This window comes from Haemaphysalis longicornis, unplaced genomic scaffold (genome assembly GCF_048455015.1).
Source record: "Haemaphysalis longicornis isolate Haplotype H1 unplaced genomic scaffold, Haemaphysalis longicornis Haplotype H1 scaffold_10, whole genome shotgun sequence".
In the NCBI taxonomy this organism is placed as follows: domain Eukaryota; kingdom Metazoa; phylum Arthropoda; class Arachnida; order Ixodida; family Ixodidae; genus Haemaphysalis; species Haemaphysalis longicornis.
The window spans coordinates 76,693,622-76,836,519 of NW_027526204.1; the positions used below are offsets into that span (position 1 = coordinate 76,693,622).

Below are 142,898 nucleotides of genomic sequence, written 5' to 3' on the forward strand. Positions count from 1 at the left end.
TCCCCACCACTCACACTCGCTCGCGCTCACGCTCACCACTCGCATTCTCCGCTTACACTCCCTCGCACTCGCACTCACCACTTGCAATGGCCATTCAAACTCACTCGCAATCACCCCTCGCTTCCTCCACTCACACGCACGTACAAATATTTTCGGTCATGAAATACTCACTGATTTGAGCTAAAATTACCTTTCTCTGGAATGGGCTCTCCCTTTTTCCTAAGTATGTATTCGGTTATTATAAGCACATGTCTTCATATGTCACTTTCAAAGCGGTAATCGTTGCTGGATTCTTTTACGAAATGAACAAATACTCGATTTGCCTGAAGCCATTCATCATATCTTTTTATTATTGTCTATGCTATTTCGCCCAGGTTCTACAAAAGAAAAAAACACTGAAAATTTTCACAGTGGTGGCACACATAAAACACATAGTCCAGTTCGGAAGAAAAGCTTAGAAAAGCTGTTGCCATCTGTCAAAATACGGGCTAGCGCGTGCAAATATTTCTATCTCGAAGCGCGCTATCCGCGCCACTAAAATTGCGCAGTCAATTCGCTCTCGACAACCCTCCAAACGGTTTATTTCAAGAGTAATCCAAGGTGAAAAGGGCACATAGCGAGAGTGTCCAGCAAAAAAACGCCACGAAAAGATTGAAAACGGCAAGCAAGGTGGAAGAAGGCAAGGCGAGAGAGAGAGGCGGCACCGCGTGGTCGCGCCAAATCGGCGCCGCCTGACTTTAGCGCGGGCGTCCTCATGGAGACGAGTTGCCTGGCGCACGCCTCCCTTCCGTCCCCTCCCTAAACGGCGCAAGCCTGCCGCAGAGCAAAACCGCAGCTTGATCCTAAACTACACCGTCATGCGCCCGCACCGGGCACCGAGACAAGTTCACGTCGAAAGTTTATACGAAATAGCGGGGAGAATAAGTCATCGGACACACACATGCTCACGTACGCACACGTACGCACGCGCTCGCACGCACGCACGCATGCACACGCACGCACGCACACAAGCACGAACACGCACGCAACACATACGAACATACACGCGTGCACGCAACACACACCAACGCACTTGAACACGCGCGCGCACGCACGCACTCATTCACTCACTCACCCACTCACAAATTACGCTATCCGACTGCCGAGAGCGCTTACTATTCGTCACACCACTCAGGGGTCACAGTACCGGCCCCTACGCCATCGGCACGCGCACGACGACGAAGACCACGTGAAGCGACTATCAGCGCTTCCGTAACAAGTAATGACAAATACTGGTACGTTTAATACGCCAAGGCCTCGAAAACGAGCTACTGCTTCCACAACACGCAACTCGCCCATCCGAACCGTTTCGCCATCCTGATACGCGAATCTGTGAAAATCTGCGATACCTTTTCAAACGATTACGGGCACTCACAATTTGTGCTTCAGAACAGCCGGAGATTTGACAGCTGCAGCAAGCCGGCCAATTATGTACACCAAGTACTACGGCACTAGACCACGGTGTTTTCTAATGCCTACATCGCAGCGCTCAACGGGGGTGAAATGCAATCGCTTTGTTGCGACGACGTTACCGACACTAATTCCAACACAAAATGCTGCGAGCCAGAAACATCATTCGGGGAGAGTGCGCGCAACAGCACCTCAATGAGTCATGACATGAGTATCAGCGCATTATGGCGTGAGACGTCCGTCTAAATCGTATTCCTCAATCAACAGGTCAATGGAGAATTGGTTCCATGGTGCCTTAATTATAAACGGGAGTAGCCACATATACCCGAAGCTAAGTACAGTCGTTCCATTAACTAGTGGCTGTGCGTACGAGTGGATATCGCCAGCAGCAATTACCACAGCAAGCGGCTCCTGCGACGAATGCCAAGAGCGACTCGAGTGATGCTCACCGCGGTAAGCCCCGCACATCGCGCAAGCGCGCGTTCACTCGCCACCACTCGCCACTCATAAGTGGTTAGCGGAGCTCGCCGCGAGTGGAAGTCGCACTCGCGAGTGTTGAGTGGGACTCACCGCGAGTGGAACTCGCACTCGCGAGTTGTGAGCGGGGCTCGCTGCGAGTGGAACTCTCACTCGCGAGTGGTGGGTGGAGTTCACCGCGAGTGGCTTTCGCACTCGCGAGTGCTGAGCGGGGCTCGCCGTGAGTCGAACTCGCACTCACGGGTGGCGAGTTCCACTCGCCGCGCGTGGCGCTCGCACTCGCGAGTGCTGAGCGTGACTCACCGCTAGTGGAACTCGCACTCGCGAGTGGTGAACGGGGCTCACCGTGAGTGGCGCTCGCACTCACTCGCACTCGCACTCACGAGGCCAAAACGACTGAGTGAGGCTCATTCACCACTCACTCGTGAGTGGTGAGTGGGGGGTGTGTGAGTGCACTCATGAGTGAGTTTGCCGACCTATGCCGATAAGATAGCCGTTTGTGCCAAGCTTGACACTTGTGTTAAATAGCGCTTTCAAGTTTGGTGTGCTCAAGGCAAACAAGTGACACTTGTTGTTCATCTATGTTTTTCTAATTTGTTGCTTCGAATAATACTATTGTGCTTTCATGATAGGCAAGACCTCAAATGAGCTGCGAGTTCTAAGCAATCTGTAGGCAGCACAGAAAACAACGTTTTGTCTACCTTGGAATTACGTGAAACTGCCAGCAAGCAAGTTTAATGAAAGCTTGGTATCTGCTCAATTGTAGTAAAGAGGTTGCAAGGGATAGATAGGGTAGCCCTCCCTCCTCACCAGCTGATCATCTGGCAGTGTCTCATAACTTCGTTCACAATTACCGCATGAATTTTATTTCCCTAACCTTTACCCCACTGCAGTGTTGCGGAATTACCAGTCCGGAATCGGAATGAATCCGGAATCATTCCACATTTTCGGGACCCCGGAATGGAATGGGAATGGAATGGCAACAATAATTCAAGGAATGGAATGGGAATTGAATTCAGTGTTTTTGCCCGGGATGGAATGGGAATGGAATTACATGTATTTTCCCAAAATAAAGCACATGTCAAAAACACGCGCGGTTTTTGTCAAAATATGCATAAAGACGCAAAAGAACCCACCAGCCCAAGTTCAAACATCAGCAAGCCGGAGCCTTGAATTTAACAACACAGTACTGTTAAAGTCGATTGGCTGGTTTCAAGCACGGTATATGTATAAGCAGCGACCCTACTACAATTCTGCCCTTATATACAGCGCTGCTACGACATTCGTCGCGATTCTCCGCGTAATAACCGCGGCTCTAAGCCGTTGGTATGCGTGGTGGGGAACTACCGCGGAGGCATCCCCCTTCCCCCTTCTCTCCCACTAACTGGGCCTTGTGATTTTTTTACCTTGGCGGCGCATCCGCCCCTGCTGAAAGCTGTCTCCGCCCCCCCCCCCCTTAACTTTTGTTTTTTGCTTCTGGAACATTCGGCGACTCGCATCCAACCTTCCCGTCAGGTGGACGCTGGCGCGGTGCTTGTGTTCACTGCAAACGTCCACATATGAGCTTACGCCCCATCTCACCTAGCGCTCCCCAGTTCTCCCCCAGGAACGTTTGCAATACTGTCCTTCCTGTCTAGACACTTGGACGCCTTTGCCCGAAGAAGCGTCGACGAAGGCCTAAAATATTGGTTCGGGGATCCACCCGAAACAGGAGAGCCCATGAAATAGGAACTGCGGCCACGGCTGCGCCTCCCAGCTCCGACGCGGCAATTAGCGGCCGAATAAAGGCTGCGTTCGCTCGTTTCTAGGGAGCGTCTGCAAAATCAGCGGACAGCTCGTGGCACAAATGAACCTCTCACCAGATAGAAGAAGCTCTTAATCGACCAGATTTAGGGGAAATCCTCAAGGTGGAGTAAGTTTCTATGAAGGAAAGTTTGACATCCACCTGAATGCAGCCATACGGGTATACAAAGGAAAGCTATACAGCTTTCTCAGAAACTTCGCAGTTGAAGAAAAATTCGTCCTGGTCCAGGATTCGTACCTGGGACCACCGATTAAAACCAGAGCAGTCGCTCTACCAACTGAGCTAACCAGGAGGCTAGCAGTTTGTAGCCGGAGAGCGAATTGATCAACAACTCGAAGTGAAGAACAGGTGTTAATCGAACAGATTTAGGGGAAATCCCCAAGGTGGAGTAAGTTTCTATGAAGGAAAGTTTGACATACACCTGAATGCAGCCATACGGGTATACAAAGGAAAGCTACAAAGAAGAAGCTCTCCGTCACCTGAACAGTCGCTACTGCAACCGACGACAATATAATAAATAATTCTCGAGACAGCAAGTAGAGCTTTGATGACGACTTCTGCTTCCTTATGCTGCATGTAAGACTTGGGTAACCGCACACCTGGCGCCTGAAAAGAGGGGAGGAGGAGCGGGGGGGGGGGGGGGGGGCTCTTGTTGGCACTGCCGCCGCGCTGGCGCCTGTGGGCGGCAAAAGAAGCCCAGTGATTGATTTAGGAGCACACTCATACTGTAAAAGCTGGGCGATGCTTCCCCCTTCACTTTCTGTGATACCCCTCCTCTCTTCCTTCTAACTTTTTATGGGAAATAAACACCGATTTCATAGAGCACTACCGCACACTTGCTCCTGCGCCCAGCGGCTCACGTACGCACAATACGTCCGCCAACATGGCACATTGGAAACAGTTTTTTTTTATATTACACGTTAAGAAAAAAAAAACAAGCTGCACGCTGCAAGCTTTGTTCCGAAACGGATCCGACCTATTGTAAATCGAACGCTAGCAGCTTTCCCTTGCTTTCCCGATTCTCAAGGGCAGTTTTCAGAGTAAATGCGACGTCAGCTGACGTGGAACGCGTGTTTTCCACGGCATCCCTGATAATGACAGCAAAGGGAAACCGGCTCTCAAACACGTCTTTCGAGCAGCTCATGTTTGTCAAGCGCCACGTATAGGCAAAAGGCAACTGTTTTATTTTGCTTTTTTTGTTTTCAGAACTGATCGTTGAAGCAGCCGTCATTTACACTTCGTGTTTTCAGAACTGTATGGCGAAGCACCCATTTAGCTGGTACAATTTTGTTACGTAATTTGATGAATGAAACCAAAAAGGGTTCGATCCCTTACGTAATTTGCCTACAAGAAGTTGGCGCAATAGCCAAATTAGCCAGCTATATATGCCTAAGTCCCGAAATCCACCTGCAACAACCATTCTTACTCGCTGTAATGTGATAGCGCAGGAACATGAGATAGACAGCGAGGTGGATCACACATTTATCGAAATTGTCACAAACGTAAATCGGCGGACCAGTCTATTTGTTCTAAATATTTACAGCAGCCCGAGGGAAAAGGACTCTGGCCCTCTTCTTTCCCTAATCCATGGAGCTCTGCGTACAGCGGGTAAGCAACCCATAGTCATCCTGGGCGATTTTAATGCGCAGCATTGCACTTGGGGCTACCCCAGGGGCACACCTAAAGGGCGCCGGCTGTGGGAAGCTGCACAAAAAGAACACCTAACATTACATACCGACCCCTGTTTCCCACACGTCAGGGAAACAGCGTTTGTGTAGATACACCTGACCTAACATTCACCAAAAACATAACAGGAGAGGTTAAATGGGCTAACACTGAGCAGGACTTCGGCAGTGATCATAGGCTCATCCAACTCGAGGTACCCGCGTACCTAAAATCTCCCCAAAAAAGAAACAACACGTTCATCGACTGGGTCTCTTTCGTAAAACAACACAAGACACTACACCTACACTCGACACTCTCTCAAAATGGGAGGAGGAGTTACGCAGCAGGGTCGCAAAAGCAACCAAAGTCATACAATAAGACCCCAGCCTACCACCGCTAGACTCGCGTCTGTCCAACCTCATCCAGGCTAGAGACAGCCTCAAAAACAGACTGATCCTCCACAAACACAGCCGTGGCCTACGCAGAAAAATAGCTTACATTAATCGGGAGATTGAGAATCACGCATCCAGATTGGTATCTGAAAACTGGTATTCATTATGTGATTCCCTAAATTACACTTTCAGTACCAAAAAGACTTGAATATCTTACGCCACCTTCTTGATCCGACGTCGACCAAGTCGTCCCACAACCAAACGGTGTCCCTTTTGATACACAACTATCCGGGGACGCGACATGCACTCATCACATATTTACACAACAAGTACATACTACAAGGCCCTCCAACATAATACCCGCCATACAGCGGAGAGACCAACGCCGCCTTAGATGCACCTTTTACAGAAGCCGAGGTCAAGGCTGCCATTTATAAGCTAAACATTAGGTCGGCCCCTGGCCCTGACCAGATTACTAATAAGATTCTTCGGCAGTTGGATGACTCATCCATCACTGGAATTACGGCACTTTTTAATTAATGTTGGACCCAGGGTAAAATTACGGAAAAAATGGCGAACGGCCAAGTCAATACTCATTCCAAAGCCTGGGAAAACGCCACACATCGATCATCTCAGACCCATATCCCTAACATCGTGCCTAGGGAAACTACTAGAGCATGTTGTTTTGACCCGACTCACGGAACACGCCGAAGCTGTTCCCTCACACTATGCTAGGATTTCGCCCTCGTCTATGCACTCAGGATCTTATGTTGCAACTACAACATCACATTTTAGATTCGGCATACGCGCCAAAGCACACAACTAAGGTCATCCTCGGCTTAGATATCTCCAAAGCCTTCGACACTGTGCGACACTCGGCCATACTACAGATGGTGAACAAGAATGGCTTTGGAGAGCGCACGTACAACTACATTAAATCGTTCCTCTCATCTCGTATACTCACCCTTCATTTTGGAAACATCCAATCGGACCCCATTAAGCTGGGTAGCCTATAGGAACGCCCCAAGGATCAGTACTGTCCCCTTGTTTAACCTCGCCATGAGGGACCTTCCGGCCCTTCTCTCGGACATACCCTACCTACATCATTCCATCTATGCAGACGACATCACCCTGTGGATTGCTCGAGGCTCCGACGGCCAAATCCAGGAAGCCCTGCAATGGGCAACCCAAACCGTTGAGGAGTACGCAGCCGTGCGCGGCTTATCGTGTTCCCCCCAAAAATCGAAGCTTTTCATCTACAAACCAAGTCATAAAAGCCCACCTATATTAACTGTAACCACATCATCAGGAGCCAACATTCCCATAGTTCACTCCATTAAGGTTTTGGGACTCCGCCTAAATGCTAATGGCCGGCATACAGATGCACTCACAGAGATCGAGAAGGGGGTATATCAAACCACCCGACTCATCTCCAGGGTTTCGACGAGGCACAAGTGCATCAAGGAGTCCAACCTCATAAAGATGGTGCAGGCCTTCGTCATCTCGCGCGTTACATACGCATTGCCGTTTCTCATCCTGCGGAAGACGGAGCAGGATAAAGTTGATAGCCTCATCCGTACGGCACACAAGCGAGCGCTCGGCCTCTCCCAACACACATCAACTGCAAACCTACTGCGCCTCGGGATATACGTAATACCCTCTCCGAACTTATAGAAACACAGCAAACCGCACAGCTAGAGAGGCTCTCTCGCAGCTCTTCCGGTCGGTGCATCCTGAGGTCTTTGGGCCTGGTACCCCAAACACCACACTACACGCGACTTGTTGCCATTCCGTCTCCTCTGAGGAATGTCATCACAGTGTCCCCAACGCCTACGCGAATGCACCCCATCCACAATGAGGAACGCCTTGAGGCAAGAGCGAAGGCCCTTGCCAAACAACACCCACCGGGGTCTCCTGTGGTATACACCGAAGCCGCCCCATATCAAGACAGGAACGCATCGGTACTAGCGGTGGTCGACTCCAAGGGGAGCCCCATCGCTACAGCATCTGTAAGCTGCACTTCCTGCACAGAGGCAGAGGAAATGGCAATCGGTCTAGCCATAGCCCACAGCCGGTCTCCGCATTTTAACATCATAACCGTACTAAATTTTTTAAACGGCAGGGTATCATCTAGAACCTTGGCAACCCTCTCGCAAGGGCCCACACCTCATAGCCGGACCTTCCGCATCATCTGGTCACCGGCACATTCTGGCCTGATGGGAAATGAGAGAGCCAATGAGACTGCTCGAGATATGGTCCGCCGAGAGCCTCATAGGACCCCTGAAGATATCCCGCAACCTTTCGGTTATAAGACCGCCTCCATCCTTTCGGCGATATCCTTGACCATTTCCGCCAGGATCGGGCAATTTTTCCACCACCGCATCCATCGCTCAGTCGAAGGCATGCAGTGCTGCTCAGGCAGCTCCAAACATTATCATTCCCCACTCCACATCTCATGTCCATCATATATCTCGGCACTTGCCCCTTCTGTTCTGTGGAACGAGCATCACTTTACCACATCATTTGGTCATGTCCATTAATACCCGCATCACGTAGAAGAAATCATTCCGTCCTTCATAACATATCATCTTTAACAGAGTGGGAGGCTGCCATCTCTAGCCCAGCTCCCCACGTGCAAGAAGCCCTCGCCTAGTTGGCTGAAGACACCGAGCTCCCAAAACACCGGGAGCCCCGCTGTCTAGATGACTGAGGGAACAGCTCAGTGGTGCAATCACCACAACTTTTGGGCAAAATAAAGTTACTACTACTACTACTACACTAAAGGTTTGCTCAAGGCGATTTGAATTTACCACTTTCCACTGATACAGGCCGGGTTCCTCGATGCCAGCGCTGCAGTGCGACGGAGACGCGCGTGAATGGAGGCGGCCGACTACAAGGTTTATAGAACCTCGTTGCAGTGCTCCACGTGCGTTCTAAGCAGAACGTGGAACCTAGCTAGTGGAACCTTGCGTGATTTTGCATATACCGCCAGGAGGCGGCGGTTTTTTGCAGTAGATGTAGAATATCATTTTCAATCGAAAAACCAAGCATCCATAATTTTTTTTATAAAGGAACACTGTAAATATGCCTTGTGTACTAATTTCCTGTCTTATATTTCCGTAATGTCTTGTACTTGTTCAACAAAGTTGAGAAGTACAACCGGGCTTAGGCGTTTTGGTTGTGAGTATATAAGACTATTGCGCAATATCAACTTCACTTTGGGCGGCTGGCTGAATCGAGTCACGGACAGACAGACAGAGAGACAGACAGACCAAAATTTCTGGGTTTAAGTAGCCTAAGAAAGACTATCTTAAAAACTCGATTGCAAGCGGTGCTTTTCGCGAGAGCCGTTCGCCGCTGATGCTTACGTCCCGTGGCCTGTCCCGTACCTGGAGCTCATGGCCTTGTTAGATATCACACTTATCCAGATCAGATGGCCTTGTTAGATATCACACTCATACAACGACAGTTTATAATTTGTGAATTGCCTACCCTGTACTTCAAACAATGCGTCCACTGAGTGATCAGCTGTTTGTTGGTCGAAAAAGCAAAGTAAAGTGAACATGGAGCGTGTGTATGTGATTACCAAAACGTACAATACTTGATTCGCAGTGCACTTCGCATCCAGTTTGGTCTGGTGGGGCTTACCTGGATTAGGTTTACACGAACGTCATTAGTATTTCCAAAGGTGCACTGCGTTGTTTTTGTTCCCGTACGAGCTATTGTTTTTCCCGACTTGCACACCATTTATTATTCCGTCGTTTCACTATCTTTCATTGGTATTTTTTTTACATTTTTTACATTTTACATTACATTTTTAATGACGCCGAGCCTTGCACTATGCTTAACACTTTTGCATGGCTTATATTCCCATAAAGGCACAAGTGGTTGTCAGGTATCGGGCAATCACACCCACAAAACAAATATATACGATGTATATATTCGAAAATAAGCCGGACTCGTAGTTTGTGCTGCAAGAAAAAACCAACCTTTCACTTGCCAGTATCGGGTCTAAACGAGGCGCCAATAGAATTCAATTGTGCCTGACATGTTTGGAGGTGACAATGATGATATGCTGCTGCCGTTGCAGACGCCCATAACAGTGGTCAAGAATCGAGCAGAACCGCGTCTCCGGGTAATTTTTGCTGGCGTTCGAGCACCCTATCAAGCCGCAGCTCTTTATTAAAGTGCCCTAAATGTACTATTCGCTTACAGACGTGACGATAAAAAGTTGTTTGGGGCACTGTAAGTAAAAAGGAGCAAAAGAGAACCAAAACCTTGCATGAGCCCCTATCAGCCATGAAACGCTCATCCTGTAGACACCGCGAAAAAGCGGTGGTAGGTGGTGCAGCCACTGCAAAGCTCGAAGCATATATATGAGAGGGTGGAGCCAGCTTACCGAGTCCCACAGAATTCCTTTCGTCACGCCATATATTGCCATTCTTGTTTTGGTCATTGTTCTTCCTTCTTTATGTTTCGTGTTCTTCAAAAGGCCAAACGAGTCACTTTGAGTTGTGTGCATTGTCATCTTACTACCAAAACAAATGTGCCTGATCATATCTGCTGTCCTATAATGTGTAGCCTTGCACATAACTTGTAAATTTATGTAAAAATAAAGAAATCGTTACAAAAGAGAAAGCCGAGTGGTTTGGAGCACTATGCAAGTGGTGTCACACAGTGCAGGTTCAAATCCCAGGCAGGTTTTTTTTTTTTCTTTAATTGGCCAACTGCAGGATGCACACGCCTTTTAAGGCCTCCTTGGCTACTAGAGAGAGGAGACTGGTGAGCTCCGAAAGTGCAAGACAAACACATCCCAGTTGAGCATGTCCAGTGGCGCGGAGGGCGTTCAGCACTGCATATGCCTTGGCTCGTCTCTTGTCAGGGCATGGAACGACATTTGCTCGCTAGAATCGGTGCTAGGAGGTTTATCCGGCACACTTCTGAAGCACAACATGGGAATATAGGGGAATGGTCATTCCTTAAGTATCGCAAATGTCAGAAGCCATGGACGTGGTGTGTGGAACTGATGCCGGTAGTATTAGTTTGAACAGCTCTCAAAAAAAGACAACTAAATTCTAACACACATGCTTGTTGCTAATAGTAATAAGGTTTGTCAAAAAAAAAAAAAATGACTGAATTAGACTGACACACACGTAAGAGCGTATGCATGAACTTTAAATGTTTGGACATCGTCCAATCACAACGCAATAAGAGCTCACGTCGTTTCGTGTCACTACTGTAGTCGCTGCCCCCAACATGTAGGATGCTATTTTTTCTTCTTTCAGCCTTTATAAATTAGATACTGCTTGATCGACGAGATAAACAATGAAAAGTGGGTTTATCACATGCAAGCAAAACAGAAGTTTAAATTCCTTAGGCATTTGGAAAATAGGCTAGGAAGCTTCTCAGGTACAGTACCTCTTCCCTCCTCTGAGATCCATGGTTATGCCGTCAGAACCTCCAATCCAAAGCCTTGACTTCATTCTCGCAATAGCTGTCCTGCTGTCATCCGAGGCCATAGCCCTCAAATTTTGTCACAAAAGTGTGCTTGCAGTCATTCCTGCGTTTGTTTCCGAGACCACGCACTTACCCTTTTACCTCCGCACCACATTCCATTTCCAGATAGGTATGCCCACACCTTAACTACTGGTTTGCTTTGAACAGCCCTATCTTTTTGTGCAAATCATCCACAAACGCTCACAAGCGCTACTTCTATTCTACAAACTGCAACCTTCTAAGCTGCCTCCCATTCTCAGTGCAACCACTCCGTACAGAACAGCTTTCCAATTCCCCAAAAAGAAGCAACAAGATTGAGAACACTTTCACTCTTTATTGTGCCACTTCACATCATCGACGTGTCGCTGCCCTCCGACTGCTGCTGCTGCTGCCTCAAAACGCAGCTCCAGGCGTAACTGTACAGCTGCTTGTTCACCTCCTTCAGCACGGCGACCTGCTTCTCAAGGTCTTCATCTCCCTCGAAAGTGCTGCCTGCCTCGTCGTCGTCCCCATTTCTCACCCCGCCAGCAGCCGCCAACAACTCCGCCCAATCCAACGGCGGCAACGCTTTGCTGCTCCGCTTCTCTTCCTGCCACTCGCTCACGAGCGCCGAATCCAGCCGGACTGAAACTCCATTCGGGTCTTTCGCCGCCTGGGTCGACCGCTTGAAGACACCCAAGGGAAGGGTTGGCGGAGCGGGTCGCATTGATGTCACGGCGATGGGGGTCGGCACGATGAAGGCATTGGTGACGGCCCCCTTGTGGTGGAAGATGTGGATGCACTGCTTGGAGGCCACGTCCCACACTCGGGCCGTGTGGTCGTCGCTGCCGGACACCAGCAGCTGGCCGTCCAGCGAGACGGACAGGCAGGTGACCTTCGCATCGTGGCCAAGGAAGGTCGCCTCGGGCCGCTTGGTGCTGTTGCTCGCGTTCCACTTGTACAGAGCCACCTGGAACGATTTGGCAACAGGTGTGTGAGTGTCTCGTCAGAAAAAAAAAAACGTACAAAAGTTAAAATAAAAATTAAACCACTTTTGGAATTAAGATGCAAAGTCTGAGGACACAGCGGAGCTGGTGGTTGGCTTCGCTAGCTCTAACTTGGCTTTTCTTAGGTCTGCCTCTTTCTTAAGAGAAAGATTGTTAAAAAGGTGAAGCTTTGTGCATGAAAACTGAGTTAAATCGAAGTCCGCAATCCACCCTCCTGAAGTAGAAAATCAACTTAGCCAAAGTTCAAAGCCAATGCCTGCGCTGTGAACCCAAAGGAAATTACGAGCGCCCACAAAGCAGTGATAGCACAATCAGATAGATGCTGATTTTATAACGCAAGGGACCTCGGTTCGATACCGACTACGAGAAGCACTTTTTCTTGAGGTGCGCACTTCCCACACTTGCTCTTCAGCTCCTTGCCTCCTCACCACTTTCCCTCGCACCCTAGCTCCTCTGCTAAAATATTCCCCAAAAATCTGCTTACGTGCATTGAAAGCAACAGCCTGGTGATACCTCCTATTAACTCCTTTTCCGCAAATCTTATTTGCACATGTTTCTTCACCTTTGTTCCTTTGCCTTTTGGCATGAATTATGTCAACCAGCTTCTTTTCTTTGCCTCATAGGACATCATGTTCGCGTGTCACAAGGCAGGCGCTTTTTTACAACTTTTACACTCCCAATCGATAGTTTTGCGAATTTTTTGAAGTGGGCACATCAACCCTTCAATGCTCTTAATTCCTGGCCAATTCCCCAAGTGGGTTCCACCGGTGGTAACGTGCAGACACGACAGTGGTAGCACACTGAGCTGTTTTTGTGGATACCTGGGCACAAATTCCATCAGATCACGTTTGCCTTTTTTTACCCCTTACAGTATGGCTATTTTCTTGACCAAATGACGACTGCCACTACAACAAAAAAAGAGGGTTTTTTTGGAAAATGGGGCACCTAAAGGGACAGACAACCAATTTTTGTGGAGTACCGTCGAACCTGATTATATTGAACCCATTTACATCCAATTATCCTGTATATTGAACTATTTCTGAGCATGGTATGCTTGCAGTGAGAATATATAGCAAAAATTATGCCTATATCGATAAAAAATACCAGCGACTCCCTAAATATCAAACGCCTATAGCTGCAGAAATGCCCAAGTTGGCTTTCCCTCGCAGCAGAGGAGAAATTCTGCCGGTACACACCTACGAGTGGTTTAGCCCGGCTGCACACGAGCAGCAGGTGGCTCTTTCCCCCTTTCCCCTCGCTCTTTCTATCGTGACTGTAGAAGCAGCCGTCGGCACCCCCCCTTGCACAAAATAATCCTGGCCTGCCGATCCCCACCTGCCATGCCTTTTTTCCCTTTGTTATGTGTCATTCACGCTTTTTGGGCTTTCCTCCGAAGTGTATCTCTGGTGGCTAGCACTACTGGCCATAAATAATGGTTTATTTGACGGCTCTAGCTACTGCGAAGGGGCTGAACGCAACTTTCGCCGTGATGCTAGCAATCATAAATTGAGTTGAATGTGATGAGAAGTCGGAAATCCCCGCGGCACACTGGGTTTGGCTGTATATGCTTTTCATCCCAAATTACAGGCGTCACTTATGCTGTATTCGGGTGGTCGCTTTAGAGCGCTCTGGAGAACTCTGGAAAGTGACTCCGTGTTCGGGTGGTCGAAATCGAGCGCCCGACGTATGCTCGGTTGGTCGTCTCAGAGCGTCGTCCTCCACTCCGAGCGCCTCCAACAGCTCTCGCTCCGAAGTAGGAGTGCCGCCGAAATCTGGAGGCGATCGGATCACGTGACCCCGGCCACCGCGGCTTGCCCGCTCGCCTGCCCAGTCGGCGTTCGCTGAGGCCTAGCCAGCGGTTTGTTGTAGGAGTATTTCAACGTTTTTGCTTCGCGTGCTATTACTGAAGACATCTCCGCATCATGCCGAAACGGAGACGCCTATTAAGTGTAGGGGAACTGTCTCTGCTGCTTCTGCAGCTCGAAATCGACGCCGAGGACAGCAGCTCAGACGACGACTTGCACGTTTACGCGACAAAGTTCGCCGAACTGTTCGCCGCACCGCTTCCTGTGTTCAAAGTGCAGGAATACGTTCGCAACTTTGGCTTGGAGCTAACGCGTCCGATCTGGAGGCTGCAATTTGGTGAAACACCTTGGCCAGCCTGGCTGTTTGCAGTTGCCGTGTTGGCCGCACCGGGGCGCCATGGTCTCATGCTGCTCCAAGATCGGGTACGCGTTCAATTGGGGAGCGGTGACTCTTGCTCGGATTGGGGGAAGCGGCGCATCGGCGTACTCCGAGTCAGAGTATCGGAGCAACCACCCGAATACAGCATACAAACACCTTGAACTGATACGGTTTTCCCAAGAGGAAAAGTGGAATTTTTAGATGTACCAGCGTTACATATGCAGCCACAACGAATGCTGGCAACCAAGACAGCCGTGCAGCAACATTTTTTAAACACGCCTTTACCTGTATGCGAGATGAAAAGAAATACTTAAAAAGTTGTCCCCCGCTAAAGCAATAACAAAATGCAGTTTTTGAATGGAGCACTGAAACCGACAAAGTTGTGTGTGCATGTACGATAGTGCCATGTGGAGACACCACACAGCAACACCTTTCAAATTTCAGAAACTTTGGTGCCAAACTAAAATTATTTTTGCCAGTGTATTTAAAATTTCTGTGTGGTTACCCCACTACATAAAATGCTGGCTTTCATAAGATCGAGTGCACGCACTCCACGAAAATCGGTTGTCTGTCCCTTTAAGGCTTACTCTGATGAAAGCAAGTCCCTTGCCGATGCATAAGTAAATATCCTCATTATTGTTCTTCCTTCACGACAAACATGGAACATGACTGTGTTGCTGCATTACATTGAAGCCACTGAAAGCAACTTTAAGGGAGAAAAAAAAACACAGCTTTCGAAAACAACGCCAACAATAGTGTAACACTGAGTAAACACTGCAAATAAATATGTTGTTACATCGACTGTACTTCTTCCAGAATCTTTTTGTCACTGCAGTAGTTTATCAGAAGATTAAGCCCAAAAAATCCAAGGAAACGACTCATGACACGTGCAACACGCCTGCCGTAACGCCCCTTGTGCGCCAGGAACGGCTGGCTGCGGTGATGAACAGCAGGGGCAACTTCCCTTGTCGTTCTTAAAGTTGTACCCAAGTTTGGTGTCACTACTCTACACAAAGCTTATCGCCGTGCCCACAACAACCAAAATAAACCGCCACCACCATTGCTCTCACCTCAAAGATCTTGCCTGTGCTGGCGCCGGCAAAGACATGGTCTTCGGCCGGGTCCGCAACGACTGCTGTCAACGGGCCCTCGAGCACCACGGTGGCCAGGAGCTCGCCGGAGTCCATGGCAAACACGCGACACGTCCGGTCGGCTGAAACACTGTAGCAGCGCGCGCTGCCGCCTCCGCCAAGCCCAATATGGAGGTCGGTGACGTCGTAGCTGTGCTGCGTCCACGCGTGGATGGGCTCGGCCGATCCCCCCTGGGCACCGGCCGCCGCCGCTTCGGCCAGGTCCCAGACAAGCACCTGGCCATCGCGGGAGGCTGAGACAAAGCGGCCGCCGTCGTCGGAGAAGCGCAGGCAAGTGATCGGCTGGAAGTGGTGGCCCAGCACGGCCAGGAGGCTGCCAGACGGAACCTGCGGAAGAAGGATCAGGGTGGCTTTTGTTGCTTAAGCACCTACAGTTATGCTATAAATGAAGGCTTAGCGCAGTGGCGATAAGAATGGTGACCAGATGGTACGGATGTAACTATCAACTGGTTCATTTTGGAAATCACATATGTATATATTTTGCCCATCAGAAATATACGGGACGGGGGATTCCATAAGGACACATATCAAAGTTGCAGTCCTTATTGCGGGTGCTATTTCGGCTGTTTCGATAGCGTTTTAAGTGCCTAATGAGGTAACTTGTTATGAATTCTTATTCTTATGAACTTTGATATATTTAGTATGAGTGAAAAGATGGACACACAGAAGAACAATAACAAGGAAATTCACTAACGTAACGGCAAGACACTCGCCTTCAGAGTAAGGGTACAGGTTTATATCAGCAGGAATGGAATTTAAATGTGCACGCTTACTCTGATGAAGGCAAGTCCCTTGCCGATATAGAAGTAAATATCCTTATTATTATCCTTTCTGTAAGCCCAACTTTTCACTCATACTCTTTCTGCGTGCTTTTTTCTTAGATTATGTATATTTATTATATATGCATATATGGAAGGCATAAACAACAACCAAAAACAGGCACCTGGCAAGAATACTACCCAGAAAAACTATCTCAAAGGGCGCAGTCCTTTGTGTAGAGTGATAACGACGGATCACTTACGCAGTTTTTTTGTATGGATCCTCATATCTGTTTTCTATTCGGTCCATTTCATTTCAATGCCCCCCCCTCAATCTCTTCCACGAGAAATTGGGTGTTCGTCAGGCACCCAAATACATCTTTGACAGAAGAGTTTAGGTTTTTTCTGATCCCAGAACATGAAAAAGAACATTTGAAGAAATAAGAATACGACCAGAACAAAGAAGAACAAAGGAAAACATACGCAACAAGTCACACACAATTGTTTAAAGGGACACTAAAGGCTGAATGAAAGTTTGTTTTAATTGAAAGACCATACATTTCGTAGCACTCTCAGCTTTTGTTCGACAAGCAACGATGTGTTATTTCCTGAGAAATCCGCAAAGAAAGCTGGCATTCCTCTCCGCTGTTTCCCTTTCATTTTTTGTGACCATACATCGCGTCACAAAGTAGGAGCGAGGCACTGGTGCGGTCTGGCAACAGTAGCTTTTACGTCACCAAACCACGGCCGACCACCGAGAACGTTTCTCCGACCTAGGAGGCTGGCTTTCACTTTTATTACTTGTCACCGACCGAACGAGAAATGCTTTTCAGCGTTCCTGTGGCCGTCCTGCCCGTCTACACCGGACACCCAGACATCACGCTGGCCGCAAACGCAGCAGCAGCAAGTGCTGTTTCAAATATCGTGCAAGAGTGGCTGCCCGGCTAGGCGCCATTCAAGCAGGAGCCTTTATCTCTAGCGATCACGTCCATCTCATATTCTCTTTTCTCACGCAACGCGCCAACTTGGCATGAAATACACACTCGCTTCCCACAGCTGTCTCGAGTAGTCTTTGCGGCCGAATGGGCGAACTTCAGAGCGGCTCCGCCTGGCCCAAACATAACAAGGGTAGTGCTATGCGCACCCGATGTACGGATTATTTATCAACGGCGGCTCGCAGCGAGCTGAAGAGCACAAGTTCGGATCGGTCGGATAACCTCGTGCAGTAAGTACACTAACGTTTCACGGGCGATAAGGCTCGAACCATGCGCGGGCACGCCTTACCGATAGCAACATCCACGCGGAGAACGGATTAGAAGCCCAGGCGGGTCGGGTTGCCTAAACACCTGTAGTACATCTTGTCCCTTTGCCACTTCCTGCCGGAGATATTGCTTGCAGAATAATAATAATAATAATAATAATAATAATAATAATAATAACAAGCTCAGGCATTATTATTATGAGCTCAGGCAATAAGCTCAGAAGCTCAGGCATTCACCGTGGTAGGTTATTGACTTCACTAAATGCGCACCAATATTTTTTTTAAAAGGAAACTGAGAGCATGATGGCTGACGAGCATGAGGAAAGCTGCCTGTCTCGTAGTGTATAAAAGCTGTAGTCTGTGTTTTTTAGATACAATGAGCTCATGGAAAGCTTTTATTTGCATTTATTTCCCGAGCTCGACCACTTCAAAACTGTTTATTATAGGAAAAACATTTATAGATGCTCCTCCAATGAGCTCTCGGAGGGCACATATATTGTGACGTCACAAACCGTAGCACCCGAAAGTGTGCGGGGCACCAACACCCGTTTTCACGCTTCTGGCACTTTCTGGCACCCGTTTTCATGCTTCTGGCACTTTCTGCGTTCTTAAACAACTGCGAGTTGCAAGAATGGTGAATTTGGATCGCCAGCACCTTAATCTATCATTACAGGCCCAACTTGTTTCCACCCTTTAGTGTCCCTTTAACTATATTGATTCTCAGCAACCGTAAAGCAAGTCCACACCCAAGCGCCCACACACTGTTGTGAAACTGGGACCTCGTTCAACGCCCCCTCTGATCATCTTTGAACTGAAAGGGGAAATTGACCACACTCATTCCCCACATTTACGTGGTGAAATGTGTGACAAGCGATAAAAAGGAAAGTGAAAATTTAAATTTCGTTCTTTCAGTGTTATTAGCAGCACTGACGTGTATCACTTATGATTTTCGAAGATTACACCCAAGCACAGCATATGCAAGAACATAACTCCAGTTCAGGACTTCAGCGGTTAAACAAAATTTTAAAAAATAGGAGCTCGTCTAACATTATTCCAATTTCTATGCACCTCGGAGTAACCTCGGCTGCCCAATATTAAAGTGCAGGGATTGGTTTCTTCCCCCTGCTGAAATATACCTGTCTCTCAGGCAAGCAAATAGAGAATTTTATCTTGCTTTCAGGTATATGGGTGGCTCATGTATAACAATCCGGGGCTGCCGCGGAAAATTTCGTCCAGATCATTTGATTGCGACCACGGAGCAAGATAAACAGGAGCGCCGACTTCGCTCTCTCCGGCGGGCTCTTAATGTCCATAACTCGCGGAGCACAATGTAGATGGCGCAGCGAAAGGGACCTTAGCCGGCGGCGGCTAAGCGGCCGGCGTTCCCCGTGCGCCGGCGGGCGAGTTGGCGGAACGCATTCCGTCGGCTCTGTCGTCTGCTTCGGCGACGGTAGTTTTGGGCACGGACTGCTTTGGGCCTGCTTTGGCGCCGCTTCGCGTTCATTGCGCGCCTCCTTCGCATAGTTGATTAACTTTTTCGACAGCACATTCCGGGTAACACGGACCCGAAGGAATTGAGTGGCCGTACGGCAAAGATACGTTAAGGATTGGTTTCCATGGCGGGAAAACAAAATATAGAGACCACATACAAACATATGGCTGCTATACAAACACTACCTTTTGCGCGGTGCTTGCCGAAAATGTGGCTCCGTTTTGTAAATTTGGGAATACCAATTTGGCTCTGTTTTAACAGGTTTTACAAAAGGCGAAAGGAGTAACTGGTTCTGATCACTGGCGATTATAAAAGTTCCCTCAGCTTTCTCGCAGTTCTGCAACTTGCGTCCAAAACAGAGTGCGCCTAGAACACGGGCCGGCACTTACACGCTCATCAGAAAAGAACAGAAATGCGACAACATCACCCGCGACTGCCCGCGACGTAGCAATCTGCTCAAGATCAAGTCCCTGACAGTGCGGTCTTTTCACAAGCCTTCATTTCGCGATAACTCGCCGAAAGAAAAGGTTTAACGAGCCGGTTGTTTTGCTGGTCAGTCGCTTAACGAAAAAAAAAAACGCCGGGAACCCTGGTAGGCCAAAAAATTGCAGCCACACAAATCGCAGCATTTTATTTGGAGACCGCGGTGTTATCGACGACATAACACGACCGTAGAGCGACAGGGAACATCGGGCGGTAAGTTGCGGCATGAGTTAAAATGAAGTATGCGTTTGATATTCTTGGGTTCCTTATCAAGCTGACAGTGTTTTTGTACAGTTGATACAACAGGGCAGCCGTCCAATTCAGTCATTGGCACAGAAATGTGCATCATTGCCATTTGCCGATGGAGTCTCCGGGCGACCCTCGTAAGCGTTGTTCGTGCGCAGAAGCAGCATAAATAATTAAGCACGCGGCCGGAGAGCGGGATAACAACAGAGGGTAACCTTTGCGCGGCATCAATTTGTCGTAAGCCGAATCACGCTAGACTATGTTGTGGCGTTCCATATTACTCTTGCTCATTCTTTGGTGCTTCTGAAGTCGTCGTCGTTCAGTTGCGTCTTACATGTGCTGGGTTAGTACAATATTTTTAGTGGATATTCATAATGTCAGACTAAACGTTCCGGGAATAAGCGATCGCCATGTATGCGGCGGCGTGCGCTTATCTGCGCCGTCTATTGCGGCCGCGCACGGGTGTTTAAATTCCGCGCGTGCACGCATGCCTCCTGCATAGTAGGACAGGCATAAGACAGACGTCGCTGCGCAAGAAAAGATGCCTCTGGGGAGAGCGAAGAAGGGAAGAGCCATGTACAGAGGCACAGCGACGAGAGGGCGAACGAAGGAGGAAGAGAGCAAAGGGAAAGCTGGGCGGCCGGCGGCGCGTGGACATTATCGGCCCGAGCAAAAGATTTTTTCTGGGCCACAGTCGGCGCTCCTCTTTATATCTTGCTCCGTGATTGCGACGTACCCGCAAAAGTGACAAGGACGAAATTTGGAACTGTTAGCTAGGTCGCATTTTATAACCATCTGTTATTACGCGTCCTGGAGTTATCCGCGCACAATCCGCAACTGTATGATCGAGAAAAAAAAAAATCGTTTTTACTTTCATGCCACCGGTGCAATGGATTGACAAATTCGAATTAGGCGGGCACCAGGGGTGCCACCAGTGGCGCCACCTGCCCCGAAACTGCGAAAACTGAAACACATGCGCGTAAAGAAATGCGCCTGTCGCGTAGGTTCGTGGCGTAACAGAGTACACAAAACACAGCAAAGAAGATTGCAAATTTCAGAATAACACGTTCCCAAGACTTTTGCGCCATGCCAAGCAAGCTACCACAAACCACGCGCCTAACGACAGCGGCCGGTACAAAAACACTGTCGTGACCCGAGACGCGCGCGTCACAACTCACCTGCCACAAGTAAATCTTTTCCTGTATACCAGCCACGCAGTGGATTCCGTCCGGCGATGTCGCCAATGCGGAAACCTTTCCGGGACACACAATTTGCTTCTGAATTTGGTCGCGTCGCTGGAGCGACCACACTCGGAGGATCGGCTTTTCGTGCTGGGCGCTGATGACATAGTCCGCCCCCAACAGACACAGCGTCCTCGGGCTGCTCGTCCCTCCTTTGTATTGCGCGAGCACCGAACCTGACACGGGGTCCCACACGCAAGCGTTCCACAGTTGTCCCGCGCCGTCAGTCGTGAAAATGCATTCAAACGACGCCATGTTATTTTGCCGCCTGTGTTTTTACCAGCCCTGCTCGTCAACTCAAATAAACAAAACGACCGCTAGGTGGTGGTACTGACACGTCGCTTTAAAACTACAGCGGATTTTTGAAATGTAAATTATCGTCTGCTAGCTGTTTGGAAATGGGATACTGAAGTTAACACCATATTACATATTTTTAATGTATACAGAAGAAGCTTAGCGAGTTAAGCGTTGTATTGTGGACTAAGTCGTGACAGCTGGCACGTCGTACGCCACAGATGTTCGCGGTGCGTGCCGCGCGTGCATTTCCACTCCACAGCGTGCATATCGTCAGGCGCGCTTGCGGCATCTTCGCCGGACGATTAGGGGGTCGCCACCGTCACGTCAACAAAAACATGTGCATTACCGGCATTACTCGGCAGCTCCAGCTGACTTTGGCGATTCTCAAGCCCGATGTCTGCAAAATACCGATGAAACTGGAGGTGAGTCATCGATCTGGCAAGGCCGGGCCTTTAATTGGACGGCCGTACTTGAGAAGGAAGTGTCCTTGATCGTTGTAAATTGACGCTCGTTGACCACCGCCCGAGTTCGCGCAACCGATGCGCGTATTCCGGAGAACGGCTTGTGGTTTCTCGGTTTCTCGTTGTGTTCTTTTGGGAGAAAGTGGTCTCTGTTTAACGTTGACTTTGCGTGTTTTGTGGGTGCAGGCAGTCCGGCAGATTATTTTGGACAATGATTTTGTCTTCGTCAAGAGCAAGGTGGGATCGTACACGAGAGACCAGATGGAGAAGTTTTACGCCGAGCACGAGGGTATGTTTGTGTGGATTTTGTTTAATCGTCCAGTATCGTTTGATTGTCGTAAGTTTCGTTGTTGCGATCTAAACCTGCGCATGCTACCATGATCGTCGCTCATATAATGACAACCAGTTCTGACTAGTTCTTTAACTGCAGCTTCCCTGCAAAGCCGGTGTGGAAAAATGACAAATAAGTGAAAAGAACATCAATCACTACCTAGGAGCGCCAATTTTGAACGCATTTTCACAATTCGTGTTTAACAGAAGTAATTTTGGCAGCTTTGATTTATTTATTTCTGTCAGCGTGTATATGTGTAAAAAAATGGTAATTCAGCGATGACCCGGATGGTTTAAGCACCGTAGCTTGGCTGTTTACGCATTTTGTTCGACGACAATCGTGTTTTGCTGTATCTTCACAGCCAGTGATTTACAGCAATTTCTCTGCAGCTTTGATCCATTTCCACATTTCAGCCAGCCTGTGTTTCTTTTTAAAAAATCGCAGTTCAGCGACGGTTTGTAAGCAGCTGGCACGGCAATTGTCTTGTTTAACGACACCCGTATTTTTGTGTCCCATTTCTCCCCTACCTCCTCGCGCGTTGCGTTTTCACCGAGTCATCCGCGGTTTCCGCGAAAAGCCAATTGCAGGGGCCGCGGTGCGCATTCCGGGAGCTCAAGCTACGCACGGACGGAGATAAAACGGCCTCTTATCGCCTCTCCTCGCGCGCGAGAAGATTTCTTGCCCAGAATAAACCCCAGACGCAACGTTGAGCACGTGCCCCCCACCACCGCGCATGTTTACACACGCTGTACACGCAACACGCCCCTAAGCCACCCAAGGGAAGGTGCCAAAAGGCACACTTTTGTCACCTCCGCAAGCGCCCGACATCTCTCCCTGTTACTACCGCCTCTTTCTCTAGCCCTCTTTACTGCGTCTCTTTCCTGAGCCAAATGTCAACACACCCAGTTCGTCTGCGCGGCTGCTAATGGAAGTAAGGATAAGAGATGCTCGCTTTGCACGCGATACCACGCCTTCGTGGCTCTTTAGACGTCGTGTCGCACGTCACGTTGGCACGCTGGATGATAGCATATTGGAGATGTTGGGGGCAAGTCCGCGCAGTTTAAATGTTATCAATGGCCAGGAGTTGGAATTCGGAATGCAGCTCAGTGTGTGGTCAGCAGTTATGGAGAGGATGCTCGTCAACCGTATGCACTTAAAATGTGACATTGCGCAAAGCCGCACGAGAAAGAATACCTTCTGTACCGCTCATTCTGCTGCTGTGTGTTCCTCACAATGGAAAATATTTGTTTTTCCCTCTATAAACAATGGGTTTGTCGTTCGCATCCCGGGTACGGACATACTTAGAAGCCTGCTTGCACATAACCTTGCGGGTGATATACCAGAAAAATGGCCCTCGCTAGACAAACCGATACTTACCTTGCCGACACTTACTTTGGGCATACCTGGCACATGTCTACATTTGATTTAAGCCAAGAATAAGCTAGATCTGTGTGCTGTGATTGCCAACATAGTAGCTTGCTTGCTCACTCCCTCGTTTGCTACCTCATGTTCAATTTCAGATTTAATTAAGGCACTCAGCGACATTCTTGCCGGGATTAGAACCGTGGAAGTTCCTCACCACACAGGCATGACATTTGGTGCGGTGCTCAAATTAAACTGCGCTTCCTGTACCAAGTGACACATGTTCTTGCTCACTAATCTTATGACTGTATGTCATAAGCTTTTATTTTATTAGCTAGTTCTGCTCTCTTCATAGGCTAATGTTGCTAAAGGGGGCCACAAAGACAAAAGTACAAGTTTGGTTCATTATAAGTATGCTTTGTCTTGATAACAATGATTGCAAACAGATAATTAAAATACTGTATTTTTACTTGATTCTAAGCAACCCCTTTTTTCCATGATTGCGATGCCCGAAGTGAAGGGGGTGCTTAGATTTGAAAAATATAAAATGACCACCCCCTCCACGCACACATACACACCCACTACTTTTCCCGCCGGTATCTAGACTAGACATGCGCAAGGAAAGTTCTACACAGCCCACATTAAAAAAAATAGCCAGGAACAGTGAAACCAGTGCATACACCTGATTCTCAGTCACTCTCACTACAACTCGATTGTGTCACAAGGCTTGAGAAGCTGCTCTTGGTATCCCACAGCAGGGTGTCTCCTCTTCCGCCGAATTGGTGTGCAATCTAACACTTCTTGAAGAACTTGGCCGCAACGTCAACTCGGACCTGCTTCCGCATGTTTGAAATCCACCTTGAGGGTTGACGGGAGCGCTTTCTGCCGCTTTCCTGTCGTGTTATGTTTTCTGTTGTGTCGTGTTGGGACGCATCAACACGAGATGAGCCGACCAACTTCAGCGGGCGAGTGCACATGCCTCCACTCTAGCTAACCATGCACGATAACACGGAGACTGCACCACTTCAACAGCTCCGGCTAATGAACAGAGCGAGTTAGCGGCCATCTGGATGTTGTGCTGCCACTCCTGGCCTCCAGAGCGAAAGCTCTCTGCTCACCTCATGGATTCCCGGACTAGGGAACCACTCCCATTTCAGAAAGCTCAAATAAACATTTCTCTCTCTCTCTCTCTCTCTCTTGGCAGCACGGGATACGCACACTTCCTTGCAGAAAAGGGAGAGCTTAGATTCGCATGCAAACTTTTTTTTCCAAATTTTTTTCTGAAAGTAGGAGAGGGTGCTTAAAATCGCGAAAATACGGTATTAAGGAAAACATATGAAGTAGTGGCCACTCCTCAGCCACTGTTGCGTGATTTTTCCGAGATGTCGCAGAATCTTGGATTGGCGGCTTCCGACCTAAGGAACTTCCAAGGAACGTGACTGGCTGTTTGTAGTGGACCCTCTAGTAGTTCTGTTTGATTGTATCACTCGAATGCAAACATGAAGTTGACACACTGATACTAACTGTTTTTTAGTGCTAGACCACGCTGCTTCACTGTAGCACAAAATTTTGAAGTTTCTCCATGCTTCTTGCGTATTTTCGGTTAAAAGGTGTCCTTTGTGGCTCAATTCGAGCTGAATGGTTTACTGAAGGCTAGTTCTTTTAAACTAAACAAAGTTAAATTTGAAATGAAAGCTTCATCCATTCAAAAAGGTTACATTGACCCAAAAATAATGGTTCCAATTTTAAAGTAAGTTTTGAACTACTAAGACGGGGGTTACCCACCGCGGTGGCTCAGTGGCTAAGGCGTTGAGCTGCTGAGCACGAGGACACGGGTTCGGTTCCCGGCCGCGGCAGCCGCTTTCCTGATGGAGGCGAAAAGCAAAAACGCCCGTGCGTATGAGATTTCGGCGCACGTTAGATCCCGAGCGGGTCAAAATTAATCCGGAGCCCTGCACTATGGCGCACCTCATCGCCTGCATTGCGTCGGCGTGTTAAACCCTATAATCAATCAATCAATCAGTCAATCAACGGAATTGGTTGTGCAATTGGCAGCTGTTGACTAAAGCCACCGCCAAGAAGCACGACTGAACATTTGGAGTGGTGCCTCTAGTTCCGTTTGATCCTATCACTTGCATGCCAACACAAATACTAGCTCTGCTTTTGGTATTCCCCCTGTCGCCTTGGTGCTGAAGTCACATAGCGTGAAGTTTGGAAGTTTCTCAGTATTTATTACCTTCTTTCAATAAAAAGAAACATCTTTGAGGGCTTGAATTTAGTTGAGTGCATCACCAAACGCTAGTTGTTGTTGTGTTTTCGCTTATTTAACAGCCTCAAGGCTTAGTAGACACCAAGCGAGTCTGATCTGTATCCAGGAAACTAGGTTGGCCTCTCAGATATAGTCCAGTAAGCAAGGACCATGGAGCCACTGATGGTAATGCGTGTCTTACCGCAAATTTAGGCCTGCTACCATCAGACACTAGTTCTTTTACTCAACAAAACTACATTCAGTCATCACGACCTCTGTGGCTCTTTTTTTCCGTAGATTTCAGTGCATTTTTCTGTACGTTGCTTGCGCCATCTGTGCACTGTATTGTTAATTTGATGAAAAAGAATAAAAATGTCTAATCTGCTACTCATTTGACATTTCAGGTAAATTCTTCTTTGAAAGGTTGGCAAGCTACATGTCAAGGTAGGCATTCGAAAATCCACAGTGCAGTGCGATAATACACTTATTTCAATGACAAGTCACAAAGCAGCTGCCTCGTGTCATTGTCCTACCCGATGTAAACCTTCGAAACTGATAAGAACGACCTTGAGGTTCTCCAGTGCCTCAAAATTAGTGTTCGTGGAAATCAGAATGCTAAACCAAGTTCACCGACACCGACTTCCCCAATTTCTTTAACCACCGGTTGTTCAGTGTAAGTGTGCGTATTTATGTATTTATTTATTATTTATTTTTTCATTTATTTATTTACACAGAGTGTCAGCCTCATTTGAGGGTCATTACAGGGAGGGAATACATCAGATATAAACTTACATCAATTCACTTTCAAGTAACGAAAACAAAAAAACCAAATTAAAAATACACGGAGATCACCGAACACTATCGATATTATCAGATAAGAAGTGCCATGCAATACTTGCGAATAGTTTCAAGGAACATAAGTTGACTGCCAAGGAAAGTTTCAAACGCTTTAACGTCGGCACATTCAGCAATTTGTGCAGGCTGACTATTCCAGTTTTCTATGGCATATAAGCAAGCAGAAATCACTGTTTAAATCAGGAAAACTTCAGTATGTCTTGCTGCAGAAGAGGGGGACAGTAAAGACTTGTATGTGCCTGAGCCTCTTAAAAAGTATAATTGCGGAGTTGTGATGCTTATTGAAATAATATCTGAAGCATCAGGTCAGAATTACTGCTACTAATAATAACAATAATGGTAACAATGATAATGAAATCTCTTGCTTGCAAAGGAGGGTGGTATTTCGGTTGTGTCACCACACGCACCGTTGAGGCAATTGTATATTTTTCACTGCGCGAAAGCTGCACGAGAAATCTTTACTCGAAGTTATTTACTTTTCTTCCCCTTCCCTGTTAGTGGACCACTGTCGGTGCATATCCTCGCCAAGGAGAACGGGATCCGCGAGTGGAGAACCCTCCTGGGTCCAACAAAAGTGTTCAAGTGAGTAGGCCAATCCATGCAGCTCTGAAGTAGGCACTGTAGACTTGAAGTAGACATTGTAACCTTCCGGAAGGCATCCTGGCCTTCTTCAAGCAAGCCTTGGAAGTCTGTGAGGTGCCTCAGTCAGCAGCTCCGTTCTTGGAAAACAAAAAGTTTAGCTGCAGCTTTGTTTCGTGATCCAATGCGAAGCAATTACCGTATTTTCGCACGTATAAGCTGCACCAAAAATGCGAAACTTTCAGTGGCAAAGTAGGGGTGCGGATAATACGTGGGGTTTTTCTTTCGCGTTGTGCCGTGAAGCTCCTACGCAGGAACGCTGACCAAGCCTTCCAGATGGTAGCGATTGCGCAAAACATTCAAGGACAAGAAAGAAAAAAAAAAGGATGAGCACACTCTAACAACTGAATTTTATTAGTGAATTGTGACTTTCGCCTTGCAGTCAGTCTGTTCTACTTGCTAAATATACGCTTTGTGTGTCTACATAGTATGTGATGTGCTGCTTGAGCAGTAGCTTTGGTGCAGCCTTTCCTCTATCAAATGTGCGGGCAATACGCAAGGATTTTTTTTTTTTCTTTTCCGGTGGGCTGAAACTGGGTGTGCGGATTATATGCAGGGGCGGGTTATACGCTCGAAAGTACGGTATTCGAAGCTGCTGTTTGACTGTTTAGTGCTGCCAATGCTTGCAACTTGTGTAGCCAATCGGCAGGAAACATTTTTGTATCACAATATGGAAACAAAGAGAGACAGGCTTTGCTCTTTATTCCCGAGAGGAGGGACTTTGACTTGATTGATGATAGGGTTAATGCACCATAGCTACACCTGCACTGTGAGGCGACCGTAGCGGAAGGGTCTGGATTAATTTTGACGACCTTAGGATCTCTAGTGAAAGCCCTCTCGTCAGCATGAATGTTTCGTACCCAGTAATTGTATTGTGAAGATACACCACTCGTTTGGATACTTAGTAATAATTATTTAGATACTTAGTAATTAGCCAGCTATTGCTCCTCACAATTTGAGAGCCATTTCACTGTTGTGTAGCCCTCTGACCTCCCATTTTAATGAGCAGGGCAGGCATGAGAAGAAGAAAAAAGAAAAGAAAAAGAAGCAACAGTTGTGTCAATGCGCATTGACGTCTTTCTACTGCTCTCACAAAAACGGCTTGTGCATACTTTTGCAGGGCCGTCTATGAAGCTCCACATTCCATCCGTGCGCGGTTTGGACTTACAGACACTCGGAATGCTGGGCATGGATCAGGCAAGTCACTTGTGCCGCTAGCAGTAGCCTCAAATCGCTTGTTGTTTTTGCTGCCGTCTTGAATGCTGCATGGTATTGCATGTGTAAAACTTCCTAATGAAGTCTTGGTAACCCTAAACCACTGTGGCCATAGACTTGTGACCATTTTTTGGCGGTGGAGGGCTATTCACTAAATGAGCCAATTGATGTTTTCCTGGCTACTGGTCTAAAAATTTCGCATTCTGGTTCATTGCTGCAGCTGAAAAACCCTTCCCACAGCACATTTCCAGCCTGCTGTCACTGCATCAATTCTTATATGCTTTTATTTAACCGTCGTCAAACAACAGCTCAAAATGCACGTGTAAACTCATGTTCTCCTCTTCACATTTATCTTGCCCCCATCAGTACAATCCAACCCCTGCACGTGTCGAGTATGCTTTCCCACACAACACCGACGCTGCGCAGAGAAGCCAAGCATTCGTGGCGAATGCATAAGCAGATTATTTTTGGGACACTAGGGAACTGCTTTTCAGCAACTTTTTGGGACACTAGGGAACTGCTTTTCAGCAAACTGTCACAAGTTGACATCCATTACCCTCTTCGTTGTGCGCTCCCTTCTCCCATTACTTTTTCTAGTCCAACCAACTCATGCTTGAGGACCACTGGGTTAGCAGCAGAGTAGATAATTGCAAATAAGCTCCACGTGCACTCAATGCGTGTTGCGGAGCCAAAGTAGCACAGTTTGTGTCCTGGATTGCCAATACACACACTCAATTGCACTGCTTGCAACGAGCCAAAGATCGTTTGTTTGCACCCCTCCTGTATCTACTGTCCACACTCGGTACCCCGCAAGGGTTAATCTTATCACCTCCACTTTTGCTTTGCAGATTCGGAGGAGTCGGCGAGGCGCGAGATTGCCTTCTTCTTCCCGGAGTTTGACCAGGACTTCTGGTACCTGAATGAGGAGCAGCGCTGGCGACGGGCTAAGCTCATGTTCGACCTAGATCGATGCGAGCACGTGGTGATAGATGAACAAGAGGAGCAGCGAAGCACCTAGGTCGCTGCCCTTTGTCTGTCAGTGCTGTTGCGAAACACTCCATTTTCCACATGACACTTGCAGTTTACGACTGCATACTAAATCAAATCACAGTGTGGTGTGCTTGATGAGGATTGCAGGAGTTGTATGGAGTCGCCGTTGCGCAGAGAGAAAGCATGTGTGCACGTGACGAATGTGTATTTCGGCTGCAGTTGAAATCATGGAACTCTGCTTGAGGTCAAGTGAAGAAAAAATGTTTTTACCCATGGATGACTTCAAGGGGCCATGCAGACAAAATACAAGTTTCTTTTATTCGAAAGATTTCGTGTTTTGTGGTGCCCCCAGCGCTTGTCGGGAGGCAAACAATGCTTTATTCACTGAGAAATTAATCAATTTACGTTAAAATTTTGATTCTCCCGTCAAATCGCGTGTTTTTGTGGCATCTGCAATGACATCACAAAAGCCGCTCTACAGCCGATTGCGAGACTAGTTTACCGTTAGTCAACCTAGATGGCGCCACCATACCGCAGCAGGCTGTTTTCTGCGTTTGTTTTTGATTGTACTTGAACCTGGCTTGTTTTTGTTAAAGCAGAAAATAATTGTTTCGTTGAAACATGGTGCTCGCTCGACAAATATGGTCCCGTAAGACACCGTTGCTTGCGTCAATCGGCCAGTGTCGCCTGAGACAACCCCAAAACGCCGCAGTGCTGTGCAGCTAAAACAAACAGTGCTCGCAGTACCAACAGCACTACGCACCGGTACTTCTATGTTTAAGTGCACTTTCGTAACTTCCACTGCTTACCCCACCATTCTTACTGCTATGAAAAGAATGTGCCCTAAATGTAAGCACAAATAGCTATTTCGGCAAGCTTATAAGTCTGCCTAATTTGCGTTTGCTTTTGCCGGCCTCAGCCAATCGCAGAGCTGGCACATGACATCATAGGTTCCGTTGCGGGAACTGAGCTAGTGGGTGGCATGGCCATTCCCTTTTTTTTTTCCCTAATTATGTAGCTTATTTGAGCGAAGTTTACGTTACTAACGGGGTCAGTATGATTCTAACGAAACAATCTTCTGAATAAATCAAACTTGTGTTTTATCGGCATGGGCCCTTTAAAGTAGCATATATATATGAGCAAAGCAGGTGCCAACTACACTCAGGTACAACTTAATTAAGAATGACAAAGTTGCCCCTGCACCTAATCACCGCAACTGGCTGTTCATCCGCATAGCGCAAAGAATGCGTTACGTCAAGTATTTTTAGTGTGACATGCGTAATTTACACAATTTGTCTGGGTCCGTCACTTTGGTAGAGTGATACACTACATGAGCTATTGCCGTTCTTAACTTGTGCTCGAGTACAGTGGCCATCCATATGCGTGACGCGCACAGTTCAAGAATAAGATAGGACGTGAAACTAGGCTTCCTAGCGCAGCCAGATAATGTCACAAGCGCTCGTCATAGGTTAAGCTAGCAGCATCTGCTGCGGGTGAAGACACTGCACGGCCACTGCGATCTGCATTTCACTGCGCAGCCACGAAATGAATTGCGGCCGCTATCATTTTGTCCATCAGGTGCCGCTGCTCTCTCCTTTGCCGTTCCAGCTATGAAGCTTTGCAGTCCGCCTTGGTTTTCATTGTGACATCCTCTGGACGCTCGCCCGCAATTGCTGCAATGGGCCATTTCTTCTCATATATTTTTGCTCCGTGGTGACGGGCGAGGCGTGAAATCGATGTTGGCAAAGACTAACGAGCATGCTAATGGCGTTTTTTGAACACAGCGGGTGTGTTTCAATGCGCAGACAGCACGACATACAGCTTAGGAAGCAGCTTAATCCAATAAATATCTAGATCAGTAGACGTCAAAGTGATGGGTATTGTTATGGCATAGCTACCACGCCACCAGCAACGAAAAACGCCAAAGCGTGTAAGCGAACAAATGCAAGCCATAAATTTATAAAGGACAAATATGTGCAAATAATGATCAGGCGGCAATTAAAAAAGTAACTAAAAGCAGTTTCACATACAAAAGTCACGGGAATGTTTTTGGCTAAAAGCAAAGCGAATTCGTTTTCCGAAATTCATTGAACACCTGGCATTTTAAAGGAGCCATGAAGAGAAAATACAACTTCGTGTAATTTGAAAGAAATAGGATTTAGTATCTCACTCAGCCCCAACAGATGTTTTTTTAACGAAAAAAAAAAAGCAAGAAGTATTTAAAAACTTTCAAATTTTGCGCCGCAGTGACGTGTTATGAGCAAGAATGATGTCATACGGGCCAACAATAAAACATAATTTTCAGTGCACGAACTGCACGTTAGCATTCAAGTGATGCAGTCAAATGGAACTAGAGGCCCCATTACAGACGTCCAGTCATGTGTTGTCGCGACAGGTCAGTTAGGCGGCCGCCCATCGCACAAACAAGGTTCCGTGACGTCATAGAAACGTTGCGGGAAATTGGCTAGGGGGTCGCGACTGCTTCACACGTTTTCTTTCATATCTCCGTTATTTGTTCGAAGATTGCGATGATATTGGTATCACTGTTATCGGGACTAAGCAGTCTTTCTAATAGACCCAACTTGTATTTTGTCTTCATGGCTCCTTCAACACCTGTGTCATTTTAGGTTTAGACAGCAAAATAGCCTGCGTTGTTGCAGATTACGGGTTGTATTTCCCCAAGCTGTCTACTTTGCCTTCCTGGCACAAATTGGAATGGGGCTCGAGATGGCTAATGGCTACATAGCTGTCAACTGGGATCGTTGGAACCCCATCCCTTATAAAGCTTATTACCTCCTTGGCTAAGTGCGGGTGCAAATAATTTAAAAGTAAAAAAAATCCAGCTTTTTTTCTGTTCCTTTTCAATGACAGCCCACTGTTACAGGCTAAGGAAAACAAAGGTATGGATAGCATTGACACTGTGCCCGTGGTAATACATCGCCCACAACTCTAACAGCTTTTGGAGCTGGGTATGGACAGCAAGTATTTGTGTCCTCTCACTTTCTTGCATTTCACATAAAAAGTTGTTCCCTACATATCGATGGATGTTGAGGCGGTTTGTTGTACACTAGATTTAAGCTAGTGTTCAAAAATGCTGCGAAGTGAAGCTTTACACATAAACTGCCCTTCACATCAAGACAGAACTAAATCACGATTACATACATAACAGTGAATTACTTAATAATATTTCAGAAGATAGTGCCCAGATGTTTGACTGGCCGTAAGGAAAATCTTTAGATCCACAAGTCTTTCACTGAGAAGGAAAATGGCCCATATGTATGACAAATAAGCCACTGTAGCTTCGACGTCGGGCCACTGTTACACATGACCAAATATCTGGCAACCATGGCTGCAATTATAACTCAAAATGGCACTGTACAGAATTTGTGGATTTTTTTTTTTCGAGGGTACATTGTCCAGTTAAATTTGTGTTGTTTGTTATTTTACCATGTAAAAATATCTACAGTAAAAGATTATTTCTAGAGCCGTGGGTCAAAAAAATAAAAATGTCAGGTGCCTTTTGTGGCTACTGCGTGATTTACCGCAATAATATCGCCCGGTTGTAAATGCCATCTGGTGCTATCCGAGAGTAAAGCATTTTAATGTTCACAACTTGCTGAAGCAGAGTTGATATGGGGTAAATGGCGTTCAGAGTCAGTTAAATGCCACGCTGCAAACCTGAAAGCGTGTCATTACATTGATTGATTGATTGATTGTAGGGTTTTAACGCGCCGATGCAACGCAGGCGATGAGGCGCGCCGTAGTGGAGGGCTCCGGATTAATTTGGACCACCTGGGGATCTTCAACGTGCGCCGAAATCTCGTACGCACAGGCGTTTTTGCTGTTCGCCTCCCTCAGAAAAGTGGCCGCCGCGGCCGGGAATCGAACCCGCAACCACGTGTCATTTCAGCGGAAGCCACTAACAATATATGGCAAAGGAGGAATGGCATATTCGAAAGCACTTTTTACGGTGAAATGCATGGACAAATTTGCCGAAAAAAACTCTAAGCATATAATCTAAATTCTAACCTGATGAACTCGTACACACTAAGCAACTGCTAACATAGCATGACCAGTAAATCTGGTCTCCTCAAGCTTTTTTCTTTGCGACAAAGCTGGACCTCGATAAACTATGGATAAAAGGAAAAACCACTCAAGAACAGTACAAAACACAAAAATAAAATGCTGTGCATAATTTTTTCTACCTTGTTCCTAAACCCAATATTTCACCCCTAGTGCATATTTTAGACGCAGACTTCTATTCCAAGTACTTCACTTTATTATTTCCCTTTTCGCACATACACAAAAATACAGCTCAAGTCGTGACTTTTGAGCGAGAGTTTTGCAACCGCGTGGTTGACTTCTGCTGACCATGTCTCGTTGTTTGTAGTGATTGTAAATATGGAATGAGCACTTTCTAAGAATGTTAAAAAAATGTTGAGAGCTGAGTATGTTGTAAGAATGAGCCGAAAGACAGTTTTTACGAGAGTCACTCTTTGTATTTTTATGTAATGAACAATAAAGGAAATATTTATTGACATTGCCAATGACAACATTGTCTCGTGTTGTCATTTGCGACGGCCTCCCACCGGTCCTTTGCGGTCAAGAGAGGAACAGCAACAAAGTAAATTGCAATCACTAACAATGTACACACAGAACAACACTGATACAACTGTGTTTTTCAAGTCTTCGATTGTGGCTGAAGCCATGAAAAAACGTCACATCTTTCATTTTATACAAGTCGTACAATGTGTCTTTGGCAAGTACTAAGAACAGATTTGATAAAAAGATTCCCGCATGATCTTGCGATGGCATTAATGATAAAATGGCTAAGCGTGAACATCAGGAAAGCTTCCTAAGCTTCACAAGACATCGCTATCTCGTGGTGAAAGAGAAAGTTGATGGTTAACTTTAACAAGCAATCAGCAGTATTAAAACGGGATAGCGCGTACTGAAACAAAGCCAGCCGACACTTAAACCTGACTCCAAACATGGAACTCTCCAAACTATGACTCTGAATCGCTTTCTCCTGCTGATTCCCACAAAGTCTGCACAGCAATGTTGACGCAACCGCCCAAGTCACTCAAAATGAAGCGATAAAACTAGGCCTCATTAACCAGCAGGCTTCAACTGTTATCTTCCAGCTAATCTCGCCAGCAAGAGCTTGTCTTAAAACCCTGCAGACTATGCAAATGAGACCGGCATGCATGGTCGCTAGCTCACTGCGCAACCAAGCCCCCGTAGTAAGCGGTGATGGTCTTGATCTTGTTGTTGAGCAGGTTCTGTTCAATCTCCACCTTGCCGCCGGGACCGGCAAGCTCGGCAAGCTGTGAGGAAAATAACAGTAAGAGTTCGCATCGGCGAGACTGCGCACATCTGTGTGCCGTTGGAAGCATGGCATACAGGTCCTGCAATTCCCCACTAGTTCGTAACTTTAGGCTCGAGATGACTTGCCACAACATCTGGACAAGCTTTTGTGCAAAACAAAGTTCTTTTTTTTTTTAAAACACCAACAATAACAATGACACAATTAGGGAAATACAGTCTTAAATCGAGAACGTCAAGAGAGTCTTAAACCGAAAGAACTTCAATGTTTTCAGTAGTGATGATGAAAATCAGGGGACGCGTAGTTTTTCGTTCTGGCCGCAGAATTCGATTTTGTTTTTGTGCGAAATGGGTATTTTTAGAATGTATGCAAATTTCTAGGTTGATGCAGTGTTGGTTTGTGTAAGAAAAAAAAAATATTTCTGCTCAGATGGTGCTAAAGATGGCGTCACTGAACTATGTGCACTAAAGCTAACGTCTTCGCTGGAGCAGAAGTTCAGAATTTAAACAAACAGAAACAAGAAACATCGTTTTTTTATTTTCAGCCTGAACTTCACGTACGCACACACCTTCCACTTTGACACAGACAGGTTTGTGGTGTTAGCCCTACTGAAATCAATGACTCGTACAGGGTTGAGTGACCCCACGTTTAGTTGCATGTGACCAGTAAATTTTGTACAAAAGCTGTTACAAAATTACATCCACACAGATTTGAATCCTACTTAAAAAAAATTAGTTTTATGGTCAGAACAAAAGTTACACGCTCCTCGATTATCATGATAGTAACTGTAACAGTAAAGCTTTTGGCCTTATACCCCTGCTACACTAGCGTCCGAATGTCATTTGAACCAAATGTCATTTGACTCAAATGCCAAGTTGTGCTCCTCCACCGGGTTTTGAAATGCCATTCGGCTCAAATGACATTCGAGCCAATTGAGCACCGAGAGAGACATTTGGGGCTCTCGAATGCCAATCCAGGCACTCTCGCGCACAGCGTTCCAAGTCAGCAAGAACAAATACGTTACTGCCGTGCTTAAAACAAACAAAATACAGTTGAACCCCTTTATAAGAGACACGTACCGGGGAGCAGTTTCTGTCTCTTATACGAGATGTCTCTTATAAGCAGGGAACCATGTTTTCGCTTACAAATCAGACCATAGTTCCATATGGGCACCGTATGACTAAAATACGCTCAAAAGAACGCTACAGCATGTTTCAAAAGATTCATTCTAATTAATGTTTGGCCCCAGAATTTATGAAACTTTGTTTGCTTCATGACTGTATTTACACTGTTTTTTACAACCAATTCTACAGGCTTTTTTTCCTTTCCTTGTTTGTGGAAGATGAATCGTAGATGTTGAGTTCACAAGCCTGATGAATAGCCAGAGCGGACAGCTTCTTCCGCTGTGTGCTCAGGCTATTCATTATGCTTGCAGGACTCAACATCTGCAGTGTTTCTTGATTGGGAGCTACGCGAGTGGGAGAGCCCGCATGTGCGGTCGCGCTCCAATGGATAAGCTTCAACCACTTCTGTCAGTTGCATTTCCATTGGCAGGGCTTCTCATCGTCATTTCATAGCTGACTGAACCACTTTGTGTTTGCTGAAGTTATAATAAATAGCGACTGCACCTGTCTGTCGTCCACCTGTGTTTCCACAATGGAAGCAACTGCAATTAGTGACTGGTGGCACTGCATCTGAAGTTAAAATGCCTGTTACAAGCAAGATTATTGATTAAACTTCAAGGATGACTTGTCTCTTATAACCAATCTCCTACATCCAATGTCTGTTATAAAAGAGGTCGATTTAATGGGAAAGATAGGGCAGCCAACCATGTGGGTGAATAGTGTCTCTTATACCCATTTGTCTCTTACATCAGTGTCTCTTATAACGAGGTTCAACTGTATTCTGAACTGTGGGACTTCATTTACTTTTTCTTCACTTAAATCGTGATGTCAAGATGTAATAATTCCACTCTTTGAGCACCAGTGCGAGCAAGCGACAAACCAGTGTGGCCAGACAGCACAAAAAACCTCGATTGTGATTCAGAATTAAGCAAAAACCGTGTCAAAGCTTACGTTATTTATGATTTGATACTATTTTAATGCCAAAGACGGCTGCTAATTTGATTGTAGCGCTATTGTGTAAAAATAGAACTCAACAGCAGCAGCGCCACACAGCACGGCGAGCGATTATTAAAGCTTTCAAATGCCTTTGTAATTGTAGCGGAGCCTTGGTGGATTCTGAATGGCATTCGAAGCCCCTCATTTGAGTCAAATGACATTTGGTTTGAATGACATTCGGACACCAGTTTAACAGGGGTATTAGACCTTCTCCTTTTAAACCATGTAAGGGGGCCCAAAACAAGCTCAGTGACACCTGTCTTAGCTTCTACCTGAACCATCTTGATGACCACAAGGCGACAAGTGAAAATATTGCAAGTGTTGTCATTCTGCGTGCGTCCGCAAAAGAGATGCGTGAACGGTGAACTTGCCTGGTTGGCATCCGTGTTCCTTGGGACCAGGAGTGCAATGTTGGGGGTGATCTTCCTGCACAGTGCAAACGTCTCGAACGTGCAAGCATGGCAGTCAAGGAGAGAAAACGTGATTCAACCACCAAATCGGCAACTGCAACCATTTTATTGAAATTACGGAAAGGCTGCAATAAAAATGTCTAAAGAACTGACAGTGCCTCGTTAGTTTCTTCTCGCAGAGATGATTAAGAAGAAAGGAATTGCAGTGCATTTTTCGCTGCAAAAATTACCAAATGCATTACACGCTGATATTAATTATTGACTGCGGGAGCAACTACTGTTTGGTGGCCAATCCCGCAGCAGACATGACCAAGGAATGGCCAAGTAACAGCAGAGCACTTTCCCTTTTCTTACCCTGTATGACTAAATCTGTTTTGCCCTGATACCAAATGACACTCCAAATCTGCACAGTGATTGGCCACTCCTTGGCCAATCCCCTAATAATGGCAGGCTTTTTTTTTTTTGACACACAGCTCCACATTTACGAGAGGCCTTTATTTCTGCTGCTTCTGGTTCTAGTTCAGGTAGATCATATGAACTGTAATGAATTACTCTCTTCCCCCCTGGTAGTTCTAATGGCGCAAAGCATCCAAAAAAACCCCCAAAATTTCGTTTTCAGAAAAAGGAGTTGTGATTGACTAGGTTGCAAAAAAAAATTCAAAAATGGTTTTCTAAGGTGTTTAAAGCTGTTCAAACGAAAGGAAACACACACTCGATCCATGAAACGATTCAGGATTTCAATCACAACACAAACTGCCTAGCAAAACGGCAAGTTGCTTCAGATTTCTGAACAGAGTAGAAAAGGACAATTTGTTCTCTTCCAGTTGAAACAGAATTTCACAGAAAGTCACACGCTTCTCCAAAAGGATATACGTCCGGCTTAACACTCCTGAGGTCAAAGGAGCCCTTCTCCTGGTACGAGGGTCCGCCCCAAGGCGGGCTCAGGAACACCACATCGCCTTGCAGGCCCGGGGCGACCTCCAAGAAGTCGGCGAGCACAAACTCGATCTTGTTCTCCACGCCGTAGACGGCGGCGTTGTTGCGCGCCAGCTCTATCTTCTGGGGATCGATGTCCACCGCTATGACTGCACACGAGAGAGAGAGAGGACAACGAATGGTAGGGCTCAGAAACGGTAAGTTTGGGATTCTGTAAAGGATTAGTGGAATCAATTTGGTTAGTGCAAAGTTCTACATTTAAGAACTACATTTAAGAACTACATTTAAGAACTCAGTAATGGGTTTCATTCGTTGCACAACTTGACTGCATGCAAAACCAAAAAACCACAGCCCTTTAAAGGGCCACTGAAGGCGACCAGGAAGTTGGTTTCAAACGAAAGTCTGACGTTCCCATAGCCATTTTAGTGCTGATTCGGTACCAGAAGATGCCCTTAATTGCTGAGAAATCACTAATTAAACGCCGATCAAACGTGACACAAACAGAGGCTGCTGCAGCCGCTGTTGTATCAAGATTAACTGGAAACAAGCAAGACAGCGGTGATGAACTTTGGTGGCACCAGTGGCACGGAACCATTTCAATGCCCATTTCAAAACCAAAGTTTAATGAGCTGTAAAATTAGTTCCAAGCAGTGTGTCAAGAAACCGATCCTCTTGCTGCACTCACCAGGGTTCATAGTATTGGAAAATGCAAAGATTACAGGGCTATGACCAACACTGTTTTGTCTATTGTTCTTCCAAAAATGACTAATTATCTCTAATTATCCTTGGAACTAGTTGACTTACTCAAAAAATAATATCACATTTGAAATCAGTGGGGAAAAAAGCAAGCCTGACAAGTTTCACAGAGTTTGCTTAAAAATTAAAGAAGTTTTTTTTTAAAGAGCAGTGTCCCCCTTAATGACAAGCTGCCATTTGGGCATTTACAGATGTGTCTTGGCACAGAGGCAACTCAGCGAACAAATTCAAAGTTTACTGTGAGAAGGGAAAGGGCACGACAGGTCAGAAATGCCTGGATGCGGGCATTTTGCAAGTCGAACTCACCCTTGCGGCTACGCAGAGCAAACTGGATGCTGTTGCCGCCAGCACCACAAAAGGCGTCGATGACGACGTCAGCCTTGCAGCGCTTGGCAATGTGTTTGGCGATGCCTTCGGGGGTCACGGAAAACCAAGATTCTGCAAGTGGAAGTAAGAGAAGAGAGGCATATGCACGTGTCTCAGCTGTTCCCTTTCAAGAAGCCAGACTGCACATCAAAGCCTCCTTTCTAAGTTCACGTGGTTGGAACATTTCGATGAACTACCCTTGACGCAGCTGCTTCACACGATTCAAGTCAACAGACTGACAAATTTGAGGGGACGTAGGTAGCCCAACAATTTCTACAAATTATTATTCTATGTTGTCCTCTATTTTTTCAAAAACAAAATTACCCCTCTCCCCCCCCCCCCCCCTCCCCACACTTCTTTTTTATTCACCGGACAGGACATCTTGTCGAGCTAGTTGGTGCAAGCTCACAGGAAGAGAAACAGTAAAGGACAGTGCAGCCCAGTGACACACAAGAAGTGGGGTTTCATGAAGAGGAAATGTCAGCTGAATACTCGGAATGTCCAAATAGTGATTTATAATTCAAAGCAAATAATTATGTTGTTCCACCAGTTGCAAATCCTAGCGAACGCTTAGCAACTTTCAACAAGAAAACCGCAACCAAAATTTACAATTCCTCAAGCATGTTTCAGTGACTATTCCCTAGAAAAATGAAAGGCTAATTTCAAGGGTCTGCAAAAATTTTTCTATGGCACAAAGCCACGGAGCAAGAATATAGGAGGCGAAACGGCCCATTGCGACAAGCGCGGGCGAGCGACCAGATAATGTCACAATGAAAACCAAGGCGGACTGCAAAGCTTCGTAGCTGCGACGGAAAAGGAGAGGGTAGCGGCACCTGATGGACTAACTGATAGCGGCCGCACTTATTCCGCGGCTGAGCAGTGAAATGCTGATTTCGGTGGCCGCGCAGTTTCTTCCCCCGCGGCAGATGCCGCTAGCTTAACGTATGACGAGCGCTTGTAACCTTATCTGGCCGCGCTGGGAAGCCTAGTTTCGCCTCCTATCTTATTCTTGCTTCATGCACAAAGCCAATGCAGAACCTATCCTGCTGCTTTTAACTTTGTTGATGAAATATTTCTTGTGGGAGAAGGAAACTTTCGCCTCATGTGGTGACCTCAGCCGCAAGTGTTTCAGTATTAGTGGAACGAGGAAGGAATATGCTGACAAGCTGTGATTAGTGAGACGTTTGGTCTTTAAAAAATTAAAAACCGCAGTTTCAATAACACCTAAATAATATTTGTTAAAGAGCACAAATGCACCGGCATGCATTTCATGCCTGATATGAATATATAACAGGAGTCCGGACCAAAACTGGCACGAGTGCCTGACAACAAACTTGCACTGTCAAGCCAGCCTTTCAAGTGTTGGGGTGCCAGCATCTTCTCGTAAAGAAAATTTTATCCCAGTGTCTAGAAGAGGGAAGCTAGGCAAGTTTGTTATTTTTCTACGTTTTATATGATAAAATGAATACTGGAGGTTTACAAAAAAAAACAATAAGATAATCTTCGCAAGTCACTTGACACCTAATTAGAGAGCCAAAAACTTGTGGACTATGGCTTCGTATCTAGCTTGTGTTCACCAGGACAGCTTGAGCAACCCTACATTATAATGTAGTAAGAGAAGCACCAGGGTGGAGTAGGCTTAATGCCAAGACAACAGGGCCAGGTAATACTGCCTATCGCACCAGCTGGTAATGGCAAAACAGCCACTTTCCTGTTACCCTCTCCTGCCCTTCCCCACTCGCTAGCCTTTCCACCTGCTGCCAGCCAAAGCACTGTCCGCCGCAGCGCTGCTTCATGAAAACTATACGAAACGACCGGCAATGTTACATACAGGTGGCATTGGCCAAGGAGATACGAAGGGCTTTATAGGCCCCTCGCGTTTGCCAATTAGCCACACGTTACCGATGCGTTGCAAGAAAGCCTGTCTCTGCTAGTGTAGAATGATGACGTGTCATCACCTCGCTACAAAGGGTAAACCAATAGCAATCATCATCATCATAATCAATGTCTGTGCATGTTGGCATCGGCCAACCGCGGGTGCCAAAAAAAGTGCACCACACTCGGTGTTCAACTTGTTCAATCCAGTGCTAAGAACACGTCGGCGTGTGTTTCAGTAGGACATGTCCTGTTTAATTTTGTATCTTACTTCAGTGAACCAACTCTGTCTTTGTGCTTTTGAACCGCGAAATACCTAGAAAATATTCAAGTTCTTGAATAGTACATTTCAATTTGAAGCCTTATGAAATATTCACTTTGTTCAGTTCACAATTTGAATGTTGTGAATATTCACACACCCATACAAATGCATTAATCACATTAATTCTCCTGCTAGTTGGCGCACGTGTGTAAAAAGAATAGCAAATTCTCTACCTTGTCATCTCGCTTAAAAAAAAATATTAGACAAAATACACCCTGCTTTGCCTGGACCTTCAGTAACCCACTCTACTCCATTTCAGCCCAAAAAGGTGTGATGTTTTTTAGCCTCCTACACAACGTCAGCGGTGACACTAGAAGGGACATATTAAAACCACAGTTGTGAGTGTGTTACTCCATGTGAACATTAAAGGGGTCCTGAAATACCTTCCGCCGATGCATGGATGTACATGTAACCAAATAAAGCAATGTACCGTATTTACTCGCATAATCCTCGCACTTTTTTTTCGGAAAAGTCAATGCGAAGTTAGGGGTGCGAGAATTATGCGGGGAAAAAAATCCGGTGCACAGTGTTGCCAATTTGCCTTCTGCCAATCTCGCTAAATGTAGCGGTAGTTTTTTGTATATGTAAGCTCAGTGTTGCCAACAGCAGCTGTTTCTTTTTATTTTATTATTTCCAACGTAAACAGTCTCCCGTCGATCAGCGATCATGAAATTGCCGCCTTTGCTTTCTGGCGCGCACCCTATCTCGTCGTCGTCATATCTCGTCGCCTCCAGTAACGCACGTTGAAGTCGGTGACGCCGAAGTGCCTGCCTGCGGCGCGGTGGCCGTGTGCGATCGCGCGCTTTCAATTTGAAAGCGGCAGTGTAGCTAGCGTTCTTATCCATGGCGAAGCGGCCCCAAGCACAAAACAACGAGATCAAAAAGTTCTCAAAATGGCAGCGAGCTATCCACCACTGACGCGAGTGACTCACTGACTGCTGCTGCTCAACGACAAGACCACGACGGCGACACGACGACACGCCAGCGGGCTACGCGAACGTCTAGTTGCGCGCACGCGAAACCGGCTCAAGGACAGTGGGAGTAGCGTGTTAGGGCGCCTGTTAGCACTGTTAGGGTGTAGCCATGCAGGTTGTTAGGGCGCCTGGATGGCCTTGGATACACAGCGCTCTCCGGCGAACGGAGAGGCGGCGGGGGAGGGCGCGCGTTAGAGAGCGCGCGTTAGAGAGCGCGTGCACCATGCGGGTTTCGCGAGCAGGCAACTTTCGCCGCTGCAAAGTTGGGGGTGCGAGGATTATGCGAGGAACCAAAAAATCCAAGTTTTGGTGGCTCACATTAGGAGTGCGAGGATTACGCAAGTGCGAGGATTACACGAGTAAATACGGTATTAGCAATCTCCTCCCGCAAGAATTTTGTTAAAGCGATGAGTATTAGCTGAGAAATCGTAAATCAAAAACCGCGCATTATCGTCGCACCGCGTTTCCTCCTCCTTTCAACATTCTTCGCTGTTGACGGCGCGCGAGACTTCCCTCCCATGATGCTGCGCTCCTCAGCGGTGACATACTTCCGCTAATGCGCTGCTCAGACTGCCGTCTGCTACGGGCAAGCTTTGTTGACACCATGAATCCCGCACTCCGCTCAAGGCTGGAAAAGCGAACGAAAAATCTGGCCACAACATGTGTGCGGCGGCCTGGCCTTGCCCTTTCGCGGTGTACGTTGCGCAGTTGCTATCGGTGGCACGTGACTTTTTATCGGCGGTGAACTCGCAGTCGCACGGGGAGGATCGTGCGCTCGTTCTCTTTGATGCACCGCACACTGTTTATCCAAAAAGCGCCGTATCATATGTGGCCCCGTTGGTGCCGGGTCTTATTTTGCGGTGGTGGTAATTCCTGCCGGCGACATGTGAAAAAGACATTTTAAACTGATACAGAACCCGTGCACAAAACGCTTCAATCATGTGATCAGTTCAGCTTGGGGCGACGCGTGGTGGAGAGTGGCAACGTTGGCAAAACATGCTCCGCCGCGGCTCTGAACTTTCTAGCGCAGGAGCAAGCGCCATTTCTTTGACAATCTCAAACATCGGTTGCCTTGGCAACAAGGCACAAACCACTCTAGAAGTCCGTTACGGTTCCGTGATGCCGGTTCAGCTCGAGGCCCCACCTCGCGACATGTGGGCACTCCAGGCGTACACTCACTCCCATTGGGAAGTGCGAGATGCGTTTGGCATTACAGGAGGCGATGGTGTGTGTGTTGTGGACGCCTTTGTTGCGCGATGAAATGCGACGTTGTGCTTCTGCGGGTGGATAGTGCTTCCCATGGTCTGGATTATCTTTCTCGAGTGACGTACGACTCAACCTCGCATGGGGTATATGCAGTGTGCGTGGCTAAAAGCCATCTCGGCTTGTGCGCCAGAGTTAAGTGACTTGCTGTTCGTCCCCGCAAACCGCGCGCGAGGTGAGTGCCGAATTTACCACGGGCAGCTAGGAGGAAGCAACCCATCGTCTCTCAATCGCGGTTCAGACTTGCAACGCATGTTGTGACATTGTGTTTGTTCCAAACGCATCTCTGGATTGTTTGAATTTGAATAAAATGTATGCGTCAAACCCGGGCATTCGGCTCAGGGCGTTCTCTGCGATTGCACAAAAGAAGTGCCATGGGGCTTCAACGCTTTCTTCATGGAACGTTCTCAGGTAACAGAATATCCATGTCGTGTTATGGCCGTGTTGCATTCAATACAAACGGTTAAGCATTTGTTTACACTTGTTTCGTTTGTCATAAGATGTCCAACCACTCCGGCACTCCGCTGGCAGATAAGCCGGCGAGCCGAAGCCGCCGAGCAGACGACTATCTCTTTGCCGGAAGTGCGTGAAAAAGTCGCCCAATAGCAGGATGTCTAGGTCATGACGAACATCTGGGAATCGATCACGTAGACATGTGAAGATGGCGCCGTCCAAAAACACGAAGGGAAGGGTGAGAAAAAAGTGACAAACTTTGCAAAAAGTGTAAGCTTTCCGCTGCGCATAAAAGAGTAATACTTGGCACAGATGACGTTGACAACCCAATCTAACGATTGCGCTACTTCATTTAGTGTGCTCAACACGCCTTTCAGGGCCCCTTTAAATCGGACCAATCAGACGGAATTACAGGCACCACTAACACTGCACAGTCATGTTTCACACCACCAGAGCAAACACGTCTGTGTGACATTGTAAAGACTCGATGAGAAAGCTGCTGGTAAGTTGGCCCTACCTCATCTGTTTTCCTTATTACAGTGTAGACCATTTATAACGTAACCGCTTATAGTGCGGGACCGGATATAACGCGGGTTTTTGTGACCACCGGTTTGCCTCCCATAGAACTCAATGCATAAGCATACCGCTTAAGATGCGGTTGGCCGAAGCACAATACCGTTTATAGTGCGATTTTTCGGCGGGTCTGCTGATCACCGGCGCAGCTGGGGCATCGTTTTAGGGTAGCAAAAGAAAAAAAATAAATGATGGAATCGGCCATCTGACGCAGCGCACCTCTTGCTCTCCTAACTTCGACACAGAAGAAAAAAATAGGCACCCTTTAGTTCGCGCGTACGTGATAACCACAACTGTCCTTGCTTGATGCACCTCGGAAGATAGCGATCGACTCCCCGTCCGCGCGCGGCAAGTTGTTTCTAACAATCGTGAACAGCACGGCCCATTTTCTATCAATCGTGAACAGCATGGCCCGTTTTCGCACACGAGTCGTGCACATCGGCGTTGCGCGTGCGTTTTTTTTTTTTTTTTTTTCATGCTCGTGTCGACGATTTCGCGCTCGCGGTGGCTTCTTCGCATGGCAGTGGGAGGAGCCTGACGACTTGCACCAATGGAAAGACGCGCACCTAATGGAGGGAGATTCGAAGCGCTCCGAGCCGGCTACCCGCGCCGGAGATGTTTAGGCTTACCACCGCGGTATTTTTTGATGGGCGCTTTCACAAGCAGCGTGGGTAGCAGTTTATATTCCACTTTGCGCCCACATTATCAGCTCTTTTCTTGCTTGAGCATCTTCGCTTGCGCCTTGTGCGGCATTTCAGCGAGCGGTTAGAAGTGGTCGCTGGAGCTGCCTGCACCGCTTCGCGGCCAGTGCCGACGCCATGTTGCCGCGTCTTAGTACCGCGCTGCACACACTACGGCAGTTGTATCCGCGCCGGCGCCGCCACGCCTGCGGCATGCACTGCATGTTTGCCCAAGAAATCGCTCCATGCGGTTCACGCTTTAGAACGCTGTGCAGATAAGCCGAACTTTCTCTTTTCGAACTTTCTCTTTCGCTGTGCAGATAAGCCGAACTTTTTCTCTTTCCGAACAAGCGAGCTGCGCGAAGCCGAAGATTTCCACCACCAGTACGTTGCGCTGATAAGCAGCCGCCTTCAGCATCGTGAACACAAGGTGAAAAAAAAAAAAAATCCCACTGGCGTTCTTATCATCCCCTGCGGCATCTTCATAGACGCTAAAAACACAGCATAATACGAAATAAAGACCGTGCCTTCGTTTCTAGGTGCTGTGCGTTTGGGTGATGAAAAATTTAGAATGACTTGAGAGGTAGGTGGCGATGTGGTTGAATTCGCGCATGTTTTGGTTATAGTGCGGTACCGCTTATAGTGCGGATTTTTGCGGCTCCTGCGACATACGTTATAAGCGGTCTACACTGTATCTAGATTACATGATGGAATCTTCAATTAAATTTTTAATCGTTATTAGTGAGACAAAGAATAAAACTTGCACTTTGTCTTCAAGTCAGCTTTTGGTTTCTTGTCACAGATTCGATGCATTTTTTTCTTATTCCTGTCTTGACACACTCACCGATTCGTCTCTTCAAAAAATGATCTTTATTTAAGGGCCTATCAATACACGATTGGGCCAGTGATTTTCTGCCTAGGCCCGTAGTAGTGCTTCCACTCTGCCGCAGTTAGATTATTTCAAATGCTTGAAAGAGCTGTGATCTTTAAATTCCTGTTTGTTCGTCAAAATTTCCAACATGACGTTGCACTTGACACCTGAGCTACTTTTTGACATCACCGAGAAATGGGGAAACTGCGAGCGGAAATTTCTTCAAATTAACTCTAAGCTTTGTCACAGGCTTCCAGCTAACGAGTTTGACAAGCAGAATACCACAAGTATGAGACGAATTTTTCAGCACATCGAAAAACTTCCAGCCACAAATGCAACTCGATTCCCGGCAATCTTGCAAATTTCCACCCTCCCCCTCCCCTTTTCCTCCGTCTTTCAGTCATCATCAGGCCTCCTCGATTGGTCATATCATTGGACTGCCCCAGAGCTGCACGAGAGCCGTTCCCCCCCATTTTTCTGCCCATGGTGTCATTTTCTTGAACTGCTCCAGAGCTGCCAGAGAGCAGCTCCGTAGTTTCTTATTTTCCCATGCATTCCAACCGCAAGGGCAGTCTTTGGACGGCCACCAAACTATCCACAACTGCTCCGGACTGTTACACAGAAAAGAGAAATCACCACCAGTGTCACAAGCACAAGTCACGATGAATGGATCTAATGCAGAATGATTTCTGCCAAGGACTGTCAGCCGTGGGCACCTGGTGCTACAAGTCATTCAGGGGACTCAAAAGGGAGGTGCTGCACTTAACTCTTTCACGACGGCGCCATAGGCGATTGGAAGCCGGCGTCCGATGATTTTAAATCTCCCGCAAAATCTGAAACCCGCGCTCCACAGACAACTATCGCCATCTGGTGTGTTCATTGGCAACGTCTCTTTCAATTTCGGTTTCGTTTGTTTATGTGTCTCGTGTGGTGGCGGCGTAGCAAGAGTAATTTGAACCGAAGGGGAGGGGAGGAGGAGGAAAAATGGCGTTCGGTTCGCGCCGCGCTCCGCACAGTCGGACTGCTGTAGCAAGCACTTCGGCTGCTCCTGCTGTCGATTTTTCTGATTCCAGCAGCAGTGAGGGATCAAGCAATGATGTGGGATCTTCAGATTTCAGTTAGGAAGACGAAGCTCCGGTTCAGGTGCCTCGAACTTCAACAAGCGCTGGCAGGTAATTTCGTTGTGACTCCGCGCTGTATTTATAAACAAAACGTGCTTCTTATCTCACGACTGCGGTTTTGATTTTGTGTTTAGGGTCTCGAGAACGTACGGGCGGGATATTTTGCCAAATGCACCGCGCCGTATCGCGCTATCACCTTCAAGATAACCTTGCGCTCGTGTCAGATTAGCGCTGCAGGGTTCAGATGCGATGCTTGTCGAGAGCGCTCGATTTTTTTTTCTTGTTTTTTACCACCGAACTGATAAGGATTTTGTGCGAGGTCACAAAAGAGTATACCGTAATTACCTGATTCTAACGCGCACCCAATTTTCCTGACAAAAAACCGAAAAAACTTGCACCTCCGATTGTAACGCGCATGGAACTGTGTGAGCAAGAAAAACAAATGCGATAGAAACGGGTGATTTATTTCCCGAAGTAATCTCACTCATCTCACTTCTCGTCGCTCTCCGCTGACCACAAGATCTCGTCCTCGGTGCCGTCAAGCACGTTCGCGATGCCACACTTCTGAACGAACGTTCAACCATGGTCGATGGGATCGTGGCCCACGCCTCACACGCCCATCCCGCGAGCTTCTCCAGAGGCGCACGCTTCAGCCGACCGCTCGTTTTGAACACGTGAGAGCCGCTGCTGCCATTGCTGTTATCAAGCGCGCAAGTGGAACGATCTGACTATTTGTATGAACTCCGATAGAAAAGCCTAGGCGCCTATGCTTCCTGCGTGCGAAAAATTGTTGCTAAAAGCTTCAGCGCCATCTTGACAGGGCGATGGTGATGGGTGGGACGAAATGTTTGCTGTTTCGGTTTCGGTTTCGTATCCGATTCGAACACGCATGTGATTTTTCGACCTATTTTTCCGGAAAAAAAGTGCGCGTTAGAATCAGGTAAGTACGGTACTTGGATGCACATTTTACATAGACTCACTCACCCTTGAGTGCCCTCGCGGCGTGGCACAGCCGTCAGTTGCGCTAGGTTGACGGGCCCTCAAAAATCCAAAACTTGGTGTAGACTGTTGATTTATATATTAAATCATAGCCAAGGAACGTAGGAACAATTTGTATATCTTAAAATACCTGAAATAATTTTTAGTCTCGGTAAAAGTGCCGATTTGTGTTTTTAGTATACTTTTCTTGGGGGCTTTTTTCTGATTACTTGACAAATAAACTGTAAGTAATTGTACTTTTAACAAAACTGATGCTTTGTGTTTGGAAGAGCAATCTATAAGCTACAATTTCATGCATAGCAAGATTACGTGTGTCCAGTAGCTCAAGAGAAAAAAAACGTTTTGTGGAAGCACTTAAAATCGGCCGTTTTTCCGCCGTAACGAAAGAGTTAAAGGGGCCGACAGGTTTTGTTCAGTAGAAAGACTACTTTGCCCCGATAATGACGACATCCATTTTATTGCCAACTTACAGCAAACAATGGCGATATCAGAGAAAACATGGTAAGCAGTAGTGACTCCTAGCCACCTTCTGGCCCCACTTTTGTACGACGTCACAGAATCGTCTTTGTGCGATTGGTGGCCGACAAACTAACCCATCGCTAAGAAACATGACTGGACGGTTGTAGTAAGGCCTCTAGTTTCGTTTGATCGCATCGCTTGAATGCCAACATGCAGTTGAAACACTGAAAATTGTTTTTTGTACTGCTCTACATGAAGTTACTGCTGCCCACAACACACCACTGTAGTGCAAAATTTGAAAACTGTTCAACGTTTCTCCCCCTTTCTTGGCTAAAAAGCATCTTCCGGGGCCAGAATGGAGCTGAGTGAGTTACCAAAGGCCAATTCTTTCAACTTAAACTACCTTGCATTTTGTCTTCATAACCCCTTTGACCCTTTCACTGTCGGGTGTTTGCGGCCGTGACGCACCCCCAGTGTCAGCTTGGTTTCCAGAATATCAGGGAAGGAGCATAGTGATTTATTTGGCTATGATAGCATCTGGAACGCAGTGTGTCGAAAGGACAGAGCGTGCGAGAGAAATCGCCTTTCTTCCAGATATTTTCAGTTTGTTGTGCACGCTTCCGGGACGTCGACCCCACTGTTTTCAACATCAGCATCTGACGCTGTGGAACTCGCACCCCTTCCTCGGATTAGAAACTCTCAGAATGCGAATCCGAGCTCGGCTTGTATTCGGATCGGAATTGGAAGAGCCATCGCTCTTGTCCGCAGTAACCACGCGCATGGAGGGAGCACTTTCAGCAGCCCACGCAATGCACAGAAAGGACGCGTTGCGAAATCACGACGGCAGATAGAGATAACAAGGGGATACAACATTGATACAACAACCTACCTCGTTTGCTGCTGACAGCGGCAAGTGAGGGCGCAGCGAGCGAGCGAAAGCAGCGATTGATTGATTGATTGATTGATTTATTGATTGATTAATTGATTGATTGATGTTCCAGCCTATTGAAGAAGCAACAACGCGCGGGGCTAACCTGGCATGCTGCAACAGACGCAGCAACAGAATAAAAAAGAACCTGGAAAACCATTGTAGATGGCACAACAACCCTTCCACCCGTAATTGTACGCATGCCACATGGTCACTGATCCTGACAAACTACAGCGAGCGGAGCGACGAAGACCCCCAGCAACGAAGGGTGGGTGTGGTCATTTCGTACTCTTCAATATACTGTTGCAGATGGCCAGTGAGTGAAAATACGAGCTACTAGAAAGGTTCAACAGATGGCACGAACAAACCAGGGGCGGTATTCTCGAGTTTTGTCCCTTTTGCGTCCCTTTCAAAAGTGTCCCTTTTGGCGAGCCCTCATTGGCTAAAAGGAAACAACCGGAAGTGACGTACGCAAGCGTGGCAAACCTACTGCCAACGCCCACTGCTTAACCGGAAGTACGTCACGATAAAAGGGACGCAAAAGGGACAGCTACGAGAATACCGCCCCAGGTGCACCAATGAAGAATGTACCGGTACGTTAGTAACGCTGCGGAGGAGAAATGCGAAAATGTACCGGTACATCAGTGACAGCGAAAGGGTTAAGCGCTACATCTCCCTCACAGTTATGACGTAACGTAGCAGATGAGTTGTGGCCTTACCTTCATCCAGCTGGATGCCCTTGTCGAACTTCGAAAAAAGCCGGTAACGCTGGGCCCAGTACTTGGCCAGATGTGGCTTGTCTTGGATGTAGCTTGGCATGACTGCGCCGGGGGAATCCGCAGACCCTGTAAATGCCAAAGCGCGGAGCTTAGCTGCATTTCGTGTTAAAAGGCCCTTTACACATTGCCAACTGAACTGAGTAAGTAATTAGGCAGAAAAAACAACAAAAATTAGGAACAGAACGTGCACTGGTACTATTACCGATTTGTTTAACACACTCAACTTGGGTGGAAAAAAAAAAATGGCAGCCCATTTTTTTCTTGTGATCGCTGGTGATGGTTTCATAAAGGCTGGTTTTGTTCCCTCGGGATTAAAACACAATGTTACTAAAGCCACTACCAAGATTGAATCTCGCTTATTTCTATTTTTACCTGCAGCACACAACAAAGAATACTTTTCTCCACAACAAAAACACGGTGCTGCTGGCAAGCTTCACATTTCACCAAATACATTTAAAGGGGCCAAGAGGACAACATACAAGTTTGTTTTATTCAAAAGATTTCATGTTTTATAGTCCCCCATCGCTTGTCCGGAAGCAAACGATGCTTTATTCGCTGAAAAATTAATGAATTTAAGTTAAAATTTTGATTCTCCCACCAAATCTTGTGTTTTCGTGACGTCTACAGTGACATCACAAGAGCAGGTCTTCAAGGTAAACCTAGTGCACTGCGGAGCCTTGTTTACACTTAGTAAACCTAGACAGAAGCACCACACCGCAGCGGGCCGTTTTCTGCCTTTGCTTTGTTTTGACCATATTTTTACCTGGCTCGTTTTTGTTCAGGGAGAAAGTAATTGTGAAACACAGATACGGTCACGTAGGAAACCGTCACTTATGCCAATCGGCCAGTGTCGTGTGAGACAACCCCAGAGCGCTGCAGTGCTGTGCAGCAAAACCAAGCATAGTGCGCGCAGTACCAACTGCAGTACGCATCAGTACTTCTATGCTTATGTGTGCGTTCGTAACTTCCACTTTTCATCCTGCCATTCTTACTGCCATAAAAAGAACGTGCCCCCAATTTAAGTGCAAACAGCTCGTTCTGCAAGCTTAAACCCCTGCCTAATTTGCGTTTGCTTTTGCCAGCCTTAGCCAACCGCAGAGCTGGCACGTATGACATCATAGGTTCTGTTGTGGGAAATAAGCTAGTGGGTCGCACTGCCATTCCCTTTTCTCCTAATTATGTAGCTCATTAGAGCGAAGTTTACGTTAAAAGTGGGGTCAGTATGATTCTAATGAGGCCGTCTTTCGAATGAGCCAAGCCTGCGTTTTGTCTGCATGGCCCCTTTAAGGATGTTGGCCGCTCGAGCATTGGAGACAGCAGAGGAAGCAATGTGACTAAAATGTGAAGTAGTTCTGTAAGCAAAGAATGTGCTATAATGGGCACTGGTCGGCGCTGCTTCCTCGTAGCTGTTAGGTACTAAGTTTAAATGACACCAAAAATATCTGAAGCTTCAAAAACAGCCACAACCTAGGAACTCCAACAGCTGTAAGAAGAAACGAAAATGGTGGCAACCGCTCATTATACTCGGTTACAACTCAAGAACGGCACCACCTCATGTAGTGTATCACTCCGCCAAAGCGCCGGACCCGTGACGTCAATGCGCGCGCGTTTTGAAAGGGGTTTGCTGTGAATGCGTGATATCGTCTGCCTTGTCTCACGCAGTTTGTTTGTCGTCACTGGAGTCGTTTAAAAGCATATTAAGTCCAAAAAATCACGGGAACGGCTCACGCCATGTTCAAAATATTCCCAGTAACGGCCTACTTGCGCCGCGCGGAGAAACATCTGGCTATGGTGATAAGGCACAGCGGCAACTTCCGGTGCCGTTCGTAAGTTGTCTCTGAGTATAGCAGCTAGCACTGTACATTAATAAGTAGCGACAGCAGAAGTCGCCCCCCCATCTCATCACAGCAGCCAGCTGTTCCTCCTTGACGTGCAAGAGTGCCTTAATGCGGGTATCTTGAATGTTGTTTCCGCGACTTTTTCGGGCTTAATCTGTTTATGAACTCCTCCAGCGATGACACCCAAACTAGCCAAGAAAAAGCAGACAACGTCATCGATTAAGCGTGGTCCCCTTTTGATATGCGCACGTTGAGATCTGGGTCTGTTGCTTCGGCAGAGTGATAAACTACATGAGCTCTTGTCCTCCTTAATTAAGGGGGGACGCTGCTCTTAAAACAGCTTTCTTTAATTGTGATGTAACCTCTGTGAAACTTGGCAGTCTCGCTGCTTTGTTCCCACTGATTTAAAATATGCCATTATATTTTGAGTAGGTCAATTAGTTCCAAGATAACTAGAGATAATTAGTCATTTTGGGGGAAACATTACTCATAAGAGCGTTAGCCATGAAACTGTAATCTTTATATTTTCCAATACTCTGAACCCTGATGAGTGCAATAGGAGAATCGGTTTTTTTCGATGCATCGCTTGGAATTGATTTTGCAGCTCATCAAACTTCGGTGTTTGAAATGGGCATTAAAAATGGTTCCTTCCCACTGGTGCCACCAAGGTTTAATGAGCTGTAAAATTAGTTCCAAGCGGTACATGAAAAACACCGATTCTCCTACTGCACTCACCATGGTTCCGAGTATTGGAATATATAAAGATTACAGTTGTATGGCTAACGCTGTTTTGTCTATCGTTCCTCAAAAAATAACTACTTATCTCTAATTATCTTGGTAACTAATTGACTGACTCAAAAGTAATGCCATATTTGAAGTAAGTGGGAAAAAATCACTAAGACTGACAAGTTTCACAGAGTTTACTTCGAAAATTAAAAGGAGCTGTTTTAAGAGCAACGTCCCCCCTTAACTTGTAGCCAGGCCTTGAATACAATGACACACAGATGCTTAGATGGACAGCACAATGACACACAGCACTCACCTCTCGCTGCGTCTTGCGGTGGCTGCATTGCACCCATGCTGCTGTGCTGCAGGCGCCCCTGCTTCCGCAACTTCTTCCGCTTCTTCTTGTTGCCGACGTGAGAAGTGGCCGACCCCGGCCCCAGCTTGATGCCCCTGCGAGCATCAGGCCATGGTCACCATTACTCCCGGCGTTCATCTCGCCACACTAGCTTCCCTCCTCTCAGCATCCTCTCCACTGCTGCTGTCTCTACGTGGTTCCACTGCACTTGGCAAAGCCACAAGGCAGAAGTCAACTGAGCGTAGAAACCAGCTAATACCCCCGTCACACAGCAAATCTAATGTCATTCAAACTGAATGACATTAGCTGTTAATGACATTTGGCTCGGCTGTGCGGGTCTACACGGCAGAACAAATGCCATTTGATTGTGATAGCGGTCGTGACGATTAGCGAGCCCGCAAAACCGCAAAATTACATTTCAAGCGCATCTAGAGTGTTTTGACACCTAATATTTTTTTTTTTAAGAACGTAACAAATGATTATTTTTTAATATAAAAACAAGAAAACCACCGATTTAGGTGACATCAGTAGACATCACAAGCTGAGACAAGTCTGCAAAAAAATCCGGATTAGGGTAGCGCGCGCACCGGGGACGAGATTTTCTTTTTTGTTAGTAACTTGTTTGTCTTTCTCTATTTGAACAACAACACAAAGAAGAAAATATAAGTTTACCGACAGTTTTTAGAAACAGTATTCTTTGGTTTATTAGTGAATTTTCCTGTCGAGGCACGCGCTACTGCTGTCGAGGCTACTCATTTGGCCACTAACTGAGGTCCGGGACCTCAGTTAGCCGCTAAATGTCATTCGCCTCCTCAAATGTCATTCGGTATTCTCGTGTAGCACCGAACTAATGACATTTAGGGCGAATGACATTTGCTCTAAATGTCATTAGATCTGCCGTGTGACAGGGGTATAAGGCATCTTGTGAGACAAACCATCAAGTTTCACAGACAGACAGTAAAACCTTCTAACCTTGTTACAAGAGGCACTTGGTTATAAGAGGCATTTGAATTAAAGCGGTTCGGTTAGTTTTCCTATGTCTTCCATGTCAGCAACATTGCATGCAAGAGACCCTGGTTACAAGAGACACCTTTCTGGGGTCCCTTAAGTGTCTCTTCTAACAAGCTCTTACTACACATAAAGAGGGAGATCTGTTGCTGCAATTGTGTGTCATTGTGAGAGCCGCCATAGCAGCTAGAAGTGTTCCTTTCCTACTTGGCTTGGCTTGTCACGCGGCTTCGTTTCACTCCTGAAGCCAACATCAACAAAAAATGTTCATAATTTTCGTCCGCCTTGCTCAAAGCTTCTAAAAATATCCCTGACAACAAAGTGTTTTGGCGCTCCACTTTTTTTGTTGCCTTGCTCAAAGCTTCTAAAAATATCCCTGACAACAAAGTGTTTTGGTGCTCCACTTTTTTTGTTGAACAAACAAGTTCTCTTAAAATAATACTGCTGTTTTTTCGCAGCCACAGGCAACTTTTCAGCCAGTTCATGAGAAATACCATCGAGTGGAAGGACGAGTGGAACGTTCCTACCGAGTACTCGATGGTACACTTGCTGGAGCACGGTTCACCTGGAAACCAACACCACATTTCTCCCTGGTACATCTTACAGTACGGTCCTCCCGACAACACGCAGGTTTTCTTCAGTAATTGCTTGGGAAGCCACGATTGTGTTGCGTTTCTTAGAGTACTCCTTGTCACTCCACAACAAAACCAGCACAAAAAGAAAGGAACATAACAATAAAACTGCACTTGTGACATTATCCTCACATATGCTCTACACAGTGATTTCAAACACCCACTAAGCATATGTGTGTTTTAGGGCAATCACAAGCATTCCTTCAGGGTGGTTCGGGTACTAGGGAACAGGAGAAATGGGGTAGTGTTAACAGTGCCACCCCCTGTCCTCCCCCTCTTCTCTAGTTTTGTGCAGTTTTCTGATTTTGATACCCACAAAGCGTAGTCACCCTAAAGAATGTTTTTTCTCACCTGAAAAATACAATGCTAGCATTGTAACAACGCGGCTGCACACCACTGCTTCTTCATCAATATATTTCACACGTCATCATACAAATTTGTGTCGAGAGATTAAAACTTGAAGGAAGCGTTTGAAGGGACGTTGCTTCATGCTGATTTCTTACAACATAAAACAGCTCAGTACATTTACAAAAGCTATGAGCGAAAAGAGGAAGTAGAACATCTCTCAATGCAGGGAGGGCTTCACAAAGGCAAAAGGACACCACGAGAACCAGCGTCTTTACCATCGGCTCAACGCTGCAACTACGGTGCACTCACAACACAGCACGAAGTGGCTAATACGATTACAATGCCCAGTTTTCGCTAGACTGTGCCAGCTGGCACAAAGTTAAAATTTCAAGTTAGTAAGGAATACAAAGAAAAGAGGTGACAAGGAACTCACTTGAGGCTTTCCTTCAGGGAAAGCCCGTAAGATATGAGAGCCTTGAACGCATCGTCCTCGTCCGAGTTGAGGTCTTCCTCATGGCTATGAAAACAAGAAATACGCTGGTTACTTTGATAGAGAATTTATGGCCTCAACGGCAATGCTGGTCACAGAAAATGTGCACTGCCTTACAAAAACTAACACAGACAACTATGATGGCAACCGTAACAAGATTAGTCATACGAACAACCCTTGCTAATTTTAAGCTTGGTTGATTCAATTCCGTCAAACTTACAGCTTGCATTGAATTTACAGTTCCGTCAAATTACGGAACTGTAAATTACAAATATATAAATTCTGTCAATGTAAATTTGACGGAATTTACAATTCCGTCAAATTTACAGAATGAAGTGTGTTATGACTTCGGTTAAGTAAATTTCCCGCCTAGCTCAACGAAGTTCTGTCGGCTTCCGGTAAGGGTAGAATTAACAAGAGTCAGTTTTACTGACTTTCTAAGATATGCCAAGAAACAAACATTACACTGCTGTACTACATGTCAAAGTGACAACATGGTGGCTTTGTTACAGTAATTGACACATGTGCACTGGAACCCAAAATCAAGCCACTGAAGGAAAGAAAAAAACTTCCCCAAGTTCCTTCAAAGCAGACTTCCAAACGGAGGTTTGTGCATTAAACTTACTGTGTTTGCTACATGTAAAAATGAAATTGAACCACAAAATCAACACCATAAAAACAGGTTGTTCCACAATAACGTTGCTTTCACATCATGCGAAGACGCCACCGCAAATTATCTCACCTCTTTTTAATCTTCATGGGCCTTTCGTCCGGAGGTTCATCTCCATCGTCGCTGCTCCCGTTTCTGGCATCTTTACCGCCGCCGCCAGAGTTTGCCGAAGCACACCCGCCATTCGAAGGGCCTGCAACATCTCCTCCACCAGTGCCTCCTGTTTGGCCCGAGTCCGACGCACCATTGCAACCACCGTTCTGAGAGTCCGTTGGACACTGCCTTGCACCACTAGATGCAGATCCGTCACTCGGCAGTGTAACAGTACCGTTCACACAATCCCCGCTCGCTGCACTTTCCGGCATCTGCACGTCAGACCCACCTTCAATATCGGCAGGCCTGTCGCAAACCTTGCCCTTCAAGTTCCCTTCTTCACCCCCACAGACAAGCCGTTGGTACTTGTCGAATTCCACCCCACAGATATGTATACAGTGCGCGCTCCACAGCTGTTGCCACACATTTGGTCCTCCATTTTTCATTGATGAATTCGCAGAGGTGTGGAGCACTGGAGTTAACTGGTTGTTGTCGTCGGCACCGTGGCTGTACTGTCGGAGGCACTCCGTCGGATCTGGCAGCGTCGTGTCTAGGTTCGTGGCTTCCCGGAACGACGGTTCCATGAACTCCGGGTAGGTTTTGATCCACGACTCCCAGAGAAGGTGGCTTCCGTTGAGCCGCCAGTAGTCGTCCCACGTTGGCGGTTCGGAGTCATTTGTGCTTGCAGAATGCTTGGAAGCTCCTGAATTTTCGCGTTGAAAGATTAAACGCAAGAAAAGCACTCAATGAGAAAGCGAAATAATACATTGTAATCACTTTTCGTCTATAAACCACAAGCTTGGCACAGCCTGCATAGTTAGGAATCACTATACCATGAAATTGCAGAGATTGGACAAAAAAGTTGTTAGGTTTACTCACTCTGAATATTTTACAAACTTTTTTTCTTTACGCACCGAAGCTATACCACGGCTATGAGGAGCACCGCAGTGAATAGCTCCCAATTAATTTTGAGCATGTGGACCACTTGAAAGGAACCATGAAGACCAAATGCAAGTTTGGTTCATTCGAAGGATCGCCTTGTTAGGGTAACACAGACACCACTTTTAACGCACACTTCACTCAAATAAGCTATGTGATTAGCAAAAAAAAAAGAGAATGGCCATGTGACCCACTAGCTCATTTCCTGCATGAACCCATGACGTATTATGGGCAACTCATTGCAATTGGCTGAGGCTCACAAAATCCAATGCAAATTAAACAGGGATGACGAGCTTACAGAATGAGCTATTTTCATTTAAATGTAATGCGTATTCATTTTATAGCAGTCAGAATGCTCGGCAAAACGAAGGAAGTTGCGAACGAATACGTAATCGTACAAGCAACAGTGTGTATGACGTGCACTCTGCCGTTTGAAGCTGCACAGCCGTCGTGCGTGTTGGGCCTGTCTGACACGACACCGGCCAACTGGCATACGCAACGTCACCACTTACGTGACCCTGTTTGTCAAGCATGCCCCATCTGTCACGAACGATTACTATCAACCATAACAAAAGTCACCCAGGCACAAACTCGGTCAAAAACAATGCAAGTGCAGACAGCAGTCTCTGAGCAGCATTGTGGCGCCACCTATGAAGGCATACAGTAGACAAATGACGCCTTTCACCATTCGCAGCAGCCTTAGTCAACATACTAACTACTATTTCAGGTGCCTCACCTAAGTTGACGTCACGAAACACGACTCAACGGGAGCACTAAAATTTTGGCTTAAAATGCTTCATGTCTCGGGGAATAAAGCGTCGTTTGCTGCCAGACAAGCACTGAAGGCACTGCAAACCACGAAATCTTTCGAATAGAGCAAACTTGTATTTTGGCTGCATGGCCCCCTTCAACATGCACTGAATTCTCGACACAGGGGCGTTTCGGCTTCTTGCCTCCATCTGAAAAGCACCCGCCAAGGCCAGGTATAGAACCTGTGTCCTTGGGCTCAGCAGCACAACCCCTTTGCCACCGAGCCACTGCGGCCGGTAACATTCACAAGTGGACTCTTCCACACAATGAATGAAGATATTCCGTGTGAAAATTACTAGCTTGTTTGAACATTGTAATTGTTATTGGGTCTTCTATCCTTGTATGCCCTCCTGCTTAAACCTATTAAACTAAAAACAGTACAAACCTGAAGATTCGGCAAGTGCTTGCCGAAGGGTTGCAAACAGCTAGAGGCCATTAAACTGACCTCGACTGAATGATCGACAACCTTTCACCTGAAGCCAGCCGCAGTAACAACCACGCATCAGCCACCCATTTATGCTTTCCGAAATTGCATCAGCCAAAAAGATGGTATGCCAAATTGCTGCACAATTGCATTGCATATGTGACGCAATCTCTCTCTCATCCACCTTGTCCATTCAACCTAGCAATCTTTTTACCCTTCTGTTTTTTTGTAAGGCAAAAGCCTTAAGTGCCCCATTATGCAAAAAAAAAAACTTGTTATTCTTGTAGTAGTCGGGCCAAAAAAAAAAAAGGCTGCCACTTCAAAAATATCTGATATAAAAAAAAAACAGGTGATCTGCTGGGATTTGAACCCGTAGCTGTTGCACACACCCAAGCAGACAGGTCCTCAGTTGGATCCACACCCAAAATTTTGTGATAAAAGCAGCACCGAGGTACAAATCTACCTTTCTTCTTCCTCTGTTTCTTCCTCTTGGGCTTCTTTAGGTCGCAAGCTGACGCAAACTGCACGGGCAGTCCCATTTGTCGCATCAGCTTCGCGTCAGACTTGTCGCCGACCAAAACAATGTCTGCCCCACAACCTGCATCCTCCTTCTCTTCAGTCAAATCACCGCACGCGTGATTGTCAGCATCACTGTTCTTGACAACTTTACCTCCATCTTCCTCACAGCACACATCACCACAGTCAACAGTAGAATCACAAGTAACGGCAGCCGTGCGTCCACAGTCAATGTCACCAAGCACACAAAACGCAGCATCATCAACTCCTTTCAAGTCGGCCCCGTCTGTCTGCTCCGATGTAGCCAAAGCCAAATCCATTTTCTCACTTTCTGCCAGTGTGGGTTCTGTTAGCTCCGATTCCTTATGTAGCTCAACGCCGTCGCCACGGTTTGGGGCAAACAGTTTGCAATAGTAGTTGCACAATTCATCGTCGTGCTGATCCCACAGTACTTCCAAAAGCTCATTATAGGACTTCAGAGGTTCTGCCACTCCGTCCCTACTAACACAATCAACCCGCAATTCTTCCAATGGCTTCAATTCACCTGTGCTTTCCTGCATGCTGTTTCTGGACGATTCGCTCTTGGCATCTGAATACAATGTCACCGCAACGTCCGAGTTGCTGGCCCCTCCCTCATTTGTCTCAATTTCTGGGCCTCTGTGAGACAGCGCCTTGCTGTCACTTTTACGGAGTCCAGATTTACCTTTCTTCCTCTTGGGCTTCTTTAGGTCGCAAGCTGACGCAAACTGCACGGGCAGACCCATCCGTCGCATCAGCTTCGCGTCAGACTTGTCGCCGACCAAAACAATGTCCGCCCCGCAACCTGCATCCTCCCTCTCTTCACTCAAATCACCGCACGCGTGGTTGTCAGCATCACTGTTCTTGACAGCTTTGCCTCCATCTTCCTCGCGGTACACATCTCCACCACAGTCAACAGTAGAATCACAAGTAACGGCAGCCTTGCGTCCGCAGTCAATGTCACCAAGAACAGAAAACGCAGCATCATCGACTGCTTTCAAGTCTGATGTAGCCAAAGCCAAATCCAATTTCTCACTTTCTGCCAGTGTGGGTTCTGTTAGCTCCGATTCCTTATGTAGCTCAACGCCGTCGCCACGGTTTGGGGCAAACAGTTTGCAATAGTAGTTGCACAATTCATCGTCGTGCTGATCCCACAGTACTTCCAAAAGCTCATTATAGGACTTCAGAGGTTCTGCCACTCCGTCCCTACTAACACAATCAACCCGCAATTCTTCCAATGGCTTCAATTCACCTGTGCTTTCCTGCATGCTGTTTCTGGACGATTCGCTCTTGGCATCTGAATACAATGTCACCGCAACGTCCGAGTTGCTGGCCCCTCCCTCATTTGTCTCAATTTCTGGGCCTCTGTGAGACAGCGCCTTGCTGTCACTTTTACGGAGTCCAGATTTACCTTTCTTCCTCTTGGGCTTCTTTAGGTCGCAAGCTGACGCAAACTGCACGGGCAGACCCATCCGTCGCATCAGCTTCGCGTCAGACTTGTCGCCGACCAAAACAATGTCCGCCCCGCAACCTGCATCCTCCCTCTCTTCACTCAAATCACCGCACGCGTGGTTGTCAGCATCACTGTTCTTGACAGCTTTGCCTCCATCTTCCTCGCGGTACACATCTCCACCACAGTCAACAGTAGAATCACAAGTAACGGCAGCCTTGCGTCCGCAGTCAATGTCACCAAGAACAGAAAACGCAGCATCATCGACTGCTTTCAAGTCTGATGTAGCCAAAGCCAAATCCAATTTCTCGCTCCCTGCCAGTGTGGGTCCAGTTAGCTCCGTTTCCGAATGTGGCTCAACACCGTCGCCACTGTTTAGGCCAAACAAGCTGTAATGGTGGTTGTACACTTCAACGTAGTGCTGATCTCACACTTCTTTCCAGAGCTCATCATCGGACTTCAGAGTTTCTGCTGCTCCGTCCTTACTAGCATGGTCAACACGTAACTCTTCCAATGGCTTGAATTCACCTACCCCAAACTCGGCTTTGCTTTCCTGCGCACTGTTTTTGGACCATTCGTCGCTGGCATTCGGACACGACGTCGCAGCAATGTCCGAATTGCTCGTCTCTCCTTCATTTGTCTCAGTTTCTGGACCTCTGTGAGACAGCACCTCGCTGTCACTTTTACGGAGTTCAGATTCGGTAATCGTGTCCGTCGAGCTGTTGGCAGCGTCGCAAGTGTTATCGCCGGCAGGAAGGGAATGGTCGGTTGTCGTCTCCGCGCAGTTCCTCGCGTACTCTGGAGAAATGTACTTGCCATAACGCTGCACCCAGGATTGCCAAACGAGGATGTCGCCGTTCTTGTGCCAAAAATTCTCCCAGTCGCTTGCCACAGTTTCCCGCAATTCTTGATCTTCGGGGGGACTCAAGTCTGGCCGGTCTTCTTCATCTTCTTCCAAATCATCTGCGCAGATACGAAGTGCCTCCCGTCAGTACCGATTGTTGGGAAGCGCAAGAATTACTTGGCAACACAGAACAAAAACACAACTGCAGGAAACAAGCGTACTTTGCATTGTGTGCCACGTGGCATGTCCGAGATTTATACTTCGAAAGCGTGTAGCAGCAGTTACTTTGAGACTTGCTTTGTATTATGTCCATTTGTCACTGCGTGCCATACCACTCAGCGGTGCAGCGCACAAAGCAAGAGCAAGTGATTAACTACTGACTTGCCTGCTGTTTTGCCACCTGCTTTCATCATCATCATCATCATCATCCTGTCTACGCCCTCTATAGGGCAAAGGCCTCTCCCACAGATCTTCAATTATCCCGGTCCTGTGCTAACTGCGACCAATTTATCCCCGCGAACTTGTATGCTTTGCGCAATCGCTGCCACGGAAGGTTTGGTCAGTGTTACTGCGTAGGAGCTTCATGGCCCAATGCGCATTGCCGTGAAGCTGCACTTAAAGGGGCCCTGAAAGGCATTTTGAGCACACTAAATGAACTAGCGCAACCGTTAGATTGGGTCGTCAACGTCCTCTGTGCCAAGTATTACTCTTTTACGCGCAGCGGAAAGCTCACACTTTTGTTGCAAAGTTTGTCGTTTTTTTCTCACCCTTTCCTTCGTGTTTTTGGACGCCGCCATCTTCACATGTCTACATCATCGATTCCCAGATGTTCGTCATGAGCTAGACATCCTGCTACTGGGCGGCTTTTTCACGCACTTCTGGCAAAGAGATGAGTCGTCTGCTCAGCGTCGGCTCGCCGGCTGATCTGCCAGCGGAGTGCCGGAGTGCTTGGGCATTTTACGACAAACAAAACAAATGTAAAACAAACGCTTAACCGTTTGTATTGAATGCAACACGGCCATAACACGACATGGATATTCTCTTACCTGAGTACGTTCCATAAAGAAAGCGCTGAAGCCCCGTGGCACTTCTTTCGTGCAATCGCAGCGAACGCCCTGAGCCGAATGCCCGGGTTTGATGCATACATTTCATTCAACTTCAAAACAATCCAGAGATGCGTTTCTAACGAACACAACGTCACAACATGCATTGCAAGTCTGAACCGCGATTGACAGACGATGGGTTGCCTCCTCCAGCCCGTCGTAAATTCGGCACTCACCTCGCGCGCGGTTTGCGGGCACGAACAGCAAGTCACTTAACTCTGGCGCACAAGCCGATGGCTTTTACCCACGCACACTGCACATACCCCATGCGAGGTTGAGTCGTACGTCGCTCGAGAAAGATAATCCAGACCATAGGAAGCACTATCCACCCGCAGAAGCACAACGTCGCATTTCATCGCGAAACAAAGGCGTCCACAACACACACACCATCGCCTCTTGTAATGCCAAACGCATCTCGCACTTCCCAATGGGCGTGAGTGGTACGCCTGCAGTGCCCACATGTCGCGAAGTGGGGCCCCAAGCTGAACCGGGATCACGCAACCGTAACTGACTTCTGGAGTGGTTTGTGCCTTGTTGCCAAGGCAACCGATGTTTGAGATTGTTAAAGAAATGGCGCTCGCTCCAGCGCTAGAAAGCTCAGAGCCGCGACGGAGCATGTTTTGCCAACGTTGCCGCTCTCCACCACGCGTCGCCTTAAGCTAAACTGGTCCAGAGCCTTTAGAAGGCTCTGAACTGGTCGCATGATTGAAGCATTTTGTGCACGGGTTCTGTATCGGTTTAACATACTATGACTTTTTCACATGCCGCTGGCAGGAATTACCACCGCCGCAAAATAAGACTCGGCACCAGCGGGGCCACATCTGATACGGCGCTTTTTGGATAAACAGTGCGCGGTGCATCAAGGGAACGAGCGCACGACCCTCCCCGTGCGGCTGCGAGTTCGCCGCCGATAAAAAGTCATGTGCCGCCAGCAACGTACATCGCGAAAGGGCAAGGCCAGGCCGCCGCATACATGCGGCCAGATTTTTCGTTCGCTTTTCCAGCCTTGAGCGCAGTGCGGGATTCATGGTGTCAACAAAGCTTGCCCGTAGCAGACGACAGTTTGAGCAGCGCAATAGCGGAAGTACGTCACCGCTGCGGAGCGCAGCATCATGGGAGGCAAGGCTCGCGCGCCGTCAACAGCGGAGAGTAAGTCGAAAGGAGGAGGAAACGCGGAGCGACGATAATGCGCGGTTTTTGATTTACGATTTCTCAGCTAATACTCATCGCTTTAACAAAATTCTTGCGGGAGGAGATTGCAAATACATTGCTTTATTTGGGTACATGTACATCCATGCATCGGCGGAAGGTATTTCAGGACCCCTTTAAGGAAAAACCCCGCATATTATCTGCAGCCATACCTTTCCACTGAAATTTTCGCATTTTTTGGTGAGGTGATACGTGTGAAAATACGCTGTTCAGAAATGCTAAGCGCGACGATTCGACACGCCCTTGGAGGCTGCTGTGAGTGGCCACTAGTATTGGTGCACCCACTTGCGTTCCATACTTTACGTCCTGTCCAAACACCACTGAAGGCCGCCTTTGTTTTTTTCAATTTCAGTTCTGAAAACGCCAATTTTCATGAGCCGTTTGTGCCATGCACATTCAGGTTTGAAACGCAGTACTGCGCATTTCGCACTCTTTATACGTGTATTATTACATTACATTGTTTTCTTCTACAGTGTCGAGAATGTGAGCACAGTGTGCCTTTAAGTGACCCATTATTCCGCAAAAAACTGTCCTTGTTCTTGTTGTAGCCCAGTAAAAAGAAGAAAAAAAGGCAGCCATTACAAAAATTTAATATAAAAAACGTGTGTGACCTGCTGGGATTTTAACCCGGATCTGTGGCATACACACGTGCAGAGAAGTCCTCGTCTGGATCCGCACACTACGATAGAAGCAGCACTGATGTACACAAACCTACCTTTCTTCTTCCCCTGTTCCTTCTTCTTGGGCTTCTTTAGGTCCCAAGCTGACGCAAACTGCACAGGCAGACCCATTCGTCGCACCAGCTTCGCGTCAGACTTGTCGCCAACCAACACAACATCCGCCCCACAACCTGCATCCTCCTTCTCTTCACTCAAATCACCGCACGCGTGATTGTCAGCTTCACTGCTCTTGACAACTCTACCTCCATCTTCCTCGCAGTACACATCTCCACCGCAGTCAACAGTAGAATCACAAGTAACGGCAGCCTTGCGTCCACAGTCAATGTCACCAAGAACAGAAAACGAAGCATCATCGACTGCTTTCAAGTCCGATGTAGCCAAAGCCAAATCCATTTTCTCCCTCCCTGCCAGTGTGGATTCAGTTAGCTCCGTTTCCGAATGTGGCTCAACACCGTCGCCACTGTTCAGACCAAACAAGCTGTAATGGTGGTTGTACACTTCAATGTAGTGCTGATCCCACACTTCTTTCCAAAGCTCATCATCGGACTTCAGAGTTTCAGCCGCTCCGTCCTGACTAGCATGGTCAACACGTAACTCTTCCAATGGCTTCAATTCACCCGTGCTCTCCTGCGTACTGTTTTGAGACGATTCATTCTTGCCATCCGCACACGACGCCGCAGCAACGTTCGAGTTGCTGGTCTCTCCCTTGTTTGTCTCCATTTCCGGGCCTCTGTGAGACAGCACCTTGCTTTTGCCTTTTCGTAGTTTGGATTCGGTAACGGTGTCTGTCGAGCTGTTGGCAGCCTCGCAAGTGTTATCGCTGGCAGGAAGGGAATGGTCGGGTAAGGTCTCCACACAGTTCTTCGCGTACTCTGGAGACATGTACTCGCCATAACGCTGCACCCAGGATTGCCAAACGAGGCTGTCGCCGTTTTCGTGCCAAAAATTCTCCCAGTCGCTCACCGCAGTTTCCCGCAATTCTTGATCTTCGGGGGGGCTCAAGTTTGGCAGTTCTTCTTCATCTTCTTCCAAATCATCTGCGCAGATACGAAGTGCCCGCCGTCAGTTCCCAATTGTTGGGAAGCGCAAGAATTATTTGGCAACACAGAAAAAAAAAAAAAAAAAACAATTGCTTGCTTCAGGAAACAAGCATACTTTGTATTGTGTGCCACATCACTCAAGCATGCTTTGTGTTCCACACGTGTGTGGCAAGTCCGAGATTTATACTTTGAATGCGTGTAGCTGTAGTTACTTCGAGGCTCGCTTTGTATTATGTCCATTTGTCACTTTGTGTCCTCCCATTCAGCTGTGCCGCGCACAAAGCAAGAGCAAGTGATGAAATATTGACTTGCCCACTGTTCTGCCACCTGCTTTCATCATCATCATCATCACTCTGTCTACGCCCACGACAGGGCAAACGCCTCTCCCATAGATCTCCAATTATCCCGGTCCTCTGCTAACTGCATCCAATTTATCCCCGCAAACTTTTGTCCTTGTATGTCCTGGTGTGTTTTGCGCAATCGCTGCCATAGAAGGTTTGGTCAGTGTTTATGCGTAGGAGCGTCAAGACCCAATGCGCATTGCCATGAAGCTGCACTTAAGGAAAAACGCCGCGTATTATCTGCACTCGTACTTTGCCTCTGAAATTTTCGCATTTTTGGTGCGCGTGAAACGTGTGAAAATACGCTGTTCAGAAATGCTAAGCGCGACGATTCCACCCGCACTTGGAGGCTGCTGTGAGTAGCCAACTAGTACTGATGCACCCAGTTCCGTCCCATCCTTTGTCACTTCCGAACAACACTAAAGGCCGCCTTTGTTTTTTTCTTTTTTCAATTTCAGTTCCGAAAACGCCAATCTTCGTGAGCCGTTTGCGTCACGCACATTCACGTTTGAAACGCAGTACAGTTGAACCCCGCAATAACGAAACCGCCGGGGAAAGCCAGCAGAAAATTCACTTTTGTGGGGATTTTGTTGCCGCGAGAATTAGACTAAACGACCGGAAAATCGGCCACAAACCAAAAATTTATTTCCTAAAGTCGGTTATATTACTTCGTGAGTCTTACCTTGCAGCCAACGTCACAGTTCAGCTCTCACGGTACAAGTGGTTCATTGCTAGTCGTCGTGCGCGCCTAAGAACGACGAGATCGTGTCAAACGCGTCCAAAACGTTCCGTGTGCTCACTTTCTCTGCACGTTTTTCGCTCTGGCACTTGGTACCGAGTATGTCCGATCATGCAAGCGAAGCCCAGCTTCTTCTGTTTACGAACTTTTCCAGACAGAGTGGCACCTCGTTGCACCAATACTGTTTAGTAAACTAAGTGAGCACCGCTCTGTTGACGTCCAGAAAGGCCACAGCCGTCAGTTTTGTTTTGTGCCTTGCTTTTCGGACTGGTTGAGCGAGCTGCACGCATTGCCAAACTCGTCGGCGCTATCCTCCCTTTATGCTCCTTTCCTCCACTTGGGCCACTGACTTGGGCGATGATGGCTGCCTTATCTTGTAGTGATAAAAAAATTACGCCCACCTCCCCTCGCGGGAACCCTGGTGTGATGCGACGCTGAGGGGGGTTCAAGCGCAAGCGGAGAGCAACCGTCGACCGAAAGGCCGCCGGAGAGCGGCACACCGGTTATATGCGCAGCGCGTCCGAAGGAGGAGACAGCGGAGAGAGAGACAGAGTGCCGCGGCTATGACGCAACACAATCCACTTTAATCCAATCCAAATCCAACCCAATCCAATGCCCCTCACGAGAGAGTGTACGCTATCGGAGAGGAGAGGGGGAGAGTGGCTGCGGACAACAACGGACACACGCAGGAAGGACAGGGCCGCCGACAAGAGATGCTCTGAGCGTCGCATCTAAAACCTCCACTTTTGGGCTGGCGAAGGCATCTTACCAAGAGCAAACACGCCGATCGCCGCACCCGAACAACAAACGCATGCGCGGTTAAGCGGAAGCGGGCAAGCGTAGCCCAAGCCAAAGGCGCGACTTGAGTCCCCATGTGTCGCCCCCTGGTGGTGCACCTGCAAGGCTGCCTCCTTGGCCGCCGGCTCCGCGTTCTGTTGTGAACAAATATGGCGGCGGCCATGCTAGCATGCTGTGGCAGAAGTTTACAAACTTTGAATCGAAAAAAAAAAAAAAATGCATTTGAGCACTTTTTGGGCACAGTTAACCTCGAATGGGTAGGTAAACAGCCGACCAAACTTGCAGAGAATTTCGTTAACACGGTATCAGTTTCCAAAAACGTTTCGTTGCCGCGAGATATAAAATACATGGGCGTCTATGGACGTTCGCCGGGGATGCGAAAATATTTTGTTGCCGCGGGAATTTCATACCCGCGGGATTTTGTTATCGCGGGGTTTGACTGTATTGTGCACTTCGCACTGTTTTTACGTGTACTATTAGATTACATTATTTTTACATTGTGAAAAATGTGAGCGCAGTTGGCCTTTAAGTGCCCCATTCTGCAAAAAGATGTCCCTGTTCTTCTTGTAGTCCAGTAAGAAAAAAGGCCGCCACTTCAAGAATTTATTACATAAAAAACACGTGTGATCTGCTGGGATTTGAATTCATACCTGTGACACACACCCATGCAGACAGGTCCTCATCTGGATCTACACCCAACATTCTACGATAAAAGCAGCACCAAGGTACAAACTTACCTTTCTTCTTCTTCTGTTCCTTCTTCTTGGGCTTCTTTAGGTCACAAGCTGACGCAAACTGCACGGGCAGTCCCATTTGTCGCATCAGCTTCGCGTCAGACTTGTCGTCGACCAAAACAACGTCCACCCCACAACCTGCATCCTCCCTCTCTTCAGTCGAATCACCACACATGCGATTGCCAGCATCACTGTTCTCGCCAACTTTGCCTCCATCTTCCTCGCAGCACACATCTCCACCACAGTCAACAGCAGAATCACAAGTAACGGCAGCTTTGCGTCCACAGTCAATGTCACCAAGCACACAAAACGCAGCATGATCAACTCCTTTCAAGTCAGCCCCGTCTGCCTGCTCCGATGTAGCCAAAGCCACATCCATTTTCTCACTCCCTGCCAGTGTGGGTTCTGTTAGCTCCGATTCCGTATGTAGCTCAACGCCGTCGCCACTGTTTGGGCCAAACAGTTTGTAATAGTGGTTGTACACTTCAACGTAGTGCTGATCCCACACTTCTTTCCAGAGCTCATCATCGGACTTCAGAGTTTCTGCCGCTCCGTCCCCACTAGCAAGATCAACCCGCAATTCTTCCAATGGCTTCAATTCACCTGCGCTTTCCTGCGTGCTGTCTTTGGACGATTCGCTCTCGGCATCCGCACACAATGTCGTCGCGACGTCCGAGTTGCCGGTCTCTCCCTCGTTTGTCTCAGTTTCTGGGCCTCTCTGAGACACCCCCTCGCTGTCACTTTTACGGAGTTCAGATTCAGTAATCGTGTCTGTCGAGCTGTTGGCGTCGTCACAAGTGTTATCGCCGGCAGAAATGGAATGGTCAGTTGACGTCTCCGCGCAGTTTCTCGTGTACTCCGGAGACATGTACTCGCCGTAACGCTGCACCCAGGATTGCCAAACGAGGTTGTCGCCGTTTTTGAGCCAAAAATTCTCCCAGTCACTCGCCGCAGTCTCCCGCGATCCTTGATCTTCCACGGGGCTCAAGTTTGGCAGATATTCTTCTTGTTCTTCCAAGTCATCTGCGAAGATATGAAGTGCCTGTCATCAGTTCCGATTGTCAGTAAGAGCAAGAATTATTCGGTAACACAAAACGAAAGAACAACCACTTGCTTGGCGCAATATGTTAATATATTGAGGCAATAAGCACGCTGTGTATTGTGTGCCACTGGCCACCATGCAACCTCGCTCAAAAATGTTCGTGTTGCATGTTCAAGATTTATACTTTTGATGTCTGTACCGGTAGTTACTCTTTAAACTCGCTTTGTATGGCGTCCATCTGTCACCACCCAGCAATGACGAAAACACCAGGGAGAAACCAAAAATTCGCTGATGCAAAAATTTCGTTCCGTGAGCATGAAACACAGAAGACAGCTAAATGGCCCGCAAAAGGAAAATTTATTTCCAAACGTCGGTTAGATCACTTCGCCAAGCTTTACATTGCAGCAACTTCATAGCTCCGCTCTCACACGGCCAGGAGTGGTTCAAGCTCGTTGTCCGCACGTGCGCCTAAGAACAACCGAATTGTGTTAAACGCATTCAAAACATCCCACGGCTTTACCTTCTCCACACGATTTATTTCTTGCTCCTCGGCACCGAGCATGCCCAAGCATGAAATCAAAGCCCGGCATCTTCTGTCGATGAAGTGTGTCAGGCAGTGGTGCCTCGCAGTTCCACTGCTGTTCACAAAACAAAGTGAACACTGCCCTATCCGCGTCCGGAAAGGCCGCAGCCGTCACTGCTTTGTTTCGCGCATGTGCGCCATTCTCGAGCGCACCAAGAGTGGCAGCCTTGCTTTTCAAAATGGTAGAGAGCGAGGCGCACGCGATAACCACTCTAAACTTGTTGGCACTCTCATCACTTTCCCTCTTTGGTCAGCAGTGACTTGGGCAATGAAGGCAGCCTTATCTTGTAGCGATAAAAACTTATGGGTGCATGGAGGCGTCCTATCAAAAGCAAATGTGCCGATCACCACACACAGTGCATACGACCACTGCAAACAACAAACGCACATGCGCTGTTCGGTGCTAGCCAATTAGCCCATGCCGTGCCATGCCATGTGTCACAACTGTGGTGGTTCACATGGTTCAGACGCACAAAGGATAGGACTGGGTTGGCCCCTGGTAATGTCGCTGCAAGGCTGCCTTCGCCGCCACCTGCTGCGTGGTTGCTCGACGGAAACTCCATTACCTATTTTGCAGGCATCAAAGTGCGCCGTGACAGAAGTTAACACAGTTTTAGTTTAAAGAAAAACGCGTCTGAGCACTTTTTGGACATGGTTAGCCTTAGGTGGGTAGATAACACGTGGACTGGAGCGGCATAAATATTCACTGATGCAGGATCGCTCTCCAAAACCACTTTGTTGCCGACAGATATGAAATTCTACGGGCATTCGCTCAGGATCGAAAAATATTTCACTGCCTCGAGAATTTCATTAGTATCATGGAGTTTGAGTGTACATCCCATTATTACGAGAAAAAGCAGGGGTGTGACTAAAAGATGGCCGTTAAAGCTCCTGGGCCCACACAACTACAGGCTGGTTTCCGTGTCCGAAAGTAACAATACTCTTTTAACAACGGCCATAACTCACAGACGCGAACGGGACAACAGGAACCCCTTTTTCCCTACCTTTGACTGCAACCTTGCACTGCAACAGCTACACATGGAACATTACTTTCACATGAGAAAAAAAATCATCATCATCATAATAATAACCATCACCAGCCTATCTACGCCACTGCAGGGCAAAGGCCTCTCCCATTATTCTCCAATTACCCCGGTCCTGAGCTAACTGTGACCAATTAATCCCCGCAAACTTCTTGATCTCACCTGCCCATCTAACTTTCTGACGCTCCCTGCAACGCTTGCCTTCTCTAGGGATCCACTCGGTTACCCTTAATGACCAACGGTTATCTTGCCTTCGCATTACACGCCCTGCTCACGTCCATTTATTCTTCTTAATTTCTACTAGTATGTCCTTAACACGCGTTTGTTCCCTGAACCACTCCGCTCTCTTCTTGTCTCTTAGTGTTACATTTATCATCTTCCGTTCCATTGCACGCTGAGTCGCCCTCAATTTAAGTTGAACCCTCTTAGTGAGCCTCCAAGTTTCTGCCCCGTAGGTGAGTACCGGTAAGATGCACACTTCAACCGGAAGTGCAATCAATGGAGAAACCGCCGTTTTAAAACCAGCTCGCTTCCTTCCTCAGGGGTGACTGGGGCCATGCTACAGCGGTGTCTTACAGCCTTTCAGTGCAGTCAGTCTCGCACAAAGCTTTTCGCTTCAGGCCGCAGCCCATGAACGAACAGAGATGGGAGAGTTCCAAGAGATAAGGTTTTGTGGAGTTCGCTGAATGCGCCACGACTCAAGTAGAAGTTTCTTCCTCCTGTCAGTTTCGTTCTCAAGGACGACTGGTCCGGTGCGGTAAATTTTGTGGTTGGATGTCTTGCCGTGCTCAGTGACGGCGCTGCGCTCTCTGCGTTGTTTTGAGACATCATTGGTACGTTGCCCGATTCATCCTGGTAGATTTTTGCAAGAAGAGGGGCACGCAGTGCACAAAATCCTCTCTTTTATATCTGTTTTTAACAGCAGAGCTGTTTAGGCTAGTCATTTTGCTGCATAACGTTACCAGAAAAAAAAAAAAAAAAAAAAAAAAACTACCAAGAAAAATACCGCGCGCACGTTGGTTAACTCGGCCTTCGAGAACACTCCGCTCAGCGTTCGTGGCGTCATCTCTCATGCGCTCTTCTCGCCAGTTCATGTGTATTCGCACCTCAAGTGGGAAGCACAAAACAGCTTGTGCTACAAACACTGATTACCCGAAGCCAGCTGCCGCTGGTTCTAGAGCGTGCAAGTAACGCGGTCCGCATTCACCTTCACAGCGAAAAAATAACGGGACAGAGGAAAGGAAAACACTAGATAAGTTCAGCGCTTGTCCAGTGTTTTCCTCCCCCTTTGTCCCATTTTATTCGTGCCATGAAGATTACTCTGTACAAACTAGCCCAGCTTTCTACGCAATGCGGTCCGCTTTGGGAGAGATGTAAAAGCCCGCGGACTTTTTAAAACGATCTGGGCCTGCTAGTCATGGAGAACTTTCAGCGGCAAGTTCGGAAAGAAATGGGAGGTGCCTCTCCGACGAAGGGAGAGGCTCTGCCAGCTCTGCTGTTTCTCAAGTCGGAACTTTCCAGCAAGACAGATGTCTGTCAAACGAGTACCTTAAAGTTACCGGAGAATGCCCTGCCCTGAGACGTGGCCCGCTGCACTTTAGGTCCAAATATTCTATTTACTGATCTTCCCCAAAGATTTCCCAACCCCTAAAATCGCGCTAGCTTTGACCCCTTCGAAGCTAGTGCGATTTTTGTCACGTTCCTCCGCGAAAGCAAACTGCAGCAATGAACACCGCCCGTGATTCTATTTCTAACACAGGAGAACACCCATCCAACTTCACTGGTATGCTAAGTGGGAAGGTGCAGTAGATGGGAAAAATAGAATAACCGGAAAACAAGGGCGCAATGGCAGTCTGGCTATCACTAAGGGAGGGAGAGAGGAACATCGCGTTAACAACTTATAGACAGTTACTCCTTAGCCCACCATGCAACTGTTCAATTTTTCTCGCGCATGTGAAATATCAATGCAATTCCAAGAAAAACAGAAGTTGTCTGGTGGCTTCGACGATGATGCGTTAGAAAATAGATGTGAATTTTCTATTCTGGCGTCAACGAGGTTTCCTTCTTGTACTCTCTGCCCCTGATAGCAATGTTCTTTCATCCCATATTTTTTTTTTCAAGATTTATAGGCAGTCTGGCTTGGCTTTGAGTCCATTTATCTGTAGTGTTTCGCACTTAACCCGGAAAATTGCCCACCACATGTTTTACCTAAAAATTTGCCATTCCTTCCCAAAGAAAACTGAGAGAACTGCAAAAACTGAAAGGGCGTCCAACGTTCGCTAACAGTGCGGCCAACCAGTCGTCAAACCATCGAAGACCCAAATTTCAAATGAAGAAACAAACCCACGCGGCTATTTTTCGTGCACTAAATAAGCGTATTTGCAAACGATCTAAATCAGGGTTCGTACAGGCTTCAAAAGCAAAAATTCAAGGGTTTTCAAGGACTTTCAAGGACCAGAAAACACATTTTCAAGGTCCCAATCTAATGTTTTATCTGGGATTATTTATAACTTTTTCAACACAATGCAAAAGTTTTTTTACTGCACAATACCTAAGCACATTAGTGCATACTCAGGCACTAACGGGTTCATGAATGCTCCCCCAACTTTTATTTCATGGCTGGTGTTTTTCTTTTTTCTTGCTGTGTTGCTCAGGCTGTCTGATTTCAAAACTTAGTTAGTCCTGCCTGCATCGCCGCCATCGTTTCCCGTCGTCCTCTTCGACTACCATCTGCGATCACTTCTTTGTCCTCGCGGGAAAAAGTCCCAACAGGCATAGTTTGTGTGGGCATTGTCTTAAAACATTACAGCTCTTTAGTAGGCATCGTCGTGGGCGTGCAACTCCCGCCTGTTGATTTCCCCATTTACTCACCGAAGTCCCCTTGGTCACCGTAAGCCCCCCTCTTCCCGGGCCGCCAGGCAGACGTGAAGGACGCTGGCAGGCCCATCTCGGCCATCAGGGCCGCTTCCTCCCGCTCCAGCGCCTGGCACCTCTCCAATTCCTCCCTCGCCTCCTCGTCCTCTGCGTTGTCCCCCTCCGTGCCCACCACGGACTCCTCGTAACGGGGCCCCGCCACGTCGCACTCCCTGCGGAAAAAGTGGCCCGTTGGCACGGCAGTTGGCAAGAGGGTTGTCTCGATTGATTAAGGGACCCTGCAGCACTTTTTTCAACTTTTTTTCAAAATCCTAAATGCTTTCACAACGCAGTCAAGAAACACATTGAGTTCTTAGAATAGAAAGTCACAATGTACCTCACCCAGAAATTACTGCTCTAGGCCCATAACATAACTTAAAACTCCCTCAAAAGATTCCTCTCTCTCTCCCTAGTCTTGGCAATCTTTGAGTGCTCAAATTACGTCATTACAGGAAGGGAGTGGCTATTGGCCGCTTCCTTTCTCCTGCAGCAATAAACGCATTCAATAGCCGCTTTAGAAAAAAAAAAAAAGGCACGAAAGCAAAGCAGAAATGGAAGGCGGATAGTTCTGCTGCGACACAAATCCCAGCATGCCGCTCCGTGCTGTTGATAACCATAGATTTGACAATGCTCCCAGTAGTAAATAATAGAGTGAAAATGGTTATTGGAAGTGTTTCAGAACCCCTTTAATGCACCAAAGCTACATCTCAGCTATCAGGGGCACTGTAGTGGAGGGCTGCGGATTAATTTTGACCACCTGGTGACCTTTAACATGCGCCGAAATCTCGAACACACACGGGCCATTTTGCTTTTAGCCTCCATCAGAAAAGCGGCTGCCGCGGCCAGGAATAGAACCCGCGTCCTTGGGCTCAGCTGCACAGCGCCTTAGCCACCGTGGCGGGCCACACGGTGGAGCCAGCCGCAGCCAGCACGTTGACCGTGTCACGGGAGCCCTGACATCAACAGTTTGTGACCAGGATGGATGGATGTGAACATTTATTAACTGATATATATTACAGAGAGGTAGCTTGGAGAGAGCCGTCCCTATTAGATAGCACCCTGTTCACAAAACTAAGTGGAGTCCCTATTCGGGTACCCCATTGGTCGTGACCGCTGTCCGAGCACGCTGAACCAAGGCCTGTTGAGCCGGTAGGTCCAGGCAGCCGAGCAGGGCCGCCTCCCAGTCCTCTCTTTTGGGGTGGGGATTAGGGGGAAGGGAAGGGTTTCTCTGACATGCCCATACCATGTGGTAGGTGTCGGCCACCTCCCCACAGTACTGACAGAGGCCAGTGAAAGTGAAGTGGTTCATGACGGCCGGGCACAGCAGCGTATTTGTGTAGAGGCGGATAAGTGTTCGCTCGTTGGCCTTGCCTAACGCCCTGAGGGGGGTCGGGTATAGACGATGTTTGTCTCTGTATTGGGCGGAGATGTCTTTTAATGATAATAGTGGATAACTATCTGGCTCTGGGTCTTTTGGGATTACGCCGGGTGCCCGGTAGTTGAGTGTGCGGGCGGCCGAGTTGGCAGCCTCGTTCCCTGGTAAGCCCTGGTGACCTGGAGTCCAAACGAGATATCGGAAGGTGGGGTCCTTGTCCTGACAAGCACTTCGAAGTATTGCCTGAGCGGTGGTGGTGATCCAACCCAGCTTGAAATTCCGGCACGCTCCTCACGAATCGGGCAGGATGAATTTAGACGAACCGTGGGAAGCTGCGAGGGTGATCACTACCTCTTCGGCATGCGTTGCGCTGGGGGCCTTAAATGAGAGTCCGTCCACCTGCATTCCCTCGTGAATCACCGCAGTCGTGTACCATCCTCCTCGTGGAGGACCCGCGACGTCCACGTAAAACACTCCGTGTTTGTTGCCATAGTGGCGATGCAGAGCCTTCGCCCGGGCTTCGTACATGCCGATATGGTATTCTCTGTCCATTTTCGCGGGGATGGGTCGAACTCGGATGGCGCCTTTCCACAGTTCGGGCACTCTTACCACCCTTCCCTCCATGTAGTGGTTGTGTTGCACGTGAATCCGGTTCAAGAGGCGATGGCCGGACTCGGTCTGTGCTAGACAAGTGTATTGGCTGGCGAGGTGTGCTTCGCAGAGCTCCCGGTACGTGTCCACCATGCCCAGCGCGAGAAGCTTCGCGTTCGAGGTAGTGATAAGGAGGTCCAGCTTCATGATTTTCCGGAGGACGACCTCCACACAGTTTTTGCCGTCTTTCCGCAAGTGCAGGTACGGCGTCAAATAAAGTATCCGGCTCATAACAAAAGCATGCGCGAGTCACATCGCGTCCCTGCTTCTAAGTTCCCCCCGCCTGTTGGAGACCCCGCAAACCATGTGGCCTACCTGCTCTCTGACCTTGCGGAGCTTCTGGAGTGTTGTGTACGCTCTGCGGTTTTGATGTATAAAGAGTCCAAGGATTCTGATCCTCTAGCCTCTTGGATGGGACCGTGGGCCAGGGAGAGATGTATTGGCGTCGTACACTTTGTTGAGGAACGGAGATGTACGAATTCAGATTTCTGGGGTGAGCATTGAAGGCCGCAGTGCATAGCATATCGTTCGACTATGTTTGCGGCGGTTTGCAGGCGTTCTTCAAGCTCTCCTAGGTTGCCCTCTGTTGCCCAAATGGTGATGTCATCGGCGTACAGCGTGTGCTGTACTCCTTCGACCTCAGCCAGATGTGTGGGGAGATGGAGCATTGCAAGGTTGAAGAGCACTGGGGACAACACTGCGCCTTGTGGCATGCCCCGCGTTCCCAACGCGTACGGTCCGTGTTCCTGGTCTTGTATGCGAACTAGGGCCGCGCGGTCTGTTAAAAAGTCTTTAATGTAGTTGAAAGTGTTCTTCCCGCAATGGGTCTCACTAAGGTGAGTGAGGATGACGCTCTGTTTTACTTTGTCAAAAGCCCCCTTTAAATCTAAGGCTACGACAACCTTGTCGTTGCTAGGGTGTTCGACCGGATCCATGATTTCATGCTTAAGGAGCAGAAGCACATCTTGCGCCGACTTGTGGGGTTGGAAGCCAAACATAGTGTCCGCGAAAGTTTTACGCTCTTCCGGATATTCGGAAAGACGATCCCTAACCATGGTCTCCATCAGTTTGCCCACACATGACGCGAGGGAGATCGGGCTCAGGTTGTGTGTGTTTATGGGTTTGCCCGTCTTCGGGATGAAGGTTACGAGCGATGTTTTCCAGTCCGGAGGGAGAGCATGTTCTCCTTTCCAGATAGCGTTGATATATTCTAGAAGGGCCTCGTACGCCGAGTCCGGGAGATTGGCCAAGAGTTTTACCGTAATCTTGTCTTGCCCGAGTGCGGTACCTCTGCGCATTTTTGCAAGACCGGCCCGTAGGTTGTGAAGTTGGAACGGCCAGACCCCTGCGGGCGGGATACAGGAAACAGATACTTGTCCCTGAGCGTCTGGGCCAGCTGGGTCGAGTTTCCTTGAAAGTTGTGAAATGCTCGGTGCAGTTGCTTTTGCATCTCACCTCTCGACTGGAGGGGATCGATGAGGCTGCGGAAAAGCCTCCACGTGTTACGGCTAGACATCTGATTTGCTGCAGTGTTACATCGCTCTACCCAGTTAGAATCGGCTAGTTGGGCAGCATACTCGGCCGCCTGCTGGGTGAGGGCTCTGATTCTCAACCTGAGCTTGCGGTTATGTTTCTGGCGGATCAGTCTCTTGGTGAGACTTTTCCGTGCTTCCCAGATGTGAAGGAGGTGATTGTCCACGTCGGTCGTCCTTTCCGACAGCTGAATTTGCCGTTCGTGTTTGTGAAGTGTTTTTACTAGGGTGTGGGCCCACGAAGTGTATCCGGTCTTGAGCACACTGGTCGGCGTCGAGAGGGACTGTCTAAACGCCGTTCAGTCCGGCAGACGTGCCTGTGCAATGGGGCGTTGCAGGGGATGTGTGTAGACGATGGTATTAACGATGCAGTGGTCGCTTCCGAGGGTATCCTCGGTGTTGATCCAGTCTGCATGTCTGATGTTTTTGGTGAGGGTGAGGTCGGGACAGGTGTCCCTGTTTACCGAGTTACCGATCCGCGTTGGATGGACGGGGTCCGTGTGGACAGTGATGCCCAGCGTGGAGATGAGCTCCGCTAGCTTTCTACCTCGCTTCTCTTTCTCGTGGTACCTCCATAGCTTACATGGGGCGTTGAAATCGCCCACTATAAGGAGAGGGTCCCGGCCCGCTGCCTTCAGCGCTCGGCTAAAGATGTGCGCGAAAGTGATGTCTTTGAGTTTTGGGGGACAATAAATGTTTAATACGTGTACGGGTGGATCCGTGCATTTCAGGGGGAGTACAGTAACCATCATGTACGAGTATGGCAGATTCAGTTGGAGATCGAGTTCCTGCGCGGTGTATGATTTGTGTACAAGAATGCAGGTGAACAAGTCTCGTTGGAAAGCGTTATAGCCTGTCAGTTTCAGCGCCGCACCAGTTTCCTGGAGAGTGACTATCGCTGACGGGTGTTGGAAAGTTTCCAGGTAGAGGCGTAAGTGAGCCCTTTTCTTGCGGTCTTTAAAGCCTCTACAGTTCCACTGCATTATCAATAAGGGCTGTTTTTGGTGGCGAGATGTGGGCGACCGCTCTTTAGTTGTTCCCGCCATGTTGCATTGCGAAGGGAGTCACGTTGGGTACCACCACCGCTCCCAGCCCCTGAAGTGGGTGGGGTTCGGCATCCACGTAATGGTCGCTGAGATCAATGGGTCGCATTAGCCCAGCTGCCGTCTAAGGTGGGGGTGTGCTTCCTGAAGCCAAGTCTTAATGTTACTCGTGACTGCGCGAGTCACGGTATTGGTTAGGTTTTTTATTTTCTTGTTAAGGGCTTCAATTTGGCGTGGAAGAGTTGCCAGCCCCACCATGCCACCTTCGAGGGCTATAACCCGCATGCTCAGACTATCGAGGTTTATATGTTCCTCCTGCAAAGGGACTTCGCCTATGGGCTCCGCCTCGACTGCAGGGATCTCCGCCGGGGACGGTAATGATGGCAGAGGCAAAGGAGCGGACCTATTCGCCTCCTCCAGTGCAGATATCTTTGTTATTAGTTTCGCGTTTTCTGCCCGTAGCGCTGCTAGCTCCTGGCAAAGTTCGTTGAGTTCGGGGGAGGGAGGAGGGCAAAGAGAGCGAGAGGCGACCCCGACCCAACTGCCTACCTTGTTTATCTTTGCGTGGGGCGCCACGTCTGGAGATGACGTGGCTCCGCCACTGTTTCCGAGAGCAGGGAAATCACTGCTGCTGAGTGCAGGAGCGCCCTGGTCCCATGCTGTCTTGAGCTGTTGCTGTGTTTTTTCCTGGCTGGCTGGTGCTCGGTCGCCTGTTGCAGCCGTTCCACGGCTCGCTCCGCGTCGCTTATTTTCACCGCCGGCCCGGGGGGTAGTTTCGGTTGATTTCGGGTGTACGTGCTGGATTCGCCTGAATTTTCCTGTGCAGGCTTGAGATCCTGTGAGGTGACTGTCACCGCAGATGAGGCAGGTGGGCTTGCATTGATGTGGGGCCATACCGCTGTCCACGGTGGTGCCCACTTCTTGGCCGCAATGGCCGCAGCATTTCTCATTCAGGGTGGGGCAGAGTTCAGCCCGATAACCAATAGTTCCGCAATGGAAGCACGCCGGGATGGTCTTCTTGTATTCACGCACCACGGTGACGACACTGTTATAATGTACGTACCGTGGCACTTCCCGGCCCACGAAGCTGATGAGGGCCACTGCTGCTTTTCCCAATTTGCGGATGAAGGCCATCTCACCTTCCTGCCACTGGACCGCTGAGTTGAGGGTCTCGGAGGTCTCCTTCTCGTGCACCGTGATCACGCCGCGGCAAACCTCTCCGTTGATTTTTGCGTGCCCCGCCATGGGTAGAGCACCATTTGCAGTCTTCAGCGTGAATTCCCGCACCAAGGCATTGGCCACGTTCAGGTCTTGGGTTGTCACAATGACGATGTTTTGTTCCCAAATGGGCCACACACTGAGGGTGTCCCCTCTCGGGGAGCTAAACGTGAGAGACAAGTGCGACGCTCAGTTCCTTGGGTTTAAAATGGCCCTTCAAGTTTGCGGTGACTCGCGGCTTCAGGACGAGGCTGAAATCTTTGGGATTCATGCGCAGCATAACTGGGGGTTTCCACGCAGGCAACTGTCGTTTTTTCTCGGTAGCCGGTGACTTGACCGAAGTCGTAATCGCCGCGGCGGCGTCGGAGCCTGTGGCGGCCGCCTGGGAGTGTTGACCGCTACGCTTCTTGCGGAGCGCGACGACCATGAAGAGTCCGCCGTCCGAGATATCGGGTGAGGCAGGCACAGAGGAGTTTTCAGGCATAGAGGAGTTTTCAAGGGTGGTACTTGCTGTGGTCTCAGTCCACGCCATGGCGTCAGGATCGTAGCCACGAAGGGCCGTGGCCGCCATCGCCGGCATCGGGATCGAGCCCCGCCCCGCGAGGCAAGTCGGCGTTATCGCTGTCCCACGGGATAGGCAGCGGAGCTCCGCAGAGGTGAAGTCGAAGATCCGGGCTAGATAGCCCGAAAAGTGGCCCACCTCGATGAGAGTGGTGTCTTCGGGTGCCGCTCGACTTCACGAACACATTGGTGTCAAAATTTCGGGGGTGCCGAGAAAAATTCTGCTGGCCCCGTCAAAAACCGCCGGAGCCGATGTGAGACGCGTTTGCTTGCTGCACGCGCTCGTAGCCTCCTTGTGACCAAGAGCAGATGGCGTCACGCTGACGCCGATGCTGAATGGTTATCTGCTCTGAGCTTTCTCATGCGCGCAAAGATTAAAATGGATTTAAAATATGTTATACTGAACAGTTACTGTTAAAATTTGCTGGAAGGTATCTCCATACAAAAATGAAACCTTTTACATAGTTATCTAAGCTTTCGAATTTCGTGTCAGCCCTCCTTTAACATCTCCATCATGACTCGTATTAAGTCCATGATAAAACTGGTATTGCCGTTATCGAGACAAAGCAGCCTTTCTAATAAAACTAAAATTGAAATTAGTCTTCACGGCCCCTTTAAAAAAGCTATTCCTGAGCAAGCCACTTCTTTGTTTAAAACTGGGGGACTTGACGTCAGGTTGCCAAACTGCCAAAAGCCATGAGCGCCTGATATTTGTGTACACAGAACTAGGGTAACCGATGCAAACGCTGTCAGCCAGCGCACGCGTACCAGCAGTAGGACCTTGAAAGGAGGCACCTGGCATCTTCCGGTGGGGGAAAAGAGACGTCCAGAATCCGAAGCCAGTAATCCGGATGGCAAGCCCCACACGACCAGCCTGCACAAGAAAGGCACATAGAGGAGAAGCTATCACCAAGGTGCAGACACGAAACAACTTTTCAAAGATGTAAAGCCTGCGCAGCAGTCTGAGTGTATTGCATAAAACATTTTCTACCACGAGTTAAAACTGCGTTATCAAAAAGAACCATGATGAAGTATAACTGATTCAAGCCAAAATACCACATCCAAGGCAGGTCTCTTGATTTAAAGAACATAAGGATGTATAATTGTGGTCCGATTTCAATACGTAGCTCCAATGTCCCTCCAAAAGTCTGATTACGCTAACGTCAGTACAAGAATTTGAAGATTTTACCACTTAATTGCACCCAAGAGAAAAAATCCTCTCCTGAAATAGTAGCGCCTGTTTCTGTGGTGGCTGCAGCCATACTCAAGGGTTGAAAGAGGTAAGATGGACAGCTAAACGCACGCAGACGAGACAGTGAAATGTCAATATCCACCCAATGTAAAAAAAAACTGCTGAAACTTTGTGCCAGCCATAGGCATGTTCTTATTTTCCAAACTTACACTGTTCACTACTCACTGCTACACAGTGCCAACGTAACCACTCAAGAGAACAAGACATGTAGGAAAGACAGGCTTCTAGAAAATTGCGCTTCATGTGATATCCCACATAGCCCACAGACTGCATCCATGGACCTTTTTGGAGCAAAAGTCCTTCTAGCAGCCGTGGCGAACTAAGCAGTCTGGCAAGGAAAAACCCCACAGTCACACAAAAATGAAGGAACCTCACACTAACGTACCAACTTGAAGGTAGCGAAGGTGTACGCAACCTTCACGACGGTCAAGTCTACGATTCCAGCTGATATGCTTCTTCTCCGCTGCTGCTATGACCATAATTGTTGCTATAAGTGTGAGCTTGGCTTGCAAACGTGCGCCGATGACGCTGGGCGGTTGCCGTGAGGCGCACACACACGATCGCTCGGCCCTTTCTAGGTTTTTTTCAACTGCCAGGTGGTCGCCTTATTCTCGGCCAATCTCCGTAAGTGTGTATGCTTGGCTTGACAAACGTGCGCAGGAATTGCAGGGAAGTCATCGCGAGACATGCACACACGAGCGCTAGGAATTTTCTTGGTATTGTGAACTGCCGGGCGGTCGCCGCAAGGCCTGCGCTCACATGTGCATGTACATGCTCGGCAATTTCTCGGTTATCTTTAACTGCAGACACAAAAAATGACGACTTGCTAAAAAAGGCTTCGCTCTTAAAACTTGTGCACGAAATATTGTCGTCACCCACATTCCCCCCCCCCTTCCCCCTGTCACTGGTTCCTTTCCCATTAAAGCCACCATAGCAGGTGCACATTACCGAGACTAATCCACAGTGGAGGAAGAGCCATTTTCATTACATTTTTTCGTCTTGGTGACTCGCACACTGGGAACCATGTGCTAGTTGTGCGGGCAGCCAAGCTTTACGCCTTTCCTTTGCAAGCTTTTTTTTTCTGTGTGCGTACGTAAAAACTCACCGCACTGTTGAAAAGGCCGGTATGTATAAAAAGGTGCAGAGCTAGAAAGTAGCGACGCCTTTCCACGGAGTGAGGTGAGAATACGCCAGGTGTTTATTTTGCCCGGGGCAACTTACAGAATGGTGGACGGGCTAGAGGAACCCAAGCACCCTTTAAAGGGGCCATGTAGACAAGATACAACTTTGTTTTATTCGAAAGATTTCGTGTTTTATAGTGGCCCCATTGCTTGCCCAGAAGCAAACAATGCTTTATTCACTGAGAACAAGCTAAACTTGCTGCTCTGCAGAGCCTTGTTTACCGTTAGTCAACCTAGATGACGCCACCACCCCTGGCTGTTTTTTGCCTTTGCTTTGTTTTTGACCGTATTTGTACCTGGCTTGTTCAGGTAGAAAATATTTGTTTCGTGAAACATGGTGTTTGCTCAACAAATGTGGTCCCATGAACACCGATGCTTAAACCAATTGGCCAGTGTCGTCTGAGACAACACCAAAGTGCTGTGCAGCTGAAACAAGCATAGTGCACGCAGTACCAACAGCAGTACTTCTATGTTTACATGTGCTTTCGCAACTTCCACTGTTTACCCCACCATTCTTACTGCTATAAAAAGAATGTGCCCTAAAGTTAAGCGCACAGAGCTCATTCAGCAACCTTATAAGCCGTGCCTACTTTCCGTTTGCTTTTTCCGGCCTCAGCCAATCGCAGAGCTGTCACATATGACATCATAGGTTCTGTTGCGGGAAATGAGCTAGTGGGTTGCATGGCCACGCCCTTTTATCCTAATTATATAGCTTATTTGAGCAAAGTTTTTGTTAGAAGTTGTGTCAGCATGATTCTAACGAGACAATCGTTCGAATGAACCAAACTTGTGTTTTGTGTGCACGGCCCCTTTAGGCACTGGTGGGCAGAGGCTACAATAATCTCTCCAGCCCTTTCCAGGCTCCTTGCTTTTTTGCAGGCTACTTAAGCATTTCGTTTCGTGCCACTCCATATACTTCTTTCTTCAAGAACACCTTGTGCCTCACAGACCTCTATGCGACGCTGTCTTAGGGATGCGTTCACAGTTGAGAAAGCTGATTCTTTTGTTAAGTTTGTTATTATTTGCCTCTTGTGATACTTTTCATTTTGAGCCCTTGAGCAGGCCCCATTTAACTCATTGGTCTAGCACGGAATTTTTAGAAACATTTAAAGGTTGTTATAAGTGTAGTCATAACTTCGACGGTACGTGCCTGCCATCTGGTGGCTGCAATGGAAGAGCAAGCAACCTTCACATGCTGTAGTTTTTGTAACTTTTTGCAGCACTCTTCCTTGTCACCCTTTTGCTGAAAGGATCCTTCTCCCATTATGTCTCATCCTTTGTGCATATGCTGCCACACAAAGACAGGTCCACTGTAGAAGTAATTTGTTGTACAAGAATACGGTGTTGGACAAGTTGGAACCTGGCTAAGCATGAGATAGAAGCCCAACATTTTGTTGCAACAAATTTCCTTCTACACTGTACCTGTCCTCACATAGTCTGTCTGCTCTCAGTAATGTAAGAACTCTTGTCAATCAGCCCTCGTTCGGTGTCTCTGTAAGTCTACGTCTGCTTCTCCCGCCGTTACGTCTTGTTTAGCCAAGTTCCAACTTCCCTCCTAACAACAGTCTCCTGCAACCGGTTCGACAGCTACAAAATGTCAGAAGTACACTGTCGGCAGCGATGAGACGCAGATTGTACTAAAACCAAACTTTCTGCTCCTGAAACACTGCAGGAGGAAATTTCATATGACTTCCCTGACGTAAACAGCAGCGCCGTTGTAACATAAAAAAAAAAAAAGAAAAACGGATCACCGAAGAAACAATTAAAGTGCGAATTTTAACTTTTGGTGAATCTGAGAGCTCTAAGAAGGCGTTAGTACAACATTAGCAGGACCAGGGGCGGAATTCTCCGTTTTTATCCACTTCATGTCCGTTCCAAAGCGCCCACTTCGAACGAGCGCTGATTGGCTGAAAGCAGACAACCAAATGTGACGCAGTACGAGCAAGGCGGTATTATTGGTCAGTGGCTCTGAAAGTTCATTTACGGCCTGACTAAAACGGACACAAAATGGGTATTTTTGAAACGGACAAAAACCAGAATTTCACTTTAGGTTTGTTCAGCGATAATACGAACTGTACCAATATGAACCGCAGCACAAAGCTACAAGGCACCCGTATTACCATCGTCGGTTAGAATCAAGACCCAACGATACACGCGCTGCTACCTAAAACGAATTTCCCGCTAAAACGTACCAAGTCCCTTGCCGACGCAACGTCCCCGGTGCAGCGAGTGCTCGGGCAGCGGCTCGATGCAGAAGGCCGGCTGACCAGCGCATTTGAGGTCAGGCGCACCCACGACCGCGTCGCGAGCCTCGGCGTCGGTGAACCTGACCATCCAAATGTGCTCGCAGTCGTAGGGTCCCATCAGCACGAACCGCTCGGGCTTCACTAGGTGTTCGATGCCGGCCATCACTGTGGTGGCGTCGTACGGCTTCGCCGCGCGACTCAGAAAGAGAAGGGCGGCAAGGTGAGTGTCTTTGCAGGCCGAGAGGTCCGGCATCACGTAGTGGTCACTGCAGACGATCTGGGAGCAGCCGACCGGGGGAATCCGCCGCTCGGCGGAAACCATGTCGGATTTTGTTTCAGTTGCGTCTTCCTCTCTTGGCGACGACATTCATTTGACGTAAAGTTGCTGCGAGAACGAACGTGTGAACTGTTCGTACGAAGAAAACTACCCGCTGGCATCACCAGCAAGGCGCAGTATGAATGGCACAAGCACAATGAAGGTAGACACGCCAAGGTAAATTTGGACACGCGTTTAACTTGCGTTTGTCAACAAGGCAAAACACGTGCGGCTGAGAACCAGGCTTGGCTTGAAACGACTTTAACCAAAAAATTTTTAATTTCGAAATAGTTGGTAAAAAAAGCATCAACAGTATTACATAATACTTTTATAATGCTTAGCAGTTATAAACACCTTAAAATTTATTTTGCCAAGAATATTTTTTTTTGCTTGAATGGGTGGTATGCGACAAGTTTCGTTTTTGGTGTAGCGTGTGTGCGATCGACGAATGCGTTGCTTTCTGAATGCTTGTTGCCTCATTCAACCGATTCAACTTGATTTGTATCTGCCTGAAGTAACCATGTGTGCGAAGTGACTCGATTCGCCCCTTAAAACTACCGGTAACACATTTACACCGCATCATTGGTGTCATTCAGCGCGGTTTGTTGCGCTACTAAAATGGAATCTCAAGAACCCATGATCGCCACCGACGAAGGGTCCGCATCCAAGTCGACGGGCAACGTGTGGGGCAGGCAAGACGTCGACATGAGCAACGGTAGCTCATCCTCTCAAACGACGACTGACGCCACAGATGGTCTGTCGCTCATGAGTGAGAACTCCCAACAAAAGGACGGCGAGGACCCAGACGACATCGGGGAGTTTTTCTTCGAATCCGACCATCTCGCACTACGCGGCAACGCCGACTACCGCAACATGTTGAAGACGCTCGCCGTACTGGAAGCGCAGCGAATACAGGTCAGTATGTGTCACATATGTACTCTCCTTGAAAGGTTGGTTAGATGTAAAAAAGTGCCGAAAAGCTGTAGGCAAAACTGCAAAGAAGATTCTGTTGTCGGCGTAAATCTAACTGTTCGTTTCCAACCAGAAGTGTCTCTATCCGTTAACTATCGTAATTATGACGGTTAAGTTAACAGAATTATGTCATGCGCAGTGGGCTTTCGTGTATTTAACGTGGTTATTACTTATGTAGTTTCAACAGTCAGAGAAGCCGAAAAAAGCAGGACTTTGTACTATCCTGCCGCCAAACCTAATGATTTACAGTACCGAAGGTGTATGGCTAGAGCCACTGACTGTCCGTAAATACGACAGACATGCGTGTAAACTTGGTATCTTCATTTTATGGCTTCATCCCATTCACGCAGCCGTTTTTGATAAGTGCTGTAGAGATGTATAGCAGAGCGGAAAACCGGCACGGTACGCAACCGAGGCCACTGCACGTGCGCAGAGCAGGGGAACCGGCTGTGCGCACGTGCAGACACGCGCAGATGTGCCAAACATGTACCGAGCGCCATACGGGGTGGATTCCCTGCTGTGCTATAACTCTGAATAATCAAGCGGCTGCCGATAAAGCGTGACCATGCGGTAATGGGGATTCTTTTGCTGACAGGTGGTCCAGGACATCGAGAAGCTCATTGCAGTCCGTGAACAAGCTCTGGAAGACCCGATCCGGTTCGTTGAACGTCTCCAAAAGAAGGAAGACCTGGGCATCCCGCCGCCACAGATGGTCGCTCCGATCCCCAACATCGACTGGAGCCAGTACAGCCTCATGACCGTCCAGCAGGCGATCGAAGGGAAGCGCCAGCTTACGAGAAATGCCGCAAAATCCGAAGTCCGAGCCACACCCACAGGGCAGGGAGCTTCGAACCCTGGAATGCCTGGCGGAAATGTTCTCATTAGGGGCCGAGTCTTCAGCGAAGCCAAACCGGCCACGTTCAACCAGTTATGGACGGTCGAAGAACAGAAGCGGCTCGAGGAGCTACTCCTCAAGTACCCTCCAGAAGAAGTGGAGAGTCGGCGATGGGAAAAGATAGCCAATGCACTGGGAAACCGGACTCCAACTCAGGTCGCCAGTCGCGTCCAGAAGTACTTCATCAAGCTGGCCAAAGCAGGCCTTCCAGTCCCTGGAAGGATACCAAACGTTGCGGCACCGCGCCGGATCGGTACCGGTCACACTCGGAAGACGTACCACTACCACGGCCAGCGGTCGGCGAGCATCCTCTACTCCCACTCAACCTTCTTTGCATCACACAGGCCGCCTGTTTTCATGAGCGAGGTCGACGATGACTCAAGTTCTTCTTCTTGGGGTTTCCTCAAGACGTTAGGTAATGGAAGCCAGGAGAAGTCTGATGCATCTCTCGATGCTGAGGGTGACCTAAGCGTTGATGCCACCACGAAAGAGTCTGCGGAGTACCGCGAGCTACTAGCCCTCAAGAAGATCCGTGATGAGCGGATGAAACGGGCAGGTCTTGCGCAGCATGTGGGTTTCCGCTGTGACCGGTGCGAGTGTGAGCCCATAGTGGGGACTCGGTGGCACTGCACGGACTGTCCTGCGGGTTCGGCGGTCGACTTTTGCAATGACTGTGTCGACTGCATGCACGAAACGGCGATTCACAAGGAGGACCACCACTTGGAGCCCGTTCGCGTCGCGCAAGACTCGTCGACATTCCACGACAGGGACTACATGAGCTTCACGGGTGCGGATTACAACTACCTTGACCCGAATTACCTGCCTGGCTCCAGCTGATAAAGGGTTCATGGTCTTCCGTTTCAACTGTTTCTATCAATTGGCCTCAATACTTGTGAATAGTTGTGAAAACTCAGTACTGTGCTGATGTGCTACCACTGCGGCTGAAATTTAAAAATCATGCTAGACAGTTATTGAAGAGCTGAACTTTTCTTGTAAAAAGCACCAAAATTTATTGCACTTGTTGCAGGTTGTTGTGGAATTGAAAAAGGAGGCTGAGTGCAGTCTCACGTCATTGAGCAGCTCTATCATGATTGACCATTCTACGATCCTCTCGCACATTGGACATCAACTACCAAAGGCTTTGTTTTTACACATCTGTACAACAATCATCTTATTGTGCTTGTTAACTATTTTTGTTCTTGCTTTGTTTTTGGTTCTCTTTGTAACAATTGTTGTTATAAGCTTTGCAAAGTTAAAGATTTCTTTTGTTTGTGTATGTTTTATATGTGTGATCACATCACTACAAGGCTTACACTCTTGTTATTGTCTAGCGCGCAAACCAATCTTCGTGCAGCAAACTCACTTTTCAGTTGCCAAAATCTAATGAGTTCTTTGAAATTTGACTTCAGTTTTGGTAACCTTCCCTGCGTGTGCAGAGCGCTTACCTGTTACAAAGCTTAAAAACTTGTGAAGAGACTCAATACTGCCAATAAAAACACACATTTTTGCTTGCTCATTGCAACTGTAAGTTTTTATTAGTCGGTATGGGACCTGCAAGCTGCAGCCACCCAAAAGATGAACCCGATTAGACGAATGTGTTGCTACAGCTTACCGTTGCTTACGCTTCATTCTTGTAGAAACCATGTGCATGGGTTTTCAATATCATAATAACGATGACTTGTTCCTCTTTTAGAGTGAAAGGTATGTATTGCACTTTGCCAAGGTTTTGCTATGAAGAAAGCAAACCCTGGCAGAGTTCAAAAATAGTCGAGTACAGTCATGGCTCGTCAGGGTGGTTCGCTTGCTAATGATGCTAACTGAAAGCACCACTGAAGGGGTTTTACTTGCGCCACCTTATTGCTCTTGCACCTCAGTCATATCTGCTCTGCCAAAGTCATTCTACTAGCATACATTTTGCATGCCGTAGATGCCCTCTCGGCTGAGCATGGCCTGTAGCTTTTGCTTTAGGACATGCATCCTAGATAAAACCAAAAGTCTTTTCAACCTCTTTCGACATTGTACAGTGTTTCGGGTTCATGCCAGCATGTCAGTGTAACCTCACGTAAATCACTTCGAATATGTTCACAGGTGACGCATGTATTTTTACATGTGGCCATATAGATCGGCCACAGAAGGATTGGCTATGAGTCCCCATGTCTTTTCAAAATGGCTGAAGATGATGGAGAGGGGCACCAGTGCCTGGCTCAAGGAGCCAGTTTTGGGACATGGTTCTTCAACGAGGGGACAGGTGAACCAGAGGTGAAACAGACAGGGTTGAACCTGCACTGCAACCTTTGAGAGCCCCACAGCTGTTATCGTGCCAACAATGGAGTTCCCTCTTTTGGCCTTGTCGCGGCGTGTGCTTTTTGTGTGTAGTTGCGCTTGCATACAGATAGCATCATCAAAAGTGAATGGGATGGTTTGTTAGCTGTGTTAATATCAGGGTGCTGAACTAGAACCAAACCGAAAGCCGGAACAGAACATATTTTCCCCGGAATTGAACCCAAACCCCACGCATTATTTTTTAGCATGCTGAACACGAACCGGAACTTAACTAATAAAATAAATAAAGGTTACCAGTTCACGAAAAAACGGTTCGACCATTGTTGTTGCTATAGCGAGATCAATGTCATTTCGTGATTTTTCTTTTTATGTATTGTCGGCTTTTTGATCGTCCACGAACTTTTACCTTTTAGATCAGTCACATCACTATCAACGCCCTGCCTATTTCTGGTCGCTACTCGAGGAAAGAAAAGCGCACCAACATTTAAATCATATGTTGCTGTTGGTTGCCTGCAGAATATCTTACTCTCGGCTGCGTGCAGGCGATATGAAACATATGCTTTGCGCTTCCAGGTACAGATCTCGCTGCGACTATAGAAGTGTTGTACAGCAACACAAAATGAACAATAAAATAACAAAAGAATAGATTTGTGATAATTATCTTGCGAAATATTTCACTTTTATACATAGAACAAGAAAAAATTTCAAGATACAATTTTTCTTGACCCGTTTTAACGTTGTTGGCAAGGCAATGGTCTCTTGTGTATTAGACTGCTTAATGGATATATGAATAAAACTTCAAATTCATCAAAGAGGGGCAAGGCATGGTGGGTTATTGGTCACGAGAGGGTGCGATAAGACCGTACCTTTCAACAACTTCCACAGCTCTTGTCACAGTTTAAACTTGCATCGACAGGTTCGTGCCGAACATAGCGCAGTTTCACTGCCCTGAATAAGGTAGTTGCAGACTGCTAGAAGAGGGGTCCGTGGTGCGGCCATAAAAAATATGGACTAAATCTGCCCTTTAGGTGTTACATAAGGAGAAATCGGGTCAGAGAGCTCCTGGATAGATCAATCATAGTTTATAAGAGTTATAGAATGTAACAGTCTGGAGTTGCCTTCAGGTGACTTGCTGAATTTTGCTGAGGGATCTATAGGGTGGAGAAAACTTAGGTCTCTCATGATACACTTTCATGCGTTCCCTCGCCGATCTGATGCAGAGGTCACCTCACTCACTGCCTGGTTGACAAAAAAAAAACCGTGTAATAAACCAAAATGTGAATGGGCAGGTAGGCCACATATTGCTGCACCGCGCAACTGCGATCCACGCCCTAAAAGGACCTAATTGTTGTATTTTACAGTTCTTGGGGATGCAGAGGGATACTCGGTGCTTTCATACTGCGGTATAAAACTGCTTACATTACTCTTAGTTAAAGCATCGTCCCACCAATTCACTTCTCTGTAGTCTTGAAATTATTTTAAATTTTGAAGATAGGTAAATTTTTTAGGCCGGCTGCTCCAAGCGCGCATCATTCTCTAGCCGCGGCAGCAATCATCACGTCCACGGTCGCTTTTTAACTAGGCGGCTGGCAAGATCAGTACGTAGGGGCATTAGCAGAAACTGCTACTGACGCGCAATCGACAGTGCTACGGCAGGGGCGGTATTCTCGTAACTGTCCCTTTTGAAAACGTCCCTTTTGCGTACCTTTCATCGTAATGTACTTCCGGTTAAGCAGTGGGCGTTGGTAGTAGGTTTGCCGCGCTTGCGCTACGTCACTTCCGGTTGTTTGCTTTTAGCTAGAGTGAACTAGAATATTCTAGTTCACTGTACTTTTAGCCAATAGGGGCTCGCCAAAAGGGACACTTTTGAAAGGGACAAAACTCGAGGGGTCTATTCGATTCAGCCTGCACCTCTTGAACCAGTTCACAGCGGTGCAAAGTGGGTTCCGCCATCGGCGGAACCAGCCCTGCACTTTTTTCGTCTGCTTCTGCACCTCCTCGGCAGGGAGTGCAGGCAAAGCCGTGAACCCGTCCTGCACCAGTCGGCACCACCGGTGAATCGAACGGCGCGGTTCAGGTGCCGCGAGCTGCACCGCTGAAACGAACGGCGAAGTGCGGCACCGCCTGAACTGGTTCACGCGGTGCAGGTGAAACGAATAGACCCGAGAATACCGCCCCAGGTCTACTCAGCTCACGTGGGCAGCATTGTTTATTCAAAATCCCACGTTTCGCGCGCAGCACCCGCTGTTTATTCCAGGGTGTCGAACCGGAACAGGAACCGAACCGAAAACCGGAACCGAACCCGAATTTTCGCCCTGAACCGGAACTGAACCGGAACCGTATTTTTTCCGCCATTTTGGAACTGAACCCGAACCGGAACGAATCGGAGGAACCGTTCCGAACCGGTTCCGGGGCCTCAAAAATGTGATTTCTAGTTTTCATTTCGGTACCCTACCTTGCGTCTGAAGATATTTTGCCACTCGCCAGACAGAACCATGAAATATTTTGCGCAGTCTGCAGTTTCCAAGGCCCATCATGTTCTCTTCTAATTATTTCCTTCGATGAGACCGCCGCCTTCGCTGCCTTGTACTCCCCTTTCTTTTGGCTCTTGTACCTATAGATGCTTCTCTCTTGTCGAAACGTCGGACAAAAGTTGAAGTCAGCCTCATGAGTCCTGCCACAGTTTGGACAGCGCTTCTCAGTTGAAGTACAGGCCTTCAGCTCATGGTCGTCTCCACAGCGGGGGCAGCGCAATTTGCGCTTGCACGTTCCAGCGATATGACCGAAACGCTGACATCGCGTACACTGCACCGGCTTCTCTTCGTAGTCGTACACCTGGTGTCGAGTGTATCCCAGGATGACATATTCAGGTCTCGTGTCAGTGGTGAAAATAATCTGTATGACCTCTGATGTCCCCATGCGTCGCGCCGATCGTGCTGGTGTTCTCTGCCGCACGCTCTCAAGTATTTCAATGTCAGTGATGCCCTGAGGTACTCCTCTGATAACTCCAACAGCGCAGCTTGCTGGGCGAGGTTCATAGGCACGCACGGGAATGTCCCCGATCGCTGTTATTTGCAGGAGGCGTTCAGTAGCGTCGGCATTCCTTGTGTCTATAGCCATGAGATTGAGCCTGTAATTTGGTCGCAGCTGCAGCACCCCGTCCGGTGCCTTGCCTTCCAGGCTTTCTTTCAGCAACAGTGAATTAAAGCGAGTAATATTTTTTTTAATCCAGCGGCTTTAGGATCACAGTAAGCCCATGCTTTGGGGCACTTGCAGCTGCGTTGCCTGCCGCGGCAAACAGAGATATTTTAGATCCTCGACGTCGTTTGGGAGGCACAACAAGTTGAAACTCCTCGTTGGAGGGGAGTGTTCTGTCTTTAGCGTACTCATAGGTCATGGTGGTCGAAGACTCGGAAGAGATTGAGCATCGAAGAAACGCTCCACGCGTCTTGACACCACCAGAACCACAGAAGAGAGGCGAAGTCAGAACAACGATTTTGACTTCTCCGAGTTCCCGCCGCTACCACCTCAGACGCCTGATCATGTTCCGCAAGTTCCAACCCCTCCCACCGCTCCTGCTACCCCACGGCAGCACGCCTGGACACGTGCCAGCCAAGACTGCATGAGCCGGCAGAGCGTGCAACCATATACGAACTCTGGCTCATCAATACTCTTCCTCATTGACGCCGTACGGTCAGTTCTAGCCCCTTTCCCGTCTCCTGTGACTCGTGCTATCCTTACTCTACTTGACACCATTACCCCCTTCCTTCGAAACTGGCTGTAACTTCTATTAGGAGTGCTATGACGGTGCCGATGAAAACTCTTCGGAATCAGGCAACAGTGTTTCAGTGGAATGCCTGCGGACTATCATCTCGGTTGTCTGACTTTAGGAAACTCATTAATAAGCACAGGTTCCCAGTCGTCGCCATTTCAGAATCCATACTGCGCCGGGATGTCCGCCTTTCTACATCGGTCTTTGACGAGCTCAGAAAACAGCAGAGTGCTCCTTGCAATTCGTAATGACTTAACTTTTCTAGTGCATAATGTTGAGCCAGATGACTCGAATGAGTATGTCGCGGCAACGGTGAAGCACAATCAGGTGGCTTCCACTGTAATCACAGGATACATTGCACCTAAGGCAAAGTTCAGCGTTAAGCGCCTGCAAGCCCTCTTGGACACTACACCGCAGCTGCACTTGCTTACCGGGGACTTCAACGCGCACCATCCAGCTTGGGGCAGTGTTAAGGCGACACCAAGGGGAAACCGTCTGCTCGATGTGGCCAGCCAAGCAGGACTATCAGTGCTCAACAGTGGTTGTGCCACGTTCTTTCGGGGCAGGGCTTCAAGCGTGTTGGATGTGACTATGGTGTCCACTTCCCTGCTGACTGTCGCATCCTGGTACCCAGACATTGAAAGCTTCGGCAGCGACCATATCCCAACGTACACCATGATTGATGGAGTTCGCGGCGGTACCATCAAGCGGCCATTGTCGACTGTAAACAGGTCGACTTTCCGAGACATGCTGTAGGATAATGCTGCTGCAGTGTCTACGAGCGAAGAGCTGGCGGAATCTATTGCCAGGGCCCAGGCACAGTCAACACGTGGGCACCAGTGGATGGAGAGTATGAACGCCTTCGCGCGATTCGCAGGGGAGCAGAGCGCCGTGCGAGAAAAACGCTGTCACCAGATGACATTCGAGCTTCAAGGCATGCCCAGAAGCGCATTCAGAAGCACCTGAATAAGCTTGCAAGACAACGTTGGAGAGAATTTTGTTCCAAGCTTGATCCCCGCAAACCGCTGACTCGCATTTGGCAAGTTTTCCGCAGCCTGAGAGCAACACCCAGTCAGGCTCATCCGTTCTCATCAATAGCTCTCCAGCATGGCGTCGGTGAACTGGACGTAGCTGACGAATTTTGCGCCAAGGTTACAGCTCCCCGGAGCTCTGCAATGATTTCAGAAGTCCTGACCGATTGGCTCTCCAGTACGAATGCTACGCTCACGGATGAACTATTCACTATGCACGAGCTTATCTCAGCGTTAGCATCCGTTAACCTGCTTTCTTCGCCAGGCGCCGATGACGTTACATACTCAGCTTTGCGACATCTCGGCGGTAACGCCCTCCGGCAACTGCTTACCTTCTGCAACAAGTCGTGGGAGACAAGCTGCGTGGAAGCAAGCTGGAAACTTGGTCGCCTAGTTCCAGTCCTTAAACCAGGAAAACCGCCAACCGACATCAACTCTTACCGGCCTATTGCTTTACTAAGCTGCATAGGGAAGGCAATGGAGAAAATGGTACTGCAGCGACGCGTCTGGGATCTTGAGGACAGAGAAGTGTATGGTTCAGAGATGGAAGAAGCAGCGTTGACAACGCCATTGCTTTGGTGAGGGACATTCATCGGCAAAAGGCTGCGAAAAAGATCACAGTAGCTGTGTTGCTAGACATCAAGGCGGCTTTCGATAGCGTTTCTCATCAAGCTGTTCGAAGGGAAATGGCGTTTGTAGGGCTACGAGGGCGGATGCACACTTGGCTCTGTAACTACTTGCATAAGCGGTACGTCTATATGACCACCAAGGAAGGCGACACAAGGCGGCATGAGATTACACAAGGCGTCCCTCAAGGCGGAGTCCTAAGCCCTGTGCTGTTTAGCATCTGTCTCATCCGGATCACGAAAGGGCTACCTCAAGGTGTTAGCATATCTCTCTATGCTGATGACATCTGTATCTGGGCTTCTGGCAAAAACCGCAGCAGTATACGATCAAAACTGCAGAAAGCTCTTCTTGCAATTCAAAAGTACCTTAGCACCTGCGACTTGCTAATTTCACCTGAAAAGTGTGTCGCGGGCACCTTTACGAGGCGGGATTTATCCCGCTATTCTCCGGTCATCAATGAAACCGAAATACCGTACGTTCAAAACCATAAATTTCTCACAGTTACATTAGATCGTTCACTATCTTGGGCCCCCCATATCCGTATCCTTAGAGAACGCCTGCACTCATTTGTGCCCATTTTCCGGATGCTGACCGGAAAAACATGGGGCTGCTCAGTGCCTTCGCTACTACGACTTTATAAGGCACTATTCCTTGGCCTTCTGCGGTGCAGCCTCCCAGCGCTGATTGGTTTGTCTAAGACAAACTTCAGAGTGCTAGAGTGTGCACAGGTTCAAGTTCTGCGCATCTGCCTGGGCCTTCCAAGGTGCACATCCACGAATGGAACTCTCTGCGAAGCAAGGTGTATGTCCGCCCAGACACTCCAAGCCCAAGAGTTCCTTCGCACCAGCCTCCGTCACGTAACCCGGTGTGCTGACCATCCTCTAGCACAGGTGTCTTCCCCACATGTACGGAGCCTCCTACCGGCCAACTTCGAACGCCCAAGCAAGCCTGCCTTTCCGCCATGGAAAGCTGCACCATGGGATATAGGCCTCACCATACCAGGTATAGGCAAGAAATCATCTCTGCCTGAGCCAGCCTTGCGATACTACACGCTGGAGCATATCAGTTCGCGTTATCTTGGCCACGTTCACGTATATACAGACGGATCCGTGAAGTCTGATTCGCCAGCCATTGGAGTTTGGATTCCGTCGGTCGGACTAACTGTCAAAGAGAAACTCAGTCACAAGACGTCGTCCACCTTCACTGAGTTAACTGCTATTAGGGCGGCACTCCTTCACATCACCAATAGTCCCGCTCGACAATGGGTGATTTTTACCGACTCGCGGCCTGCCTTGCAAGCACTGATGAAGCCATCCCACCGCTGCGGCCAACTTGTGCGTGAGCTAAACGCATTGTACACACTAGGGCTACGAGACGGGCAGCGCATCTCGCTTCAATGGCTACCAGGTCATTCCGGCATCAAGGGGAACGTCATCTCTGACGCAGCAGTGAAAGAGGCGCACAATCTGCTTGTGTCTATTGGAATCCCGTATTCCAGACAAGACGGAAGTACGGCCGTGAATGCGCTTGGATGAAAACTGCAGTTATCAGCTTGGCAGGACCCTCTTAAGATACCCTTGCCTCTGCACGCTATTGACCCTCAGTGCAATTTCCAGTTTCCGCGAGGTCTGCAAAAGAAAACTGAGGGTGTCCTTCACCGACTACGCCTGAGCGTTGCTTTCACTGGTAGTTTTATTTTTAAGATAGGCTGGGCGGACTCGCCATTGTGCTGTGTGCTCTGTGAGAGACGACATACAGCATGTCTTGTGTTACTGCCCTCAGCATACAACTCAACGCGAAACAGCTAAAAGAACTCGAGTGCGACTGCTACGAGGACACTCTAGAGCTGCGTCACTTTCTTGGTCCGTGGCAAAATCACGCTGACGCGGCGCGAGGGACAAAGGCTCTCTTAACTTTTCTGTCTGACACGGGACTAACCGATGTTCTCTAAACTTGGGATCCTCAGATTTTTTCTCCTAGTGCTGTAAATTTTTTCTACGTTCCGAACTGATTTTATTTTCTTTTCCCTCTTATTCATTGTTGGTGCGCACTTCTTCCCCTCTTCTTTTATTTTTTTTTCACCTCATTATGTTCACCCCCATCTGAAGTAGCAAGCCCCGCCGTTTGTGGGGCTAACCTCTTCAGTATTCATTAAAGTTTTCTCTCTCTCTTTCTAATTATTTCCCTCAATTTAATATAAAGTTGTCCGTATATACTATCAGTTTGCGTTAGGTAGTGCCCATCTCTCCCAATTATCTTTTACATTTAGCATAACTTAAGTTATAACGCATATTACGAGGCAACATATGGAATATTCTTCATGGTTTCTATCTGCATGGTGTTTAAATCGTGTAATGTGTTGTTAATTCGCATGCATCCCTGCCCGCTTGTGAAGGCCTTCAGGGACACCATCAACAATAAATCCATATCTTCCACTTATTCTAGTTTGAATGGGCAGTTATATACAAACAGCACTGAGACACAAACACTCGCAGTTCTCAAAATTAACGTCACTTTTTCTTGTATACAGTGCCGTTGTGTCCTTTGGTTACTGCTCTAAGAGAACATGAGATATAAAAAAATGGGGAATCCTAATTTTCACTTTTAAAGTATATTTGATAGCATTTTCATGTTATCTTGAATCTGTTCAACCTTAAACTTAAGAGGCGGATGGATTGAAGTCGATTAGTGCGGGTTAACGGGTAGACTGGGGTGAATTAGTTAGGTGAGTGAATGAGCTCATGTGAATTAGTGGGACTGGTGTGTTGATTAATTTGGATTAAAGGAATTAGCGGGTCAGTTAAGGCCGATTCGACGGTCAGACCAAGCATGAAATCTTTGTGGTCCTTGGCATTTGGAAATTTTGCAGCGTTCTCCTTCTCGACCAATCAGAAAATTTTGTCACGCACAAAGTAGCCGCAGAGTTATGTGACGACCGGCTGAATGCTATAAAAGGTCTTTGTTTATGCCCGTGTTGCGCTATTATGTTGTTGCTATATTGAAATTGACATCTCGCACTAAAGTTAATAACTAATTGCCTAATGCATATTTTATATTCATCAAAGGGTTTTCAAAACGTGTGTATATATGAGGGGAGACAGTTGGAAAGAAACTAAACTGCAAGAAAAAAAAGGGAGGAACGATCAACTGGTTTGATGCAAGAGACGCCCGATAGCATTCTTCAATACCTTCTCTTTCTTTGTGTTACCGTTCTGTAGCCTCCCACTGGTGTAGCATATCAACCCCCGAACACAGCCCCCTCTAAGCTGAGGAAGCGGCTATAGCACGTGCCCTTAGCCAAAGCGGCGCCAAAACTCTCATAGCAGACTCTTAGCAGGCGTGGCCCAACTTTGCCAACGCGCGATTGCATGTTACAACACTTCAGATGATCAATCAGAGACCACCAACATGACCAGTGACGATTGTATGGGCACCCGCCTCATACTGGCATCCCCGCAAACAAGATCACCAACCTCGTGGGTCGAGATTTGACTCGCTTAGCCAGCGCTGATGAAGCCCGGCCCGAGTGCATGCATCCTGCAGTCACAGACGAGGAAGTTACTCAGCACTATGGCCTCTTCCATAGAACGTATTCCTCCCTGCACAAATCGCTACCGATTAACCAGGAAAGATTACTCCGCACCCTGTGGGCATACACCTTCCCGCACAACACCAGACTTCACCTCTTTATAACAAAACACAACTCTCTCCATTTCGTTGCTTCTGTGGAGAGCCTGGGAACCTCATACACATAGTAGGCGGCTGCGACAAGTGTGCCGTAGATCCATCCAACCTCCACGTTTCCATAGAGAATTGGGAGACAGCCATGGCCAGCTCCGGCCTGGAAGATCAGTTGCTCCTGATGAAAACGGCTGTCGATTCGGCCCCCTCGAATGAGGACGCCTCTCTGAAACTTTGCCTCGATTGAATTAAACCTCTCTCTCCCTCCCTCCCTCTCTCTCTCTCTCTCTCTCTCTCTCTCTCTCTCTCTCTCTCTCTCTCTCTCCCCCCCCTCTCTCTCTCTCTCTCTCTCTCTCTCTCTCTCTCTCTCTCTCTCTCTCTCTCTCTCTCTCTCAAGTGATCCAAGTGATCATTACTGCTGCTTGTGACTTCACTTGGCTATCATCTTTCTTAGAGCCCAATCGCTGTCACCGGTCGCTGAAGGGCCATTAGCAAGTTCCTATCTCCAGTGCTTCCCTATTAGCCAATGCCGTCCTAACACGCGTCCAATGAGTCTTTATAGCAATTCTTTCTTTCTAACAGCTCTGTTAGCAGATAAAAGATGAGCAGAAGAAAATTTCTCTAAATGCCACCTGCCACGCTTGGCAGTCGCCGCCACATACTCGTCACACTACCATAGAAAACATTTTGCAGGTGCAGTTAAAGGAGCTCTTCAACACTTTAGATAAACTCGCCGCGGTGGCTCAGTGGCTAAGGCGCTGCGCTGCTGAGCACACAGACGCGGTTTAGATTCCCGGCCGCGGCGGCTGCTTTTCTGATGGAAGCCAAAAAGCGAAAACTTCCGTGTGTCCGAAATTTCGGCGCATGTAAAGATCCCCAGGTGGTCAAAATTAATCCGGAGCCCTCCACTATGGCGCGCCTCGTCGTCGGCGTTACATCGGCGCGTTAAACCCAACAATAAATAAATAAATAAATAAATAAATAAATAAATAAATAAATAAATAAATAAATAAATAAATAAATAAATAAATAAATAAATAAATAAATAAATAAATAAATAAATAGTAAATAAATAAATCAACACTTTCGATAAACGCTTTCACTCTTCTTCGCACCTGGAAGCATTGCGAAAACTATAGCTATTACCAGCACAGAGCAACAGTGCGTGATTTGCTCGTCGCTGCGGATACACCTTCCGTTTCTGCTTCGCTTTTGTGGCTTTTTTTTAAGTGGCTATCAAATGCGTTCTAATTTGCAACTTAAGGAAAGCCGGCAAACAGCCGCTACACCACTGTAATGACGTCATTCAAAAGTCGAAGAACGCGAAGACCGGGAAGGAGAGAAAAATATTTTGAGCAAGTTTCTATGTTATCTGGCGAGGAGAGAGCAGTAATTTTTGGCTGAGGCACATTGCGACCCCATAATCTAATGTGTTGGTTGACCACTTTCTGCAAGCACTCAAGATTTAGCAAAAAGTTAAAAAAAGTGTTGCAGGGTCGCTTTAGTTTGGTGAAGACAAAATATTTGGACAAAGAAACCTTCATTATGACTTTGCTTTTATGCCGACTTGATAAGGAAACGAAAAACGAGCACAAAATTATCAGAAAAATACACGCCTGCTTTTTTTTTTCTTCGAACCCGTTTGAACCCGTTTGAACCGGTTCGAACCGGTTCGAACCGGTTCGAACCGGAACGGAATGTTGCTCTGGAACTGAACCCGAACCGAACCCGAAAGGCGTGAACCCGAACCCGAACCGAACCCGAAAGAATTCCGGTTCGACACCCTGGTTTATTCACACTCCAAAATTACATAACATCATGCAGCCCGCATAAGCCACACGGCCTGTGTGCGTCGCTTGCAGTCCCAGGAGGATGCGATTTGGGACACCTTAGGAATAGAAAGCTCAAAGAGCCAAACAATCGCAAGAAAATATCTGAGCAAGTACCACACCCAGAAAAAAAGTAGCGAAAAAATAAAAGGAAACAGGAGAGAAAATAAACACTGCAAAATGCCAAGAGACTTTTTACCTACATACATAGGAAAGTCATTTAACACTCAGCTGCACTAAAAATTGTTACAGTTGTTTTAGGTACATCGAAAACGGCGCAATGTATTCCTTTAATGTTTGAAATAAGTGACATTAAAAAGTTTTACCTGCTTTATATTAGTGACCACTGGCTCGGTTTTAATTCTATTAAATAAATGTGGGACATTAAAGGCAGGCGTTCTTTTACCGTAATAAGTGTACACACGTGGCAATAAACTTTTCAATGTTTCTTAGAAAGCCTAGCTTTAACATTCACAACTTTAAATTGATTCTGATTACAGTGCTTGCACAAAGCATCAAATATAAATTGCTTTCGAACAGGTAAAACATCAAAATGTTCTATAACATCGTCCATTAGTTCACCATGGTGCATTATACTTTAGGGGAGGTTGTAGGAAATTTTGTGGAGGATGGTGATCGGAATACGGAGCTTAAGATGACGCAAGACCATATATTGTAATTCCGTATTTGATAATGAACTCTGCTAAACTTTTGTATACCAGTTTTGTAACCGACTTGCCTCGAATAGAGCGCAGCGCATACGAGAAAGCGCACACTGCTTTAAGACGTTTGGCAATGTATTAGTGCGAAGTCTCCAATTAAGTTTGTCGGCAATATATAACCCCATCTATTTTGCGTTATTTTGAAGTGTTATCATGGAAGAAGAACAGTTATTGCATTTACTGCCAAGTAGGTGTAATGGGTGCGCGGCCTGAAACGACTTGTAAGGACTGTGGAAGCAAATAAGATTTTTCTTCGATTTATTGATAAAGATGTGATTATCGGTCAGCCAGTCTAAAATGGTACAAATGTCTCTCTTAAAGACACGCGCACCGTCATTGTAAACTGTGCAATGGAGAACTACGGCAGTATGATCGCCCTACATATAGACATGCGATTGAAGGGAAATACTGGCCAGATCGTTAACAAGGCTCAGGTATTCGCCATTCAAGGCTGAAGTATTAGTCGAAATGGCTCAAGCATTTGGCGTTTATTCCTAAACCTAAGCTTTTCAAGTCACGCTTTTTGCATACATTCTCCTGACATGCTTTGAACGATTTTGGTGAGATGGTATCTCCTTGTCGCGCTCTCTTTCGGATCGGAAATTTATCACTTTGCTTGTGATGAGTAATTCGGCAGGTGTGTTCTTCATATATGTTGTGTAGGAATCTTAGGTAGGTTTTCTCTATTCCTTTTCGTTGCCCATGAGTGCGGGAGTGATTACTGAAGTTGACGCTTTTTTCATACTATAGAAATATTATGTAAAGTGCTTTATATACCCTCAAGATTTTTCTATTACTAGGTCGATACCATAGATGTGATTCATTGCCGAGTATGTTTTTGTGAACCCTGTCTGTTCCTTGGGTTGTTGCAAGTCTAGGCTGGCTGTTATTTGGCTAACTAGTGTCTTGGTAAACAGCTTGTATATAACCGACAGGAGCTGATGGGTCTGGAGTTCTCAGGATATTTGTTATCTCCCTTGTTATGAATTAAAACTATGTTGGCGTATTTCCAGGCTTTTGATGCTTTTAAAGTCCTTAAACATTCGGAGAGTAGTTTAGCGATTTTTCTAGAATTATATCTCCACCCTCTTTTAGAAGGTTTATGGATATCCCATTGCCGCCTGCAGCTTTCCATTTTTTCCTTCTCTTAAGTGCCTGTTATACTTCGTCTTGCTTCACTGCTGGAACATCGCAAGCAAAGCTTAAAATTCGGTAGTTCCCACTGTCCAACGTCCTGGGTTATAGCCTGGGCCCAAGTAGCACAGAACATTAGAATAACGTTATCTGGAAGTTGCGAAAGTTTAAATAACGTTAAATGTTACGAGGCAATGTTTATGTAACGTTTAAAAAAAACATTCAATGTTTATGTTATGTTAGAAACGTTATTTTTACGTTGAAAACAAACATGTATGTTAACGTTTTGTTCCCAACATTTATTTAACGTTTAGGAAACAACTTAAAACCAATGTTAGAAATACTAATGTTATTACAATGCTCATACTCAACATTAAAGTAATGAAAATATACAAACATTATAATAACGTTCAGGACATGTTCAGGAAACAACTTATCACCAATGTTAGAAATGGTAACGTTATTAAAATGCTCAGGACTCAACATCAAAGTAATGTACAAATTGAAACATTATAATAACGTTCAGGGCATGTTCACGGCAGAACATTAATGGGATGTAAAAATGTAAACATTATTATAATGTTAAGAAGTACCTGCAAAGCAACGTTATAGGTAACATCTTTATTGCAACATTATTACAATGTTCAAGGCATAACGTTGAAGTAATTTTAGAAATTTAACGTTATTAAAATGCTCGAGGTAATACTGTCAGGTAACATAATAAATCTGAACATAAGCATAACATTTATGTTACAACGGCAGGGTGATGTTATGCTTGAAGCATTAGCGAAATGTTAAAACTAATTGCACAATACAACTGGCTTTTACCAAAGTCTTCAGGGGTACAGGGGGTCAAAAGAAGTCCTCCCCCCGAAATTTCTCGTGAGGGAAGTGGGGAAGGGGGGGGAGGGGTCATCTAGGACGGGTGATTCGCGCGAACGTGAATCGCACGCGCCAGATAACGCTTCCAGGCTCCAGCACGTACCGGTCGGTTCTTCTGGCTCCCTCTTCACCATTTTGACATATTAAAGGGGGGGGGGAGGATATTTCGGGTTTTTACCTTATTTCACATATATAGAACTTTGCATCTCGTGCCGTCGGCGTGTCGCCACCGATTCTGCTATCTTTGGCGTGTCTTCCGCGGCCAACTTCCAGCTCGTTTGAGCAGCTCTGGCGGCTCAAACCCGCCCCCCATCCGATATAAAATCCTGGCTACGCCAATGCTTTTAAAAATCGCAGCCACATTTTTCAGTGCTTGAATGCATTTTGACGCCGCCGGAGATGTGCTGAGACAAATGTTGTAAGTGTGTATGCGTGCGTGTTTATTTTGTGTTATGAGCCCAGCCCAGCCCAGGACATGGGCAAGCCAACGTGTTGAGGAGGATAAATTACAGCGCCAATCGTGTCATCAGTTGTGGTTTTGGCCGCTGCGAGTACGCGCGAACATTTCTCAGGCAAGGCGGCTTTTCCCTCAGTTGCCTTTTGTTCCCTCAAAGGAATAGCTCCGTCAACAACCAGTCCCATTTATGACCAGTCCTATTGTTGCCCACCGCCGCTCCCCTCGTTTTGCAAGGCGTGTATCGTGCGGGTGCGCGCGGCGGGTGGGGGCTTGCTCCCCCTCTCAAGACCTGCAGGGGAAGTGCGTCAAAAGCCTGTTCTTGTGTCTTGTATTCCGGCGTGAGGCTGCCTGGTATTTTTCTTTTCTGTCATCTGCACCAAGCGCAAGAAAGAGCGACAGCACAGAGCAGCAGAAGGTGTTTTGCGTCATCGAGAAATACACTTATTGCCGGGAAACAACGATTTGCAAGTCAAATGCAGGTTACTTAATATACACGAAAGCACGCTTTCAACTATTTTCAGTAAGCATCATATGAAGTTAAATTTATTTTAGGAATTGACTAGGAATGATTAGGAATGAATGACTAGGATGAATGAATGAATGAATGAAATAATGAATGAATGACTAGGAATGAATAGGAATAGAAAAAAATGAATAGGAATTGACAGTGTTATGTGTAATTTTTACATTCCTGTCACGTTTGCACCGCAAATTCTGCGCCATTGAAGCAGAAAACAAAAATGCGAGAGCTGCTTCTTATCAATGCGGCGATCGAATTAACACCCACTGGATGATTTGGTAGATCTGTAACGAACTCACACCTACAGTGAAAGCCAGAGTTGCCCTGCGCATGCAACGCAAGACTGCGACACCGCAGTTTCGCGTTATTTTGTTTCGCATTAGCCATATAAAGTACAACAGCATTGTTATGGTGCATCAGCCACAGAGGAAGAAGACACGAACGCCAGTGCCTAGCCTGCTCGCACGTGTGCTAAATTGTAGCCAAAACAACACGCTGGGCGCGCTCAGATCGACTCTGAGGTGTACATGTATTGAAAAGGACGAAGCCGAAGCTCTGGCGTTCTTGGTCTGCGTGGAGCCTTCTGTTATGTAAATACGCCTTGTTGGTTGATGGGTCGTAGGGTTTAACGCGCCGATGCAACGCAGGCGATGAGGCGCGCCGTAGTGGAGGGCTCCGGATTAATTTTGACCACCTGGGGATCTGTAACGTGCGCCTAAATCTCGTACGCACGGGCGTTTTTGCTTTTCGCCTCCATCGGAAAAGCGGCCGCAGCGGCCGGGAATCGAACCAGCGTCCTCGTGCCCAGCAGCACAACGCCTTAGCCACTGAGCCACCAAGGCGGGTGTAAATACGCCTTGTAAATACATCTTCGTTTCACGTCTTCCTCTCTGTAACATTTTGGTGGCGGTTGCTAACCATATATTCATGCTCCTGCCTTGAGTCTATACGAGCGCGTAAGTGCTCACTATCGATGATACCCTACGCTCACGCTCGCGCTACAAACGGCTAGCCTCCTGGTTATAAGTTTAGTCGGGAAATCGACTTCATGATGTCGATGGGCGGTGGACCCAAGGTGAAATCAAGCACCGGGACCCTTGCGAAGTATCTAACCAAGCTGTACAGCCTTCCTTTGTAGCCGCATAACTTTATTTCTAGAGTGGATTTCAACTTTTAACATCTACGTATATAAACTGCACTCCGCTGTCGCTCCAATTCCTCCCCATAGCGCTGCGCTGGCGGCACGATCGCTGCCTAAATATTTTGATGTCTGCTGCTGCGGTGTTGTTAATTCACTGCAAAAGCTATAATGTTTGACAACTGTATTACCTTTGATGAAACTTCATAAAAATATTTAGGCGACGAAATTGAAACTTTGAAAACTTCCCTTTGCGGCAGACGTAATCAATTCGTCAATTTTGATGCAAGCCTAGGTTTATCCGCCGTGTAAAAGCACGCACCACGTCGAAATATAGAGTTACGCGTACAGTTAAACCTGTATGTAAAGAAGTTGATAAAAATTCAAAATTTTCGTTACATGCAGGTTTTCATTATATGCAAGTTTCGATTTAAGGCACCCGTAAATGAAGCCGAAACTAAATCAGAATACTTAACATCAAGGACAGTGAACTCTCCCTTCAAGAATTTATTTCAGAGTGAAAAAAATGCTCTATTTGCGGCTTCTGCTTTTCCACGAAGTTTTTCAGTACACGGCAGTCCAAAGAATCGAGGTCACTTATACCCCTGTATTCGCAAGCGTAACGTAACTATCAATTTTGCCTTTTGACACTCTTCGCTGCTTTAACCAGTTTCAAGGAGCAAACGTGTGCTGAAAGGGCGCCTTTTCGCGAACTTGATGCTATTTAATTGTGCACTCAAACTTTTTGGGAAGGTGCTAGCTGGGATGCTGTACCGAACGACAACGTTGATCCTACTTGCCTGCGGAGACGGCACCTGAAATTGCGAGCTTGTCTTGAAAGACAAATCTTTTTGTTTTCTAGTAGCAGAACTCATCACCATGGAACCTACACCTCAGAAATCAGTGGAAGCGCGCGAATATACTCACCGACAGTTGGGCCTAGCACCTAAGCGACACCACACTCACATTGGAAACACACGGTAGTTTGCAGCGCGGGCAATGTTCGCTAAATTAGTGCATATCTCCAGCCAACTTTTCAGAAAAAGTGCAAAAAACGATGGCTCATTAGCGTAGCGAATTCGTTACATGAAGGTGTAACTGTTGCAATGCCTTCGTTATATAGAGGTCAGGTCGAAAACGCATCGTTTTCAATGAGGCTGGCAATGGGGATTTGAAAAACTTTGTTAAATCCAGGAATTCGTCACATGGAAGTTAGTTACATCCTGGTTCAAATGTAATTGAAATGACTCCTTTTTTCCCATTTTGTGCCTTGCAGACATTGTGCTAACTCAAAGCCCGAATTCTTCTCACAAGCAAGGGCAAGACGATTAGGAAGTATTCGAGTCCTTATAATCAGCCGAAGCGCAATGTTTAGCCTCCAATTACGCGAACTTCGTTTAAAACCTTGAGTTGCGTTTGTTGTTGAAAAGCTGCGTACCCATATTTTTCCCATCATCGTGTGCGGCGTAAGGACACGAAGCCCTCGAAAAATGGGGAGGGTGAGGGAAGAGGGGGGAAGGGGGGGTCGAGCCTTTCAGCGCCCACTTTGTTGGCGCCTATGCCATCGAGCTAATTTGAAACGAATCATCCGATCTCAGTGTCTCCCTGTTACTGTTATGATGGGGTCTGGGACATTTCGGTGAAGCACGTTTCGGCGCACGGGCTTTCCTATGCACGGACTTCTCGGTTCAAAGGCATTTCGATGCGAAAACATTTTGAAGAACAGATATGGTTACTCGTAGTGTGCTACTAACGTGCCACGATGGAAGAAGACAGCGACGGTAGAAAACGACGACGAAGCGTTTGAGTACGCAAGCAGTGCCCGTGCAGTTTTCTGGAAACAGCGGTAATAAGACAACGCCAGCGGTGCGCTAGCTGTCTCGAGCAGGTCATGTAAAATATATTTGTTGGTACTAGCCACCTACTTCGGTCTGGTTCTTGTATGCCTTATTTGCTTTGAACGTATTGTTGTATTTTGATTTTGGTAAATCATATGTCGTGAATGACTATTTACTGCACTTACTGAATTTTTTTATTATATTAATGCCGCGTTTCAAAAGTTTATCTTACGATTTGTGTCCATTGTTAGGTTTTTCTTTAACACACTTCAAGCAACACCTATTATAAAGCAGATTTATTTTACTCGTTGCGGCTTATTTCCTATTAAGTTGTGGTTCTTTGAGCAGGGGAGAGATTAATTTGCTATAGATTCACTCAGAAAATATTAGAAAGAGCAGTTTCTAGCCGTAATATCCCGTAATTTGCGTAATATTCCGTGATTTACTGTGAAATGATATCCTATTATTTCTAGTCGTGAGACTATGTAATTTTCGGAGCCGTTTAACGGGGGAGGAAGAAGGGGGGGGGGGGGAGGGGGGGGAGATGGACTCCATGTGCGAAGGCATTCCTGGCGAAGGCATGCTTTATCGGCGATCAGGCGAGAAATTACGTAATCGTGTTCGCTAATAGTGCTCAAGGCTGCAGGGGTAACTCGCTTGTTTAAAGCATACATGTACGAAAAAAAAACAACCCTTTTTTGTAGTTATGTGACGACACAGTTATTCCGTACGCACCAGTTGGACTGGTTAAGTTGCCCACAATTCTTTTTTCATCGAAGCATGATGTTTCTGACTAGTGAATCAAAACGTTTAAGTTCTAGTTTACAAAAAAAAAAAAAAAAAAGCCACTGGTGTTTTTTACAAATTTTCTCCCTACACCACTCGTATTTCATGTTTGGTTATGAAGCGTTCCTTGATCCGGGCATCACGATCAGTCTCGTTCAAAGTCAATCTTGTTCGCGAGTCCTCTTCATTCTGTTCGTATTGAGACGAGCAGGTAAATTTGTCTTCACTTTGCGATGTAAAAGGCGAACTTCGCGGCGCTGTCCCCAAGGGCGGGTGGAGAAGTTTCCCGTGCATTGTGCGACGTTCCTTTGTGTAGCATCCCCCCACGCCTTTTTGTTCATTCAGACAGGTTTCAGTCGCAGACAGCGGCTGCGGAAAGTTGCTTGGAGATCCACTGCCTTCTCGCCCCATATGAGAGGGAAAGAAAAAAGGGCATGGGCTCAAGGGGTCTTTTCTCGCCACTGCCGACCCCGTGCGCACCCAGCTCCAGTCGTTACACCGGATCGTTTACCTGGAACACTGCAGTTGTAGACGTAAGTATATGCGCAAGCGCATGCTTGTTCAGTCGTAGCCTGTTCGATGGTGTTATATCTTTCTCCGTGGTCTGTCCAACCGAGACCCGTTTATCGCTGGATATTCAAAACAAAACGCCAGAGGCGGCGTTTGGGCAATGTAAGCGATATACAAGGAAGGTGTGCAGGAGCAACTCGTGAGTATTTTCTTGCTTATAGGCCCGTGCACACTTGCGACGAACGCGATTTCTGTCGCGGCGACAAATTGGCCGAGACCGAACGACAAAACGGATCGCCGGGCGGCAAAAGTTTCCGAAATCGCGTCTCATCGTCGCAAGTGTGAACGGGCCTTATATGTTTGGTGAACTATATAGTAGGCAGTATTGATGGAAGAATCGATGTTACGGGTACGTTGCATGGAAACGATTTTTGCGCGCTTTGTGCAAAGCAAAGTGAATTCGGATAACTAACCTCGCCCACACTCGAATGATCTTCACTTCAGCCGGGCAAGTGAGGTAGCGGCTTGGGCACGCGAAACAAAATAATGTGCGTGTCACGTTAGTTCGCTGTGCGAAATTTTGAAAAAAAAAGCATTACGTTTGCCCCTAATTGCCTGGCGATGCGATAATTATGTTGGGAACGCCGGGGTTCCTTAACGTGAAAAAAAAAAAAAAAAAAGGGGGGGGGGGTGCAGCCAGTGCAGCTACTTCAGAATGTAGTCGATACAAATGCAAACGAACAGGTCAGAATGCACCCCTTGGTAGCCTATTTTGCCGCTGGTTAACTTAGACGGTATGACGGTGTACCTATCGCAAAAAGTTCGTCAGACTTCTGGGATATATTGTTAAAAGCTGCAAACCTGAGCCTTTTGTTTTTTTTTCTTCGCTGGCGAGTAAGCAACCAGACAACCTGCGTGACTATATAGCCAACTTTGTTAGAAAGGGGCACTTTGAGGGCTGAAGGTGTCACAGAGGGTGGGAAAAAGTGCGCTGTTCGAGTATATGCGTTCGTTTGCGACTTTCATTTTTGAAATGCATTAAAGCAGCATAGCGCGTTCTTGAGTTGTGAGAAATGCACCCCAAAAGGCTGGTAAATAGCAGCTGGTAAAGAGTCGAAGTCACTTTCATTGCAGGCTATGGTTTTCAAGATACCCTCAAACCGGGAAAGCCGCGGAGTTCATCGACGATGAGTGCCAATCCCGAGACCATAGAAACTGGTAAGTAAATATTGCTCAATTGTGTAAATGGCTAGCGGGTTTAGCGAATCAAAATGGAAAAGCGAATTCAATCGATAACGCACAGCGCAACAGGAGCTGGAATGACCAGGGCAGGTGCCACTTTCAACTAAGCCGATAAAGATCCGAAGGGGGGAATTGGGGTTAAGAGGTGTGGGAGGTACTTGGTCATGCTAGCGATCACCCACTCTCTCTAAAGGGAACCGTTCCGCCCAAAAGAGGTCACTCTGGATACAGAATTTTGCCTACTGCGCGTACTTTATCAGAAGTTTGGAACCAACACGCTTTCATTGGGGCCGCATTGATCATGCACAGCCGTCGTTCGCCGAAATAAAACCGACATGCTTCGAGCAAAAAGGCTAGTTCTAGTACTGTTCATCGGTGGTGTGGTTTCGAACAGCTTGAATCAAAGGCTTTTACAGCCGTGCTTCCAGGCGCTCTTCCCAGCTTTTGAAAAATCCTGTGAATGCTCAGCAGTGATGAATAACAGGGTGCGTTTCATATGACGAGGTAAAAACGCCGAGCGTTAAAAAAACAAAAACCATGGTTAAAGTGAACGCTAACAAATTTAGTGGCTGCAATGATACGCATGGCTTTGACTGAAAAACAGAACCTTCCTGCATTCGTGCAAAAAAAAAAAAAAGAAGAATGCCCGGGTTGTTGTAAAATGCTCAAATTCTTCCTCCTTTCTTCCCCTAGCCTGTTCCAAGCATGTATTAAACATGTCACACAACTATTTTCAGTGCTGAGAAAGACTAGGATCGAAGTTGTTCGTTTATGAGTTCCCACTTTGGTTCCCTTTATTACGTAAGTAAACTTGGACCATTATACACATTCGTGTTTAATGGGTGTTTCTTTTGTGTGAACCATCTGTAATACCTCTGTAGCACTTTGTGTTCTTTTTTAGGTGAAAGATCTGCCGGACTGGAGGAGCAAACGTCGCTTCTACAACCAAGCGAATTTTCAGATGGGTTGTTTTGATTGAGGTAGCGGTCATCTATATACAGTTGGACAGGAAGAAAAGAAGAAAAAGGTCCGAGAGGTTAGTATCCGTTCCCGAGTAGTATTTGGTGAGTGTAGAAAATTTCTGAGAGCGTATTTTGATTTGTTTTAGTAGTTCAATTTATGAACTGCTATGCAGCCCATAACTAGTCGCTCCCTATGCTTTCCAGCTGCTGCTGGTGTGACGCAGGTCACAGTCGATAGCGGGCCACATCATTGGTGACTGGATCCACTTTGCGAATATTGGGCTTACAGGAACCCACAAGGTAAGCAATAAACTAATATTCTCAAAATTTAAAAGTGCATTTATATTTAAATGATTTTCATCCTAATCTCTGCCTAATAAAAATACATGAACCATGCAGAAGACACAATACTCCGCTAGCGAGCGACTTTGACGAACAGTCACTAACCTGTATAGGTTACTGACTCGGGAGATTCAAGTTGGGAGTCAGGTGACCCAAAATTTTGTGCGCTTGCTTTCTTCTGGTCATACGGTTAGCACGAGTTGCTGCGTAGCTGCTTGTTCAGTTACTCTCCTTTTAGTGCGTGCGTGTGTGCATGTGCGTGTGTGTGCGTGTGTGCGCTCGTTAACTAAACAAATCCTTAGGCGGCGACTACTTTTTCGCGCAAAAACCGCCTACTGCCGCAGCGTACTGAAGTAGGAATTGTTTGCTTTTTCCACACAGACGCAGCCAGCCCCTGGATGGAGCCTCCTCTCCTGCACAGCAGCAGCAATGGAATGTAAATAAAAAAAAATGTTGTAACCATGCAAAAATAAAATAAAATTTTATTTGAAATTTCACTTTTCCTTGTTATTTTGAAAATGCTTTAAAATATATCGTAACCGGCAAACGTGGATAACAGAAACAATGCTCCACGATACACATTCCACACGTTTGGCAAAACGTCACTGTAACGTTCCTGGTCCACATTCTAAAAAGGTTTTGCAACGTTAAAAGATTGTTTCAAGCGTGTTTTCTGCAACGTTAAGTAAATGTAAATCCAACATAATTACTATGTTGTCGAATGCTTCCTCACAGTTCCAATAATGTTTGACGAAACGTTACTGTAACGTTTTTTAGTTGTTCTTAAAATGTTTTTGTAGGGTGCTTCTGCAACGTTAGGTAAACGTAACTCCAAAAGCATTTATATGTTGTAGAAATGCTTTCTTACTGTTCGCATAACGTTTGGCGAAATGTGATGTAACGTTTTACATTGTTTTTAAACGTTTTTTGAACGTTATTAGCTTGTTCGCTGCAACGTTAGGGAAATGTAACACTAACATTAATAATATGTTGTAAAAATGTTTTGTGGACGTTTAAATATTGTTTGACAAAACATTACTGTAACGTTTTTGATAACATTAGTTATACATTTCAAAAAAATGACATTAAGAACATTGCTCTAACGTTAGCACCAAACAAAAAAAATACGTTCTTCTAATGTTTTGGTGCTACTTGGGGGGTAGTATCGTTGCGCGATGTATATTATATCATCCATATTGTGCATAATGGCACCCTATTCATTTCAAAGTGCGTACATTCTCTCTCCGCCAATAGCTAGCTTACTCCTTGTTGCCTTCAAGCTTTCTCCTTTTCCGAACGTTTTCTCGGTGACCGCCGTGTTGTACGCACGAATGCCATTTGTGTTATACTATATGTGTTTCTAAATTTTGACAGCTCCGCTAGTTCAGTTTCTTCTGCCGTACTCGACAACTTCACCTTCTGGGACTTCGAAATTAGCTCATTTGTTTGCCGAGTTAGTTTTTTAGTTCATCTTCTACATGCTGCTTTTCTATTAGCCGCTGCTGACTCGGTGATTGCTGTTGTTAGGTGATCATTTAGGGTGTCAACACTGCCCTCGTACTGGCCTCGTAAAAGAGCGGATTTATTTTGAAGGATTATTTTAAACTCCTGCGTCCTGTCTCTTACAGAGCTGATGCTGGGTTGATTACCTTTTTAGGAGCTTCCTTCTATCTGTCTTGAGATTTAGCTTTGCTTTGCATCTAGCCATCCTATGATCACTGTACCGAGTTTTGCTGAGCCCCTCCACGTCCTGCACAATACCTGGCTAGACACTCTAAATGAAGTCACTTGCATTTGTTGTTACCCCGTCCGGACTTTACATGTCCATTTTCTACTCTTGCGTTTGTGGACGATACTATTTAGTAGTTTTAGGTTGTTATCTCGCTGCGAATCTAACCACTGCATCCCCTACGCAGTTGCGAGTGCCTATTACAATGCCACTGATTTCAATCCCACTCTCTTTGCGCCTACTTTTGCATTGATACCTCACTTTACAATTCTGAACTGCGCGGTTTCCTCATTCATTGCTCACGCAACGGCATCGTCGAAACTATGTACTGCTTCATCCTCTTAGCAAGCTCTTGGTTCATAGGCTTGTATTATCTTCAACCAGTACCGCTTGTTATGCTTGATCATGACGACACATACCCTTTTCTTTATGCTGATGCTGAAGAATTCTTTTACGCTCCCTGCTATCTTCCAGTGGATCAAAATTATACCTTGTGCTCTTCCTTTCAGTGAGGTCCCCAATAACTCAAAATATGCCCGCTAGCTGGTTCTATGAAGTCTTCTGTTCTTCTAGCCTCGCTTAGCCCAATAATATCCCACTTACCTGTGGGAGTTCCTCTAATAAAACAGCCAAGCTACCTTCGCTAGTAGGATTCGTGAGTTAAACGTTGCCGTATTCAAGTCCCAGAGGCGGCCTGTCCGTACCCAGTAATTAATATCGCCCTCTTGTGTATCACTGGCAGGACCACCGCCGTGAACAAATTTACCACAGCTGCTGGGGACTCAGGGCCGATATTTTGATTGGTCACTGATGAGGGGTTTGGGCCGACTACTACATCAGGGTGGCCAGATCCTCCTCTAGAGAGGGCGTGCCTTTTGTGTCCCAAAGAGCCTTCCGGGCAGAGTGGCATATATCTAGTTTAGGGTCCGAGGTATCCGCGATAGTGTTTACTTTCGGACCTGACAGCCCTCCTTACCTGGAATATTTTGACAAGAAACAGAAACAGAAAAGAAATGAAAGGGGAAAGCACGAAGAACAAAAAGAAAAAAGGAGAAAAAAGACAAAAAAAGGGAACCGGTCACTTATAATATATAGGTGAACCTCGTTCTCACAATGTTTTATTGCACTGCGTTCTTTCCTTTGTTGGTAGGCCTATAACTGCTATTGGTACGTAATTTGCAAATCGCAGAGCATGTCTGTAGCCACCTTCGAATGACATGTTTCTATTTTAACTGTTGACTCAAACCCTTTAGATGTCACTGAAGATATCAAGGCATTCCAAAGCATTTTAGCCAAAAAACATTTATGTTCCGAATCTGATAAAAGGCTATCTTAATGCGCCGTGCCCTGACTAAAATATATACACGTGCAAAATCAGGGAAATACATTTGTAACTTTTGTCAGCTTCATCGTGAAAGGTTAGTAGAAACTACATTTTATGATCTGTTTTTCAACTTATTAAGGCTGAGGGTGCAAAGAACCGGTGCAAACAATGGTTTATTATTTTCTACACCTCCAAGTTTGCCTATACAATCCCGTGACGTAATTGGGGACCTCCACAGAGCCATTTGGACGAAGCTTGTCGATAGCAAACGGGCAGGTCTGCAAATTACAAAAAGACAAGAAGGTGAGCGACATTATAGTTAAAACGCGCAAATGTCCATGCCACTGCTAGTCGCAATGCTGCAACAATCTCGTGAGGACTGAACGCCTCCCTTGGCCAGAACTGCAAACGACTTAAATAAAACACTTTTGTGAGGAAGCGCCAATAATATTACCAAGAAATATAAACCGCAATTGCATTTTTAGCAGCTGTAATAAAGTTCGATAGGCACTTGGTGTTCGTTTACCCGACATTATGCATTCTTCAAAAGGTTGAGCGCAAATAAAGGGGTAGCCGAAGAGCCTTCGCTTTCCGTCTTTGTGACTTCTCCCATACCAGAAAACATGCCTTAGAACAAAGAATTCCGGAGAACATGTGTTTTCATGAGTACATTTGTAAACACACGATACCATCAATCGCTTCCACCTCCGAACGTAAATATTGTCCCGAGACTCACTGCTGGAAAACGCCTAGAGCGGGATGACCAAGACAGATGAGGACGACGACGACGAAATGGCTGTCGTGTACCTGGTGCGGGGCCTTGTACGTAATGTAAATAGGTCGTTTATTATTCGTCGTAATCATCCTCGTCATCATCACCACCACCAGCCTATCTACGCCCACTGCAGGGCAAAGGCCTCTCCCATTAATCTCCAATTACCTCGGTCCTGTGCTAAGCGAGACCAATTATTACCCGCAAATAATTGATCTGATCTCCCCATCTAACTTTCTGCCGCCCTCTGCATGTTTGCCTTCTTTGGGGAGCCATCTGTTACCCTTAAAGACCAACTGTTATCTTGCCTTCGCATTACTTGCCCTGCCCACTACCATTTCTTCTTCTTAAATTCTACTAATATATCCTTAACACGTGTTAGTTCACTGGTCCACTCCGCTATCTTCTTGTCCCTTAATGTTACACCTGTCATCTTCCGTTCCATTTTCCTCTGAGTCGTCCTGAATTTAAGCTGAACCCTCTTAGTGAGCCTCCAAGTTTCTGCCCCGTAGGTGGGTATACCGGTGAGATGCAGCTGTCATACACTTTCTTCTTCAGGGACAATGGCAGGCTGCCATAAATTGTCTGAGAATGCCTGCCGAATGCACTCCGCCCCATTCTTATTCTTCTAAATATCCCGGCCTCATGGTTAGGATCCGGGGTCACAACTTGGCCTAAAAAGGCATATTCGCTTACCACTTGTACTGCCTCGCCACCTATATCAAATCGATGTGCTGTCCCGAGGTTATTCATGATTACTTTAGTTTTCTGCATATTAATTTTCAGCCCTACGGTTCTACTCTGTTTTTCCAGTGTGGTAGGCATGCTTTGCAATTCGTCTCCCGAGTTAGTTAGCAAGGCAGTGTCATCAGCAACTTTTTGGTTACTGAGGTATTCTACATTAAAGAGACACTGAAGTAAATTTGTGAAGCTCGTGTTTTTGCTTGCACTGCGTAGACTGACTGAAATTAACACACTTTTCATCGTTTATTCGGTTGATTAGTCGGTAATTAGTTTATAAAGCGGGAAAAAACTAAAACTATTATGGGCGGTCTGTGGCGGCCGCACCAACTAAAGGCTGCGACGACAGGAGGAGATGCACCTAGATTGGACGATGTCCAAGGTTAGCAGTCAAACCAGTTTCGGTTTCGGTTCTGTAAAACAATATGCTTGACCACCGACGGCATCGTTGGATGAGCATTCTCGTTTTCTCAGTAATCGTACGACCGCGCTTCTGCTTGTTGCCGGCTTTAAAATGCAAAGATAAGATTCCAAGGATGGCTTGGAATCGAGCAATCACTAGCCGAGGCCTACGAAGTAGATGAACGCCCTCCACCTCACCGCAGACGCTCAAATGCCATGCACGTTTCCCGCATATTCGGAGCTTGCCTCACTCATGCCTGTATTGTAAAAATCGTGTTCACACCAGGCCAACGGTCTGCTGATTCTGGCCTGTGCCCACTGCCCGCAAGTAATCGATGCTTGTGGCAACAGCACGTCAGTGGTATATAATATAGAACTAGTTTACCATATTATTTAGTTTTAGCATTTCAAGTAGCTTAGGTGACTATTTGTTGTATAGCGGTCGCGCAGTAAGCGTCCCCCAAAATTCCACAATATCTCACATCTAGTAATTGCATTTCTTAGACGGAAACGCGTTCGCAGATGTGTGGTCGTATTGCTGACCGCTGTGCTCGTTCATCCAGCGCAAAAAAGTGCTTCCTGCTCCCTAGTTTTGCGCTGTACGGTAAACGTTTGAGTTGATGTTATTTCTTTATTACCTACACTGACTTCGCTAACTCTTCTCCCGCCTTCCAGGGGCCTTACGTCTTCCTACTAGCGTACCAGTCAGCGAAGAGCCGCATGTGCACTTGTGCAGCGCTTTTGCGGAGCGACCCGGACAAAGAGCTTGATACAGTGTACAAACTAACAAAGTAAAGAAAGGCACATTCTTCCGTTCACAAATGTGTTGTGGCTTAGTTTCAACTGAGCGAGCGAATTGCGATGACCAGGCGGCGGCCGGCTAAACGCTGGGCGGACTGACTTTGTCGGAAGGTCGGCAAGTCGTGAAGTAGCGCAGCCAATTGCAGCTCACCTCAACCTGACGCCAAACGAAAAGACCACAGAAAATGGGCGAGGGTGCAGAGAGGAGGACAGCATTTTTAAACTGATTTTTCTACTGCATAAATTCGCGTAAACGCACTCAGAGCGGTCGACACAAGGCCTATGGATTCCGGTATACAATTTTCTCTAGTAATACCGCAATGTTTACAAATCTCTTCAGTGTCCCTTTAACCCTTACCCTAACCCGTTCCCAATCTAATGTTCTGAATACTTCTTGTAAAGATGCTGTGAATAAAATTGGAGAGATTGTATTTTTGTGTCTGACGCCCTTCCTTATAGGTATTTTACTGCTCTCCTTATAGAGCATGATGGTAGCTGTGGACCCATTGTAAATATCCTCTAGTATTACATAATGCTCGTCTACACCCTAATTGCGTAATGCCTGAATGACTGCTGAGGTTTGGACCGACTCAAACGCTTTCTCATAATCTATGAAGGCTATATATAGGGGTTCAGTATACTCCACGCACTTCTTTATCACCTGATTGATCGTGTGAATATGGTTAATTGTTGAATAGCCTTTAAGAAACCCTGCTTGTTTTTTAGGTTGACTGAAATCTAAGTTGGCAGAAATTCTGTTAGCGATTACCTTGGCAAGTGCCTTCTAAGCGACCGACAGTAAGATTATCGGCCTGTAATTTTTCAGTTCTTCATGTAACGTTTCTTTTGGATTAGGATGATGTTTACGTTCTTCTAAGATTTTGGTACACTCGTGGTCATTATTCATTGCGTGTGCAGGTTTGCCAGTTTTACAAGAAGAATTTGCCCCCCGTCCTTTAAGAGGTCTGCTGTTATCTGATCTTCACCAGGGGCTTTGAACCCTTTCATTTCTCTCAAAGCCTTCCTTACTTCTGTCGTTACTGGTGGGATGTCTATCTCCCCTGAGCTACTTTCTCGTTCGGCATTAACCTGGGTGTGCTAGGTACCGTACAGATCCCCATAGAACGTCTCGGCTACAATGACTATTTTATCCCTTTTTGTGATGACATTGCCTTGCTTGTCTTTAAGTGCATACATCTGAGTTTTCCCCACGCCTAAAAGCCTCTTCACATTTTCAGGCTGCCTCCGTTCTTTAGAGCATATTCGGTCCGCTTCATATTACACTTCCGTATGTCAGCTGTGCTACGCTTATTGATTAACTTCGAAAGCTCCGATAGTTCTATAATGTTTAGTTCTATGATGTGGTGGAGATTGTGATGCTTTGGCGTTTCGTAATTTGAACTTTCGTCTCTGTATCAGGCTACACTGGCGGCAGCGTAGCCGGAAACAGCAACTATGGGTCGGGGGGTATATAAACCGTCGAAACAATAAAGCTTCCTCTCTTTGCTGCTCACCACTTGAGTGTGCGTGTCGTCTCTCATCGGCTGATACATGGCGCAGCCGGCAGCCGAATTATCGCCGTAATGTTGTAACCCTGCTTCGGACACCTTTGCAAAATGGATGCACTACGTCAGCCGCCACCGCTCGTGTGCTCGGGCAACCTCGAGGTAAACTGGACGCGATTCCGGCAGCGCCTCGACATCTTCATGTTAGCGACCGGCTTCTCCTCAAAGAAGCCCGCCGAGAAAGTCGCGCTGCTCCTGCACGTTGCCGGCGAAGAGGCGCTTGAGGTGTACAACACCTTCAAGTTTTCCGACGGAGAGTCCCGTGACGACTACGATGTGGTAGTGAAAAAGTTCGAGGAGTACTGTGTCCCAAAGAAAAATGAGATCTACGAGCGCTACGTGTTCCGAACAAGGCAGCAAGCGGAAGGTGAGCCCTTTGAGCAATTTCTTCGTGACCTGAAAATCAAGGTTCAGTCTTGCGGTTTTTCAAGTATGGCCGAGTCTATGTTGAGGGACCAGGTCGTCTACAGAATCCGTGACAAAAAGCTGCGAACAAAGCTGCCCAAGGAAACGGATCTGACGCTGGAAACAGCCGTTCGCCTTTGTCAAGCAACGGAAGCCGCAGATAGGCAAAACATGGTATGGAATGATCAAGAGAAGTGCGTAGACGTCGTGCGGCCGGAGAAGTGCGTCGATGCCGTGCGGCCGGAAAAGCACAGGGTCCGGCGCTCAAGATGCACAAGGTGTAACACACTGCACGATGACCGAGCCTGCCCAGCCTTCGGGAAAACGTGCTTTCGGTGCGGTAAGAGGAATCATTTTATCGCCCGCTGCCCTGCAAAGCCCAAGAGCCGGCAGAGCTGCTGCATAACTGCAACGGACCAAGCGCGTGGGAAAACAGCTAGCTCGTGCCAAGAGAACACTGCCAGTGACGAGTCGTCAGGGGAGTTTGACATCCTGGATGTTGGAGCGTGTACGATTGCGTCGCGTCCCGAGTGGCTTGTTACGGTTGGTGTGGGTGCAACAGGCAAACTCTCCTTGAAAGTCGACACCGGGTCGCAGGCCAACCTGTTGCCCTATTCGCTGTACAGGAAGCTCAGCAAGAATGCTTCTGTCCGGCCCAGCCCAGCAACACTTCGAAGCTACACGGGAGGCATAATCAAGCACATAGGCCTGGTTACTCTCCAGCTGAAGATGAACGGCACCACAGCACCAGTAGACTTCTTCGTGGTCAAGAATGGACATCAAGCCCTGCTTGGCCTGGGAACTAGCGAAAAACTCGGTTTAGTATCGAGAGTCGACTCTGTCAAGGAGGAAGACATTGTTAGTCAGTTTCCGGACGTGTTCTCAGGAACTGGTTGTTTGGGCCGCCCCTACCATCTGACTCTGCGCGAGAGAGCCCAGCCAATAGTCCAGCCAGCACGGCGTGTGCCCCAAGCCCTGAGGACGCCACTGAAATCGGAGCTGGATCGCATGGAAAAGGAGGGCATCATACGCAAAGTTCCCGGCCCCAGCGAATGGGTAAGCCCACTCGTGTTGATAAGGAAAAAGGATGGCTCGCTCAGAGTGTGCATGGATCCGCGGGAGCTAAACCAGAACCTAAAGCGAGAGCACTATCAGTTGCCCAGGCGCGAAGACATCGAATCTGACCTGGCCGGAGCCACTGTTTTCACTACTCTTGATGCTAAAGCTGGATTTCACCAAGTGCCGCTCGATCCCAGTTCGTCTGAGATCTGTACCTTCGGAACACCGTTTGGCCGGTACTGTTTTCTACGGCTACCATTTGGCATAGCCTCAGCGCCAGAGGTGTTTCAGAGAGTGTTGTCCGAGATTTTTGAGGGCATAGAGGGTGTTCGCGTCTACATAGACGATATCCTCATCTGGGGTCGAGACCAAGCAGAACATGATGAAAGGTTGCTACGTGTGCTCGAAGCGGCACGCAAAGCAGGGTTAACCTTTAATCGGAACAAGTGTAAATTCGCTCAAAGCTCGGTCTGTTTCTTGGGAGATGTCATCAGTGCTGAAGGCATCACACCCAACCCAAGTTTGGTCTGTGGTCTGACCCACATGCCCGGCTCCGGGAGATAAGAAGGCCCTGCGTCGCTTGTTGGGCATGATCAACTACTTTCGGAAGTACGTTCCAAACTTAGCACAGAAAACGAAGAACCTGCGTAGCCTGACTCGCGAGGACTCTGAATTTGAGTGGCTTCCCCCTCACGAAGAGGAACTTGCCGAGTTGAAGGACATACTCTCGCAGCCACCAGTGTTGGCAGTCTTCGACCCTTTGAAAGCCACAAAGATATCCACTGATGCCTCACCCACAGGCCTCGGTGCAGTGCTCTTACAGTTGCATGGAGAAATCTGGCGGCCAGTGGCCTATGCATCGAGGGCACTCTCGGACCCTGAGACACGTTATGCGCAAATTGAAAAGGAGGCTTTGGGCTTGGTGTTCGGCTGTAAAAGGTTTCATCATTCTGTGTATGCTGCTGACTTCACCCTTGAAACAGACCACCAGCCATTAATCGCAATTTCAAAAAAGGGTTTGAATGACATGCCTCCCAGGCTGCAGAGATTCTTCGTACGGTTGTTGAAGTATACCTTCACCTTGCAGTATGTTCCTGGCTCGCAGCTTGTCCTGGCTGATACGCTGTCTCGGCAGAAAACTCACATCCCCAGAGAGCTGAACGACCTCGCAGTGGACATCGAGGTGCATGCCACCCATGTCCTCTTCGACCTGGTAGCGCCAACGACCCTCGACAAACTCGTCACAGAGACCCAACATGACCCCATTCTCCAACAGGTAATATCGGCGTTGTCAAACAATAGTCCAGTCGATGGCTTGTACAGACCATTCTATGCCGAATTGACCGTTGTCAATGGAGTATTGTTCAAAGGCAGCCGTGTTGTCGTGCCTTCATCAATGCGAGCCGACTTGCTAAAACGGTTGCACGAAGGTCACCTGGGCATCTCCAAGTGTAAAGCTAGAGCAAGGCAACTCATGTTTTGGCCGGGGATGAATGCGGACATTGTGGCCTTTGCCAACAGATGCTCAGCGTGCAAGGCACTTGCTTATAAATTGCCACAGGAGCCATTCCGGATTCGTGAGGTACCCAAACACCCATGGAGCAGGGTAGGTGTTGACCTACTTGAGTATGCCCATCAGACCTATCTTGTGGTATACGACGCACAGTCAAACTTTTTGGAGCTAGAAAAGTTGCAGAATGCAACTGCGACAGAAGTCGTACATAAGCTGAAGGCAATCTTTTCCCGTCATGGCATTCCAGTGGAGGTGAATTCGGACAATGGCCCTCAATTCACCTCGCGCGAGTTCAGTCAGTTTGTGGCCAAATATGAGTTCCGTCATGTTACATCAAGTCCTCGTTTTCCCCAGTCTAATGGCCTCGCAGAAAAGGGCGTGCAAGTGGCAAAACGTATCTTGCGTAAATGTGCTCTCACTGGCGATGATCACTGGCTGGGTCTGCTGAACTATAGAACAATGCCCTTGGAGGATGGACGGTCACCCAGCGAACTACTAATGGGCAGGAGGCTTAGGACTAGGCTTCCCGACTTTGGAAATACAAGGGGGACTCAAGTGAAAAAGCACAAGCAGAAAATGCAGGGCTGTCATCTCTCGCAACTGCAACCTGGTGACGTAGTTCGTTTACAGAGCAATGAGGGATGGAACTCTAAAGCCCGGGTGTTGGAGGAATGCTCACCCCGCTCGTACCGCCTGGTAACTGATACTGGCCGTTGCTTTCGCAGGAACAGGAGACACCTGCTTCGTACAGAGGAGCCCCTAGACGACACCTTGAGCGACACCGACTCCAGCATTCCGCCACAGCAGGAAATCCTCAAGCCGCTCGAACCCAGCCAGCCAGTACCGAACCCAGAAGATGGAGACCATCTTGCCCAATCCTTGCTAGGGGTCACCACTTTTACACAACAGTCACAGCCTGTTCCAAGGAGATCGACCAGACCTCGAAAGCCCCGCGTCAAGCTTGACTATAATGAACAGTTCAACCAAATTCCGTAATTCTTAAAAGGAAGGAAGATGTATCAGGCTACACTGGAGGCAGCGTAGCCGGAAACAGCAACTATGGGTCGGGGGGTATATAAACCGTCGAAACAATAAAGCTTCCTCTCTTTGCTGCTCACCACTTGAGTGTGCGTGTCGTCTCTCATCGGCTGATACAGTCTCCTGGGAAAGTTTACCAGTGCCTGGTCTACCCATCGTGCCCCCAACTTCTACTGCACACTCTGTGATAATGCGTGTAAGATTGTCACTGTCTTCCTGTGTCGTAAGTTCTGCTTCCTCGGTAAGAGCTGTATATCGGTTGTGCAGAACGATCCTGAATTTATCAACTTTACGTCTTATGGTTACCTCATTGATCGGCTTCTTACGTACTAGCTTGTTGCGGTCCCTCCTCAAATCAAGCCTAATACAAGAGCTTTCAATACCATGGTCCCTACACCTTACCCTTCGAGCACTTGCACATCCTTCACGACGCCATGGTTATCGCATAATATGAAGTGTATTTCATTTTTATGCTCCCCATTCGGGCTCCGCCACGTCCACCTCTGGCTCTCCCGTTTGCAGAAGAAGGTGTTCATGATGCGTAGATTATTCCATAATGCAAACTCGACTAGTAGTAGGTTCCCCATGCTATTTCTACAGGCCGGACCATAGTTACCAACTGCCTTGTCTCCAGCCTGATTCTTACCTACTTTAGCATTGAAGTCTCCCGTAGCTACGGAATACTGTGTTTTTATTTTAGCTTTTGCCGATTCCACATCTTCATAGAAGCGCACAACTAGCTGGTCGTCGTGGCTGGACGTAGGCGCATAGCCCCGCACCACGTTGGGTTTGTACCTCTTATTAGGCCTAATTACAAGACCGCCTACCCTTTCATTAATTCTCTATTATTCGTCTATGTTTTCCGCTATGCTTTTATTGACTACAAATCCCACTCAGAGTTCTCTTCTGTCCGCTAGACCAGGGTAACAGAGGATGTAGGTGTTTTTCAGCACCGTAAGGGCTTCACCTATCCTCCTAATTTCACTAATCCCTAATACATCCCATTTAATGCCCTCTAATTTCTCAAAGAACTGCTCTAGACTCGCTTCGCTAGATAAAGTTCTCGAGTTAAACATTGCCAGGTGTCGATTCCAATGGCAGCCTGTGCGGATCTAAGGATTCTTAGCACCCTCTGCTGCGTCACAGGTCTCACCGCCGCCGGGGTCACTTGCTTCACAGCCACTGGAGACTGAGGGCCGTGGGTTAATTGCCGTATTCATTACTACACCAGGGTGGCCAATCCTGCTCTTGTGAATGAGTGCGTTACCGGCGATGGTCGCCGGGGTGAGGCCGCACCCCAAGCATCATTCTGCAATTCCATCAACACGCGGATATTTTCAATCCGGTGAGAATTGTCCGGCACCGGGATTCGACCAACGGTCCTTCTGCACGCGAGGCGGACGGTCTATCTCTACGCCACTGCTAGGCCTTTCGTCGTCATAGTTTGTGTCATCTGTCAGGTGCCGGGTTACATATTTGTTGGAGAGTGCGGGTTTAGGCTCATCCTGGCCCTAGCGGTGCACCATCTCGGCATAGACGCAACAGTCGAGGACGAGCGAGCCATGTCGGGCAGCCCCACCTTCGCCGTGACCACAGCTCTACGATGCCCCGCCTCGTGCCTCAGCACGTGAGACGCCGATCAAGACCACAGGAGTCCAGTCGTGACGAGACAAACCGCAAATGTGTCACCAGCAGTGTTTGTCCGGCGTGGCTCCTACAACTTCCGTCGCTTCGTCGCGGCTGAAGACATCGTTGACATGGGGCTAGGACAAAAACTGAACCCGTGATGGCAAGCAATTCATTCTTCCATATTCACAGACTATTGTTCATCCGCATCTCAGCTTTCACCGTGCCTTAGCTCCGACCGGTATGGTAGCCCTGAGCCAAGGTGTAATCTCTGGTGTCTGATAGTTGACAACGCCCAATAGCGCCGTTACCAAAGACAGATGACGGCGACGACGAAGTGGCTGGCGAGTAGCGGGGCCGGACGCTCTCTTGACCACCTTCTTGACCACCACCTTCTTGACTACATATGGTAAATAGTTAGCTCACCATTCTTGGTCGTAGTTCAAGTCATCCGAACAGCCACCGCGTTATAATACTTAGCACTATTGAAGGTTATAGGGGTTAACGATTTACTGTCACCGGCGGTGGGATGCAGAAAAGCCTTTTACCAAGTGTAATAGGCTTTGCTGCCAATTGAAACAGTATCTTTTGTAAGTAAGTTTACAAATGCAGAATTCCTCATGGTTTTAATATTCAATTTTTGAAAATTTACTCCTTTGTACACTAATGTACGTTACTGTACCTCCCATATTGTTCTCTAATGTCTTGGGCTCTACATGTTGCTTGTATATTTGCAACTCACATTAGAATTTCTAGCTTTTTTGATTTTGCCTCATCATTACTGTATCAAAGGGGGCTGGAGCCTCTGTCAGGCTTTGTAGCCTTTAGTCCCAGCCTGCCTACTCGTACTTCTGAGGAAATAAATTAAAGCCATTTCTTATATCGCGCAAGCGAATTCAGGATTCGTGATGTCGTTGGATTTTCTCAATGTATGATTCGCTCCTTTCTAAAGTCGTACCTGGTAAAATACTAATTATATTGAGGTAATGCATAGCCCACGCTTTTAATTTCACAAAATGCAAGCTACTTTGCTTCTGTGAACTTAGAAGTGTTACGCAACATATACATGCTCTAAAATTAAGCGCCTTGATGATATGACACAACGAAGGGCAAATCAGTGCTGGATATATGATTGTTCGACTTGCCCAACTGATCAAAAGAGGCCTATTTTTAGCGCTACTTCTCTGAAGTCACGCAACAAAAAGGAGGGTGCTAGAATGTCCTCAAAGCAGGCGCTACACTAGGTTACCTGTGTATTCATTTCCAGCTGGTAATTGACATTGCATTTTTAACTGAAACGCCGTCATTTCCTAACATGGCAATGCTCATGACTGCACAGGAAGATTGCCTAAATCACGTATTTGGATGCTATGCCCCACCAATTTGCTTTAGTTAAACGATACATATTACAGGATGATGGCGTAGTTTAATTCGTAATTAAAACAAATGAAAATGTCTGGCCTGCCTGCTTACATGCTTTTACTTTATCTTACCCCGGAAAGGACTTGTTAGGGCGACTCTTTTCGTAAATTGAGCTATCGGTGCCATTGTGTCGTTTTCACACTGTTGGAACGCAACAGCAAGCACCGATCGTCGAAACTACGAATCCTTTGCAAGTGAAGCTCCATTCTACCAGGTGTATAATATTTCGACCATCCTTTCAAATATTTTGAACTGGTCGCACAAATGAACACTACCACATTTTTAGGCTCCAAACGTAGGCGTCGGCTCATTACATGCCGCGCACAGCTTCCTCGGAATATCATTATGGGTGCACAGGCCCTTCGTGGGACCAACGCTTCACTAACAGGGTCCCTATCCCGGTTAAGCGAGCACACGAGCAATATAAAGGGCACAAGTTGCTCCTTAATATTCCCATTAGGTCTAAATTAAAGAGCAATGCATGGGCCCCAGAAGAGAAAGAAGACATTGTTTTTAACGCTCAGGATCATAAAAGTACCTACCTGAGTTTCAAACTTGAGTTTAAACTTTGGTGGTACATTGTATTGTAGCGTCGCTGTTACTGTAGTGTAGTAGGAGAAACGACCCCGAGCGTCCACCTTTCGCAGTCGGGTTAGCAGGGGAAGTCTGGTTTTCAGAGTAAATGGTTGTTTTGGCAGTTTGTCAAGGTACCACGCTAATAATAAGTCGCATGTGTTTCCTTTACGACGTGACGCAAATGGCGTATTTATTCCTAGTCCTGTGCAGTTCATATACCAACGTTCCTCTGGCATTAATGGCCTGAGAGAAAAAAAACATAACAGGTTTGTTCTTATCTGAAGGTCTTCGAGTCCCTCTTCTTCAAATTTCATTCAACTTGGTTTAATTATACTTCTGTGCAGTCAAAACTACCATCACCATTCCGTTTAAGGCAATTGCATTGTACTGTGCTTATATACCAATCAGAAAGTAATATTCAAATCGAAATATGCGTGTTATGGTCGAAGTTCTAGGTGTTGGCGTAACTATTTTTAACCGGGAGAGGATTTATTATTGGTCTATATTCGTGTACAGTCACCACACGGAAATATAACGCAATGTTTGTTTTAAAACCGTGAACTGGACAACATTGTTTATTCTCACGACTAGAAGCCCGCTAACACTGATGCCTTACAAACAAAAAAGGTAAATTTTTTGGCAGAAATTTTTAACTAAAAAAGACTAAACGATATATAGCCAGCAATTATCACACCTTGATTTGTGAAGTTTGAAAGGAGCTTTAAAAGTTAGCTTCACTCTTCTTGACCGGTGCACTATTAACCTCCATTATTCACTACGTACCACCTAAGCGACATTTTCTAATGGCAAGCATATTAAACTCTCATAAATCCACTACTCTCGTTAGCTTCTTTTCTACAAATGAATGGGTGCCCTATTAGAATAGTGGAAAGCTGACAATTCATTACTGCTGAAGTTAACTTGAAGGCCAAACATTCTTACGGGACCCCCTTCGTCAATCTGAAACCCCAAGAGCCTAACAAGTTGGACGCCCTCACAAGAAAGACGTACAATTGGTGCAATAACACAATTAAACTTGCGAAAATTCAGTGCATATAGCCTTGTAAAGAAAGGTGTTACAAAGAATATTTTAATAGTGCTTTAATTGCTCCTTACACTGGTTTTCATTCAGTGTTAAAAAACATATTGGGAAATGAGCTTTCTCACTGTGATGCAGGCACGAGTCTACCACATTATCCGAGCGGCATGCCCAACAAAACGTTTTTTACAAGCCAGATTTTGTTGACGTCAACGTGCCCGAGTATGCAACCCTGGGATGTAAATAAAATCGCTTGACAATTTGTCAAAACAAAATTATGATTCAAGCCGTTTTGCGCACCAGTGAAGTGAATGCGCACGTGTTTGACTGAACCTCAAATGCGTTGCCCAGTCTTTATTTAAACGAGATTTAACTTTTGATTAAAAATGTTTACGTTGTGTATTTAAAATAGACTAATCCATTGCATCAACAATTTTTATTATATCCTTAGAGTTTCACATTCGCAGAGTGGGCTATATCTTCTGATATCAAACTTTCTGTATTTTACAATAGACCTTTATGTTCCAATTGAGGCGCCCAGAAAATTATAAAAAGTTTTTTCTTGAGCTTCATGAGGGAGCACCAAAAATGTGTAATGGAAATCATTTACGAATAATTGGAGTGAGACATGGTTAAAGATGGTGAAAAAAGACTCCAGGAGAATGAATCAGCTGGCGCCCTATTGCTGTCACTTGCGGGGAAACCTCAGTCTAACGTCGCTTTTCACGCCCGCGAGAGGTTTTATAATTACGGTGTACAGGTTGCCACACTTTTCTAACGATTCTTTCGAATTTACATCGTATGTGGCCCTGTTTTAGTGCCATGAAGCTGAGATTTCGGCTTTAGGTCTGTTTAGTTTGGGTTCTTCATAATTTGAGCTAGTACCGTCTACGCTAGTTTTTCCCAAGTGGAAATCATTTTTCTTTGTAACCTCCAGATCACGCTTACTTCATGACGATTTGATTTTTGTCAGTTTTGCAGTGGGAGGTTTTCGTACATCGTTTATCAGAAATTGACGCCGTTTCCCCAATAGATTTGACGTGGCTACAGGAGTCAGCAACTCATGTTCATGTCGCCGCAGCAAATCTAAAAATGCCTCACCGATCCCTGCTTACACCGAACGGTTGGGTGCAACCGAGTTGCATTTGCGCCGCAGATGCGATTTCCAATGAGCGAACCCTATTCGGCAGAATTGCGCACTCAGCGGAAAAAAAAAGTTCTTGCTACTCGCGCGATCGCATTGTTACCGTCAAGCGGTCGATGTGTCGCGTAACAGGATTTTCTATCTGCATCATCAAATAACGTCATGCGGAAGAATCGACCTTACGAACACGTCTGAAGCACGAGATGTTTATATGTGCGCTTCCTTGTTAGCGTACCTCGTTGCTTAAAGGAGGGTACTGCCAACAGAGCTTCCCGCCAGGATAGAAACCTGAAGTTATAGAAGTGACAGAACAAAAAAATACGCATTTCCTCCTTTTTGAGTTCACTACTTTTGACTCATATTATTGGAGAGATCACGTGCAGTCGAGTCCCCGACGGAAAAGACGTCCGGGAGCCTGGACTACAAGTAGTATGTCAAAACTTTCAAAAAGCGCAGCACTTCAATAAATGCGACACAAACGAAAAAGAACACAGGAACATCGCCTACTCAACACTGAACTTTAATCAGAAAAGACAAAGAACGTATACCCTACCAGTCAACATACCAAACATGCGTCTCCAATAATCAGATGGGAACAATCCAAAAACCACACACAACCATAAGAACCCACAAAAATTTAAACAAAACAACTACATCATGAAATGCCGGGGTTGGGGGGGGGGGCGGTGCAACTCAATTACTGGCAAACTACGCAATCTCTTTGGTGTGTAAGGAAACAGAAGCTTGCCTGACACAAATTTCCCCTCTCTGGCTTATCTGGACCGCATCAGCTATTTCTGTCGTCATCTGGCGCGCATGCTCGAACACGATCTTTGTATCAGAGAAGAGCGGCCTGCAAACACCACGGTACCGGCATTTGCTGCAATGCTCTGCGAGATGTGACAATATAGCCCCTTTCAGGGACAGTTCATTTGCTCTGAGGCGCACAATGACGCATCTGCCCGTTTGTCCTACGTACGCATCACCGCAAGCCAGTAGAAGCACATAAAAGCAGCCAACATTGCACTTGACATGCCTAGTTTCATGTTTCACACTGCATTTATTCCTGCCTCCGCGATGGTAACCGGACAATCTTTTTTTCAACCAAAGAACAAACCCTGCCAACTTTGTTTTGTCCAGTAAACAGAACCTTCACATTGTATCTGGGACCAACTTGTTTCAACGCAGGGGATTTTTTGTGCAGATAGGGAATTACTGCCGGCCTCTTATTCCTACAGTCCAATGCGGCAAACGTACCAACGTCATCCTTTCCTCTTTTTAGTTCTCTTGTCCTTTTTTTTGATATACCGGCCACTAACCATTGCTTGGGACACCGGTATCCCGGAGGCGACGCACTTGACTATCAAAAGCCTGTTCTAAGCAATGCGCACATGACCTATCCAAAGCGGCACCCAACACAGACTTTGGAATTCCTCGTTTGACCGACTTCGAATTCCCCGACACATAACTAAGAATTGGCTTCACAGACATAGGCTGATAACATCAGCGCGAATTTTCATTCTGAAATTTCAAATTCAAATCCAGGTACTGAAGTCTGTTTTCGCAAGGCGACTCAAAGGTGAATTTCAGGCCTAACCCGACCTTCTGAAATAGGTCTACAAAACCAGTGACCATGAAAGCGAAGGCTTCTTGGTTACACACTACCAAAAAATTATGCACGTACCCAAATATGCGAAACACGGAACTGGTAAGCTTAATTACTCTCCAAACGTCGGTCCACTCGAGGTAAGGAAATGTCACTGAATGCAGGTGCTACACATGATCGAATGCAAACCCCTGAGCGTTGTACATATGACTAACCACCCCAGACACAACCATAGCTTTCAAATAAAAGGCCAACTGTTCCAAGAAAGCTTTTACAGAGACGCCACAACCATTCCTAAAGACTTGTTTTCGGCGTGCTCACTTATACACTCCTTCACAGAGGAGACAACCTGATCGTGTGGGATGGAGTAGTATTGAACTTCAACGTCTATACTGAATGCCCCTAGGATACCGGGTGGTTTGACCTTTAAGTAGTCGAGGACTATGGCTGAGTATGCTACCCTAAACGGGTCGTTGGCATTTAGTTTAGTTTAGTTTACACGAAGTAGGCGGAACATGTACACGCACACTCCCTTAATGTACCGTGCCCACTATCTCTACCGCGAAAGTTCTCGTCTGCCCCGCCTCCAGACCATCTGACAGGCTTGAACAGCATTCAGAAACTGGTAGGAAGAGCAAGAGATCAGTTAACCACCACAGGTTTGCACCTTCATAAATTATTTATCGTCTCCGCTTCGCTGATAATCCACCGTAACTGAGTGTAAGGGCTTATGACTTTCTACTTTGCAAGTCTATCACTACGCCTTCAAATTTCGGCTGCGACGACGAATACATCGATTTCTACGTGCGGGTCAACGACACAGTAATAAGCAGACCACCACCCCCTCTTTATGGCTCGTGCTCTCAATACGGTATGGTAATGTTTAGGCTTAAAAGCAGTAGTATTTTTGTTTCGGAGGCCCTCAAAGCGACTCTGAATGGTTTCAATAAAAACGAATCGAGAGCTCTTAGGCACTTATTCCCTCAAATTTTCTCAGCTTTATTTTTTACGCTATGTTTACAGCTATTAAATTTCTGAGTTTTCCGTGAGTACACCCAACGGCAATTCAATATTTTCTTATAATTCTCCGTGGTCCTGTTTTCCACCTGGCTCCGTTACTTGCTTGCAAGCAATACAACAAAGTGAAAACTGATTGCAAGGTTTGCTTTGCATCGCACACATTTGTGCTTCGTAACACTTGACCCAACTTTAACCACACGTGCAGTTGAATAAAAATACGCAGTCTATTTATTTCAAGTCAGACGATTTCCTTTCTGTTTCTGTTGTGCATGTCACGGCTAACCAACAGAGTATGAAGGTGTGACTAAGCACTACTACAGTGCCGATTTTGTTTTTGGTTATTTGATACTTAATCATGAATAAGGGCGCGTGCGATCGCTGCTCAGCAGCGAGGTCGCTCCTACTCACGCCAGTAGAATATTTGGCAATTTGCCTTAAGTTGCTGAGGTGGGGCGGCACTCAGAGTCTCCGGCATGCTGTTGGCACTACTGGCCTGAACATGCATGTCCTTCACTATTCTGCAGCAGCATCGGCTGGAGTGAGTGAGTTCTCCAACTGCCTCCTTCTCCGAAGAAGCTAAAGCTAACAGCTTGGACCCGAGGCGGGGGCGTGCACACGTCGAAAAGGAGTTCACTGGTGACTCTTACTTGTCTCCTCCTGCTAATATGCTTTCGGGTAAAGTCCTCTCCTAACAGAAGCAACAAGTTTTGAGGGTGTCCGAGGATGGCTCCGCATCAGGTTTCAGCTTCATCACGAAGTTGAGGATGAGTAATCCTAAAGAGGCTTTACGGTAAAATTACTAATTGCGCTGCCACGCAGTGCTTTAATCAGACTCGCTTTTGTCGCAGTGGCCCAGGTTGAGTGAACCCTCCGAGATAACACGGAGGTCGGCCTTATTCTCGCTAACTGTATGAGCTACTTGGGTGCTGCGCGAGTGAAGCGTGGGGAAATTGCATTACTATGTCAGCACTGAACGTCAACCCGAGAGGAAAGCAAGGAAAACAAATACATATCCTCGCTGCCCTCTGTTCCGCAGTAAACAAGCCCTGTGATTCTTCGTGGCGACATTAGCCAAGGCGCGGCGATGCTGTGGCTGCCGCGGGGAACACTTGCGTCGACCTTCAACAAGCGACAAACCGGTGGTTGACGGCTTATTGAGCTTCTTAGTAAGTATGGTAGAGTGGAAACTGCGCCTGACAATCCATGTCTGCGTGGGTGGTTATTGCCATATCACAGCTGCTCGCTTGGCCTGGCTATGAATTTTCTATGTCTATGCATTCACTATGCACTGCTGCGTCTAAGACGTTGCTGATATCACCCGAGACACCGAAATCCTTCGAGTTCTTTGTTAGCCGCGGGGTCACGGTAGCCGTGAATCGTGGCAGAGGTATGATAGCCCACGCACGGCGCGTCGGTGGAACCGCGCATTATCGTGCCCAACGTTGGCCGGGACACAGTCCAAGGTACGTATAACTGTAGCTATGCCTACCTCTTATTCACTACGCTCTCGTCATACTCCAGCGGGCGCGAGTAAGCCATGTGAGGTACGCTGAGTCTCTCTTGTGTGTTTTTTTGCCTGAGAGCCCCGGCCACTGCAAATGTTCACAGCCTTTCATCCGCCGTTTTGTTTAGAGGCAAAACGATAAACTTTTGCATATCTCGGCTTGTCGCTTACCGTACCTGTTGGTACGCATTTACGTGCGGTACAAATTTTAAGTGATCAGCGTTGTCTCAACATCAGCTCTCGCAATTTTCTTAACTTCAGCTATCTGTGCTCATAATAACAAGGTCCAGCCGATTACTGTAACTTTAGGCGGTAGTTCTTTTCCATTCCCGACACCGTCAGTTTGAAGTGTACGAATATTCTGAGCACGGGCAGTTGCGTGCGCGTTACTTATTAGGCTAAAATAGCGCTCATAGGAGTAGTTTGATTTGCCCTAAAGAGACAAAATATGTTTTACTTCGATATTAACTACAATGGCCTACTTTTTGCATTCTTTTCTTGATGGGGTAACAATGGTCTTCTCTGGTTTAGCAGGCTCGCCCTTGGGATGTACGAGGAGTACCTTTGGACTGGAAGTAGTCCTCGTACGGCCAAGCGCCGGATCGCACCCTGGGCATTCAGCGAATGGTCCAGGACTGATGATCCATAATAAACTATCTGGTACTCCTCCTTTGGAATGATAGCTTTGGAGTGGTAGCACACAGGACAGTTGCATGTGCTATTGCTTAAGGTATATCAATTCTCATTTTGGATATCCAATGAATAGTCCGAAAGCAGAGCCCTACATCGTCCAATGGGAAACCGGGAGTTGACCTCCTACTATCGAGGACAGTTTTGTATTGGTAAATTGAGCAAATCAACTGCGTTTCAGCTAATCGTCGCCGTAATTTTAATGAAAATTTTTAGGTTTGAAAATTCTTGACATGCCACCCTGCGAACATGGATGATTATCTGAGCTTGTGTACCAGCTGGAGCGGTATCCGTATTTGTTTCTCATACAGACCCGTGGCACAGCCCAGCCCACTAAGACTAGAACTATTGAATGGTCAGTGCTGGCACATATAGATTAGAATACGTGTGCGGGAATAATTCAAAATTGCATTACCTTGAAAAAGTGCAAACAGAAAACATGAATGCTTCGATAGCGTAAAACCACATCGCAAACCAGTGTGCCCTTATTGCAGTCGTCGACGTGGTGGCTGTGAATGGCACAGAGACACGGGCGTCCACTCACATATGTTTCCTAGACTTCTGTAGTAGAAATTGGCCCGCATATTTTCGTAAATGTCATGTTCACCGTGTAGGTGCTGCTCAGGATGAGCTCCGTATAGTTAAAAAGATTCCTGAACTGCTTCAGGCCATGGAAAGCGGTGAGCACCATGAAAAGGGTTTTGCTGGTCGTTTACTCGGTTGGAGTAGTGTATGTTGAGGGCGTCCAAAGAAGGCTCACGCACTCGGCAAACCAGAGGCTTGTCCATAGTTCCTTTGGCCATAAAGCAGTCGCTCTCTATAGCCACAACACTGAGCCTGTACTTGTACACGTAGTACGTCGCTTCAAGCGGCGGATGTATGAGCACCTGCCCAAATGGAAGCACGCAGAATGCATTACCCAGGACGTCGCATGTCTAAAACCATAAATATGAGTGTCTATCGTGAGTGGCATGTCATTTGTTCCAGCCCGCTCATTGTTGTTTCGAAGGTCGACATGCCGATGAGGCCCCAAGTCTACTCATGCGAGTAGCAGGATTTCTCGATGGTCAATTCATTGAGCAAAACATCACGAGGGAGGGTTTTTGTGCGCCTTCTTTGAGTTTTGTAGAAGCTTGACAGTAAAGCCTGCCCCACCCCCCCACCGACAACCTTTATCCCCTTACTGATGATTCTTTCGAGGCAAATAGCTTGCATAGGTATTCATACGCACGTACTGAACAATAATGGACCGTGGAGGAAAATTCTTCACGTCCTCACTGTACATTCTCCCTTGTGAATTTTTTGCAGAATTCTTGCTCCAGCTTCCAAGACTTTCTTGTGGGAGGTTTCCGAATTATTACACATTTCGCCTATGGTCAGTCTGACAGCAAGTGTTGCTCCTTGATCCCAAAATTTGATTTTTTTATTGTGCCACTTTACGCTCTCCCCTCACATCTTAATTTTTTGGTCGGCTTTCAAGCTCGCTGTTAGGTGCTGTACACGCCCTTCAGTCCGTCGTGTACATTTGTAGCGTCGGTCATGCCTAGTTTTACCATGCTGCAGACTACTCACTGATGCCGATAGAACCTGCGGAGGACGCCCTGGTGTGCGTGTATTCACCTCCCATCTGTGAAGTACTTGTGCAAAAGCATGTTGGGTCTGTTAGATATGCTGCTCTTGTACCATCCTTGTCTAATGTTTTGCTGACCTTTGCCTGATTAGTGCTGCATGAACGCTCAACTGCACGGTTAGCAGGACCTAATGAGAATTTGTATGGCGGGGGAGCATGCCTTCGAATTGATCACAACATAGGCTGTGCTTACAGGTGTGTGAGCACACTTGTCACTGTAACTGTGAGGAACCTCTTTAAAGCAATGTTCACACTGTTGAGTAAATGTAATTACGCACTATTGATAGCAGCCCCTTGAAAAGTAGCAATAATTTGTTTGAATTGTTAGTTCCAAAAGAAGTTCGAACAGGTCGTCTTGGCACTATTACAATCTCGCACATTTAGTAAATGCGGGAGAGCACTGTCAGAAGCACGATGGTAGAAACAAAGTAAATTTGAAGTATGTGTGAAACAAATTCGAGCAACACACTGAATTAGTGTAATTGGTTGCCGCCCATAACATGTCCAAGTGGACTGATTTTTTGAAATGTGCGAGACAGTTTCTTGCTTTCTCGAACAGCGGAATCAATTGCAATGAGGATTAGATTAGTGCATCTAGGTGAAAAGAGTTGGGAGCTTGGAAACACCACATGCTGCACGAAAATAGAACATCATGTGCAGGTTGTGCTTAACTGCATTGCTTGAGATATACAAATGCAGTATGATTATACTGTTCGAAATAGTTCTCGCCTTTTGTTTTGCATATATGCGACCCGTATGATCCTAAAACTGCCGTACAAGCATAAAGTTTGATGTTGTAGAATTGAATTTTATCTTGTTTAGTAAAGATAATACGAATAAAGTGCACAAATTGTGTGCATATGCATGCACTCCTGTGCTTTCTTTACGTGGACTTCCAACATTCATGTCACTACGTCCTCACATGGTGTACGCTGTTGCAAACCACACCGATAAGTTCCTGGATCAAAGTGCGCTGAGCAAAGCTTGCGGTAACTTTTGGTCACAACGTTTTCTTGCCCTATGCAGTGCCCACATTTCTGCAGAAGGTCTGCCTTCCCAGCATACACCTGGCTGCATATCAGTTTATTGAGAAAGCCAAAAGAAAAGGTTTGCAAAAATTTCTATTTACACTTGACGAAGAATGAAACAGGACGGGGCTGCAGGAAAGATTGACTCCAACGAAACATTGATGGAATAAAAAGCTCAAAATTGTTTTGCTGCATGTATTTGGTAAGGCAGAGATCGTCTTTTGAAAAGTAAAATGTGTGTACCCACTCGAGCCCTGAAAGCGAAATGAGTGTTCTTGGGAAACTTGTGTATTAAAAATAGCTTATTATAAACACAATTCTGTCAATAATTGCATGCTAGGACACTTGCACTACGTTATAAGCAATTGCGATAACTGATGCCCGCAAGCGAACATTGGCAAAGATTCATTTATGTGAAAACCCACAACGTAGATACGTAGTTTGTGGTAAGATTGTGTGCTTTCCGCTTCTTGTTTTGCTGCAGCAGTACATATGTTAACAGCACTCTTACATCTAAACTGATCAGATAATATACCGCCGCCATTGTTTTACTAGGCGGTCTGTGGACCGGTTAAATGAGAAGGCGGTGTTTTCATAGGTACGTAAGTAAATCTTTCTGAACTTTTCAAACCATTTATATAAGAAATATTTGCAAAGTAAAACTCTCTAATGTATTTCGTCGAAATTTTACATTACTGTGAAATACTAGGTTGGTATTCTGGGTAGTAGACATAACCGTTTAAGTAGACTATTAGTAAAATAAATAGGTTTGAATTTCTGTTTCCTAAGTGATAAAAGACCGTGCTATATTTTTACCTATGTAATTACATACTTCTGCTTGTGCTTTGTGGCATTGGATTGGAATTTAGGACCACCTAAAGGTTTCAATCCAAGCCAATGACGAAGCTAAGGCGAGCGTGCGCATGGCGGCGGCCCATGACGGCACAGACGGCCTCGATGTGAGCCGCTTAGACGCTAGCCCCGATTCCTCTATTGTGTATATAGTAAGAAACTCTATGTGGCGGCTTTCATATAATATTTCTAGGGCGTACGTGCGCTTAGGTGTTGGTCGTCCCATTCTTCGTCAATGCCCAAGTCAAGAACAGGTAGGGTGGTTAGGCCTGTGCTCACTACGTTGATCGCAGAGTCGAGCTTTCCTCGTTACGTCTCGTATTTCCAGGCGCACGCATCACAACTCGCCGTTCCACAAAAATTAATCACGGTATGTGCAATAATACGTTGAAAAACATCCCATACACACATTCGTTTTAACCTTATAATGGCAGAATAAATTCTAGGAGAATTCCTTGTTTAGTTTCTTTTAGGGGGCCTGTTCCTTTGCGGAAGGTCACAGGTCCCAATTCTAGACTAAGGCCAAGGTGGTAGTTTGCACGATTTGCTTCTTGTGTCTGGCTGAATGCAGGTTCCACAGTGTTATGTGTTGTTAACAATGGTCTGTCTCGCTTAGCGAATGAGGAACGCCTGCTTCTCAGGATGGTTGAGGCAAACGTTCTTGCATCACTTGACGTTATTCTCGCTCATTTGCTGCAATTTGCACCTACCTTAGTTTCCCGGCGATGGTGTATTTTATGTCTTGGTTGTGTTATTGACAATACATTCGCTTCAGAGTTGAGCCGCAATAATGGCGCGGGAAACGTACCGCCGCATATGCGAAGTCGGCTGGGTAGTTGCTGGAATCGGTTGCGAGGCGAAGTCTTGAGCCCTACCATGCTCCGTCCTGACGGATGTCTGATGGCCACAGGGACCAGGTTCCCTAACCCCGATTCATTAAACGCTATCCTCTTTGGTCGCAGTTCACTGCAATTTCAACGAACACGTGAGCATTTGCCCCACGTATTGGACGTAGTGATACAGTGCACAATTCTTCTGCCTTTTACGTATTGGTGCTAAAGATTATATTTTATGCTGTAAAATGCCTCACATAGTTGGGACCCCACTTGTCCGCCAGGTAGGGAAGAACGTGCACCACGTAGGGCTTGATGCTTGGGCTGTTTTTGCGCACAAACTGTAATTTTGCTATTTCGGCCTGAAAAATACAGGCCATACTTGCGCCATAAAAGGACGAGTCAACGGTATAGTATAATTTGCAGCAGCACATTTTATCGACTAATTTGTAGTAGCACGTTGTGGTTGCCTTTTTTTATTCGGAGCTCAGTTGATCCATGACTCGCCTTTTTGCTATTCTCTGAACCTTCCCAAAACATAAATGTTGCAGTGCCTATTTACTGTGAGAAAGACCATGCTTAAAACACACCACCAAATATGTGTGTTTTGTCACATTACATAGTCAAGGTGCGGAAATAAAATAGTGGTAAGATCAGACTAAATGCATTTAAGTGTGTAAAATAATACTGACAAGAAAAAAAACTTTCCGGGCACGAAATAACTACCAAAGCTGAACATGTCCGGTCGGTAATTATTTTATATGTAGCTTGTACGGTCGTCCACAGGCTTAGCTGGAGCATCAGATTCGTTTTAAGGGCAAAATATCTTAAATTCAAGGGTAGCAGAGTGGATCAGTAGAGAAGGCAAGCGTAGCAGGGGGCGGCAGAAAGTTAGATTGGCTGATGAGGTCAAGAAGTTTGCAAGGATATATTGGTCGCAGCTAGCACAGGACCGGGGTAATTGGAGATTTTTGGGAGAGACCTTTGCCCTGCACTGGGCGTAGATAGGCTGCTATCATAATAATGATCTTAAAATTTCTCTGAACTACTGTTCGAACAAAGGTGGTGCGAACTACTGTTCGAACCTTTCGAACAGTTTTAACAGTTGTTCGAACCTTTCGTTCAAACTACTGTTCGAACGAAAGGTGTCCCCTTAAACTTAAAAAAAAAATGCAAAAAGTGTGAGTAAGTGTAAGTGGGCAATACGGTGCCCCAGCTGAGACTGCGGACCACTGTACATCAACCACAATAGCAACTTTATGTTGTACAAATACCACTTTGAGTGGGGTTTTTGTTAAGTAGGCTTGCTTGCTCTATAATTAATTGTTTACGAGAACAGCAGCTATGCAACTGTGGTGCATTGAATGAGCCATTTCGGTAATTTTTCCTTGGGTGAGAGAAAAAACCAATTAATTCATACCTTGTGTCGTAAGCTAACGACCTGAAAACGACGCTGTCCTCGTACTCGTATTGAAGCTGTTCTTCGATGTATCCTGTTGAATAAAAAACATTTGCTGTTTGTGTCGTTCACTTGAAACAGGTAAAAAGAAGTTGTGTTACTATTGTGATGGTCATATTTTGTTTCTCTAACTATTGTTCTTTTGTTAAGTGAGCTCAGCACCTGATTTAGCGAGAAATTAATTGTTATTTAGCATTAGGATCATATAATGTCGCGTGTCTAACAATTTTCCTGGTATAAAATTAGCGTCATACCTGATTGCCATTCAGTTTAGAAAAGCGCGAATATTCTGTGTTGGGACTTTGGCGTCAAAAAAAAGTGTGGAAATAATCAAAATTGCGGCTCTGAAAAAGCGAAATCTTTTGTGTGTTTAACCAGTGCTGGTCAGGACTGACAAACAAACACACTGGAAATATAAACGGAAGAAATGCAAAGCGAATACAGTTCTGCCGAAATAAAAAGAAAGTGAAAGGTATGGAAACGCCAAACTACCGATCGACGAAAATGAACCCTGTGATGTCGCTGGGCTTTACCCAAACGCAAATGTTTCGTGTAAGTTTTTCCCGAGCATTCTTCTGCGTCAATGGGGAACATTTGCGGTTTTCAGTGGGGTCTTGCTCTTCCGCGTTGCGAGCCACGTATGTCCTACGATTACCGCGCTTGAAGGTGAACTCCCCAACGAGAGCGAGAGACCTTACTTTTCTGTGACAGTATGCGCGTGATGATGATGACGAGACGACGACGAGCCAGAGTCTTGTGCCCAAGTCCACGCTAGCTACGAACGGCGAGCAATCTCTGTCCTATAAAAACGCGTGGAAAAAGGTGCGTTTGCCGTAAGGCGTTTTTGCGTGTGCCGATGGTGCGTGCAAGTCTGCCAATACGAGCTTTGGATTTTTGAAATCTTATTCAGAAGGAAGTTCCGGGGTGGAGGAGGCAGCTTCAAAACCCTTTATGAAGTGCCTTCTAATGTAATCAATCTACCGACCGCAGAAACCATTAATTAGGTTCTCACGACTACGGCAAAACTAGAGTGGGGCCTGAATTTCGTCACTCCTGACCCTCTCTTAATACCATTGATGCCTGGTGTGGGTCTCTAATACCGCCTCTTCTCTCGCCCTTATATTCAACCTTATATACGGTGTTTTTATGTCCGTATGAAGTGGCCACGTTATAAAATGATGGTATAGAACTATTCTAAAAATGTTTGAATTCTTTTTTCTCTAACACTATGGACAACTGGAACGCGCTAGAAACTCCAGGGTTCTCGGATTTTATTTATTTACTGGCATTGAAAGCAACATATTAAGTCAATGAAATAAACCCGATATTTATCACAGTTTTCTCGCTTCATTCCTTGATATTTTGTTCTTGGTGTTGATTATGGGTTTTGTATTATCACTGCTTTTGTTGTGCTGCTGCATTTTGTACCTTTTTCACAATGATACCTGCATTTTGTACCTTTTGATACCTGCATTTTGTACCTTTTTCACCACTATTGGAGCTCTCGCCGACTAGTTTGTTTAAAATGTCCGAAGAAAAACAGAACGTCAGAAACTATCTTGGATGTAAACATAATGCTCGAGCACATACGACCCACATAACCCCGGCGACAAACATGGGAATAATACGCGTAGCTACCTAATGCATTCCGGAAAGTCTTTTAAATTTACATTACTTGAGAACAAAATAATCATATTACCTCCATTTACTGTTATCTGAAAAGAGGGAGTGAAAAATAGCGTTAGTTGGCTTCGATATTGAAAAAAACCTTTATTAACAACAGCACGAATTGGACTACATCCTGTTTATGCGTCTCCAGAAGGAAAACATTTCTGGGTTAAGTGTTCAGGCGGTTTAGCCACCGTTTTGAAATGTCGCGTAAAATTGAACAACGTTTTACAAACGAAAAGTTGAGACTGACGCCCTGCCAGCTATGCTGCCGTTTTCTCTGAGATAAATGGTCACAAGTATGAAAAAAATTCCTTTAACTGAATATTTGCAGTGCCGCAGTATACGAGTCGGCGGCAGCATGCTTTTTGTCGTTATATTGTACTAATTGTTTTGACCATGATTTATCCTTTACGTAAAGCGCTATGCAGTAAACTCCCGCGTAGGATGTGGTAGTCTTGATTTTCATATCTGTTGGGGACAATTTAACAGTTAAATCTGTATGGGATATTCTGAGAAAATATTTGCAACAGACGGGCCCACCTTGTTTGTAGTGGTATCAGCTAGCAGCACGTTCGTACGTTTTTAGGCAATTTTGGGAAAAACTCTGCTAGTCTTGATTCGTCCGAAAGGCGCCATTTTCGTGCTAATTGTAGACAGAAAATTAGGTGTTTTTACACTCTGTTAAGGTTGATGACCCGCAGACCGCTATAAAGTACAAATTTTTTCCGTTGGTGTAGAAAGCAATCTATATTTCTCGATAGTTAGCAACGGTTGTGACGGTCAGTCGCGATTACTTATTCAGGCTCGGAAGCACTAAAATTGCATCCTTCATAATAAACCTGTGGCTGTCCGTTTTTATCCTTTAAGAAGCCCCTGCTTTGGCATCTGAAAGGAACTGTGTGGCTTTTACAAGTTTATTGTGAAATAACTACTACTAGTGAATAAATAGGGCTTGAGTTTGGGCTAGTTGGGTACACATCACGTAAAGTACATCAGCACCGGTGCTGTTTTTCTCCTTTGTTTCGTCAGCGTTCCTGCTCTGCTTTTTTATGAAATTAAACTCTGCGTGATGTCAGCGTCGCCTCAGCGGCCAATCGTCGTAACTTACACAGTGAAGCCGTTTAAAATTTATTGATACCGGTGTTCTACCACACTCAGTATAACAGTACAAATAAAAAAATCGCGGGCACCGGTAGGATTCCAACCAATGTCCGGTAAATCAACGGAGGTAGAGTAAGCCGGGGTGGCCAGTTGGCAATGGCCGTTAGTTAATGCCCGAGAAACGGCTTCCTCCATATACTGCGGCTGTCGGGAGATGAATAAGGCCGCCTGTTCGACACAGAACCCGTGATGGAATCAACGCAGCACTTTCAGCACCAAGTTTAAGTGTACGCATTCCGGTCGTTCGTTTCGCTTTTTACATGTGGTTCTTCTCCGCTTTTATAGCAACAAAGATGTAGCAAATGTCGTTGCGGCAGCAAAGAAGCAAATCGGTGGTTAACGTGGACTTCAATTGTCGTGATGGTCGTGAAGGTTGCACAGAGTTTCGCTACCTTCAAGTCGTAAGCGGTAGTGTGATCTTCTGCCATTTTTAGGGGTGAAAGTTTTATTAAAACAAAAGGCACAGCCATTTTCTGCAAATCAACTGTTCGTGCAGGTGCTCATGTGAGTTCTGCAAACACGAATTATGGCTTGCGTGATGGTTAACTAATTATGATAGAAAAGTAAAATGCAAATAATGATCGATTCCTCTTAACCACAGATTGCCGCATAGCGGGCCACATAGAGGGTCACAAAAATGGCACAGCTGGTCATGATTTTGTTGGCCTGTGCTGTCTTCTCAACACTAATTTCTCAAGCGGCTACCTCAGTGGCAGCTGTGTGTGACATTTTGGTCCATTTAGGAACGTTGGCGAAGCAGATTTAAAAGAGCCGAAGAGTACCGCAAGGCAAGTGAAGAGGCAGGTGCTCACGGCAGCTAAACCCATTACCAAGCGGCCCTACCCCGGAAGAGCTACGACGAGAAGAATGCACGCCATACATTAACCTATGTAGTTACAAAGCCATTGCTGAAAAGAAAGGACGTAGTCATTGCGGGGCTATTGTGGGATATAGAGCTTAAGGGAGCGTAAAATTCACTGTAATGCTTCCTTGGGTAACTTGAGTGGCCGTCTTGATTTTTATTTTTCTACGACTTAAAACACCGCCCTTTCAACCACAGCTTAAGCAGCAGCAGTCTACCATTGGGTGGCCAATGTGCTGCAGCTTGCACCTATCAATTTAATCTGTACGAGTTAATTATCATGACAGTTCACAGCGCCTGCAAGCTGCCAGTGTGTAAGAAGACGTTTGATTTGTACAGAAAACTTGA

General features: G+C 46.9%; 5 protein-coding genes and 1 long non-coding RNA gene across 10 annotated transcripts; 4 read left to right on the forward strand and 2 right to left on the reverse strand.

The window, feature by feature from the left end:
• Positions 1-11,597: 11,597 nt before the first annotated feature.
• LOC144158811 (WD repeat-containing protein 18) lies at positions 11,598-21,370 on the reverse strand. The gene is made up of 3 exons (XM_077689963.1): positions 21,023-21,370; positions 15,524-15,931; positions 11,598-12,232 (listed from the first exon to the last, which is right to left on the reverse strand). The coding sequence occupies exons 1-3, from the start codon at positions 21,338-21,340 to the stop codon at positions 11,630-11,632; spliced, it is 1,329 nt and encodes a 442-aa protein (XP_077546089.1). The 5' UTR covers positions 21,341-21,370; the 3' UTR covers positions 11,598-11,629.
• Positions 21,371-21,447: 77 nt separating this feature from the next.
• Nmdyn-d6 (nucleoside diphosphate kinase 6) lies at positions 21,448-34,036 on the forward strand. Its single transcript, XM_077689964.1, has 6 exons — positions 21,448-21,804; positions 22,030-22,132; positions 26,189-26,228; positions 27,138-27,221; positions 28,399-28,475; positions 29,342-34,036. Exons 1-6 carry the CDS (start codon positions 21,601-21,603, stop codon positions 29,509-29,511), a joined length of 678 nt encoding a protein of 225 aa, XP_077546090.1. The 5' UTR covers positions 21,448-21,600; the 3' UTR covers positions 29,512-34,036.
• Positions 34,021-85,704, reverse strand: LOC144158808 (uncharacterized). 3 transcript variants are annotated; one of them, XM_077689961.1, is made up of 12 exons: positions 85,086-85,694; positions 81,229-81,334; positions 74,039-74,253; positions 68,503-69,522; positions 56,834-57,557; positions 56,035-56,118; positions 53,575-53,708; positions 50,635-50,760; positions 39,338-39,469; positions 38,211-38,424; positions 37,301-37,379; positions 34,021-34,810 (listed from the first exon to the last, which is right to left on the reverse strand). In XM_077689961.1, the coding sequence occupies exons 1-12, from the start codon at positions 85,504-85,506 to the stop codon at positions 34,703-34,705; spliced, it is 3,363 nt and encodes a 1,120-aa protein (XP_077546087.1). In that variant the 5' UTR covers positions 85,507-85,694; the 3' UTR covers positions 34,021-34,702. The 3 variants fall into 3 exon arrangements, with proteins under 3 accessions (XP_077546087.1, XP_077546086.1, XP_077546085.1); XM_077689960.1 differs by lacking the exons at positions 34,021-34,810; positions 37,301-37,379; positions 68,503-69,522; ... (1 more) ...; positions 81,229-81,334; positions 85,086-85,694 and adding an exon at positions 59,491-61,178 and having other exon boundaries at positions 38,035-38,424; XM_077689959.1 differs by lacking the exons at positions 34,021-34,810; positions 37,301-37,379; positions 38,211-38,424; ... (3 more) ...; positions 56,035-56,118; positions 56,834-57,557 and adding exons at positions 61,289-61,974; positions 64,883-65,884 and having other exon boundaries at positions 85,086-85,704.
• Positions 85,705-85,901: 197 nt separating this feature from the next.
• Atac1 (Ada2a-containing complex component 1) lies at positions 85,902-88,838 on the forward strand. Its single transcript, XM_077689962.1, has 2 exons — positions 85,902-86,370; positions 87,023-88,838. The coding sequence occupies exons 1-2, from the start codon at positions 86,074-86,076 to the stop codon at positions 88,157-88,159; spliced, it is 1,434 nt and encodes a 477-aa protein (XP_077546088.1). The 5' UTR covers positions 85,902-86,073; the 3' UTR covers positions 88,160-88,838.
• A 19,552-nt stretch (positions 88,839-108,390) lies between these two features.
• LOC144157815 (uncharacterized) lies at positions 108,391-111,692 on the forward strand. 3 transcript variants are annotated; one of them, XR_013319876.1, is made up of 6 exons: positions 108,391-108,555; positions 109,667-109,750; positions 110,512-110,575; positions 110,676-110,810; positions 110,941-111,036; positions 111,460-111,692. It is a non-coding gene; the product is annotated as an uncharacterized LOC144157815 (long non-coding RNA). The 3 variants fall into 3 exon arrangements; XR_013319875.1 differs by having other exon boundaries at positions 110,512-110,810; XR_013319877.1 differs by lacking the exon at positions 108,391-108,555 and adding an exon at positions 108,690-108,731 and having other exon boundaries at positions 110,512-110,810.
• Positions 111,693-118,463: 6,771 nt separating this feature from the next.
• Positions 118,464-122,354, forward strand: LOC144159906 (uncharacterized). The gene is made up of 3 exons (XM_077691562.1): positions 118,464-119,873; positions 120,964-121,152; positions 122,115-122,354. Exons 1-3 carry the CDS (start codon positions 118,464-118,466, stop codon positions 122,352-122,354), a joined length of 1,839 nt encoding a protein of 612 aa, XP_077547688.1.
• Positions 122,355-142,898: the final 20,544 nt, after the last annotated feature.

Coding starts and splice junctions, on each gene's coding strand:
- LOC144158808 (XM_077689961.1), bottom strand. CDS start 85,506: ATGTCGTCGCCAAGAGAGGAAGACGCAACTGAAACAAAATCCGACATG. Junction 81,335..85,085: donor TTGCGTCGGCAAGGGACTTG/GTACGTTTTAGC, acceptor TTTCTTGTGCAG/GCTGGTCGTGTGGGGCTTGC. Junction 37,380..38,210: donor AGGAGTGTTAAGCCGGACGT/ATATCCTTTTGG, acceptor CCATGCTTGCAC/GTTCGAGACGTTTGCACTGT.
- LOC144159906 (XM_077691562.1), top strand. CDS start 118,464: ATGGATGCACTACGTCAGCCGCCACCGCTCGTGTGCTCGGGCAACCTC. Junction 119,874..120,963: donor TTCCCGGCCCCAGCGAATGG/GTAAGCCCACTC, acceptor TTCACCTTGCAG/TATGTTCCTGGCTCGCAGCT. Junction 121,153..122,114: donor ATGACCCCATTCTCCAACAG/GTAATATCGGCG, acceptor TTGCTTTCGCAG/GAACAGGAGACACCTGCTTC.
- Atac1 (XM_077689962.1), top strand. CDS start 86,074: ATGGAATCTCAAGAACCCATGATCGCCACCGACGAAGGGTCCGCATCC. Junction 86,371..87,022: donor TGGAAGCGCAGCGAATACAG/GTCAGTATGTGT, acceptor TTTTGCTGACAG/GTGGTCCAGGACATCGAGAA.
- Nmdyn-d6 (XM_077689964.1), top strand. CDS start 21,601: ATGTTCGCGGTGCGTGCCGCGCGTGCATTTCCACTCCACAGCGTGCAT. Junction 22,133..26,188: donor GTTTTACGCCGAGCACGAGG/GTATGTTTGTGT, acceptor TTGACATTTCAG/GTAAATTCTTCTTTGAAAGG. Junction 28,476..29,341: donor GAATGCTGGGCATGGATCAG/GCAAGTCACTTG, acceptor TTTGCTTTGCAG/ATTCGGAGGAGTCGGCGAGG.
- LOC144158811 (XM_077689963.1), bottom strand. CDS start 21,340: ATGGCGTCGTTTGAATGCATTTTCACGACTGACGGCGCGGGACAACTG. Junction 15,932..21,022: donor AAAAGATTTACTTGTGGCAG/GTGAGTTGTGAC, acceptor CTTCTTCCGCAG/GTTCCGTCTGGCAGCCTCCT. Junction 12,233..15,523: donor GCACAGGCAAGATCTTTGAG/GTGAGAGCAATG, acceptor AAATCGTTCCAG/GTGGCTCTGTACAAGTGGAA.